This window comes from Muntiacus reevesi, chromosome 6, assembly GCF_963930625.1.
Source record: "Muntiacus reevesi chromosome 6, mMunRee1.1, whole genome shotgun sequence".
NCBI classification, from domain to species: domain Eukaryota; kingdom Metazoa; phylum Chordata; class Mammalia; order Artiodactyla; family Cervidae; genus Muntiacus; species Muntiacus reevesi.
The window spans coordinates 100,906,192-101,036,333 of NC_089254.1; the positions used below are offsets into that span (position 1 = coordinate 100,906,192).

The 130,142-nt window shown below is 49.0% G+C and overlaps 4 protein-coding genes across 8 annotated transcripts; 2 read left to right on the forward strand and 2 right to left on the reverse strand.

Annotated features, from left to right (window-relative positions):
• Positions 1 to 1,745: 1,745 nt before the first annotated feature.
• Positions 1,746 to 43,222, forward strand: CLCN1 (chloride voltage-gated channel 1). Of its 3 annotated transcripts, XM_065939479.1 has the most exons (23): positions 1,746 to 1,969; positions 5,242 to 5,362; positions 5,755 to 5,886; positions 6,466 to 6,594; positions 6,858 to 6,991; positions 8,651 to 8,728; positions 9,739 to 9,817; positions 17,775 to 17,900; positions 18,354 to 18,438; positions 18,660 to 18,761; positions 19,081 to 19,165; positions 19,431 to 19,580; positions 26,843 to 26,912; positions 27,101 to 27,211; positions 29,110 to 29,323; positions 29,573 to 29,706; positions 33,607 to 33,851; positions 34,144 to 34,255; positions 34,586 to 34,665; positions 34,884 to 34,922; positions 39,311 to 39,415; positions 39,513 to 39,599; positions 40,119 to 43,222. In XM_065939479.1, the coding sequence occupies exons 1-23, from the start codon at positions 1,790 to 1,792 to the stop codon at positions 40,491 to 40,493; spliced, it is 2,973 nt and encodes a 990-aa protein (XP_065795551.1). In that variant the 5' UTR covers positions 1,746 to 1,789; the 3' UTR covers positions 40,494 to 43,222. The 3 variants fall into 3 exon arrangements, with proteins under 3 accessions (XP_065795551.1, XP_065795552.1, XP_065795553.1); XM_065939480.1 differs by lacking the exon at positions 39,311 to 39,415; XM_065939481.1 differs by lacking the exon at positions 5,242 to 5,362 and having other exon boundaries at positions 1,848 to 1,969.
• Positions 43,223 to 44,392: 1,170 nt separating this feature from the next.
• On the reverse strand, positions 44,393 to 51,534 carry FAM131B (family with sequence similarity 131 member B). 2 transcript variants are annotated; one of them, XM_065939277.1, is made up of 7 exons: positions 51,279 to 51,531; positions 48,669 to 48,778; positions 48,318 to 48,353; positions 47,959 to 48,052; positions 47,453 to 47,650; positions 45,538 to 45,681; positions 44,393 to 45,351 (listed from the first exon to the last, which is right to left on the reverse strand). In XM_065939277.1, the coding sequence occupies exons 1-7, from the start codon at positions 51,304 to 51,306 to the stop codon at positions 44,876 to 44,878; spliced, it is 1,086 nt and encodes a 361-aa protein (XP_065795349.1). In that variant the 5' UTR covers positions 51,307 to 51,531; the 3' UTR covers positions 44,393 to 44,875. The 2 variants fall into 2 exon arrangements, with proteins under 2 accessions (XP_065795349.1, XP_065795350.1); XM_065939278.1 differs by lacking the exon at positions 47,453 to 47,650 and having other exon boundaries at positions 51,279 to 51,534.
• Positions 51,123 to 90,120, forward strand: ZYX (zyxin). 2 transcript variants are annotated; one of them, XM_065939276.1, is made up of 10 exons: positions 51,123 to 51,145; positions 81,385 to 81,598; positions 82,082 to 82,281; positions 82,438 to 82,530; positions 82,642 to 83,124; positions 87,317 to 87,437; positions 87,599 to 87,768; positions 87,881 to 88,059; positions 88,876 to 88,996; positions 89,528 to 90,120. In XM_065939276.1, exons 2-10 carry the CDS (start codon positions 81,397 to 81,399, stop codon positions 89,624 to 89,626), a joined length of 1,668 nt encoding a protein of 555 aa, XP_065795348.1. In that variant the 5' UTR covers positions 51,123 to 51,145; positions 81,385 to 81,396; the 3' UTR covers positions 89,627 to 90,120. The 2 variants fall into 2 exon arrangements, with proteins under 2 accessions (XP_065795348.1, XP_065795347.1); XM_065939275.1 differs by lacking the exon at positions 51,123 to 51,145 and adding an exon at positions 81,084 to 81,234.
• Positions 90,121 to 90,605: 485 nt separating this feature from the next.
• On the reverse strand, positions 90,606 to 106,102 carry EPHA1 (EPH receptor A1). Its single transcript, XM_065938720.1, has 18 exons — positions 105,977 to 106,102; positions 104,908 to 104,975; positions 100,248 to 100,529; positions 98,879 to 99,284; positions 98,486 to 98,641; positions 97,817 to 98,161; positions 97,557 to 97,684; positions 97,160 to 97,310; positions 96,640 to 96,736; positions 96,354 to 96,421; positions 95,444 to 95,569; positions 94,356 to 94,541; positions 94,123 to 94,184; positions 93,792 to 93,998; positions 93,477 to 93,626; positions 93,027 to 93,220; positions 91,018 to 91,173; positions 90,606 to 90,934 (listed from the first exon to the last, which is right to left on the reverse strand). The coding sequence occupies exons 1-18, from the start codon at positions 106,062 to 106,064 to the stop codon at positions 90,856 to 90,858; spliced, it is 2,949 nt and encodes a 982-aa protein (XP_065794792.1). The 5' UTR covers positions 106,065 to 106,102; the 3' UTR covers positions 90,606 to 90,855.
• Positions 106,103 to 130,142: the final 24,040 nt, after the last annotated feature.

Below are 130,142 nucleotides of genomic sequence, written 5' to 3' on the forward strand. Positions count from 1 at the left end.
GGGTGGAAATCTTTTCTGTTTCTGAGACCCCCCTCCTCCCCACAAGAAAGTAATTTCACTTTGGCGATCTATTTTCCTAATTAAAGTTTTTCTTTGGGGACTGTCCTAATGGTCCAGTGGTTGAGAATTGCCTTGCAATGCTGGGGACGTGGGTTCGATCCCTGGTCGGGGAACTAAGATTTCACATGCCACAGGGCCGTCGAGCCCATTCACCACAACTAGAGAAGCTGTGTGCCACAACAGAAGATCCTGCATGTTGCGATCAAGATCCCACCTGCTGCAACCAACACTCGACAATGCCAAATAAATAGACAAATATTAAAAAAAAAAAAGCTTAAAAGAAAGTGTTTCTTTTATCTCATACCAACCCATTAGATCTCTTATTTTCTGCCTGGGGAGAAGGGAGATGTTACAGAACGTCCAGGGCCTCAAATCACACATTTGTCATCTTTGTGGGTAGATTACAGGTCTTCAGATTTATGTTCGAAAAGGTGCTCTTAATGGTATTCATTTTCCCACCTGCTTTGGACAGTCCCATTTAGCCTGGAACAAATTTCAGTTGTAGACCAGATGTTTGGTGTCCCTACCCTGCAGTCCCTGGGACAGAACTTGCTTGGTGATGGATCCCAAACCACACACTAGCTCGTGTTTATAGCTTTCCTTCATTAGTGACTAGTTCACAAGGGAAGGACTGTACTAGGAGAATTGGTCTTAAAAAAAAAAAAAAGCATAATGCCAGATAGAGTAGTTCGGCCTTGGCCAAAAATTATTTATTGACCCGAAAAGGGAAGAATAGCAGGGTACTTCCCTGTCATCTCTTATGTCTGTCGGGCTCATCATGAGAAACGCCCACTCCCGTCTCTCCTCGGGCTCCCCGTTCCCTTGCCCCACTTCCCCTTCACCCCGTTATCTCACCTGCCCTGACAGCCCTCCCAGGGATGCTCCGAGCTCTAAATGGAAGCTCAGTCCCTCCCTGAACACCCAGGCCGCTGGTGTGGCTGTCATGGATCAACCCGGGAAGTAGGAGAAATGCCAGAACCCAAGGCTATTACCCCTGTGCCCCACGCCCAGTGGTGATAAAGGTGGGGTCAAGGGTATGACCTCAAAGCATCACTAGCAGCCTCCTTCAGACAAGAAAAAGCAGAGCTGGAGGAGAAAGCTGAACATCGGTTGGGTTTGGAGAGCTGGTCCGACAGATGAGGACTAAACCTGGGGGGGACCCAGAGCTGGGGACAAGCCCGCAGGGGAGGACGGCAGAGAGGCGCCACTTACTCGCCCAGGTGAGCCGCTCCCCAGTGTTTCCAGACCCTAGAATCACTCCACCCAGCTCCCAACCGCTGCCTCCCCAGGGGAGGATGGACTGATGGAAGAAAAGTGGTGGGCTGCTTAGAGGGTGCAGACTCGGGGAGCAGACAGGTCCGAGAGTGCCCAGAGCAGTCTTCCACCCTGATCTGGACGGTATTTATAGCCAGACCAGTGGCCTAGGACTGGAATCCTCTTCGTGACTCAGAAGGGGGATGGTGCCTGTCCTGCTGGGGGAGTTCCCTGCGGGGCTGCCCCCCAGGTTCTTGTCCCCACTCCTCCCCCGCATGGCTCTCACACCTGCTTCGACCCCAAGCATATCAGATGTGGCAGTGGGGGGGGTCATGTGACGGAGAGATGGTTATAAATAGCTGGGGGTGGGCACGCTGCCCCAGACGCCTTGGGGACAGGCAGGAGGACAGGCTTAAGGAGCTGTTCTGGGGGAGGGTGGGGGCCGGCAGGCCGAGACCCGGCCGGGGGCGGGAGCATGGAGCCATCGGGGTCCCAGCGGCGTGGGGCTGAGCCCAGCTGGTGGGGCAGCGCCCCCCAATACCAGTACATGCCCTTTGAGCACTTCACCAGCTACGGACTGCCCTCCGAGAACGGGGGTCTGCAGCACAGGCTCCGGAGGGACGCGGGCCCCCGTGCCAACGCCCACCCCACACAGGTAAACTTGTCAGAGGAGGGGGCGGTGGCTTCCAAGAGCCAGAGGAGCCACGGATGGGGGGAAATGAAGAGGCAGGTGGCAAGAGAGGGCAGTGTGATCTTTCTAAGTTAAGAAAGTACATGGTCATGTGTTCCAAATATGAACATTCTTTAAAGGTCCGGGTTCAGCCCAGTGGGCACCTTCTATAGAGATACACGTGTACCTGAACACAAGCTTTACTAACAGAACCCACCGAATCTGGGGGGAGAAGGCAGAGCCACACATGGGTGCTGAGCCCATGCTTACATAACCTACACGAGGGGACCGGCAGAGAAGCCCACACCTCTGTATGCCTGAGCCGTCCTCACACCCTCACCCTGCACACAGACACCACCAGATTCTCCCTTCCCACCCTCGGCAGAACACACACACACCCTCACTTCTGCAGAAGGCAGAAAGGTGGGGAGAAGGGGATAAAATGGACTGAAGAGCATGGTCAGTGATCCAAGACAGACCAGTGTCAAATGAGCAGGAGAAATGCAATCAGACTTGCAGGTGGGAGGATTCATCAAGTGAGGTCCCATGAGGTGGTGGCACCTGGAGAGACATAGAGCTCTGATCTCGGTGAGGGGGCGCCTGGTGAACTGACTCAGGGTTTGTTGTTGCTCAGTCACTCAGTTGTGTCCGACTCTGGGCGACCCCATGGATGGCAGCACGCCAGGCTTCACGGTCCTTCGCTGCCTCCTGGAGTTTGCTCAGACTCATGTTCATTGAGTCGATGATGCCCTCCAACCATCTCATCCTCTGTTGCCCTCTTCTCCCGCTGCCTTCAGTCTTTCCCAGCATCAGGGTCTTTTCCATTGAGTCCAGGGTAAATATCCTCCAGGTGTTCCAGACATCAAGGGAAGGGCAGTGATGGTGGAGGCATCCCTGAAGGACAGATTGGGAGCTTATTGCAGATAAATACCTGGGTTATGATCAGCAAGTGAACGTGCCTGTGGAGAGACAGAATGGAACCTGTCAGTGGGGGACCAGGAAATCAGGATTTAAAAATGTTTTGGCCGATGAAGGGTTGACTGTGTTTTCTTTAGCATGGGGGTCTAGGCAGGGCAGGGAAGCTGAGGGCTGGGCTGGGGATCTCCCTGCTGGGAGTCCAGAGAATCCAGGTCTCAATCCTGGCCTGTTCGAGGATGGTGAGTGTTGGCAGTTCCTGGAGAATCAGTTGGAGGGGCGAGGGCACGAAAGCCAGGGGAGGCTCCAGTGGTGAGTCAGAGCAGGCTTCCTGGAGAAGGTAGCCTGGAACACTGCGGGGTTGGACAGGGAGACCCCTCCTCGTGGCCCGGGGCTCTCTGTCGCGGGGTACGTGGTCTGAGTGGGATGTCAACTTAGTAAAAGGTGCAGTGTCGGCGCCTTCTGGTGATGGACAGCAAAGCCAGCACACTCGCATGCAGCTGAAGGCACTCGGGAAGTCAGGTTGGGCAGGTGCAAAGAGGGGGAGCTTGGACTTCCGCTTATCTCTGCTTAAATCTTATTGTGGAAATTTCACGCTTATACAAAAATAGAAAGAGTGGTGTAATGAATCCCCAAGTACCCCTAGCCCAATGATTAATTATCAATTGTCAGGGTCTTTGCATCCATCCTCCCATCCCTGGCCCTACACTCACAAATCTGGACAATACGCCCCTTTCAGGCTTGACTTCTCTTTCCCCTCCCAGCCCTGCTCAGATGGTGAGCCCTAGCCCAGCCAGCACAGATTTAGCTCTTTTATTTTTATTTTATAAATTTACTTGTTTATTTGACTTCGTTGGGTCTTAGCTGTGGCACACGGGATCTTTCATTGTGGCACACAGACTCTCTAGTTGTGGCTTGGGCTCCGGAGTGCCTGCAGGCTCAGTAGTTGTGGCTTAGTGTGTGGGATCTTGGTTCCCTGACCAGGGATTGAACCCAAGTCCCCTGCATTGCACGGTGGCTTCTTCACCACTGGAACACCAGGGAAGTCCCCAGATTGGTCTCTTTTAGTGTTTCCCAGACCAGGTTTGGTACGTAGCACCCGTGTCTCCTCTCCTCTGGCCTCAGACCTAAGGTGGGTTGAGGTAGCCCATGTGCTGGCCCCCGTGGGAAGTGTCTTCTCTTGGGTCTGGGGAGGATATGGAGGAAAACACGGCTCCCTTCAGTCACTAACCTCATACCAGAACAGGGTATTAGTGCCTCCTGCTCAGGATTCAGGCATAAACTTGACTGCTCGTATTGTGAAACCAGATCTCTTCCACTCAGGCTCTCCGAGAACGAGCAATGTGCCCTGGCCTGACCCTGGCCCCAGAGGACAGAGTTAGTGTAGTGGAGGTGGGGCAGGCTAAAAGGAGTTAGTATACCTCGCACACACACAACGCCCCAAACACACATGCTCTACTTCGGGAAGGAGTGGACTGACCTGCCTTTTTGGGGCTGGGTCCAGCTTGTGCCTACAAGCACAGGGTGGGGACGTGGGTGGGCCTTCTCTAAGCCTGCAGGGCGTCCGAGGAGCCTCATTAGAGCTAGACACACCAAGGCCAAGAGCCACCAGGAGTCACCTGCTAGCCTGTCCTCACCTGTCCATGTCAGTGTGAGGGGGGTCCGGGGAGACGACAGAGGGGCCAAGAAGCAGGAAGCAGTGACTCACAAAACATGTCATTGACGCAAATGCCCAGTCTTAGCACAGTTCTCGTATCCCTGCTTCAGAGTAGAAATTGGTTCCCTTGACGAAGGCTGCTGTTGAGAGAGATGAGTACAGATGGGCAGGGGTGTGGATGGACGGACAAGAGTGAGGACTGGGAACTGTGTAGACGGACGGTGGGGAGTGGAGGGCGCTGATGACCCAAGTGACCCTGCACGAGGCCGTCAACACCCAGGATTTTAAAAATTTATTCATTTCTGATTGGAGGATCACTGTTTTACAATGTCGTGCTGGCTTCTGCCATACATCAACACGAATCAGTCGTAGGTAGACACATGTCCCCTCTGTCTTGAATCTCCTTCCACCTCCCACCCCATCCCACCCTTCTAGGTTGTCACAGAGCACCAAACACCCAGGATTTTTTGTGTGATTTATCTGTGGGTCTATATGAAGTGAAGTGAAGTCACTCAGTCATGTCCAACTCTTTGCAACCCCATGGCCTGTAGCCTACCAGGCTCTTCCATCCATGGGGTTTTCCAGGCAAGAGGACTGGAGTGGGATGCCATTGCCTTCTATATACTTCCTTCTATTTCTTTTGACTCTTCAGTGAGACAGACCTTTCCCATCTCCCTCTATCCAGATCTATGGCCATCACAAAGGGCAGTTCTCAGGCAAGGAACAGGACACCGAGATCCCCAAGACGATGGGCTCCAGTGCTTCCATGGACAGCAAGGACGAGGATCACTATTCTAAATGTCAAGGTGATGGGGACGGGGGAATGGAGGTATCTGGAGAGGAAAGAAGTATGGGGATTAGGGCAGTAACTCTGAAGACTCGTTGCGTTATTTCTGACTCAAGGTCCCCATCTGTACACCAAAGCCCTCCTCCAAGGAAAAGACACGGCTCCTATGTCCTTCTCACCCTACCTTCCCACCGTCCCTCCCACACAGCCCCAAGAAACCGGAGTTTAGAAGGGAATCAAGTAGCCAGAGGGGAATTGGACTCTGGTGCCTTCTGAAGGGCAGAGAGGTGAGGAAGAACTCAGGGAATGAGACATACAGACCAGACCGCTAGGGGCCCTTCGCTCGCAGCCCTAAGTCACACACCCAGAGCACTGACTGATTACCTTCCCCTCTGTCCGTTCCTTTCCTAGACTGTATGCACCGCCTGGGACTCGTGGTGAGAAGAAAGTTAGGGGAAGACTGGATCTTTCTGGTGCTTCTGGGGCTCCTGATGGCTCTGGTTAGCTGGTGCATGGATTATGTCAGCGCCAAAACGCTTCAGGGTAGGTGTAACATGGCCCTTTGCTCCCCCTAGCCTTCCCCATACTGTGGTTGTTCTAGAGTTTCCACCTAGGGTAAGCTGGGGGAGCTTCGGGATGGTGCTCAGAGAAGAACAGGTGTGACTCTAGTCCAGGGACACCAGACCCAGATCCATTTTCCCTGTCCCCTTCTATCAGCTGGGCTGTGGGCGCCACTCTCTTAGCGTGAGCAGCTTGTGCTAGTTTTCCGAGGGCTTTTCAGTTCGGGCAACTGGAAACATGCGGGGTCCCAGAACCCCCTCCTGCGAGGGTAACAGGTGGCTGGGTGCCCACAGCCTCTAAGGAAGCGCCCACACTGTGGTTTGCTGCACTGCCGTCCCCTCCACCTCCCACAGGTGGTGGGAACTAGAATGGGTCATGTCACCTCCCCCAGCTCAGATCCCTCCACGAGTCAAATGAGAATAGCGCCAGTTCTGAGGTCGAACCGGGGCAGTGGGCCACTCGAGTACGCCCTTAGCCCGGCTCTCCTCGCTGCCGGCGTGGGGGCAGCGCTGACACGTGGTCCATCCTTGTAAGACTGAGCCCGGACTCCTGTCTCTGCAGCCTACAAGTGGTCCTACTACCAGATGCAGCCCAGCCTGCCTCTGCAGTTCCTGGTCTGGGTCGGCTTCCCCCTAATCCTCATCCTCTTCAGCGCCCTCTTCTGCCAGCTCATCTCTCCCCAGGCTGTCGGTGAGAATTTCCCAGATCCCACCGCGGCGCGCCATCACCATAACCCACAGCATCTCAGGGGCCTGTGGACCTCGCACGCCCCTCCTCCGCTCCCTCCCAAGTCTGTTCTCGGCTTTGCCACTGTCCCCCTTTCCCGGCTCACCTCCCCCCTCCCCCCTCAGGCCTCTCGCTCCACCCCCATGTCCACTGTCTGGATGTCCATCTACCTTTAACCTCCAACTTAAAGTTGCACATAATCTCTTAAACCAACAACACGCGTTTAGGCTCTGGAATCCCTGAAATGAAGACAATCCTTCGCGGGGTGGTCCTGAAGGAGTATCTCACCCTCAAGGCCTTCGTGGCCAAGGTGGTGGCCCTGACCGCAGGACTGGGCAGTGGCATTCCTGTGGGGAAAGAGGTAAGACTCCAGTTCCTGCGGGGCGGGCGGGGCAGGCCTTCCAGCAGGGGGCGCCACAGAGTCTAGAGGGAGCTGGGGAGAATGCGGAGCTTGGGACCACGGGGATTCCTAGGCTACCAGGGAAGGTCCGCACCCTGGGGCACAATGACAAAAAGCATCAGAGCTGGGAGTAGCTTAGAGCAGAGTCTCACCTTTGGGGCACTCAGTGCTGGCATCTGGGGCTGAGTAATTCTTGGTGCTAGGGGGCCGTCATGTGCATTTGTAGGACGGCCTGTCCCTCCTACAAGCCGGCAGCAGCCCGGCGTTGTGACAAACCGCTGGAGGCAGAATCTCCCCCAGCTGAGAACCACTGCCTTAGAGACAATCCAGACAAACCCTGTGAAAACTGAGACTTAAAGGAGGCTGTGCTTTTTTTCAAGGTTACTAGTAACCTTGTAAGAAGTTACATGTAACTTCTTGCCCTGCTGCAACAAGAGTTATCTTTCCAAATGGTATCAGGAATAACTGCCCTTTGGTTAGGAACTTCAAATGACTTTTCATTCCTTTTTTTTTTTTTTCCTTTTGGCCATTTGACATATGGGATCTTAGTTCCCCGACCAGGGATCGATCCTACACCCCCTGTGGTGGAAGGGCAGGGTCTTAACCACTGGACCCCCACCCCTACCCCCCACCACCCCAAGAAGTCCCTCCATTCCTTTCAAAATGAAGTCCAAACTTCTTTCCTGGAGCCTGTGGTGATTAGGCTTCTCTCTGTCCTGGCTTCTGTCCTCCCAGGCTACTCCTCCTTCCTGTTGCTGAGTGACAAGGCACTTTCTGCCGCTCAGCCACCAAGTCTGCCCCCCTCTCCAGGTTCCTGCACTTGCTGTGCCCTCAGCCTGGAACTTTCTTCTACCGAGACCCCCATGGCTCCTGTTTTCATGTCCATCAAGGCCCTACTCAGTTGTGACCTTCCCCACCCCACCGTGTCTTTCCTCTCTCTCTTCTGTTGTTCAGTTGCCCAGTCGTGTCTGACTCTTTGCAACCCCATGGGCTGCGGCACACCGCGCTTCCCTGTCCTTCACTATCTCCCAGAGTTTGCTACAACTCATGTCCATTGAGTTGGTGATGCCATCCAACCATCTCACCCTCTGTCGTCCCCGTCTCCTTCTGCCTTCAATCTTTCCCAGCTTCAGGGTCTTTTCCAATGAGTCAGCTCTTCTCATCAGGTGGTCAACAACGTACTGGAGCTTCAGCTTCAGCCTCAGTCCTTCCAGTGAATATTCAGGACTGATTTCCTTCATGATCGACTGGTTGGATCTCCTTGCAGTCCAAGGGACTCTCAAGAGTCTTCTCCAACACCACAGTTCGAAAGCATCAGTTCTTCAGGCGCTCAGCCTTCTTTATGTCCAACTCTCACATTCCTACATGACTACTAGAAAAACCATAGTTTTGACTAGTCAGTTTCTTCACAGCCCCTAGAATTTTCTCAAATGACAATGTGCTGGGCATCACCTCCCTTCCTCCCTGGGATGAACCTCTGCGAAGGCACAACCTCTATCTTAGCTGTATTTCTAGCCCCTGATACAGTGTCCGGAGCAACCGATGTCTGTCCAAGAATGCCATCAAGCGCCCCCCACCCGACACCTACCCCTGACCCCTCGACCACCTCCTCTCTTCCAGGGCCCTTTTGTTCACATTGCCAGCATCTGCGCGGCCATCCTCAGCAAGTTCATGTCGGTGTTCTGTGGGGTGTATGAGGTAAGGCTGAGAAGGGCGAAGGAGGCAGGGCTGGGCGCGCTGGCGGCACGATGGGCTGCCTTGGCCGTGATGCTGAGCCGGGCACTGCGCTAACCCCGCCTCCTGCAGCCTGCATCCACGTGCCCCCGGCCCGCCTCCTCCAGCCACACGATGCCGCTGTTTAAGCTCTTGCTGGTCCCTTGACGCCCTCCCTCTGGGGGGAGGGGGGTGCCGCACGTGGCCCGCGCCTCCGCCGCCCTCCGTGTCAGTTCCCCTCCGCGTTTCCCTCGGGGGCCAGCCCCGTCCCTTTGTCGTTCCTGGTCCTCCACCCCGCGTGTCGTGCGCTCCGGCCGCGCCGCAGCCCCCCACCGCCTGGTCCGCGCGCTCCTCTGTTGCAGACCGTGCCTGGGCAGCTTGACCTCCTGGTGTCGGCCTGCGCTGTGGGCGTGGGCTGCTGCTTCGCAGCCCCTGTCGGAGGCAAGTTTCACTTCCTCCCTATCCCAGTTGGCCTGAGGGGTTGTGTGTGTGTGGGGGGGGGGGGGGGGGGGCGGGGGGGGGTGCTCTCCTAAGTTTTGGGATGGGGTGGGGGTGAGGGCTGCTCCCGGAAGGGGGATGGGGGTGGGCCTTTCAGGGAGTGACCCCGAATCACATCCCGAATCACTCACTTTCTTAAACCAGAGAGTTGTGTGTTCTTTTAGCAGCTGCTGGCTCTTCCATGCCATTTGTCCAAAGCCCTTTCCTGTTAACACTTCTGGGCCCGATTGTCCCCAGCCCCGCTCTTTAGTGACCCTTTAGGCTTACCTGCCTTCCGTAAATTTGCCTAACCGGTTCATTTTCTATGTCTGGCTTTGCGCTATGAGATCACTTCCTGTTTGCCAAACTAACTGAGTTTCTCCTGGCGTGGGATAGCCCTGGGGAGATGGCCCCTGTGATGAATTCCCTGTGACTCAAGTCTCTCCTCTGTCCTCCCTCCTTGCCTGTTCTCCTTCCCCTCCCTGCCTCTCGCCCTCTGTCTGTCTGTCCCCTAGTAGCAGCCATACTATTACACTGACATGCTGACGGTGGGCTGTGCCGTGGGAGTCGGCTGCTGTTTTGGGACACCTCTTGGAGGCAAGTGACGTACCCGAACCTGCATCAGTGCACTTGCCTGTTCTTGCTCCCAAGATGGTTACTGCCAGCGTCCCCAAGTTTAAGTATTACCAGTTTAAACAAGGGTAAAGCAAGATAGCTTTTATTGAGCATTTACTATGTGCAGGCAGTGTTCTAAAGACTTTACATCCCTTCCTGCCCAGAGCTGTATGAGGTTGATACTAAAGAAGAGAGAGAGTAAGTGACTTGCTCTGAGTAAGTGGGAGAACCAGGAAGGAAAACCGAGGTGGCCTCTGTGGGACCCCTACTTATATTGTGTTTGTGAGTGCTCAGTTGTGTCTGACTGTTTGCGACCCCATGGACTGTAGCCCTCCAGGCTCCTCTATCCATGGGATTTCCCAGGCAGGAAAACTGGCATGGGTTGCCATTGCCATTTCCTCCTCCAGGGGCTCTTCTGGACCCAGGGACTGAATCCATGTCTCTTGCGTCTCCAATATGGGCAGACGGATTCTTTACCACTGTGCCACCCAGGAAGCTAGACAGCCCTTTATACTGTTGGATATTTTTGCCCTTCACTTATTACATCTTCTAACAGGGGGCTTCTGTATGTATATATATTGCTCTTTAATCATTCACTTTTTGTTGTTGTTTTAATTGAAGTATAATTGACATCTCTATATATTTGACATCTGTATGTATTTTCTTCTCCAAAGGAACACTGACCTTTGCTTGTATGTTGTTAAGGACATGGGAGTTTCAGTTCAGTTAAGCTGCTCAGTCGTGTCTGACTCTGCGACCCCATGGACTACAGCACTCCAGGCCTCCCTGTCCATCACCACTTACTCAAACTCATGTCCGTCAAGTTGGTGATGTCATCCAGCCATCTCATCCTCTGTCATCCACTTCTCCTCCCACCTTCAATCTTTCCCAGCATCAGGGTCTTTTCCAATGAGTTAACTCTTCACATCAGGTGGCCAAAGTACTGGAGTTTCAGCTTCAACATCAATCCTTCCAATGAACATTCAGGACTGATTTCCTTTAGGATGGACTGGTTGGATCTCCTTGCTGTCCACAGGACTCTCAAGAGTCTTCTCCAACACCACGGGTCAAAAGCATCAATTTTTTGGCACTCAGCTTTCTTTATAGTCCAACTCTCACATTCATACATGACTACTGGAAAAACCATAGCTTTGAGTAGATGGACCTTTGTTGGCAAAGTAATGTCGCTGTTTTTAAATATGCTGTCTAGGTTGGTCATAGCTCTTCTTCCAGGAGTAAGTGTCTTTTCATTTCATGGCTGCAATCACCATCTGCAGTGATTTTGGAGCCCCCCAAAATAAAGTCAGCCACTGTTTTCACTGTTTCCCCATCTATTTGCCATGAAGTAATGGGACCAGATACCATGATCTTAGTTTTCTGAATGTTGAGTTTTAAACCAACTTTTTCACTCTCCTCTTTCACTTTCATCAAGAGGCTCTTTACTTCTTCACTTTCTGCCATAAGGGTGGTGTCATTAACATATCTGAGGTTATTGATATTTCTCCCGGCAATCTTGGTTCCAGCTTGTGCTTCCTCCAGTCCAGCGTTTCTCTTGATGTACTCTGCATATAAGTTAAATAAGCAAGGTGACAATATACCGCCTGACTTGACATACTCCTTTCCTGGTTTGGAGCCAGTCTGTTGTTCCATGTCCAGTTCTAACTGTTGTGTTTTGACCTGCATACAGTTTTCTCAGGAGGCAGGTCAGGTGGTCTGGTATTCCCATCTCTTGAAGAATTTTCCACAGTTTGTTGTGATCCACACAGTTAAACGCTTTGGCATAGTCAATAAAACAGAAGTAAATGTTTTTCTGGAACTCTACTGATTTTTCTATGATCTAACGGATGTTGGCAATTTGATCTCTGGTTCTTCTGCCTTTCCTGAATCCAGCTTGAACATCTGGAAGTTCAAGTACTGTTGAAACCTGGCTCGGAGAATTTTGAGCATCACTTTGCTAGCGTGTGAGATGAGTGCAATTGTGTGGTAGTTTGAGCATTCTTTGGCATTGCCTTTCTTTGGAGTTTGAGCATTCTTTGACATTGCCTTTCTTGGGAGTTTAAGTCGACCTTATTTAGATTAGTGTGTGTGTGTGCTCAGTTCAGTTCAGTCACTCAGTCGTGTCCAACTCTTTGCGTCCCCATGAATCGCAGCACGCCAGGCCTCCCTGTCCATCAGCAACTCACGGAGTGTACTCAAACTCATGTCCATCGAGTCGGTGATGCCATCCAGCCATCTCATCTGTCATCCCCTTCTCCTCCTGCCCCCAATCCCTCCCAGCATCAGGGTCTTTTCCAATGAGTCAACTCTTTGCATGAGGTGTCCAAAGTATGGGAGTTTCAGCTTCAGTGTCAGTCCTTCCAATGAACACCCAGGACTGATCTCCTTTAGGATGGACAGGTTGGATCTCCTTGCAGTCCAAGGGACTCTCAAGAGTCTTCTCCAACACCACAGTTCAAAAGCATCAATTTTTCGGCGCTCAGCTTTCTTCACAGTCCAACTCTCACATCCATGCATGACCACTGGAAAAACCGTAGCCTTGACTAGACAGACCTTTGTTGGCAAAGTAATGTCTCTGCTTTTCAATATGCTATCTAGGTTGGTAATAATTTTCCTTCCAAGGAGTGTCTTTTAATTTCATGGCTGCAATCACCATCTGCAGCGTGCTCAGTTGTGTCCAACTCTTTGCAACCCCATGGACTGTGGCCTGCCAGGCTCCTTTGTCCATAGGATTTTCCAGCAAGAATACTGAAATGGGTTGCCATTTCCTCCTCCAGAGGATCTTCCTGACCCAGGGATGGAAGCTATATCTCCTGCATTTCTTGCATTGGCAGGCAGTTTCTTTACCACTAGCATCACCTGGAAAGACATTTAGATGAATAGTCAGCTTTATTTTTATTTTGGCCACATTGCACAGCATGCGGGATCTTAGTTCTCAGACCAGGGATTGAACCTGGCCCCCTGCATTGGGAACTCAGAGTCTTAACCACTGAACCACCAAGGAAGTGCCAATGGTCAGCTTTAGATGAGGACTACAGATGAGAATTAAAGGCTTATTTTTTCTTGATCGCAATGTAAAGTTGAGTTTAGCTCTCTCTACTAATGTGAGACAAAGGGCAACTTTTCAGACTTTTTCCTTGTCCTGGATGACTAACAAGTGTGCATGGTCAGAGACAGCTGCTGTATCTGTTTATTTACTCACTGATAACAGTTGTAACCAGATTAACAGAGCAAGGATTATATAGGTCACTGGTTGGATTCATTGGTGATAAAAAAAAGGTACCATGTTAACCATCGGAGAAGCAGAATTGCAGGAAAGGCATCTGCTTCATAAATGCACCAGCTGTTAGAGGTATCTTTCAATTATGAAAATGTAATCAGTCCTTTCATTGAAGAGTTTTCAGGAAACCAAGATGACTTGGCTCAGGAATGATACATGGACAAACATTAACAGTTAATGAAAATGTACCAAGGTCACTTGAACCGATGCTAAAGCAATGCACACAGCATAAGGGAGATAGGTTGGCAAATGAGTTAGCTGGCATCCTGCTTGTACTACTGTTGTCAGCTCTTGTCATTAAAGTCAATGTCCCCAGCAGTGAAGGCTAGCCTGTTGGAATTTCTGCACAAGTTTAAATGTTCACACTTGCATTTATACCCACTCTCACCTTTATTGAGTCTTTTGCCTTACAAATCCAGAAGGTCTGAAGAACACTTTTAGAAGGGTAGCATTTTTTTGTTGTTTTGTTTTTAATCCAGATTCTTTTAAAGTGAAGAGAATATTATGTATGTATGTATGTATATATATATATTTTGCATAAAACTAGAACTTCTGAGATGAATGAGGAAGGTTCATGATCTTGTCTAGAGACTGGGAGAGGCAAACAGTTAAGTTACAGATAAAACATGGCTCTTGACATAAGTTGACATAAGAAAATGTTAAGCATTGAAAAGTTAAAATGTTTATTTTTAGGATGTTTGTAGTAAGTGGCAAATATCAAATGAACTTGCAGATAACCTTATTTGATAGCTTTATTTTACAAATATGGATTAATTCTAGAAGAAAAAAATTAATATTAGAGTAATTTATTCACTCAGTAGCCAACTCTTAATGCCTTACAGTGATGATATCTACTTCAACCTTTGGCTAAAACGACAAGCATGTTTTTGTTTCCATATATGCCCTCTGCGGTGAGCAGAGGCAGCCCCTCTCTCACTGTGCTAGTTACTATGCTCGCAGGTACCCACAGCAGAAAGGGTAGACAGGAAGGCCAGCAGACTGTCACAGCCCATTCAGAGAAGCATCCCTGTGACAGCCTGGGCAAAGTGCAAAGAATATTCTGGAGAGAAGAGACAGCATTGCAAAGTCGAGACACACAGGAATAGAATGTCAATACACGAGTATTACTAGAGGACACAGGGGAAGAAATGACAGGAAATGAGTCTGGACAGGTACCTGGGGGGTGATTCATGAAGGTCATCATAGGAAATGCACAAGAATGTCAGTTTCATTCTCTAGGCTAGAGTTTGCCTGAATGTGTTGTACAGAACACAGTTCATGGTGTTAACAAACATAACATGTAAACAGTGTTCCAAGATCAGATATGTTGGAAAATACAGTGTTGAATAGATAGTTTTTTAAATGGGAAGAGGTCTCAGAACGTTCAATATGCTGACATGCCCTATGAATATCCCATGTGTGGCTCAAAGACAGTATTTCTCACAGAATCCTTTTTGCAAGGACCCTCTTTATGGAACTCGTAGTATCTCATGGACCCAACTTTGGGAAATGCTGTCGTGGGTGAAGGGGAGTCGGGGAAGAGTTTCAAACAAGACCAGCTTTGGCCGGATAGAACTGGCCTGTGGATTAACAGGATTTATCCAGGATTAACAAGAAGACTATTGTCAAAGTCCTGATGATGCTAGATGGTGAGAGACTGAACTGGATGGAGGCGGAGGTGACAGAGAACAGGATGATATAAGGGTGATAGAAAAGAAAATGAGTGGGACCTGGTGGCTGATTTATGCGAGGTTATGAAAGATAAGAAAGGAGGAGGAATCTAGGCTTTCAGTTTTACAAGGAGGAACATGCGGTGGATAGTGGTGTTGCAAGCAAGATAGGAAATATAGGAAATGAAACAGGTCTAAGAGAGTTGACAAATTTCGCTTTGAATACATTGAATTTGAACTTCCTGCGACATCTCCAAGTGACATCAAATAGGCAGCTGGCTTGCTGAGTCTGGAGTCCAGGAACTGAGCTGAAAGCATGGCTTTGTCAACCCGTCGGTTAGCATGGGGGTGTTAGTTAAAGCCATCGGCATAAATGAAGTTGAAAAAGTGGATCTACGAGTCACAAGAGTCAGAGATCAAGGCCCGTGGCGCCAGAGGAGGAGACAGAGAGGAGCCTCCAGGGTGGGAAAGAGAGCGATGTTATGGAACCTAGGAGACCAGAGAGTTTCCAAATGCTGTTTGTGTTTGTTAATGCTTTGTTTCCTTTTAGCGGCACATTTTCTGTTTGGCTCAGGCAAATATGAAAATTCACTCTCGTTCCGAAGTACACAGTGACAGACTGTTAGAGAACGTGTCCCAGAACTCGAGATGGGAAATCTAGCCTAGGATTTCAAAAGCTGGTCGTCAAATATTCGTAAGTTGGATAGTTTACATTTCGACAGATCAGAGCCAACTTTGGTTTTGTTCAGTTCAGTCACTCAGTCGTGTCTGACTCTGTTACTGCTGAAGAAAAGGAGCAGTTTGTTCTGCCTGACACCCCCCACCCCTGACCCCCAAATCCTCCTTCTAGGCCAAGGGAGCAGCTGCCGAATCTGATGAGATTTGGGGAGCAGGGGCCGGTGGGGGGTGGTTGGCAAAGTGCTGAGATTCCCCGTTTTCTGAAATTCCACTCGGCTATGATCCCTTGCTCTTTTTCTTCCTTCCCCTGTCCCCCATTTCCCCTCCTTTACCCTCCCCTCCCCCCCCCTCCCCTCCCTTCTCATCCCAAGGACAAGGCTTTGAGCCTGAGGATGTACCAGGCATCACTGTGTTAGGAATCCAAAGAACCTTCAGTCCCAGGGGGACCTTAGAGATATAAATAGAGAACTACCTCTGAAAGTGCTAACAGGTACTCTGATGCCCCAAATTCCCAGAAAACAAGATAAGGGAGGGACTGTTTTTACCTGCAGAGGGGGATTGGGGATCCCAGAGAAGGGGGACTGGTTCCCAGAGAAGGGGAACCACAATATATCCTCTGCCCAAATGCAGCAGCTGTTCCACATGGGAGCAACCGTTAGGCCACTCTCGTTGTGGCATAAATGACTTCCTATCACCATTGACTGTTGCCTGCAGCAGAAAGGGCTGGAATCCTGAGAAATCAAGAGATGTGACTTTTGGAATCTAGAACCAGGGGAAGAAAATGGCCTGGATGTGAGAGGCCACTGGAAATGGGAAGCAGGTGGTGGGGTTGTGGGGTGGGGGGGTCTCAGCCAGCCAGTAGCCACAGAGAAGCAAGGGACAGTAACCCGACCTAGTTCACAGGCTTTCCTGGGGCTCTTTCCACTCATGGTCACACAAGGTCACCCATCAATGAGTGGCAGACCCAGGGTTCAAACCCAAGGCTCATTCTGAAGCTAGGCTCTTCCCACAGCAACTGAGGACTGTGGATCAGAAGAGGCCCACGGGCAATCAGGAGCATCAAGCTGGGGGCAACATAAAATGGCGTCTCAAGACCACCTCTGGGAACCCGCGCCCGCCTGACCTTAACTTCACCTCAAACGGAAGTGCCTTCGGCCCTTTCGGAAGTCACTTTCCCCTCCCCTTAAGGACTACAAAGTCACCGGACGTGACGTATAGGTCACATGGTGGCACGGGGGCGGGGCTAGGGAAGAAACATCCCCAGCGGGCATGTGGCCGCGGGTTTTGCATGGTCCAATGAGGGTGGGCGGCGTGGCCAGGCCTGGTGGCGACGATGATGCGCATTTCTTGTTTTCCTTCTTTAGCTCTGATAAAGATGAGGCTTAGCCAGGTGTTAGGTAATTCTGGTGTCAGTTTCCACTTTGCATCTAATCATAGTCTTCTCTCCGATTCGTGGTATGTGTAAAGATTATTTTCTTTGTATCTCTTGAGTCTTTTATGCCCTTGTTAGCTTCCTTCCTTTGTTTCCACCAGCTCTTGCTACTTTTCTGTTTATTTACCTTCTCATTTCTGCTCCAGCATCTACTCAGAAACAGGACAACTTAGGACTCTCAATTAGCTTGCCTTCTACCTCACCCTCCTTTCTTGAGCATAATGGTTTGTAACTTCTTTGAGCTTCTTAGCTTCCCCTGCTGGATCTGGTCCTTTTAAGTCAGGTTTTTACATTTTAATTTCAAAAAATATTAATGAATCCTCTCTTGGAATACTGAGTACTGTCAGCTCTTACAAAGTCCCTTCCTTTTTGTTTTTCTTATTTCTTCCCTAAACGTTGCCATGGTACATAGCACGTGGGAGAAGGGAGGAGAGATTGTGGGGGTGGGGGGGGCGTTATGGGTAGTCCCCATAAATCTTGAGCTCTGCTTAGTACTCTGGTGAGCACTCACTGTGGAAGTTTTCCCTCTTGTAACTTTTCTGCAGAAAATTTTCAGATCCCTGTGGATATCAGACAACTGTGAATTCCACCCATCCCTGATTTCAAAGGGGTGGAACAGGCACGACCGTCATGTGTTGTGGGTTAAACCCCCTTCATTTTCCATCCTCTCTGTATCTTGTTGGACCATCTCTCTGGTCTGCAAAAACTGCTAGCATGGGCAGGTATATGGTTTAGAGCATGGTATACTCCAAGAGACCATCCGTTCCCACTACTGCTCCCCCTTGTGGCTCAAGGAGCCAAAGCTCCTGGGGTGCCTAGGGTGGGGGTGTGGCAGAGGGCCTTACCCTGGCCTGCACCTGACCCGATTTCCTTGCCCCGTAGGAGTGCTGTTTAGCATCGAGGTCACCTCTACCTACTTCGCTGTGAGGAACTACTGGCGAGGATTCTTTGCAGCCACGTTCAGCGCATTTGTTTTCCGAGTGCTGGCCGTGTGGAACAAGGATGCTGGTAACATGGGAAGAATCATCTGGGAAGTGGGACTAAGGCCCAAGGGTATATAGAGGGCAAGAGTACAGGTCGTGGAGTAGGGGAGTGTCTCTGCCAGTTGTTTAGTCGTTAAGTCGTGTCTGACTCTTCTGCAACCCCATGGGCTGTAGCTCACCAGGCTCCTCTGTGCATGGAATTTTCCAGGCAAGAATACTGGAGTGGGTTGCCATTTCCTTCTCCAGGGGATCTTCCTGACCTAGGCATCGAATCTGCATCTCCTGCCTTGGCAGGCAGATTCTTAACCGCTGAACCACCAGGGAAGCCTGTCTCTGCCAGTAGTGTTAGGAAAAAGAATTTAAACAGAGGGGATGGTGGGTTTGGAGGAAGCTTTAATCCTGAAGGCTGATGACCTTGGGTCCTTCTCAATGGCTTCTGTGACACTCCCACCATGACCTTGGTCTTTCCATCCTGTAGTCACCATCACAGCCCTCTTCAGAACCAATTTCCGAATGGACTTCCCCTTTGACCTGCAGGAACTCCCAGCCTTTGCGATTATCGGGTCAGTGGGCTTGGCTGCTCTGGGAGTGGGGGGACCAGGGCTGGGGCAGAACTTTGGATTGGAAAGGACCCACGCTGGGAAGTTGGCATGGGCAGGGGTAAGGTGGAAATTGCTGGGGGAGAGGTGGGTAGAAAGGGCAGGTGGACGCCTGATATTTGCTTCCCTGCAGTGGCCAGGGCCGAGGGATGAGGGTTTCATTTCTGTATGGCTTCCACCCTCAGGATTTGCTGTGGCTTCCTGGGAGCTGTGTTTGTGTATCTGCATCGCCAAGTCATGCTCGGAGTCCGAAAGCACAAAGCCCTCAGCCAGTTTCTGGCTAAGCAGTGAGTCACTGCCCTACCCGTTTACTCTCTGGTTTCTCCAAGAGTTCCTCCCTTTTAATCTTGGCGGAAGGTGTTAAATGCCTTTCGGTAGCTTGTGATAAAATACAGAAGCCCGTATACCCTACTAGGGACGAGCGGTGTGGTTTCCCGTTTAAAGATTGCTTATTGGTGGAGAGAGTGCTCCCTCCGTTTAATGGCCTGAGACCACAGGGGATGCCAGGAAACTTCGGATTCCCAGGGTCCAGTGTGGCATCCACTGTGGGTTGGCCAAATCAGGATGAGGATTAGTTCTAAGTAATTAATCCTGTTTCTTTTCCAGCCGCCTGCTCTATCCTGCAATCGTCACCTTTGTCATCGCCTCCTTCACCTTTCCACCAGGAATAGGGCAGTTCATGGCCGGAGAGGTCAGCTCCAAGGTTGACCTTTGAGGGTGGGGGTCAGGTCACTGAGGCTAAACCAGGATGGGGCCACGTGGAAAAGAGGAAGTGGCGCAGGTGACCCTCGGGCTTCTGCGCACACGTGCTTTTTCCCACGGATGGCATCGCTCCCTGAGAAAAAAGCGGAAAGGGACCCATCAAAAATGAGACCGGGGAATCGGTTCTCTTTAAAAAAAATGGAAGTACCGAACATCTCTGGAGAACCGCTCCCTTTTGCTTCCTCCTTTCACAGCTGATGCCTCGGGAAGCCATCAGTACCCTGTTTGACAACAATACGTGGGTAAAACATACCGGGGACCCCCAGAGCCTGGGCCGGTCAGCTGTGTGGATCCACCCCAAAGCCAGTGTTGTTATCGTCCTCCTCCTTTTCTTCGTCATGAAGGTACCTCCCCCTACACCCCTGACTCCCTGAGCTTCTGTTTTCAACCTAGGAACCAGGGTTTGCATAAGGGGTGTGTGTGTGTGTGTGTGTGTGTGTGTGTGTGTGTGTGTGTGTGTGTGTGTGTGTGCGCGCGCGCCCCGCGTATCCGACTCTTTGCGACCCCATGGACTGTAGCCCACCAGGCTTCTCTGTCCATGGGATTTTCCAGGCAAGAGTACTGGAGCGGGTTGCCATTTCCTCGTACAGCTCATGCATTGGTAGGCAGATTCTTTACCACTAGCGCCACCTGTGGAGAAGGAAATAGCACCCCTCTCCAGTACTCTTGCCCGGAAAACCCCATGGACTGAGGAGCCTGGTAGGCTGTGGTCCATGGGGTCGCTAAGAGTCAGACACAACTGAGCGACTTCACTTTCACTTTTCACTTTCATGCATTGGAGAAGGAAATGGCAACCCACTCCAGTGTTCTTGCCTGGAGAATCCTAGGGACGGGGGAGCCTGGTAGGCTACAGTCCATGGGGTCGCTAAGAGTCAGACACAACTGAGCGACTTCACTTTCACTTTCCACTTTCATGCATTGGAGAAGGAAATGGCAACCCACTCCAGTGTTCTTGCCTGGAGAATCCCAGGGACGGGGGATCCTGGTGGTCTGCTGTCTATGGGATCGCACAGAGTCGGACACGACTGAACCAACTTAGCAGCAGCGCCACCTGTGAAATCCTGAAATCTGTCTGAGCCACTAGGGAAGCTCCTTTGCATAAGGTGAAAGTGAAAGTGAAGTTGCTCAGTCGTGTCCAACTCTTTGCAACCCCGTGGACTGTAGACTACCAGGCTCCTCCATCCATGGGATTTTCCAGGCAAGAGTACTGGAGTGGGGTGCCATTTCCTTCTCCATAAGGTAGGGAAGGGTAAAACTTGGCCTGGTCTTTGTCTAACCTAAAAAGAAACAACTTGGAAATCAGAGCCTAAGTATTAATAAGTTGCTCATCTAGAAAACTGAACCAATATCTGGGTTAATGTTCCATTCATGTCAACTTCATGATGTCATTAATTATTATAACCTTTCTAAAGGCTCCACTTGCTAAATTATTGAGACACCACAGCCGCTGAGTAAATAGGGACAAGACAGAGCTTAAGCAATACAATAACTGTGTGAAGACCTCAGATAAATTAACCAAATCTCTCCACATATTAGATAATTAGGTACTTCATCTCCAGCATCTGATTACCCATTTTCAGATGATTTGCATATCCATTTTTCTCCCAGTCTGGTGGATAATCTCTTCTCTAGAATTGCAAAAGAGATAAAATATTTAAATCCATTTTATTAGTGACTATAAATAATTTTTACAATATTATTATTCTCTATTGAGGGAGTGAGGCTGTGAGGATTTTGCCATTCTTAAACCATTTTCTTCTAACTTAAGTTAGGAAACAAAAGCTGATCTCTTTTACTTATATTGGTTCTTTCTCATATCTTCCCATCAAGGATCACATGGATATAGACTTTTCAGTTACTGCCTTGTACAAGGTTATTTTTATTTCCACCCCTGGTTGTGACATCTGTTATAATTGCTGTTTGTCTTTTTCTCTCTTTTTGATGATTGCCTCATTATTAATAGTATGTCTTGTCTGAATAGCCCATGATTTTCCTGTATATATTTGGAGCAGAAAATGGCAACCCACTCCAATTTTCTCACCTGGAGAGTCCCATGGACAGAGGAGCCGAGTGGGCTCCAGCTCATGGGATCGCAAGAGTCAGACATGACTTAGTGACTAAACCTTGTCTGAATAGCCCATGATTTTTCTCTATATATTAGGGTTTTCATTTGATTTTCTTTTCAACAAATCCAAGTAACGATTCTATTTTAGTCTATAGTACAATTTTTTACATACATTTTAGTGGATTTAACAGTACTTTTGGGCAGACTTTAGATGAATCCACAAAACTTGATATGTTTAAAATAAAATATAGACAGTAAAGCAGGAGGCATCTAGATGTTCAGAATCATGCATAAGGAGTGTTCTGGTTGGTGTTATCACTGGATATCTTGCCTTTTAAGAATTCACCAGCAAAAGGCAGTTCTTCTGTTCTTCATTCCCATATAATTTACCAAAGTCAGAGAGTTCTGTCCACATTGAACTTTCATGTTTATTAAGTTATTCTTTTTTAAAGAGAATCTTTTTTAAAAAATTAATTATTTTTGGCTGCGCTAGGTCTTTGTTGCTCCACGTGGGGTTTCTCTAGTTGCAGCGAGTGGGAGCTTCTGTCTAATTGCGGTATGCAACTTATTCTTGATACTTACTGTGAAACTATTTCCATAGGATATGAGTCACTAAGTTATATTGTAATAGCTGTAGTGGGTTCATTCATCCATTTATTCAATAAGTGTTCTAATGCACCTACTGTGTGCCAAATATGAGATACTTGATTATTGATCTTTGGCATATCTAATGCTTGTGGTTGGAAAAAATTATTTAAAAATTTCTAATTGATTTTTTGCTGCTCATTTAATGTGATTGTCAATGGTCTTACAATTAGAGATACCAAGTGCTTGATATACCAGGTTCCAGCTCTGTCACTTATGTTTTCAGGATTTGCTTTGGGGTTCTGGGAGCTGTATTTATGCATTCTGTTTCTTTTTCCATTCTACATGGGTTAATTGGGTCTATGGCTTCCATATTTTGCACACCCACTTTATTAATTAGATCATTTTCATTTCTTCCTTCAAAAGATTTGATATTTTTTAGTCATAAACTTCTCCATGTCTTGCTAGGGATCTGATTTTTCATTATAGAGTTTATCTTCTCTAATGTATAAACCCCAGCTCTTTGTAATTAGCTATTGAGCATACAAACCCATCTGCAGCAACCAAGTCCAAGTTTTGATGGCATCTCAGGATTTATTGTTCAATGATAATAATTCTGTGTTTGTGATACTCCTCTAGATTGAACTGTTTCTTTGGGGTCATATATATTTTTGAAACATTAAGCATTTGAAAATTTTTGGAGAAACAAAATTGTGTATATATTTTCAACATCTCCTTCATGCCTCCCCTCATTTCCCCAGATATTTCCCAAGCATATCTCTGGATCCCACTTTACAGAATGAGGTTTATTCTGACAAACGTACTTGGATTATATAGAAGGACTAAGCTGTATGTCACTCACTAATTTCTTACTTAATTACATCCTCATTAATGTCTACATATAAGAGAATCCAGAAAAGAAACTCGGGGCTTTCCTGGCAGCTCAGTGATAAAGAATCCACTTGCCAGTGCTGGAGACACGAGTTTGATCCCTGCTCTGGGAAGATCCCACATGCCACAGAGCAAATAGGCCCAAAAATGCACCACGACTACTGAAACTGTGCTCTGGAGCCCGGGCGCTACAACTACTGAAGTCCGGGTGCCCTGGAACCTGTGATCCACAGTGAGAGACGAGAAGTGCTGTCACAGCTAGAGAGTAGCCCTCGCTTGCCACAACTAGAGAAAAGCCCGGGCAGCGACAAAGACCCAGCACAGCCGATAAATAAATAATTTTTTTTTAAAGAAAAGCAGCTCACATTTCTTGGGCTATATTTCAAGCCCAACAGTTTGCAGCCAGCCTGTACTATTCTATAATATTCTAAATGTAAAACCATCCACTGCTATTAACCTACATTACCTAGTTATCACTGCTTCCATCATCTTCACTCTCCTATCACTGAACATATAACCATACCCTTATTTCCAAAATGGGGACAGTAAAGATGCCTAACCACATTAAAACATAGAACTGACTAGAACTATTTTTCCACAGTCTGATTTGAAATTTAGCCCATGTGGTCTTCTGGCAGTATCCGTGTTCACAGATTGGATTCTCAGTTCAGCTCTTTTATAAAACACTGATGAAGGGAACTTCCATCGTCTCCATTTTAAGACATGGAAAGTTATCATCTTGTTGTGAGTCTGGTGTGTCTCTAATGAGTATGAATATGATTACAACATCTCCATTTCCTTTTTAATGAGTCTAACGTTATTAGCTAGTATCATTGAGTTCTCAATACAGCCCGAGGCTCTGGAGAATTCTTGCCTAATCTTCCCTTGGTTCCTCCTTGTGAAGCATCTAAATAAAACACAATCTGTGAGAAGGGGTCTCTAGTTTTCCATTTCTCTAGAACTGGGGGCTTAAAATCTTGGGAGTAAATTGTGTTCCAGATCACTTGCCCTGCTTCTGGATTTTCCCTTTTGTGTGCTAACAACTCAAAAAGTTTGCTCGTGTCAAGCATCCACCTCTGTGCTGCAGGAGTTGATAACTTTCAGCTTCCTGTGATGCTGATCCTGTTCTTAGGCATATCTTGGAAGATAATCTAAAGTTCATCCTCTGAAGTCAGACGCATCGGCCACCTATTATCTGTATTACTGGAGCTTTCAGATTAACCTGAGCCTACAAAATCCCTTATGGCTTTCATGTACTTATTCCAAAGAGATAGTAGGGAATAGTTCAAGAGGTTTCCAAATGTTATGAGTCAGGATCCCTTAAGAAGCTTAAACTATCAGCATCTAGAACTCCGTCTCCAGACAGTCCAGTGGGGTAGCCTTCCGTGATGTCTGCTCATCACAGTTCAAACAAGTTCCCCTGGCAAGCATCTCTGGTGGGTGTTTTAAGCAAATATTAGCTCCGAGAATCATTTCTGCTTTGTATGAATACTGTTTGACGAAACTTCTTTCTTTCCTTCCTTCCTGCCTACTTAACTTACCTTCCTACCTCCTACCTACCTACCTCCTACCTACCTACATCCTACCTGCAATTACTGAGCACTGTGCTGGTACTGAGAGAAGGCAGAGACAAGGCAAACGCTTGTTACACACACAAGGAATTTGCAATCTGCAACCCTCTTCATTTATACATTTAACTCTGCTGTTCTCAACTTTGCTGTTTTAAATAGTTCTATTCTGACAATTGTAGAAGGAAATGACAACTCACTGAGGTATTCCTGCCTGGAGACTCCCATGGGCAGAGGAGCCTGGTGGGCAAAGGTCTATAGTGTTGCAAAGAGTTGGACACGACTGAAGCGACTTAGCATGCACACGTGCATTCTGACAAATATGTATTTAGCTTGATCTCAGAGCTTCTGGGACAAAGGCTTCTCAGAGCCTTTATCATTGTCTTTTTTCTAAATTTATTTTTAATTGCGGGCAAATTGCTTTACGATGTTGTGTTGGTTTCTGCCGTATGTTTATCACTGTCTTTTGAGGTCAGCCCTGGCTCAAGGGAATCTCTCTAAGGTTCAGAAAGTGAGAAACTTTATTTTCATTAGTTTACAATAAAGTTGGTACAGTTTTTCATCTTTGTGATCCCATGGGCTATACAGTTCATGAAATTCTCTAGGCCAGAATACTGGAGTGGGTAGCTTTTCGCTTCTTCAGGGGATCTTCCCAACCCAGGGATCAAACCCAGGTCAGATTGCAGGCAGATTCTTTACCAGCCGAGCCACAAGGAGAGCCCATATTCCCAGCAGAGTAGGCAAAAGAACTGAGAAATAGAATGGGAAAAAGACTAGTAATTGAACTTTTGAAATATCTGTAAAAGAAACAAAAATATGCGACATAATATATAAATTAAGCAACCGGTTTACATATGACTTCCAAAATAAGTAAACCAATCTTAGAAAAAGGTCTCAAACTAATTTGGTGAAGGATGATAGCAGCTAAGGGTCAAAACAAATTCAGTTCAGTTTAGCCACTCAGTCGTGTCCGAGTCTTTGCGATTCCATGAATCGCAGCATGCCAGGCCTCCCTGTCCATCACCAACTCCCGGAGCCTACCCAAACTCATGTCCATCGAGTCGGTGATGCCATTCAGCCATCTCATCCTCTGTCGGCCCCTTCTCCTCCTGCCCTCAGTCCCTCCCAGCATCCGGGTCTTTTCCAGTGAGTCAACTCTTCACATGAGGTGGCCAAAGTATTGAAGTTTCAGCTTCAGCATCAGCCCCTCCAATGAACACCCAGGATTGATCTTCTTTAGGATGGACTAGTTGGATCTCCTTGCAGTCCAAGGGACTCTCAATAATCTTCTCCAACACCACAATTCAAAAGCATCAATTTTTCGGCACTCAGCTTTCTTCACAGTCCAACTCTCACATCCGCACATGACCACTGGAAAAACCATAACCTTGACTAGATGGACCTTTGTTGGGAAAGTAATGTCTCTGCTTTTTAATAAGCTATCTAGGTTGGTCATAACTTTCCTTCCAAGGAGTAAGCATCTTTTAATTTCATGGCTGCAGTCACCATCTGCAAAACAAATTACCAGGATAAAAATATTTACAACTGAAAAACTGCACCATCTTTATTGTAAACTAATGAGAAATAAAGTTTCTCATTTTCTGAACCTTAGAGAGATTCCCTTGAGCCAGGGCTGACCTCAAAAGACAATGATAAATGTATGGCAGAAACCAACACAACATCGTAAAGCAATTATACATATTACTTTTGCTAAAATCATCCCAATTTCTTTTGGAATTCTACCTTGGCCTTGGAGTTCTTTTCTATGACACTGGCTGGCTTAGCTGGCTCTTGCAATGTGCTCTTGCAAGTTGGTCAGGACAGATCTGATTTTCTGATCTTTGTTGAAGGTGATTTGATGTTAAAGGAAAATGTTAAAGCAAATGGCTCGGCCAGGGCCGTCTTCACTCCAGGTTCCTTTGTGAGGTTTGCCATGTAGACGGCTTTGTAAATAACCTTACTGAAGCTAAATCAGTCACACAGTAAGTCACTATGACTTGAAGGTGTCTGCCACTTGGAAATGAGGCTCTTTTTCAGAAACATAGTCTGGCCAGGAAAAGATATCCTCCAGGTTCAAGAGCTTCAGGCTGCTCTGCTGAGGTGACCTTTTGGGGTTAAGAGGATACAGTGGGCTAGGGCCCTTTGGGGACAGTGACAGAGGAGTCCCCTGCAGCCCCAATCCTGTTTTGATCACCTAAAGGCAAATATTGTCACTCCAAGTAGGAGCGATTTGGGTTAACTGCCTGGAAGAACCTTCTTATAATGTTGTCTTTGGTGATATCTTAGCCTGAGTGCTCCATGCTTTTTTTGGTTCTGGGGGAAGGTGACAGACAAGATGACTTCCAGAAGGATTAGCTCTCCCAGGATTTCTATAACTCTTGGAACAAGAAGCAGGAAAGTAGTGGGAAGGGGGTTGTGAGAGTGTGTGTGTGTGTGTGTGTGTGTGTGTGTGTTGGACACAGTCTAGAGGGTGCGCTGATGCCTCTTTTTACCCCAGTTCTGGATGTCCATCGTGGCCACCACCATGCCCATACCCTGTGGAGGTTTCATGCCTGTGTTCGTGCTTGGTAAGTTCTGATGGGAAGCCTGGGATCTAACTGGTGGTTCAGGCTAGGGTACTGTGAAAATAAGGAAAGGCCTGGAATACTGGGGGCTTGTGTTCAGTCTTAGCACCCAAGGAGGCATTGGCTCTTAAAAAATGGAGGATAAAGACCTTGACTCTCTCAACACCGTCCTTCTTTTGTTCTCTCCCTAGGAGCTGCATTCGGAAGGCTAGTAGGAGAGATCATGGCCATGCTTTTCCCAGATGGTATCTTATTTGATGACATCATCTACAAGATCCTACCTGGGGGCTATGCAGTTATTGGTAAGACACATTCCACCCTTCTGTAACCCCAGGTACCCACACTCAGACTCTCCCATGACATCTGCATTCCAGGCTATACAATAATGGTCTTAATTTAATGCTATTTAATTCAACTTTTATTTAAATAATCAGCCCTTGGCTCTGACTCTAATTAGCTCTCATTAAACATCTTTGAGCCTCCCTATTTCTTCACACAGAATAGGGATTATAGGGATTAAATGAGATAATAAGGATGAGAACATCTAGGATTGCCTCTGAGTATTTGGTAAGGGCTTTTTCTTTTTCTCCAAAGAATCGTGGAAACAACAGTGCTTGTGACTGGCTTGAATACTTCTATCTGCAGGTGTGCTCATGTTGATGAGACTTAGGAGCACATGACTAAGAACTCAGAAATGTGGGCTCTGGTCTCATCCCTACCTTTTGTCACTGGATGACCATGGGGCAGATTACCTGCCTTTCTGCACCTTAGTTTCTTTATTCTAAAATGACTTTGAGATGTCTTACACTCCTAACATTTTGAGAGTCTGAGATTATCTTTTCACATTACATGTATAGTCCCTTCCACCCAAAAACCATGTCTAACAAAATGACCAGGATATTCCCTAGAATTATTATGCTTCCTCCCTCCCTCTCCTCTTTACCAAAATCCCATGACATCTAAGGCCATGCTTCCTTTGATATAGAAGAACTAATCAGCTTTATAGAACACAAGGTGACCTTAGTCCCCCATCACAGTTCTATACAGAAACTTCTTGCATCTGCTATTATTCCCTATTTTCACGCCTCTCAGATATCCCTTCAACCTCCCTGGTAGACATTTCCCTTAGCATGCATGTGTGCTAAGTCACTTAAGCCATGTCCGACTCTGTGATCCTATGAACTGTAGCCCACCAGGCTCCTCTGTCCATAGGATTCACCAGGCAAGAATACTGGAGTGGATTGCATGCCCTCCTCTAGGGGGTCTTTCTGACCCAGGGATCAAACCCATGTATTCTGTGCTTCCTGCATTGGCAGGCGAATTCTTTACCACTGAGCTACCCGGGAAGCCTATGTGTATATATATATATACACACACATGCATATATTGGCTTATATATGGGATATATATATCTCTCTCCTGTGTTAATGTTCTGTAGTATATTGCATGCACTATCCAGTAAAACCATTCCTCCCAATCTTTATCTTTTGTGACTTTTTCTTATTCTGTTTTCATGTGTGGCTTCCCCAGTGTCTTTTCTCATAGCATATCTTCCCATGTTTAAATAAGAAATAAAGTTAATGCACTAGGGACTCTTTGGCTGATGGGAAATCATAATGAAAAACAAGTAAGACAGATTCTGTCTTCAAAGAGCTTATGGAATCATAATGTTTTAGACCTGCAAGGGCCTTAGAACTTATCTAATGACCCATTTCACCTTAGAGATGAGAGCATGGGGTTCCAGAAGGATTAAGTTCTTCTCATACAGTTGAGAAATAGAATCAGGATCTTATTGCTCCAAGCCCACAGCAGAATTCTTGGGTTTTGAGTCCACTCATGAATTGTTGGCATCAGAACCTGAGGCCCCAAATAAAATGCTGTAAATGGGTTTTTAAAATGCTCAGTTAAGAGTGACCCAATTGTTTAAAAGCAAGGAACAGATAGCACATCACCATATTTTATAAATGAAAATTTGGACACACAAATTTTTTTAAGTTGCCAAAGGTCGTAGAATGAGATCAAAATGATTTTCTAACAGCTCAGCATTCTAGCCCCTACCTGACACATGGTCATCTCAGGAGTGCTGGCACTGCCCAGGGTCACCTCTCCCCTCCGTGTCACTCCCGTCACACCCCCCACATAGCCGCCATGCCAAGAAAGGCAGCCCTAACCCAGGGTACACGTCTGTGTCTGATTCCAGGAGCAGCAGCGCTGACTGGTGCAGTGTCCCACACAGTCTCCACGGCCGTGATTTGCTTCGAACTAACGGGTCAGATTGCTCACATCCTACCCATGATGGTGGCTGTTATCTTGGCCAACATGGTGGCTCAGAGCCTGCAGCCCTCCCTTTATGACAGCATCATCCAGGTCAAGAAGCTACCCTACTTGCCTGACCTTGCTTGGAACCAGCTCAGGTCAGGGGCACCAGCTGGAATTAGCTCAGATCTGATAGGGTGGGGGTAGGAGGGTCTGAGATTGAGAATGAGGTTAGGGTCGATGTCTGGATGCACTGCTTTTTTAAATTTATTTTTATATTCCCATGTACTTAATAATTTTATGAGTGATCAAATGCATGGTAAAAATTTCATGGGAGGAGTGGAAGGGACCGCCAAGGGACAGGCACATATGGTGGGGCTAACCTCCCCGGCTTTCTCCCTCCATAGCAAATTTACAATCTTTGTGGAGGACATCATGGTGCGGGATGTGAAGTTTGTGTCAGCTTCCTGCACATACGGGGAGTTGCGAAACCTGCTCCAGACCACCACAGTCAAGACTTTACCACTGGTTGAATCAAAAGGTCAGTGGGAGGGAAGAAAGCAGATTCCTGGGCTAGTGACCTGAACAAAGGCGCCACAGAAGTGCAGGCAGTACTGGGGTGAGCGCTTGTGTGTAGGGGCCACCCAGCCTCTGCTCTTTAGGGAACATAATCGATCATCTTCAAGGAAGGAAAAGCATAGCCATAACACAAGCGCAGGAAGACAGTTAAAAATCCAGTGAAAGAAATACAGTTGATTCTCATTATTCCTTGTAGTTATGTTCTAAAAACTTGCCATGAACACTGAGTTAAGGATACTGTACTGAACCTTGTGGCTCAGCTGGTAAAGAATCTGCCTGCAATGTGGGAGATCTGGGTTTGATCCCTGGGTTGGGAAGATCCCCTGGAGAAGGGAAAGGCTACCCACTCCAGTATTCTGGCCTGGAGAATTCCATGGACTGTATAGTCCATGGGGTCGCAAACAGTCGGACACAACTGAGTGACTTTCACTTCACTGAACCATTGCTCCCAAGGGAAATTCAAGGTGAAGTTCCTGCAAGCCTCTGGTCACATTTTCTTCAAGTAGTCAAAACAGCATACACTTGTCTTAAGTGTGTTTCTCCTTGTGTGTGTGCTTAATTGCTTCAGTCATGTCTGACTCTGTGACCTTGTGGACTGTAGCCCGCCAGGCTCCTCTGTCCATGGGATTCTCTAGGCAGAATACTGGAGTGGGTTGCCATGCCCTCCTCCAGGGGATCTTCCCAACCCAGGGATCGAACCCATGTCTCTGAAGTGTCCTGCATTGGCAGGCGAGTTCTTTACCACCAGTGCCACCTGGGAAGCCCTGTATTTCTCCTTAAAGACAACTTATTTAATATCTGTTGTTAATCCATTAACTTGGAACTCACCACGACCAACAGCATGATAGCTCATGGCTAAATAAAGCTTATCTAACACATGTATTTTCTACATAAGGCACATCACAGCCTTCTTGCTTGGGGGCAATTGTAAACAACAAAATCACCATCATGAAACACAAAAATACAAAAATCATGACATTCCATGAATCACAAAAGGAACACTTGTTTATAATATGAAGCTAGAAAAAAAAAAAAAAAGGCAGCATATCACTCTGTTCAGACTCAACCGGGAACATGTGCATGGGGCACCTCAGATCTTTTGCTGCTTTACATGTGCCTGTAAATGATGGGGAAAGCACAGCACGTATTGATTTTGGGTTACAAATACACTTGAGCCAGTGGGTGAATTCACAAATAGGTAATGGAAGTGGTTTAGTCGATAAATTGTGTCTGGCTCTTGCAACCTCATGGGCTGTAGCTCACCAGACTTCTCTGTCCCTGGGATTCTCCAGGCAAGAATACTGGAGTGGGTTGCCATTTCCTTCTCCAGGGGATCTTCCTGACCCAGGGATTGAACCTGGGTCTCCTACATTGTAGGTGGATTCTTTACTGACTGAGCCATCAGGGAAGCCTTCACAAATAGGGAATCTGTGAATAATGAGGCTCATCTGTAAATCTTACACCCCCTGAGGTGGCTCTCTTTGCCCCATAGCTAAATGACAGTTGTTCTTTAATACCCAATTTAAAGAGCAGATGAGACTGTTCCATGTGAAGGAGTAAACATGTTTGATAAGTAGTGATTTCACTTCCTTCACCATCCTTTCTGCCCACCTCTGACACTTAATCTTGCTTTGTATTACTTCTTATTGTGGTTTCTATATCCATGTCTTATCTTCCTCACTAGATTCGGTATCCTTTGAGGGCTGAGACTATAACATCTGTCTCCCTCAGACTTCTTCCTTATAGGTATTTACCAGATATTAAATAAATATTTGTCGGACTTCCCTGGTGGCCCAGTGGTTAAGAATCTGCCTTGCAATGCAGAGGATGGGTTCAATCCCTGGTTGGGGAAGTAAGATCCTACATGCCCCAGGGCAAGGAAGTCCATGTACTATGAGGAGCAACAAAAGAGCCCATGTGCTGCAAGTAAGACCCTACACAGCCAAATAAATAAATTTAAAATAAATAAATAAATATTTGTCTAATGTTTAAATTAGTGTGATGGAATCATAGGGCTGTTTGAAGCCATTTAAATTATTAGCTCTAATTTCAGATGATTAGAATATCCAAATTACCTTAGTTTTAATATTTTCCCAAATACCTTTCAGTGGCCTCTAAAGCAGAGGAACACGGGATGGGTTGCAGGGTTTTAATAGTAATGACTAAGACTTAACAGGTAAAGAATCTGCCTGCCAATGCAGGAGACATAAGAGATGCAGGTTCGATCCCTGGAGGAGGACATGGCAACCCACTATCCTTGTCTGGAGAATTCCATGGACAGAAGAGCCTGGCGGGCTACAGTCCTTAGGATCGAGCAGTCAGACAGGATTGAAGCGACTTAGCACAGCACACAGCACAAGACCGAACAATAAGATTTATCTCAATTACACTGCCTTAATCTTGGACTTCTTTCTACTTTTTTTTTAATCTTGGACTTCTAAGGTGATGCTAGTGGTAAAGAACCTGCCTGCCAATGCAGGAGATGTAAGAGACATGGGGGTCAATCCGAGAGATGTGGGTTTGATCCCTGGGTCAGGAAGATGCCCTAGAGGAGAACGTGGCAACCCACTCCAGTATTCTTGCCTCGGAAATCCCATGGACAGAGGATCTTGGCAGGCTACAGTCCATAGAGTTGCAAAGAGTCTGAAGTTACTTAGCACGCATGCAATCTTATGACCTTAGAATGCAATGAAAATGCTAATGATAGTAACAGAATGCTAATAAATATAAAGGGCTTCCCTGGTGGCTCAAAGGTTAAAGTGTCTGCCTGCAATGCAGGAGATCCGAGTTCAATCTCTGAGCCGGGAAGATCCCCTGGAGAAGGAAATGGCAACCCTCTTCAGTATTCTTGCCTGGAGAATCCCATGGAGGGAGGACCCTGGTAGGCTACAGTCCATGGGGCCGCAAAGAGTCGGACACGACTGAGTGATTTCACTCACTCACTCACTCAATAAATATAAAAGAACTTTTCCTGAAAAGGGAGGCATTATGTCTATGCCTAGAAGGACCCAGAGTATTTTAGTGATTAAACATCAGATATCCTTGTAGCCTTTTTTCGAAGTATTGGGTTGGCCAAAAAGTTCATTTGGGTTTTTCCATAAGATGATACGGGCTTCCCTAGTGGCTCAGATGGTAAAGAATCCACCTGCAATGCGGGAGGCCTGGGTTCAATCCCTAGATTGGGAAGATCTCCTGGAGGGGGGCCTGGCATCCCACTCCAATATTCTTGCCTGGAGACTCCCATGGACAGAGGAGCCTGGCAGGCTACAGTCCCTGAGGTCATAAAGAGTCGGACACGACTTAGTGACTAAGCATAGCACACAGCACATAAGATGACCCAGAAAACCCAAACAAACCTTTTGCCCAGCTCAATATAGTCCCATATCAGTGTGAATGGTTTTTAATGTGTCTTCTTTTGGAGGCAGAGTTGATGAGCCTATTTTAATGCCTAGTTCACCTGTTTGCAAACTGTCTATGTACTTATCAAAATAAGTACAAATTAGCACCAGTTAATATACTCTCATGGAGAAGGAAATGGCAAACCACTCCATATTGCTTGCCTGGGAAATCCCACGGACAGAGGAGCCTGGTGGGCTATAGTCCATAGGGTTCCAAAGAGTCGGACACGACTAAGCAACTGAATAACAACAATGTACTCTCAATTGGGTCCCTAAGTGCTAAATGGGTGAAATAAAAGGAACTGAGCGAGGTTCAATCCTGAAAGACTTTGGAAATGAGTTTTTAGGAAGAGAGGGTAAGAGCTGAAAGAGTCGGGCGCTGGGCTGAGTCCATCTCCATCCTGTGGAGAGAGGGGTGAGGGGGTGATCGAGTTGTCCTCAGGCTGAGCCTGGGTCTCCCCCAGAGTCAATGATCCTGCTGGGCTCTGTGGAGCGGTCAGAACTTCAGTCCCTGCTGCAGCGTCACCTGTGTCCTGAGCGGAGGCTGCGGATGGCCCAGGACATGGCGAGGAAGCTGTCCGAGCTGCCCTTCGACGGGAAGGTGCGGCCGGCTGGGGTGGGGCGCTCTGGTGTCTGGCCCCAGGGTCGACCCGAGTCCTTTGCCTTTGTGGATGAAGATGAAGATGAGGATCTCTCCGGGAAGCCCGAGGTAAGCGGGCTGGGAAGGGTCAGGGGAGCAGGACAGGTGGGACAAAGGGAAAACAGGAAGAGAGAGGACTGATGCTGATCATTGACAAAGTCTAAGAGATCAGTGCCCCTGCATCCAGGGACTGAAGGAGATGAGGTTGCAAATTTTGGAGCCACGAGAATTCAGAGAGCTCTGAGGACTTCTGAACTGGACAGAACAATAGCATTAGATAGGTTTCCCAGGACACCAGCTGGTACAGGCAGGACAAGGTAGCCTCTTCTCTAGGACTGAGAATTTTTACTGTTCTCTATAGATGCCTTCTCTTCCTCCTCGCCACCCCCTTCCTACTGATCCACTGCCCCCCGAAGAGCCCAATGGGCCCCTGCCCAGCCACAAACAGCAGCTAGAAGCACTGGAGTCTACAGGTAAAGATTCTCCCATCATGCATCTCACCCTTGCCTCACACCTTGTGGGTTGTCTCTGTGTGCTGCTATTATGAGGAGGGATGAGGCCAAGGGATGGTGGGAGGGGATTTCTATTCTTTGAGTTCAATGTTACTGTCCCAAAGTGGGGGGGAGGGGGGCGGCAAGGACTGGATTAGGAGGGTGGGAGAGGGGAGGTCCTATACAGGTGAAGCACCTAGAAATGCGAACCTGTTGTGACAAAGTATCAGGACAGCTTGGGGTCCCTAACCGTTTCCTCCCAGGATGGATAGTGCTTTGTCTCCATTTCCATCCATTCACCACTCCTCTCAGGTCCAAGACCCTCCATCTTTCGGTCCCTGCTTCACTGCTTGCTAGGCAGAGCTCGCCCCAAAAAGAAGAAAGTGACCCAGGTGAGAAAAGATGTGTTGGGAAAGGGAACTTGTCTTTGAGGAGTGAGAATCCCATGATCCTTAAGGAGGGAAGAGGTCCCACCAGGGAAGAGAAACTTCATCATATGGAAGGGATGATGGGATGGAAAGAGGCATCTGTGGCCTGGCCAGGGAGAGGCGGTTATGGTTCTACAAGGAAGAAAAGGGAAGGAACTTGGACCTATGTCTTTCTTCTCTAGGATTCAACGGATTTGGTGGATAACATGTCTCCTGAAGAGGTAAGTAAAGGAAACAGGAAGCTGGGGTGAATCATTTTTCTGTTTGGTTATGTTTTGTTGGTCTCACTGTGTGACATGCAAAAATCTCAGTTCCTTGACCAGGGATAGAACTCATGCCACCTGCATTGGAAGCATTGAGTCTTAACCACTGAACCACCAGGGAATTCCCTGTCTTGTTAAGTGAGGACATTGCTCTTTTTTTTCCCAATCTTCTTCATTGTGTTGTTGTAAGAATAAGATGTGAAGTTAGGCAGAAGGGCACTCTGAGAGGTTGTTAGTGGGGTTTGACTACGGAGTGGTGCTGGGCACATTGCTTGGAGGTGGGGAAACATGGCGGTGTCCTCATGGAGACCAGTGTCATTTCAGGAGAAGGAAGTTCTGAGCTGCTGTCTGTAGATGGGCCAGTGGTGCTAGGATGAGCCTTAGAACTTTGGAATGTTAGAGGCATTCTGGACCATGCAGATGCTATGTGGGAAGGATGACATTTACCTGCAGGAAAATGTCACTGGGCAGCCAGCTGATACAAACGGAGGTGGAAGAACGGCATCAAAACTAAAATGGGGAAATCAGTGCCTGGTGAGGTTACTATGCTAGGTTGATCCGGCCCTGAGACAGGGGACAATGGGAAGATTCCAGGAAGTGAGACTGGGAAGAACCACAGACTGAGGCCAAATACCGACCGTGGTGCCTCCTTGGGACAAATGCCTGTTTCTGCAGAGAGGGGGCTGTTGAGTCCACGAGAGAGAAAATCAAGCACTGGGTGGAGCAGGTTGTGCTGAGTGACCAGAACATGGCACAGAGAACAGATTGGGAACACGTGGCTGAGCTGTGCAGATCAGAACTACCCTGGGGTGTGGAGAGATACCAATAAAATCCATTAGCAACCATTCCATTTAGTCAAGAGAAGGCAAGCTTGCTGCAAAGGCTGAACGGTAGAGCTTTAAAAGTACGTGGCTGAAATATCAGACTTTTTAGCCTTCACAACTATGTAAGCTGATTCCCTGATCCCTACTCACCCATCCACCCCCCCCCCGAAAGTTGACGTTGCCAATGGTTGAACATTTTGAATGTACTAAAAGCCACTTAATTGTACACTTAAAATGGTTCAAATGGTAATTTTCATGGGAAATTTATCTTGATATTAAAATATAAAATTAGATATGCAAAATGAGCAAACAACAAAAAGTATGTAGCTGATAAAATACCATAATGTATATTATCTTCAAAGAAACATCTACTGGATATCCAGAATATATGCATCCATGAGTGCTTATTTCCTCACTTGTGTCTGACTCTGGAACTCTATGGACTGTAGCCCACCAGGCTCCTCTCTCCATTGGATTTCCAAGGCAAGAATAATGGAGTGGGTTGTCATTTCTTCCTCCAGGGGATCTTCCCGACCCAGGGATCAACCTGAGTCTCCTGAATCTCCTGCGTTCTTTACCACTGTACCACCTGGAATATCCCATCCAGAATATATATGTGCTAAAAATTAAAAGTACTCAAGATTGGAGGAGAGGGTGGTTAGTGACAGGAGAGAAAGGCAGGTCTTCCCCTTCTCCGCTTGACACCCCTCAAGACACACAACATTTCTGGATAAATGACCTGAAAAATCAAATGGATAATCACAGATGAAAAAAATTGAACTATTCCTCTACCCACAAGCAGGAATCAGATGGGTCATACCTACAATGAAGGAGTGCTTTACTAGGCTGCTGAAACCAATAATACTTTTTTTTTTAATGCACCAAAGAAAGCCAACTAGTTGATCAGTGAGATTATTTAATAACCACAGGAAATAAAGTGCAACTAGCGATAAAAAGAAGATAGATGATACATTTTTAGCTGATATCTGTCTCAGGGAAGACTTTAAGCAGCTCTCAACTCCCATGGGACCCACCATGACTCTTTCGAAGGATAAGATACAATAGGAGTCAAACGTCAGGATATTTTGAACAGCGTTTTCAGGCTGGATACAGATGACACCCTTGACAATATCAAGATGAGACCTTTGGGAATAGTCAAAGAATTCAATTCTAGGTCACCTGAAGTCTTTGCTATGACTTGTCTAATTCCGCCGCTCTGTTAGGAAGACACACCCGTTAAGAGTCCCGGTTTGTAACTGATGCTGAGCTTTTTAAAGTCGTGGATCACATCAAAACTAAAGCAGATGAAAACTGGGGTTCCTGGGACATGATGGGCAGTCAAGGTCGGAAGCCCACCCCTGTGTAATCTTAAGCATTTAAGGACAAACACTTAAGCACTCTGTTCCTCTGTTTTTCCTCATCTATAAAATAGAGATAACCATAGGGCAGAGGATTCGAGGAGTGAAGCAATTGGCATAATGCTTGGCACAGAGAAGTGCTTGGTGCGCGTGCACAGGAAGTGGTTCTGCTACTGTTGTTCCCCGAGGACAGGGAAAATGGAACCAGGGAGGCCAGAAATGATCAGAGCACAGTGCAGGAGGGCAGCAGCAACCAAACCAGCATCGGCAAGGGTCTCGCTCCCTGTCATTTAAGTAAACCTTGTCTGCAACATACCTGCTAAGTGGTCATCCATCCTGGGCTGAGTGCTGCCCAACTTCGGGTGGACCTTTAGTCAGGGAAGGTGAAAGTTTGGAAGAGGTGTGATTGTAGTCAGGAAAAAGCACGATGGGACAGATGGGGAGAGCGCAGCCCTGTAGACCAAACACTGGACGTGAGATGACCTTCAGTGGGGGATGACCTTCAGTGGGGATGACCCACTGGGCGATGACCTTCAGTGACATCCTCTGAAGCTTGAGACGTGTAGATCTGAGCAAGTTGAAAAACAAAGACAGTAGAACCTCATTCAGAGGTTGTTGTTCAGTCGCTCAGTTGTGTCCAGCTCTTTGCAATCTCGTGGACTGAAGCACACCAGGCTTCCCTGTCCTTCATCTCCCGGAGCTTACTCAAATTCATGTCCATTGAGTCAGTGATGCCATCCAACCATCTCATTCTGTCATCCCCTTCTCCTCCTGGCTTCAATCTTTCCCAGCATCAAGGTCTTTTCCAATGAGACAGCTCTTGACATCAGGTGGTCAATGTACTGGAGCTTCAGCTTCAGCATTAGTCCTTCCAGAGAATATTCAGGGTTGGTTTCTTTTAGGATTGACTGGTTTGATCTCTTTTCTGTCCAAGGGACTCCTGAACATTTTCTCTAGCACTTTCAGAGGGGACTGAGAAGAGGTTACAGAAAATTTAAAATTCATTTATGAGAGCCTCAGTGATACTGGACTATTTAGAACCTTGGGGATTTGGGCATGCAAATCTAAAATCCAAAGCACAGTTGAACTTTTGCCTTATTGCTTTAGTCACAGACAAAGCAATACAATGTAGAACAAAACAACCAAACACACACACAAAAGTGGCTGGTTTGAGTCAACAAAGTGCCATGTGACCCAGAACAGCTCTTTAAATCCAATAAAGTTTCACCAAGATCTGCTTTGTAAAAGGTCAGCCTGCAGGTTTCTTCATGACGCACAATGATGGATGCCTCACAGCGCTCTGGAGGAGTTCAGTCCAGAGCTAAGGCAAGTCTAAGATGGAGCAGCAAGACCCACTCTGGTTTTCCCAGAGTTTGCTCAGGCTCATGTCCATTGAGTCAGTGATGCCATCCAACGATCTCATCCTGTGTTGCCCCCTTCTCCTTCTGCCTGCTATCTTTCGCGGCATCAGAATCTTTTCCAATGAGTTGGCTCTTTGCTTCAGGTAGCCAAAACATTGGAGCTTCAGCATCAGTCCTTTCAGTGAATATTCAGGGTTGATTTCCTTTAAGACTGACTGGTTTGATCTCCTTGTAGTACAACAGACTCTAAAGAGTCGTCTCCAGCACCACAGTTCAAAAGCACCAGTTCTTCGGTGCTCAGCCTTCTCCATGGTCCAGCTCTCACAGCCCTAGGTGACTACTGGAAAAACCATAGCTTTGACTAGATGGATATTGTTGACAAGGGGATGTCTCTGATTTTTGATACGTTGTTTAGGTTTGTCATACCTTTTCTTGCAAGGAGTTAAGTGTCTTTTACTTTCATGGCTGCAGTCACCGTCCTCAGTGATTTTGGAGCCCAAGAAAATCACATGAGTAGTAGAAAACAAGACCGGAAAGATGGGTGGGGAATAGCAAGTGTTTGGGGCACCATGAAGAAGGGGGTGTGTTTTGAGCACCTGAAGCTGAAGGTTGATTTGGGGCTGGAGGAGGGAGGAGAATTTATTGGGGCAAAGGGAGGCAGGCCAGCGACCTGGAGGAGCTGTGATTGATAGTTTCACAGCCTATTTCAGGTTTCCGGGCCAGGAATTGGAGGGCAGTTTGGGATCAAGGATCTGGGGTTTAAGGGGGCCCCGATATAGGGTGACGGCCCTCCTCTCTGGCAGATTGAGGCCTGGGAGCAGGAGCAGCTGGGCCTGCCTGTCTGTTTTGACTCTTGCTGTATCGACCAGTCCCCCTTCCAGCTGGTGGAGCAGACGACTCTGCACAAGGCAAGTCCTTGCCCACCGCCCACCCAGCAGGGCTTCCGGGAGGACCAGAAGGGGCGGGGCCGCCATGTTGACCTTACCCACTGCTCTGTACTCGCAGACCCACACCCTCTTCTCCCTCCTGGGCCTCCATCTTGCTTATGTGACCAGCATGGGGAAGCTGAGGGGCGTGCTGGCCCTGGAGGAGGTAAGAGCAACGTGTTCCCCCTTTGGAGCGGCAATGGGAGGAAGGGGTGAGGTGGGGAGGGGGTGGTTCTAACATCCAGGAGGTGCTCCGGGTTTCCCACCTGTTTCTCACGCAGAGACTGGAGGGGGTCGGGGGTGGCCGCCCCCTGATCTTATCAGGATGGCATGGGCTTGGAATGGGGGCACGGGGCCTGAGTCACGGTCTCATGGGGTTGCTGCGGTGGAGGGGCGTGGAAAGAGCGGGCAAATGGGACGTGGCTGAAGGGGGCCTGAGAGTTGGGGACCGGGCAAAAGAGATTCTGGGTCAGGGCTCTTGAGATTTCACCGCTCTGCAGGTGAGGCTCTTAGTCCATCATGCCTCCTTTTTCCTTTTTCTGTCTTCTCCCTTCGATTCATCCCTGCCACGCCATATCTTTCCCATTCCTTTGCCTTTGATTGTCCATTTCTCCGCTACTCCTGCCTTCTCGTCTTCTTTCCTTCCCCGTGTCCTACCCTCTCTCCTCTTCCCTGTGCTCCCCAGCTGCAGAAGGCCATTGAGGGACACACGAAGTCTGGGGTGCAGCTCCGCCCCCCTCTTGCCAGCTTCCGGAGTACAACTTCCACTCGGAAGAACACCGGGATCCCGCTTCCTCCAGCAGAGGCCTGGAATCTGCCTGACGACGGAGCTGGGGCCACTGGGGCAGGGGACGTGACCCCTGCTTCCCCAGAGACCCCCGTGCCACCCCCCTTCCCGGAGCACCCCCTCTCCCAGACTCCGGCCAAGGCAGAGAGCGAGCTGGAAGAGCTGGAGCTGGTGGAGGGGCCAGGGCCCGAGGAGGAGGAGCTGGCCGACATCCTGCAGGGCCCCAGTCTGCGCTCCACCGACGAAGAGGATGGGGATGAACTGATCCTTTGACTCCCTCCTGCACCTCCTCTAACGGAGGCTGTCCAGGGACCCAGGAGAGAGGGTGTACCGTGTGGGAATGGGTGCTTCACGAAGCTGGTGGGGATCACATCAATATACAGCCTCTCCTGGGAGTTTTAAAAAATGTGATCCTTGGAGGAGGAGCTGGAATTTGGGCAGGGGGTAGCCTTGGTCAGTCATTTGGGCCATGCCCTCCCATCCCCAGATAGGTGGTGGATCTATGTGAAGGGCCCCTGATATTCCATGGGCTTCCTTGTTTGCCCGTTGTGGATGGGGAATACCTGCCTCTCCCATGCATCCCCCACAACCCGCCCTCCCCCTGCCCCCAGGGTTCTTGTCCCAGTGCCTTCCCGGCTTTGCCCATCCTCCCATCAGTTCCCCTGGGGGTGGATTAACGGACTCCCAGGATGACTGTGGTCCTGCCAGTACCATGTTGGAGGAGGAGACGGGACCGCCTCATGGCCTCATGGACTGATGGCCCTTGAATGTACTGGCAAACTATCCACAGCACCTTCTCTCAGAGCCCTCCACTTGCCCACAGCCACTCCCTGAAATTTGCCTCCAGACTCCATTCTGGCTCTTACTAGAAAGTGAAGTCGCTCAGTTGTGTCCAACTCTTTGCGACCCCGTGGACTGTAGCCAACCAGGGTCCTCCGTCCATGAATTTTCCAGGCAAGAGTACTGGAGTGGGTTGCCATTTCCTTCTCCATGGCATCTTCCCAACCTGGGGATTGAACCTGGGTCTCCCACATTGCAGGCAGACGCTTTACCATCTGAGCTCCCAGGGTCTGGCCTCAATTTCTCGGGCGCGAAAAGGCCATTCCTACTTCCCCCTCCATCCTCCATTTAGGCAGTGAGACAGGGATACAAAGCCTATTCAGGGGAAGAGCCTAGAAGACTGACGGTCACGGGAAGGCTCTGTGTGGAAGGGGTGGTACCTTGTGGCTCAACAGTCACGCGGCCCTAATGGATTTATTTTACTCCCTCTGGCATCTCGCATTACAGCTTCCTCACCCTCCGGTTTCCAGGTCACTCCCTTTCCCACTGTCGTCTTTGATCTGTCCTGCCCAAGGATCAGCTCTGTCCTTGAGCTGATCTAGCTGGGGCTTCTCCTGCCCAGAACCGAGGCTCAGGGCAGCTGGGCCACTGGTTTACCCCGACGCTTCTTCGGGGCTGGTCCTTTGTGTTCCTCTTCTAGAGATTCAGTGTTGAAATGGCCCAGCTCTCCCACCCTTGGGAAGTCAGAGACCCTTATCCGCCCCAAGCCAGCAGCAGGGAGCCTGCCATTACTCTGCCTCCTCTGCAAGTGGTCCCAGGTGCTCTTGATCCCACCCCCAAGGCTTTCGTCCCTCCCTTCTTTTCAGTTCAGTTCAGCCGCTCAGTCGTGTCCGACTCTTTGCGACCCCGTGGATTGCAGCATGCCAGGCTTCCCTGTCCATCACCAACTCCCGGAGCCTACTTTGATGCCCCCTTTAAATCTTTGTGCCCATCCCAGGCATCCTCCTCCTTCCCACCTCATGCCCAGCCTCCACCGCCCCCCAAATAAGACACTCACAGCCGAAGGTGCCACCACAGTGTTTAGTGCCATTGAACACAGCCCGGAACCATCTCCCAACAGTACACCCCTTCTGCCTCCCCAGGGCCAAGAGAGAGAGGCTGCAGCCTGGGGAGGGGGCCTAGCAGTGGGCCCTGGAGCCCCTGCTCCTGTGTATATAATCTATAATATTTATATATATATTTATATATAATTCTCTCTGTAATATATGTCATAGAATCTCTCTTGGGCCTGGGGTGGACATGTCACATTAAGAAAACATGCGAAGACTGGCTGTAAAAATGGGTATTTCCCAAACCTGGAAGAGGGTGTATGGGATGTACAGGTGGGGGGCGAGGAGAGGTAATAACTCATTCACCGAGATTCCCTCCTTGAGAGGAAGGTGTGGGGGTGGGGGGAGGTTGGGTGGGGGACGATGGGGGGAGGGGAGGAATGGAAGATTGCTATTTTCCTTTAATAAAGTGAATTGAAAATGAAAGTGCACCCCCCACCAGAAGAAAATAATTTAGCAAGAGCAGTTTCATTCACAATGATATAAAAACAGCCCCGTTCTGGGGGCTGTCCTAAAACGTGCTGCACAGCCTTTAACCCCAAAGAAAAAGCAACCCTCCCCCACCCCCAGCAGCCTCTTCCGGCACATGCCCCTCCCCTCCCCCTAAAATAGGCTACAAGCAAACCCCATGCACCCCGGCCCCCAGCACCAGAGAGGCAGTCCCTCCCTTGGAAGAGTCCTAGGAGGGTCCCAGGCCAGCTCCTCGAGTCTTCTCCCTCTTCAGAGCGGAGGGGGAACTGCTTGCAAAGTGCAGACCCCGCCCCACCCGACCTCTGGTCTGCAGCGATGCCAGCGCCCAGGAGAGGCTGAACCCCACCCTCATGCTCACATCTGAACTCTGCTGAGTTCTTTAGAGTTTTAGCCATCTTTTGGCAGGACTGGCAGGGACGCTGGGCTTCCTCGGGCAAGGAGGAAGGAGAGAACTATGCTTTAGATTACCTTTCCTGACTCCACAGGACCCTGAGCGGAAAAGGAACTGTTGATGAATGAACCCGCTCCCTGGACTGGATGTCCCCTGCGGTCTGGGGGTGGAAGATGGGGCACGAAGCGGGTGAGAGTAAAGAGAAAAGGATGATGCCTTAGAGAGAGCAGGGTGCACAAGGTCAGGAAACAGGGACCCCTCGAGAGGAGGAAACCGTGACCAGCAAACCCCAAAGGCCTGCAGCAAGGGGTGCAGGGCGGGGCCAGCAGTGTCCGGTCACGCTTTGGATGAGGCGACTTCACCTACCTGGGCTCACCCTGCCCACCCGTTTCCTCTGCAAGAACCGACCTCGGAGGGTGGCCATCCTCCCCTCCCCCGGAAGACGTGGGACGTGGCCTCGGTTGCATTTCAGGGGCACGTGTGTATGACAGTGGGGGCTTGATGGGGGGGCAGGGTCGTACACGGACGGAGCCACCCCAGTGCTCAGCCTCCTCATTCTGCAGCGGAGGCGGGGGGACTGGCTCTCCACTCTACCCTTCAACCCAGCCACCTACGATCAGGCTCTGTGACAGAAGTCCTGGGGCTTCACGGGCTGCCGAGAGGTCCCCCCAAACCCCCTTCCAAGAATGGAGAGTGGGTGTGGGAGGGCAAGCAGTTTCAGGGGCTTATCCTGGAAGTAAGAATACCGCGTCCTCCTCAGGCCTGGGAGGGAGGGGGGACACCTGTGAGGTCCTCCCAGGAGTCCTGGGAGGAGGCGAGGAGGGGCAAAGGGGGTCAAGCACCCTCGCTGCTCCTCAGCCAACACCAAACCCCCTCCCCCGCCCCAATCCAGGGGGTGCCTGACAGCACCAGACCCCTCCCTCCACCCCCACTCAACCCTGAGTCCCCAAGAAGTTATAAAAATGTAGAAAAGGCAAAGAGAAAAGTGTAAACAGCTCCAGAGAATTAGGGCTGGATGGAGGGAGGCAGCTTCATGCTTCCTGTCTGGCCAGGACACCAGCATTCCAAGTCTCCCCTTGGCGGGGCGGGGCCGGGGCTCCCAGAGCAGGGGATGGAAGAAGGCAGAAAAAGGGAAGAAGAGCTGGAGCAGCCAGCCCTGGTGGGGGTCCTTTCCCAGGTCCGTGGGGTCCTCCATTCATCCACTGGATATACTCAAGATCTCAAAGCACGTGGCCCGTGTTTGTCCTGGGTCTCACCAGTGACCACCTGGCCCCTGTGCATCCCAGCTACCACGTCCATCTCCTCCGAGATCCCTCATCTCAGAAGCCAAGTTACCTCTGAGGGCAGACTCTCCACCCTCCAAGAACACGTGGTCTGTACGTTGCTCCCCCTCCCCCCGCCCCCGCCCCCACCCCGGGTCCATCGAATCCCATCCAACAGCTCCCCAGGTCTGCTCCTCATAGGGGGGCTGAGCCTGGGTCACAGCCAGAGAAAAAAGTCGGGAAGAGCAGGAGTGACTTGGAGAAAGGAGGCCTTCAGACAGCCACAGTGGAGACTTCTGGAAGACGAGATCAGGGAGCAAAGAAGGCGATCCAGGGGACGGTGCTCCTGCGCTCGGGATGCACACTCGAGCTCCGCTGCCGGAGACCCAGAAGCCCGCAGGCAAGCGAAGTTCCGGGCCATCTCGGTTGCCCGGGCCTCAATTTCTGGACCTGTGGTCTCTATAGCATAAGCCCGGATAAAATTCCACCCTGGCCCTCCGTTTTGCTGGCGAGGACGCCTCCTGGGCTCATCAGGGTCTTCTTGCCCAGGTTTCAGGCGTGCTGCTGGGGGAAGGAGGAAGGTGTGGTTGCAGCCAGGCTCCTCAAGCAGGAGTGGACGGCTGGGCGAGGAGTGGGAGGAACCTAGTTGTTGTTGGCCTCGCCTTCCTCCTCATCAAAGGACTGCACGCCTGAGGATGTGACGTCAGACACCTTCCGGCTGAGAGCGGTGGACATCTCGGGATCCTCGCGTGGGGACAGGGACTCCAGGTCCCGGCATCCGGCATCCTCTTCCTCCTCGGGGGCCAGCGGCCTCTTCTCCTCCTCCACGGGGCCTCTTGCCAGGTCCACCCCGCCCATCCCTGGAGCCCAGTCAGTGTCTGCCCCCAGCAAAGAAGACGGCTCCTGAGCAGAGTATCCTGAAGCAGCTTGGGAAGGTCCCATGTCATGCAGGCTAGGCTGTGAGTCATCAAATGCAGGCCCGAGATAGGATCCCGTGGCCGGAGAGGCAATGAGGGACTGGTCGCTCGCTTCCCAGGCATCCGATGACCCCAGACAGTACATGCCCTGGGACACATAGGAATGAGGCCAGCCATCCATCGGGGCTTGAGCGAGGGCATCTGGAAAGAGAATCACGAAGGTTGGTGGGGTCCCAGAACATGATCAGAGGCAGTGACAGCAGCACAGAGAATTGAGGGTGAGAAGGGGGTGGGCTGTGGGAGGCAATAGGAAAGCTGATGTGAACACAGAGTCTTAGAGATGAATGGAGGGAGCCTCTGGGGTCAGATTCTGGAACCGTTCCTCACCCTGACTCTCCATCAGCTCCTGGTAGTTGTCACTGTAGTTGCAGCCCAGTGTTTCCTGGGTGGAGTTGACACTCATGTCCTCACCGTCCATGGAAGACCAGGCCATGAGAGTAGCCTCGGAGATAGCAAACTGTTCCATGACACCTGGGAGAAGAAGGTAGTTAGCACAAGACACCTCCAGGAAGCCTTAGACCCATGCCTGGGGCAGGGGGGCATCAGTGCGGTGCTGTTCCATAGGAATATAACAAGAGTCATTTGTGCAATTTAAAATTGTCTAGTAGCCATATTAAAATGAAAAAGAAACAGGTAAAATGAATTTTAATAATACATCTTTAACCTAATCTATGTAAAACTGTCATTTCAATGTATAATCCATATACAAATTATTGAGATACTTTATGTTCTTTTATTCACACAAAGTCTTTGAAATCCAGTCGATATTTTGCACTTATAGCACGTCTCCGTTTGGATTAGCCACATGTTCAAATTCTCAGCCACATATGGCCAGTGGCTACTGTAATAGACAGCACAGTTTTTGTATATGCCCTAAAACAAGGCAAAATCATGGGTGACTTCCCAGGTCTGGCTTAGAATGCCTAGGGGAAAGAATTGGGGGTCTTCTGGTGAGATATCATAAGGGATTAAAATTGAGGATTTCCAGAAGTTTATCTTCAGAATTTTTTAGGAATGGTAGCTAGTGCTAGGTAGTCAAGGCCAGAGGAATCTAAATGGGAGGGATTGTAGGTCCACAATGGTATCAGGCTGAAAGTTTAAGGTCTGGGACGGCAAGGGAGTGGGGATAGAGTAATGACGGTGCAGAGACTTGGGGTTCCCATCTAGTCAAAGCCATGTTACAGTAAGTTGAAGCTTACTTTGCTAGCTGCCCTGCACTACCCCCACCTGTTCATCTCCCCTCCCCACTGGTATTTCTGCCACGCACACCACCAGAGCCCAGATCTATCTTTTTTTCTGAAGTATCTTATTGAGATCTGCCACCAAGGCTTGGCCAATGTTGATGTTATTTAGTTGCCAAGTCGTGTCCAACTCTTTTGCAATCCCATGGACTATAGCCCACCAGGCTCTTCTGTCCATGGGATTTCCCAGATAAAAACACTGGAGTGGATTGCCATTTCCTCCTCTAGGGGGATCTTCCCCATCTAGTGATCGAACCATGCCTGCATTGGTTCTTGGTAAAGAATTGGCAGATTCTTTACCCTGAGCCACCAGGGATGCCCCTGGTTAGTGTTGTAAGTACATCATATGCCTGCCTCCTACCTCTACTGAATAAAAGCTCTTCTGTACACACCCTCTCCTCACTCAGGTCCCTTGATCTTCTGGTGGTTGTACAAATAAGTTGTCTGTAAGTGAATCCATGACAGCAGAGTGCTGATGGGCAAAGGCTAGAAGAGAACCCCAAGGCTTTTCTTTTACATCATAAAACATAAATAGAGGCAGAGACTATTGATTCTAAGGCCCCTGCTTTTTTTCCCCCTGTACTGAGGGAATCCAGAGGTTGGACAGTCCTACCATGTGGGAAAGAAGGCATCAGGTAGACCCACAATCCCACGTTAATTTCCCTCAACTGAGATGATAATAATAAGTTTGAGGGACTTCCCTGGTAGTCCAGTGGCTAAGATTCCACATTCCCACTGCAGGGGCCCTGGGTTCTAAAATCCCACATGCCACAACCTAAGACCCAGTGCAGCCAAATAAACAAATAAACAAACACAAACAAAAAGTCTGAGAGCACTTATCAGAATGAACAAGTCAGAGTCCTTGAAATTCGAGTTAGTTGGGAAATGAAGTCTGATGGTCATCATATGGACAGAGCCAGTCCTACCACAGGGGACCAGGTTGAAAAGTAGGTCTTGGCCATCCTGAAAATGTGTCTCTCGAGGGGCTGGGCAATAAGTACCTGCAAGGAAACGGGCCTCCTTCTCGCCGTCGCTGAGGTCGGAGTAGGCATCTGTGTCCCTGCGGACGGCCTCGTGGCTGTGCTGCGGCTGAATGGCTGGTGTCTTCCCCCAGCCCTGCCACTCGATCATGTGGGCCACCCGGCCCTGCCCCATGGCTGTGGGCTTTGTCACGTGATCCTTCATGCTTCTCGAAATCCCTGAGGGGCCAGACATTCCCCGTGTCCTCCAGAACATCACACAATACCCGTACCAGATTCCCTCCGAACCTCGTTATCCCCACCCTAGCCCCATGGGATGCTGACTCATGAAAAGGGCAGGTTATGCCCTAAGACACTGTATATGAGGGGGCGGCCTGGAGGGTTGGAGGGGCTTAACAGAAAAGGCAAACAGGTCCAGAGTACGGGGATGATGGTGTGTTTTCCAGGCCTGAAGTGGCAGGGAGACTGAGACCAGGAGCCCACAGGCTGTGTCCTGTCAGAAAGCATCCCCAGGTGGGGAATCTCACCTGAGAACGATGACTTGGCCAGGGCCCCAATGCCATAGGCGTTCGAGTTTCGCTTAAGCTTCGGAAGGATGGAAGTGGTGTCCTCCATGGAGAGCTGGGAAAGGGGCGTGGGAGATGGGGCAGAGGGATAAGAGTATGGGATGCTTGTATGTTCAGGAGGAAGGGTCTGAGCTAGGGCCGGTGATAGGAAACCCTGATACCCAGGAGGCCCATCTCCCAAAGACTCTTGGAAGTTTGGGGTAGGTAAGGAACGTGAGAGCTTCTGGGCCCATTGGAACCAGGGAGCGCTGTGTTCTATGGCAGGCCTACGGGGGAGGACAAAGGAGAGGAGTTAGGGGGGAGGGGGGAGCTGCACTCACGTTGATGCCATCCCAGGAGAAGTCTGTCCGGGTTTGCTGTGAGGAGAAGAGGAGAGGGAGTGGGTACCCGGGGCACTTCCTCAGAGGGCTTTCCAGAAGTGTGTGAAGTAGGGAGGGCTTTTCTGAGAGTCACACCGGGAACTTGGGGTCTTGGTGTGGAGCACTGGGCTTGTATTTGAGGAACGGAGGAGGAACATTCTGTGAAAGTGTCAGTCTGAGAGCGGGTCTGGGATGTTATCCTGGAATTCAGGAAGATGGCTGAAGGACTGGGTTTCTGCATGGTGGTTCGGGGGTCTTTTTGAGGTCTTTCGGGAGGGCAGCTGAGCATGGGGGTTGGGGGGGGGTGCTCACCTCCGTGGATGGCCGGTGAAGGCTGCTCCCGTGCAGCGAGCTGGTGCTGTCCATGTTGATTTGGTCCACATCCTTCAGGCCCTTCCAGTCCACGGCGATCACCTCATTTCCTGCGGTGGCCAGATGGTGAGGTGGGTCCCTTTAATCCTGTCTGTGCCCACACTGATGGCACCTCCTTATTCTCTTCCTCCAGAATTCTGATGCCACAAGTGGGGGGCCAGCCCCCCTCCCCTCCCACAACCACTCTCTCTTTCGATTGCCTATTCCCCTCTACATCTCCCCTCACCCCCAGGTTTTGGCACGAGAGATAACAACGCTGAGCTCAGTCAAGAACAGCACACTTAGGAAAGGGGTCCCATGAGCTTATTTGTTGCTCCTGTTTAAATGGAAGGGCCAGCGGCTGGGTTTTAGCAGGAAAACAGTTCTCCATTCTGTCCCAAGGGATCTCTGAGGGTTTCTTTATGGGAGTGCCTGGGTTCTGTACTTTTCCTCTATTAGGTCTCTACAAACAAGGGCAGAACTTTTCCGGGGCCAAGCTTCCCTCCGTGTTAGCTTTATTACACGTGAGGTGGAAGGATTGCATCTTCCCTGGTGGACCCTCCATGGGAGCGGGTGGATTTGTATGAGAGGAAGGAGATTTGCTGGGGATAGAGGTGAGAGCTGGGTGTGTTCACCTAGAAGCAATAAGAGCAGAGAACCAAAGAGATGGGGTCATTCCAACTGTGGGAGACACGTGCCAAATGAAAGAGGAGAGAAGGGGCCAGAGGGAGAAGAGCAGGGGACTTTGAAAAACAGAAACTAAGAGAACAGGAACTCAAGTCAGAGAGAAGGCAACAGACAATGGGAGGGAGTGGACGGGTCTGAGGGCTGACGGGGAAGCTGGAGGGCCGAGGAGGCCGGGCATCGTTCAGCTCAGGCCAGAGCTCCTCGCACACGGAGGCTGCTGGTGTCAGAGCAGGGGTGCCTCCTGGAAGGCTTGGGGAAGAATCACTTGGGTGGTAGATGCTTGGCATTCAAGCATATAAAGTTTTCTGATTCGGAGTTGAGGATTAGGGGTCCACTCTTGAGAAGGGGTGAATTGAATGTGTTCTTGGGCAGCAGTAGAGGTACTGGGCGTGTAAGGATGACAGAGATGCTGCAAGCAGAAGGACTGTGGTTGACAGGTCTGAGAAAGGAAGGATCCCTACAAAGCGGGTGCTTTCTCCCTGGGGCTACGGGCGAATGGTGCCATGGGTCAGAGCAGAGGAGGCGGCTGGGAGGGAACGGGAAAGACGGGAAAGACGGACGTCTGGGGAAACGAGCGGGAACGGGGCAGGCAGGGAACCACCTCTGAGGGGAAGGGAGGTGGGGAGGGCAGAGTGGGAGAGAGGGGCGGGGGGAGGTGGCCTTTGCAAGAGAGGGAGAGCTGAGTCAGAGCCGCGGGGGGCAGGGAGGGGGAGGGAAAGAACCCCGAGCAGAGGTGAAAGCGGGGGGGCGGGGGGGGGCGGGGGGAATCCATGGGAATAAATCGGGTCTCAGAGAAATCAGGCTTTTGGAGAGTGAGTTCGTTTGCAATAATAATACGAATTATTCTCTCGGCCTGAGGTCACTAGGGCATGCAGGCGGGAGAAATTGGGAGTTGGAAAAATTGGGGGGTTGGGGAGAGGGTTGTTGGATCAATCTGTTGAGCTGTGAGAGCGGAGTGGGTGCACGGGGCGGGGGAGAAGGGGTGGTAGCAAGGCAGAGGGGAGAAGACTTAGGAGGCGCCTCGCTTCCTTCCTCCAGCCAAAGGTAAATAAAGAGCCGGCCCCGCCCCGCCAGCCCCGCCGACAGGTGCAGTCGGGTCCCGGGTTCTCTTCGCCGCCGGCCCCACCCTCCGGGGAGCCGGCTGCCGACCCCTCTCCAACCCCTCTAACCGCCCCCCGCCTCCTCCGATGTCCCCGGCTCGTCCCCTCCACCCCAGCCCGGCCCGGCCCCATGCCCTCCGGGCGTGGAACCCGTAGCCCTCCCGGAGGCACCAGGCTCATCCCGCCCCCGCCCCGGAGGGAAAATGCACGTGAACAAAGCAAATCGGGGGAGGCAGGGACGACAGAAAAAGGCAACGGAGAAGGAAAGAGATGCGGGCAAAACATCCAAGCCGGATGGAAGCGGGGTGCGGTGGGTGCGTGGGTGGGGGGGCGCGTGCGAAGGAGTCTCGGGCTGAGACTGAGGTTGGGGGGGTCCTTCGAAGGGGGGGCTGCTCCGGACACGGAGTAGGGCGAGGAGGCTGGGGAAGGCAGGGCCTGGAGGTGGAGGGTGCGGGGACGGGAGAGTAGGGGAGAGCCACGGAGAGGATGCCGGTGGGGGTATGATGGAGAGGGACCGCGCCTGGGGGAGGGCGACGGAAGGAAGCTAGAGGGAGAAGGATGCAAAGAGCCCGGAGGGATGCAAGCCCAGGAGGCGCGCGCGAGGACAGCGGGGAGAGGTGAAGGCAGGGACCGCGAGGTCTCGGAAGCAAAGTGAGGAAGCGAGGCCGGACCGGGCGGGTGCGGAGAGAGGGATCCCGGGGAGGGGCGCGGGGCGCGGTGGGGGAGGGGGCCGGAGGACCGGACCCGGCCGAGCCCTGCCTCCGCGCGCCGCCGCGGTACCCACCCACGGTCCGGGAGCCGATGCAGCCCATGGCTCCGGGCCTCCAGGCCGGGCCCTCACCGACGCGGGGCGGGCGCCGGGGGGAGCACCGGGAGCCGCGCCGCCGCCCCAGCCGCTCTGCAGCGCCGCGGCCGTCTCCGCTCGGCTCCGCTCCCCCCTCCCCTCTCCATCCCTCCCCGCGGCAGCCTCCGTCGCCGCCGCCGCCGCCGCCTGGCTCCCCCGCCCCGGCTCGGCTAGCGGCGGCGGGGAGGGGGCGGCCCGGGGATTGGCTGCGCCGGCGCCTCCCGGCCCTTCCCCCGACCCCGCCGCTGCGCTCCCTGGGGGAGCCTCGCCGCCGCTTCCCTCCCTCGCCCTTCTCCAGCCCCGCGCGGGGGGCTGCTCGCCCGGTCCCCGCTGGACTGGGGGCGGGGTTGGGGGGGGAGGCTGATGCAAACCCGGAGGACGCCCTCCTGGGGTCTCACGAGCCGGGCGGAGAGCGCCGGGCCCACCCTTCGGATCTGGGGGATTGATTTTGAGGGTCGAGCTTGGGGATGTCTAGAGAGAAAGTAGAATGAGAATAAAGCCTGGATTTATTGGGCCTTGGCCGCCAAATTCCGCAAACACTTGTTTTCTTCCCGGGGTGGCCTCGGGGACGAACGGGAGCGTGGTTGGACGCTGTTGGAGCTTCCTGTTCGCTGTTTTATGCGCCCGAACAGATCGCGAAGTCTTTGCAAGCGGATCGTGTGTTAGACTTCCCAGGGCTCGGCGCTCGCGGGAAAGTCGGGCATGCGGGGACGGTGCAGATGACCTAACTCCAGGTCTGATTGGGAAATAGAAGATCCTTCAGTCCCATCTCCAGGGAAATAAAAATGTCAGGACCCGAGGCTAGCTAGAAGACAGTTTTATATCCAATGTAACTTTTCTGAGCCATGGTCTTCTCTGACAAATGAGCACAACCGTGTCAGAGGCGGTCAAGAGCCCGGAGGATTGAGATCTGGCTGGTGGGGTCGGGTGAAGTTGGCACTAAGGTCAATGGGCAGTATAGTTACAGCAGGGAAGAGGTGGAGTCCAGATAAGTCACATGAGAAAGGAAGGAGAGACCCTTTTATGTAAGCGCGACTCGGTGAGCACAAATACCAGAAGCAAATGCTAATCCAGGGTCTGCTTTCACGTGCTTCTGGAGCTTCAACAGGGAGCAGGGCAGTGGACCAGGGGACTCTGGTGTGGGCCTGGGACAGGGAGGGAGACCAAGTCTCACGGGTACAATCTTTTAAGCTTTAAAACATGAATTGGAAACTAAACTTTAGTGTGATAACCACTACATTCTGTGGAATCCCAGAAGAGAGATACGGGGAAAGATACTAATAATTTAACTGCAGATCTGGGAGATAGGATGATGGAGACGGAACTGATCTTTGGTCTCTGTGCATGAAGAAATAAACCACATCTGTAGAACCACAAAAGAGAAGACAGAACAGTCAGTGGTCAGTAGGCTTAGATTTTAATCGCCTTGTGTATTTTGTGGCAGGATTTGCTATCTTAGTTTGGCAGTGGAGGGAATTAGAAAGTGTTTCTCCCCCTGGTCAGTTTTTGTTGGTTATACGCAAGAAGGACAAAGTGGATTTTGCCCTCCTGAAGTGTAGTGTCTAGCTGCAAAGGAAAGAAAATAGAAAGATGGTTTAAAAAAAAAAAAAAGATGAAGAAACAGCCTCCATTACTATAGTAATGCTCACAAACCCCTGTTGTTTGAGCAGAGAAAGCACTGACTCTCCAGGTCAGAGGTCATGACCCAGCTCTGCTTATGCCTTCTCTCCTGAAAGTGTTCTTTCCTTGGAGTGCTTTCTGGTTCCGCTAGTCTCATGAGTAGTATGGTCCAAACATGGATAGAAACCCCTCCCTGGGTGCCCTTAGCACAACTGCATAAGATTGCTGCTGTTGTTCAGTCCCTAAGTCATGTCTGACTCTTCTCAACCCCATGAACTGCAGCACGCCAGGTTTCCCTGTCCTTCACTATCTCCCAGGGTTTGCTCAAACTCATGTGCATTGAGTTGGTGATGCTATCTAACCATCTTGTCCTCTGCCACTCCCTTCTCTTTTTGCCTTCAGTCTTTCCCAGCATCAAGGTCTTTTCCAATGAGTTGGCTCTTTGCATCAGGTGGCCAAAGTATTGGAGCTTCAGCTTGAGCATCAGTCCTTCCAATGAATATTCAGGGTTGATGATTTAAATCAAGTCGACACAAGGGATCCCAAGTCTTGAAGATTCAGTCCCATCCCATAGTCTGTCTTAAAGGTGTTTCCAGCATCAGAGAAAAGGAATCTATCAGAGGCATAACACTAATACGCTTCCTTCCTTTTTCTTGTATTGAATCATCTTACTTCTCACCATTTAGAGACATTCTCCCAGTCTCTTTGCCATCTTCTGAGCCAAGGTCAAAGACTCTAGTTCTGTTATGAACAGGAACAACCTTTCTGGAGGACAATTTGACAGTGCAGATCAAAAAAATCTTTAAAATATGCATTACTATTCTTACTAAATTGTGACACAGCAATTCCATTTATAGAAATAGTCTAAGAAAATAAAAATAGCATGTGGACAAAGATTTACAGCACCCATCAGAGCACAATTTCATAATAATTATAAAGACTGTACACAGTCCACATGTTCAAATGTAGGGATGAATTAAATCATGCTAAATGCCTATAATAGAATATTATGCAGCCATTAATACTATCCTATAACTTTATTTGTTGAAAATTACTCATGATTGATTGTGATATTATAAAAAAGCAAGCTATAATAATGACAGTATATCCATTTTTGTTTGAAAATCACACACACACACACACACTCACACACAGATTTTTTCTCCTGCCTTTTGTCAGGATTTCCATCCCAAATAATTTATGGGATTCCTTGAAGAAAGCCTATGTTTTACAAATGTCCAATTCCACTCATCAGTTACAGTTTGACTCTCAATGAAATTACAATATTAATCAGTCCATTTCCAAAGTCTAAAAATATAGGACTTTAGCAGAATGCTCCAGTAAGGCACTGGCACGTCCTTATTGGTTCCCTTTGGGGCACAACCCCAAGGTGAAGTTATGTTTCTGTCTTCACTGTGGTTGCTGCTTTGTGCTCCTAATCTCTTGTGGGTAGAACTTGGGCGGAAGGAACAAACCAAGTTTAGAGATAGTACTGCTGAAAATGGGGGCTCTCGTCCCAGGATCCATGGACAGAATCCACAGTCTATAACCCTAGATGGGAAAAAAAGGTGTTATGTTCACTAACTTGTCATAGAAATTCTCTGTGCACTTGTTAGGATTGTAGGCAGCAAATCGTGGTAGTATTAGAAGTGCTGTACTGTGTCTTTGTCAGCCATGAAAAGTGCAGATGCTTCTATGTTGTTGAAGAGTCGCTAAGTCCTGTCTGACTCTTTGTGACCCCATGGACTGCAGCACACCAGCCTTCCCCATCCTTCACTGTCTCCTGGAGTTTGCTCAAACTCATGTCCATTGGATGGCATCGGTAGTGCCATCCAACCATCTCATCCTGTCTTCCCCTTCTCCTCCTGCCTTCAATCTTTCCCAGCATCAGAGTCTATTCCAATGAGTTAGCTCATGCATCAGGTGGCCAAAATATTGAAACTTCAGCTTCAGCATCAGTCCTTCCAATGAACATTCAGGGTTGATTTCCTTTAGGATTGACTGCTTTGATCTCCTTGCTGTCCAAGGGACTCTTAAGTGTCTTCTCTACCACCATAATTTAAAAGCATCGGTTCTTCAGTGTTCAACCCTCTTTATGGTCTAACTCTCACATCCATATATGACTACTGGAAAAATCATAGCTTTGACTATAGAGACCTTTGACTAAATGTTGGCGAAGTGATACCTCTGCTTTTTAATACAGTATCTAGGTTTGTCATAGCTTTTCTTTCAAGAAGCAAACATCTTTTAATTTTGTGGCTGCAGTCACCTTCTGTGATGATTTTGGTGTTCAAGAAAATAAAATCTGTCACTGCTTCTACTTTTCCCCTATCTATTTTCCTTGAAGTGATGGGACCAGATGTCATGATCTTAGTTATTTTGAATGTTGAGTTTTAAGTCAGCTTTTTCACTCTCTTCTTTCACCTTTATTAAGAGACTCTTTAGTTTCTCTTCACTTTCTGCCACTAGAGTGGTATCATCTGCATAATTGAGGTTGTTGATATTTTTCCTGGTGATCTTGATTCCAGCTTGTGATTCATCCAGCCCAGGATTTTGCATGATGTACTCTGCATATAAGTTAAATAAGCAGGGTGACAGTATACAGCCTTGACTCACTCCTTTCCTAATTTTGAACCAGTTTGTTATTCCATGTCCGGTTCTAACTGTTGCTTCTTAACCCACATACAGGTTTCTCAGGAGACAGGCAAGGTGGTCTAGTATTCCCATCTCTTTAAGAATTTTCCATAGTTTGTTGTGATCCACACAGTCAAAGGCTTTAGCTTAGTTGATGAAGCAGAAATAGATGTTTTTCTAGAATTTCCTTGATTTTTTTCTGTGATGCAATGAATGTTGTTAATTTGATCTCTGGATCCTCTACCTTTTCTAAATCCAGCTTGTACATATGGAAGTTCTTGGTTCACATACTGTTGAAGCCTAGCTTGAAGGATTTTGAGGATTACTTTGCTAGCATGTGAAATGAACACAGTTGTACCATAATTTGAACATTCTTTGGCACTGCCTTTCTTTGAGATGGAATGAAAACTGATTTTTTTCCAGTCCTGTGGCCATGGCTGAGTTTTCCAAATTTGCTGACATATTGAGTGCAGCACTTTCACAGCATCATTTTTTAGGGTTTTAAATAACTCAGCTGGAATTCCAATACCTCCACTAGCTCTGTTTGTAGTAATGCTTCCTAAAGCCCACCTGACATCACACTCTAGGATGTCTGGCTCTAGTTGAGCGACCACACATCACAGTTATCCAGGTCATTAAGATCTTCTTTGTATTGTTCTTCTGGGTATTCTTCCTACCTCTTCTTAATCTCTTCTACTTCTGTTACGTCCTTGCTATTTCTGCTCTTTATTGTGCCCACTTTTGCATGAAATGTTCCCTTGGTGTCTCCAGTTTTCTTGAAGAGGTTGTCAACTACAAATTGGTGCTTGCCAAGGATATTTGCTGTCTGCCTCTGTGGAGACTGAGTCCCGTGCTCTGCAGCCCTGAGGGAGAAAGAAGCCCTCTGTGCTCTAGGGAAACTGGTGAAACAGGTCTTTAGATAGTTAGATATTTTAGGAACTGATTTCATAATCCCAATCTTCACATCTCCTCATATCTAGAAATACACTAAATCATTTCATGGTGACATCAGCTTCTTGTGACTAATAGAAAACCTTTTGTAAGATATGTGCTTGACTGGGTGAACTGACCCTTCCCCAAAATCACATATATTGACCTTCCCCTAGTACCTCTTTGAAACAGTTTCTTAGAACTGTCAGAGGTGCTATCTCCCAAACTGCAGTCCTCATTTTGCCCCAAATAAAACTTAACTCATAACTCTCACATTGCACATCATTTTTTGGTCAAGCGTTGTGGTGACTGATGAAGTGACCCAGAGTGGACTTTCCTCTTTCACCTGAACGCTATGAGAAAACAAAGCTTTGGTACCAGTAGTAGCCTTTGCATCCATCTGCCTCCTCGGGGAGACCAGGTGAATTTGGGTAAGTGTCTCCTGGTTTTCAGATCTCCTGTTTTAGTTGATGATCCTGAGTTTTACTTGGCAGTGAAGCAGGTTACGTGCCACCTTCCAGTTGAAAGATACTGGGGCATACCTACTCATGATCTAGATACTGAGTGGGGCTTGACTGAAAGATATCAAAGTTGCTCAATTGCAGGAGACTGAGTGGTCTGTGCTGAGTAGTTAGGTAAGAGGCTGATTGGATGCTTTTCCTCAGTGCGGCTGGCAAACAAGAAGCAAGAGGCATTAGCAAGCAGCCCCTAACACTCCAGCCAGGGCTATGTATGTACAAAATTACTACTTGCAAGTTCCTATTTCACTGAGGAAATTATACTAAAGGAGATCTCAACCTAAAGCATCCAAATTTGGGGTCCTTTTGATATTCCAAAATTGATGTTTTTGCATGCACAGTTAGAAAAAGCCGGCCTTAAGATCAGACTGAACGGAATGCTTGCTTTGATATCTAGAAGATCCTGAAGGAGGAAATGATAGAGTAACTTCTTTGCAGGCAACCAACAAGAAGTCGCTTGAAAATATATCAGAGCTAAAAACGGCCACAACCCTGCCTCTGCCAGGTCACGGGTCTAGGAGGACTGCCTGGGAAGTCATGTTTGGGGGATTTTTGCCATTTGGCTTTTGATTTCTGGGCATCTCTTTGCCATTTGTTTTATTTGGAGTGTGACTTCCAGCTGGTGAGGATCAGGCTTGGTTGGTTTGGTTTGGTTACTTTGATTTGGGCACACAGATTGGTTTGTGCACACAGACATCTGGTCCAAACTGCATGAGTTAAAAATGGGAAGCGCTTCCTCTAAGGTTCTATTCCCCACCAGGGAGTCTCTTGGGAAAATTTTTAAATGACTGATCAACCTATAGCTATGATCCAATGACCAAGAAAAATGGCTTGAAAATATTAGATCTTTATTGCCACAGGATGGGAAAATGGATTAAAGTTCCCTTATGTCCAGGACTCTTCTCCCGTGATCAAAAGTCTGGGGCTGATCAAACTAACACTCCCACCTCCCCAGAGGGACAGTCCCTGCTAGAACAAGTCTGCCTTTGTTATCAGGGCCTATTGAGCACTATCTGGTCTAAAATTTTGGCTATGAAACTATGACTACAGAAAAATAAAGATGATTTTTGACAGTGTGGTCACAATATTCTTTAGGCTCCAGAGAAAATTGGTTAAAACTTTTTTGAAGCTGTCCCCCAGGAGAAGATGCTTTTTTCCCCCTGTGCTTTGAGACCATGACTTTCAGGGACACTTATCCAGACCATCTCTAATTCTTGACATCTGAGGGGGGAAAAAGAAGGAAAAGAAGCCTTTAAAAATTTGTCTTATTCCAACTATTATAAACTGGTGAGCTTTGTATTATCATATCTAATTCATGGCTAAGTTTAGAAAACAAAGCTATGAAATCTCTTGTTTCTATTTGGATATGTGTATGGTGGGAGAAATAGCAACAACCTCAGATATGCTGATGAGACCACTCTAATGGCAGAAAGTGCAGAGGAACTAAAGAACCTCTTGATGAGGGTGAAGGTGAGGGTGATGAAGGTGAAGAAAAAGCTGGCTTAAAACTCAATATTAAAAAAACTAAGATCATGGCATCTGGTCCCATCACTTCATGGCAAATAGGAGGGGTTATGATGGAAACAGTGACAGAGTTCCTCTTCTTGGGCTCTAAAATCACTGTGGTTGGTGACTGCAGCCGTGAAATTAGAAGACAATTGTTTCTTGGCAGGAAAGATATGATGAACCTAGACAGTGTATTAAAAAGCAAAAACATCACTTTGCTGACAAACGTCCATATAGTTGAGGCTATGGTCTTTCCAGTAGTCATGTACGGATGTGAGAGCTGGACAGTAAAGAAGGCAGAGTGCCAAAGAATTGATGCTTTTGAACTAAGGTGCTGGAGAAGTCTCTTGAGAGTCCCTTGGAAAGCAAGGAGATCAAACCAATCTTAAAGGAAAACAACTCTGAATATTCACTGGAAGAACTGATATTGAAGCTGAAGATTCAATAATTTGGCCACCTGATATGAATAGCTGACTTGTTGGAAAAGATCCTGATGCTGGGAAAATTTGAAGGCAGAAGGAGAAGAGGGCGACAGAGGATGAGATAATTGGATGGCATCACCAATTTGCTGAACATGAACTTGGGCAAACTCTGGGAGATGGTGAGGGTCAGAGAAGTCTGGTGTGCTACAGTCCATGGGGTCTTGAAGAGTCGGATGTGACTTGGTGACTGAACAACATGTCTCAGTATGTGTCTTTATTTTGGATACTGTTACTGAGGTTAATTCGTAAATGAGTTCTATTTAACTGGCTTAGAGAAAAGTCAGCGCTTAAAAGCAAATAATTCTAAGTGCAAGAGAAATTACGCTAAATTTGGATTTCAGGTTCATGTGAACTGGGAAATATTCAGTATCAAATTGACACTTGGTATTAATGTTTGCTTGTTGATATATATGTGTTGGTACTCACACTGACAGTTGAGATGTCTTTGGTAACTAACAGGACATCTCAAATGTGACACCAGAGAATGCTTCCTTATTGCCTCAGGCTCTGCCTGTGGTGGCAAATTGGTAGAGATTTAATGGACTTGAAAGTACGTGATTACAAATTAAATCTAAATGTATAGAAAATTGGCCAAGATAAATTTTAGGACCCATCATATGGGAAATATTCAGTACTGAATTGGTATCTGCTATTGAAGGTGGCTTAAGCATGTGGGTTTGATAATATAGACATGTCTAGAGTTATCTGTATTAAGTATAATATTTCTGTTGTACGTAAGTTTCCTAGAGGCCAAATAAGACCTCATTCTATCTGTTATGAATTTGTCAACAAGAAAAGTAATTAAATGTGGAAAAAACTTTAAGGAACCTAAGATATGTGTTTTCAGTAAAAGAAGATATGAAGAATATATATATATATATATATATATATATATATATATATATATATATATATATATATACTGAAAAAAGTTATGTATATCAGGATTTCCTGAGACTGAATTGAATTTAGTTGGATAAATGAACTCTTTTTCCCCGATATGATTTTTTTCTTTTTTCTTAAACCTTAAACTTGATTTTATATTGGGGTATAACTGATTGACAATGTTGTGGTACTTTCAGATGAACAGCAAGTAGACTCAACCGTATATATACATATATGCATTCTCCCTCAACCCCCCGTCCCATCCAGGTTGCCACGTAACATTCAGCAGAGTTCCATGTGCTATACAATATGGCCTGTTGGCTATCCATTTTACCTATAGCAGTGTGTCCATGACCTTCCCAAAGTCACTAACTATCCCTTCTCCCTGGCAATGTAAGTTTGTGGTTCTCACTAAGATTATGAGTCTCTATCCTTTTATAAGTAATTTGTTTTCATTCATATCATTTCTTTTAGATTCCACGTATAAAGGGTGTCATGTGATATTTCTTTTTCTCTGTCTAACTTACTTCACTCGGTAAGACACTTTCTAGGTCTATCCATGTTGCTGCAAATGGCATTATTTCATCCTTTCTCATGGCTGAGCAATATTCCATTCTATGTATGTTCCACAGGACTTCCCAGTGGCTCAGTGGTGAAGAATCTGCCTGCAATGCAGGAGCCACAGCAGGTGCAGGTTCAATCCCTGGGTCTGGAAGATCCCCTGGAGGAGGGCATGGCAACCTTGCTCTGCCCTGGCAAGGGCAGTATTCTTGCCTGGAGAATCCCAGGGACAGAGGAACCTGGTGGGCTACAGTCCACAGGGGTGCAAAGAGTTGGACATAACTGAAGCGACTGAGCACACACATGCATATATGTACCACATCTTTATCCACTCCTCTGTCGATAGACATTTAGATTGCTGCCATGTCTTGGCTATTGGAAACTGCTGCAATGAACATTGGGGTGCACATATGCTTTCGGATCATGTTGTTCTCCAGATATATGCCCAGGAGTGGGATTGCAGAGTCATATAGTAGCTGTATTTTTAGTTTTTTAAGGAACCTCCATTCTGTTCTCCATAAGGGTAAATGAATCTTATTGAGAGTAAGCTGAGACTTAGATTTGGTTTCTTCTTTCTGTTCAGAGAAAAGTTTTCTTGGAATGCCATTTTTGATAACAGATTATATGAGTTTCTTTGCCTTTAAGGAGGGAACGGGGCAAGCTACAACCTTTGTAAGAATGACATAACCCAAGGACATTACATAGGCTGATTAGAAGCAAATGGGTGGACTAGTCGACTTCCACTAGACCTTGAGCCTTAGTATACGCTCTTTGTAATACATCACCAGACAAGTAGGTGGTGGCACAATTCAATGTAAAGAAACTTTTAGATAAAGAAATGTAAATGAAATTTAAAAAAATTTTTTAAGATAAGGAAGCTTTAAGGGAAGAAAATACAAATAGGAGCTTTAGATGAACTTTTAGAAATAATTACATTGTAGGATCTCACCAGATATCCAACAAATTAAAAGTTAAAATTGTGCTAACGTAAGCTAAGTGATAAGTTTAAAATAAGTTTAATTGAGTAAATGAACTTTAAAAGTAAGCTCGTACAAAACTTCAATTTGGCTTTTCTCTCTGTTAAAAAAGAGACAAGATTTTAAGTTGCCTCTGATAACAGATTTTTAAGTTTCTTTACCTCTTAAACAATCTGCTATGTATTTGCCTTTGAAATCATTGCTTCCCTCATAGCTCAGTTGGTAAAGAATCTGCCTGCAATGAAGGAGACCTGGGTTCAATTCCTGGGTTGGGAAGATCCCCTGGAGAAGGAAATGGCAACCCATTCCAGTATTCTTGCCTGGAGAATCCCATGGACAGAGGAGCCTGGTGGGCTACATGGAGTCACAAGAGTTGAACTAAACCACCACCATTGTTACTTTGGTTAAATGAATAACTATTGTTTCACAGTGACCCATGCTCTTATCTGAGTGTCCTAAACCCTTATGATAGTTATTGACAAAACTTCCGTAATCAAATTCTAACGAAGTACTTTTGACCTCTAGCTAAGATTGGTATGCTTCAAAGGACCTCTGAAACTTCCCAAAGAGAGATATTAAACTAGTTAGGTTCATTTGGTATGTTGAATTGCATGGGAAGTATTGTGAAATGAGTAATTAATCTCCTCAGGTTATATAGTATGATAAATATTACTAATATAGATATCCTAGAAAGCATATGAAATTCCTAAAATTCTAATATATCCTGGTAAAATGTTGTCAGTCATAATTCTAGTTACTATCTTAAAGTGTTGTCACAGCCATAATCAAGTTTATTTGTCAATTTCATTGTAATCAGATTTTTAAAACATGCCTTAAGTCTTTTGTCATTATTGACAGTTATGGTTTTATTCTGATGTTTTTGCAAAAACGCTTCCTCTTCAAGAAGATTTATAGAAAGGACCTTTAGATAAATACAAGTTTCTGACTTTCAGACCATAATGCTGAACTGGGTAAGAAATAAAAAAGTAATGGAAAACTTGATAGCTTCACAAAGATTAACAAAAGGACTAAATGAACTGGTGAATATGCTTATAACTTTCACAGTCTCTATATGAAAAATTACTAGTTTGAATCTGTGTTTTTCAAGTGTAATAAAAAATCTTTTCAATTTAATTATGGCTTACAGAAATTTGTTAGCTTATACTTTTGTAAGCAAAATGGAAACATTTATCTTTTTTCTCTATCTTATCTGTCCAGAGATTGGAAACTGTTAGGTTTCCAGTAGCTTTAAGTTAGGATATCTATAAATTAGGAAGGCCATCTCACTAACAGGTACAGCAATCTCAAGGAATTTTGGAGAACTTGAGAAGGGAGGAGTTCACCTAGATCTGTTAGACAAAAGCCCTTGGCATTACTTTCCTAGCTCTGAGAGTTTTATTTTAAAGTTTAGTCTGACATTCTTTATAAAAGTTTCAGCAAAGCAAAAAAAAAAAAAAAAAAAAAAGTCTATGATCAATTATGGTTATGTAAATCATCAGGTTGAGTTTATTGAAACCAGACATTTAGCAAGCAAACTAGTCTTAATTTGGTTATATTTGGTAAAAACAAGGATAATTTTAGGGAGAAAAGATGTTTCAAAGAACGTTGAATCCCAGTTTGTTAATGGAGGTGTGTATCTACTAAGACTCATTTCCTGGATAGTTCTTTGCTCTTATGGTATGTGTGTGCTCAGTCACATTAGTCATATCCGACTCTGTGACCCGAGGAACTGTAGACAGCCAGACTCCTCTGTCCATGGGATTCTCCAGACAAGAATACTGAAGTGGGTTGCCATGCCCTACTCCAAAGGATCTTCCCGACCCAGGGATCAACCTGGGTCTCCTCCATTGTAGGCAGATTTTTAAACTGCTGAGTCACTGTGGAAACCCTGTTATTGTATATTAATGTAAGTTTTTGATTGAATTATTAAAGGACACTCCAAGTTTGTTTCTGAAGCTTATCTCAGTAATCTTTGGATGAAGATCAGATGCCTCACAACCTGCAACCAAGACTCCAACCAGGATGGAAAGGCCTTTTTATCAGATACTCTTAACTAGCTCATGAGCAGTGAAATTGAAGGGAATTTGACAGCTGGATTAATTCTCACTTCTAAAGGCCCCTGCACTGGACTGGTCTATAAGAGTGGACTGCTGACCTCAAACTCACCTTAAAATGACACTCAAACAGAAGAAACTGCACTATACTTGGAAGAGAAGAAGATGACATCAGAAGTAGGACAGTTTAGCCAAGATGCTAGACTTGATTTTTATGATCATTTATAATGCTTTCTTGACTTTTTTGACCTTTGCGTATAAATAAAATGTTTTCTATCATGGACAAGATCCTATGTTAGTTTTAAAAATCAACGCAATTGTTGGATTTGTGGCCAATTACCCATGTCTAGTACTTCTGGGTTGCCTTGATGGCTTGCTTTCCTCTCAGCCTCTTATTGGATAGCCCTTAGGAAATTTATTTTAGAAGAAAGACTGTTTGGTCCTGTTTTGTCTATTCATGATATTATTACATGGGATCCTCCCACCTGGCCAATTAATAATACCTGCTCTGACCCAGGCCATAGATTTATATTTTATTTTAGGGTCACTCAAACTCAATCAGAACAATGACCTAAGTCTCAATCAAAGGCTGTAACCTTTCATCTATTTAAAGGAAAACTCTCATAATAATGGGATGGATTTATATGGTTTACACCAGGCTGTGGTCATTTAAATTTTAAGACCCTTCCTTTATCTTGGGAACAGTTAAATTATACTAAGGATAATCAGCCTAATAACACTAGGAATTTAAACTGAGTGTCTTATGAACAGTGCCAATATATAATTTTCCTAAAAACAATAAAGATTGGTACAGAATACACTAAGTAAAATGGGTATACTGGGTATACCTGGGTATACTTGAAGTAAGCAACCCTGAAGTAAAATGGTATATTGGGCTACACCTAATTGAAGTTCTTGGCTAAATTCTCACTTATGACTTTAATAATACTGTCAGTTATGTTACTTTTTTTTTTTGCCAGTTTTACAAGATTGTTGTTTATTTCAGTTACCAAATATGTAATGGAGACTCCAGTGAAAATAATGATGACTAGGTGACTTGCAGCAGTTGATGAAATATATCGTTCTGTATACAATCAATGGCTGTAATAGTGTAACTCTAGATATGGGAAGATGCAATAATAGAGAATGTTTTCCTGACCCATAACTAGAAGATAGATGCCCAGAGATCTTTGGTTATTAAAACATAGTCCAGTAATAGCACATTGAATGACCTATCAGCAAAATCTTCTCCAGAACTAGGAAGGAGACTTCCTAGCAGTGTGGGACAAAATGGTCGTGAAATGCCTTCCAGCGTATGGTCAAATTTATAACCCTGAGGGGGACCTGTCCACTACAAATTGGCACTTGCCAATGGCATTTGGGGCTTCCCTGGTGGCTCAGTGGTAAAGAATCCACCTGCAGTGCAGGAGATGCAGGTTCAGTTCTGGGTGGGGAAGATCCCACCCGATCCACTATTCTTGCCAGAAATATCCCATGGACTGTGGAGCCTGGCGGGTTGCAGTCCATGGGGTCACACAGAGTCAGACAATGACTGAAGCCACTGAGTAGGCAAGCCTGCAAGAGCATTTGAGTCTGCCTCTACAGAGATGGAACCCTGTGCTGCTGCAGCTGTTGACCTTCGACCCGCCCTGAAGGGAGTTCAGGGTGGAGAATGAGGCACTGTGCTCCAGGGAAACTGGTGGAACAGGTTCTTAGTTCAGTCAGTCAGTTCAGCCGCTCAGTCGTGTCAGACTCTTTGCGACCCCATGAATCGCAGCACACCAGGCTTCCTGTCCATCACCAACTCCCGGAGTTTACTCAAACTCATGTCCGTCGAGTCAGTGATACCACCCAGCCATCTCATCCTCTGTCGTCTCCTTCTCCTCCTGCCCCCAGTCCCTCCCAGCATCAGGGTCTTTTCCAATGAGTTAACTCTTCACATGAGGTGGCCAAAGTATTGGAGTTTCAGCTTCAGCATCAGTCCTTCCAATGCACACCCAGGACTTATCTCCTTCAGGATGGACTGGTTGGATCTCCTTGCAGTCCAAGGGACTCTCAAGAGTCTTCTCCAACACCACAGTTCAAAAGCATCAACTTTTCGACGCTCAACTTTCTTCACAGTCCAACTCTCACATCCATACATGACCACTGGAAAAACCATAGCCTTGACCAGACAGACCTTTGTTGGCAAAGTAATGTCTCTGCTTTTTAATATGCTATCTAGGTTGGTCATAACTTTCCTTCCAAGGAGTAAGCGTCTTTTAATTTCATGGCTGCAGTCACCACCTGCAGTGATTTTGGAGCCCCAAAAAATAACGTCTGACACTGTTTCCATTGTCTCCCCATCTGTTTCCCATGAGGTGATGGGACTAGATGCCATGGTCTTAGTTTTCTGAATGTTGAGCTTTAAGTCAACTTTTTCACTCTCCTCTTTCACTTTCATCAAGAGGCTTTTTAGTTCCTCTTCACTTTCTGCCATAAGGGTGGTGTCATCTGCATATCTGAGGTTATTGATATTTCTCCCGGCAATCTTGATTCCAGCTTGTGCTTCTTCCAGCCCAGCATTTCTCATGATGTACTCTGCATATAAGTTAAATAAGCAGGGTGACAATATACAGCCTTGGCGTACTCCATTTCCTATTGGGAACCAGTCTGTTGTTCCATGCCCAGTTCTGTTGCTTCCTGACCTGCATACAGGTTTCTCAAGAGGCAGGTCAGGTGGTCTGGTATTCCCATCTCCTTCAGAATTTCCCACAGTTTATTGTGATCCACACAGTCGAAGGCTTTGGCGTCGTCAATAAAGCAGAAATAGATGTTTTTCTGGAACTCTCTTGCTTTTTCTATGATCCAGTGGATATTGGCAATTTGATCTCTGGTTCCTCTGCCTTTTCTAAAACCAGCTTGAACATCTGGAAGTTCTCGGTTCACGTATTGCTGAAGCCTGGCTTGGAGAATTTTGAGCATTACTTTACTACCGTGTGAGATGAGTGCTATTGTGTGGTAGTTTGAGCATTCTTTGGGATTGCCTTTCTTTGGGATTGGAATGAAAACAGACCTTTTCCAGTCCTGTGGCCACTGCTGAGTTTTCCACATTTGCTGGCATATTGAGTGCAGCACTTTCACAGCATCACCTTTCAGGATTTGAAATAGCTCAACTGGAATTCCATCACCTCCACTAGCTTTGTTCGTAGTGATGCTTTCTAAGGCCCACTTGACTTCACATTCCAGGATGTCTGGCTCTACGTGAGTGATCACACCATTGTGATTATCTGGGTCATGAAGATCTTTTTTCTATAGTTCTTCTGTGTATTCTTGCCACCTCTTCTTAATATCTTCTGCTTCTGTTAGGTCCATACCATTTCTGTCCTTTATTGAGCTCATTTTTGCATGAAATGTTACCTTGGTATCTCTAATTTTCTTGAAGAGATCTCTAGTTAGATATTTTAAGAACTGATTTCATGATCCCAATCCTTGCCTTATATCTAGAAAAGTACTAAATCCCTTCATGGTGACATCAGCTCCTCATGATTAGCAGAAACCTTCTGTAAGATATATACTTGATTATGTGAACTCCCCCTTCCCCAAAATCAAATACATTGATTTTGAAATATATTTTGAAACCATTATACCCACTGGGTATAACTACCTTTTGAAACAGTTTCTCAGAGCAATCTGAGGTGGTCTCCTGGGCTGCAGTCCTCATTTTGCCCCAAATAAACTTAACTTGAAACTCTCACATTGTGCATCTTTTTTAGTTGAAACTATAATACAATGGTTGTTGCAGATTTTTTTTTTTTTTTACAATATCCTTTACATTCATCACTACTTTGAAATTATGGTAGTATTGAACCTGCCTCTATGTTTATTTATTTAATACTTTTATAAATAAGAATATATACTATATCAATTTTATCATAACTATGTTTTATATAACTGGTTCCCTTAGTAATCTATATCTTGTTTTATGTGTTTAATATTATTCTGAGACTGAAACCATGTCTTTTCCAGATTTCCAAGGGATCCAGGGCACAAAAATGTTTAAGAACTCCTGGCCTCTAAATACATGTTTGGTGGTGATGAAAGTGAAAGTCACTTAGTTATGTCCAGCTCTTTGCAACCCTATGGGCTGTAGCCTACCAGGCTCCTCTGTCCATGGAATTCTCCAGGCAAGAATACTGGAGTGGTTGGCCATTCCCTTTTCCAGGAGATCTTCCCAACCCAGGGATCTAGCTCAGGTCTCCTGCACTGCAAGAAGATTCTTTTATAATTTTATTTATTTATTTAGTTTTGGCTGTGCTGAGTCTTTGTTGCTGTGCGGGCTCTTCTCTAGTTTTGGCGAGCCGAGGCTGCTCTCTAGTTGTGGAATGTGGGCTTCTCATTGTGGCAGCTACTCTTGTTGCAGAGCACAGGCTCTAGGGCACTCGGGCTTCAGTAGTTGTGGCAGGTGGATTCAGTGGTTGTGGTTCCCGAGCTCTAGAGGACAGACTCAGTAGTTGTTGCACAAAGGTTTAGTTGCTCCAAGGCATGTGGGATCTTCTCGGACCAGGAATCTAACCAGAGTCTCCTGCACTGGCAGGTGGATTCTTTACCACTGAGCCTCCAGGGAAGTCCACAAGCAGATTCTTTAGAGACTGAACCTCAGACAAGTGGTGGTGATAGTGGTGGTGAAAGTAAAAGTGAAAGTGTTAGTCACTCAGTTGTGTCCTGCTCTGTGTGACCTCATGGGCTGTATATAGCCCACCAGGCTCCTCTTTCCATGGAATTCTCCAGGCAAGAATACTGGAGTGGGTAGCCATCCTCTTCTCCGGGATCTTCCCAAGTTGGGGATCAAACCTGGGTCTCCTGCATTGCAGGCGGACTCTTTACCATCTGAGCCACCAGGGAAGCCCAATAGTAGTGGTGGGGGTCTCTAATTCTACAGAGCTAAACAGTCCTGTTAATAGTAAAAAACTAAAACTTAAAGGACCAAGCAAGACACTTAAAGATCCCATTTTGAAGACCATGTCCTCAAGACAAAGATATGTCCCTTTTATCTGCAGGACTGAGACACATCAAAGACATGCTTGCCCCCAACAAATGCAGAGAAAGGCAGCTCTAAAACTCCACAGCTTAATAAAGTGCTGCTTTTGTTTTAATGGGAGACATTAGATCGTAATTAAGGGTCTGAAGAGGTCTGAGCAAGAGGAAGAGGGTCAACGTATCAGAGAGGAAGGTTAATTGATACTGAGCACAAATTCCTAAGGCAGCCACAAAGATAAGAGCAAAGTTCAGGGAGAAAGATTAGGCTTAGATGGAGGTGTCCTGCTCTTCTTTTCTGGAAAGAAGGTTGGAGCAGATGCTGGTAGGTTGTGTATTTGATGTTGGGAAATGAGGGATCTCTGTCTGATGGCATCTGTTTACTCTGAGAAGTAGAGAGTAGGACCTAGGGATGGAGGAGACACAGAATAAAATAATAATCAATAATACACCAATATCACTTTACAGTTGACAAGGAGTTTTCAGCTTCTTATGACAACAGTCCAACAAGGAAGCCACTATCTTTGCCTTGCAGTTCAGAAAACTGGGGTTAGAGGCCAATTCACTTTCTTTCCCCCGGGATTACCCAGCTGGAAAGAGAAGGATCTAGAACTTAAACTCAGCCCCTTGGATGGAAAATTCATCTTGGAGGCCATAGGAAAAAGGTTTGTTTATGTGTTTACTCATTTTTTAAAAAATAGGTAGTGTGACTTGATTCTGGAAATTTTATTTGATATACATTTTTTTCACTCATCTTTCTTTTTTAAGGTGGGGCCATTAGCTAAAGAGAGGGATATATTTATCTACATTCCTAAGGTGCAAAATGCAGTGAGTGTTCCTCAGGGTGACTTGCAGCCTTTGTTACAGGTCTTGGTACTGTCACAAAGAAGTGGTGACAGGAGCAACTTGATTCCTATTACCACTGTGTATCACATCTGAGTCTGTATCTGGAGGCAACAAGGAGGTGATTCAAACTGCCATTGAATTTACTCAACTTGAGGGCAGCCCTTCGTGTCTCACAGGAGGCCCTATTTGCTTAAGGGACTAGATGTAGTCATGCTGGTACTGGGAAAGCTCTGTCATAGGGCTGGGGTGGATTGTTTGGCAGAGCTCACCTGTAATAGCAAGGGGTATGGGTGGAAATCTAAAGACTCTGAAGCAGGTGATGGAAGTCTCCATCAGTTCAGTTGCTCAGTTGTATCCGACTCTTTGCCACCCCATGGACTGCAGCACGCCAGGCCTCCCTGTCCATCACTAGCTCCTGGAGCTTGCTCAAACTCATGTCTGTTGAGTTGGTGATGCCATCCAACCATCACATCCTCTGTCATCCTCTTCTCCTCCTGCCTTCAATCTTTCCCAGCATCAGGGTCTTTTACAATGAGTCAGTTCTTCGCATCAGATGGCCAAAGTATTGGAGTTTCAGCTTCAGCATCAGTCCTTCCAATGAACACTCAGAACTGATCTCGTTTAGGATGGACTGGTTGGATCTCCTTGCAGTCCAAGGGACTCTCAAGAGTCTTCTCCAACATTGCAGTTCAAAAGTATCAATTCTTCAGTGCTCAGCTTTCTTTATAGTCCAACTCTCACATCCATGGAAGTCTGGATTCATTTAAAAGGGATTAATTTCCTCAAGACCCAGTGAACAGGAAGACACAGAATGGGACTTGGAGGTTGGGTTGCTGACACATGGAGGCAGACTCAGAGCTCAGTCTTGGATGTGTCTGTGGTGGGAGTGTTGGTAGGGTGTCAGTTGTGTTTCCACGCAGTAGGAAGTGGCCACAGAATCTGTGCTGGTGGTCAGTGGCATTCTCTTTCCCATGCCCCCATCCCTGGATCACCGGTATCATCAGTAGATGAGGTTCCTGGCTGTTGTGCTGGGGCAGGGTTTTCCTGGACAGAGTAAGTTTGCTGAGGAAGGAAGGACTTCTCAGGGCAGCTAGTTATATATAATGACATAGTCCATAGCAGAAATGCTGTACTTTCAAATGAGCCCAAAGACCTCATTTGACCAAACTCCGCTTTGTTGGACACAGAGGAAGATAAAACCTTTAACACCAGCACAGGTCATTGTGAGTTTGACTTCTAGGTGAGGTTTGAAACCTTTGCAAAGTATTAGGGATTTAAGGTGAGCTCATTCCGGCATGGAGGATGGTAAAGAAGTTTAGTAGCATGGGCGATGATGGCAAGCTCCCCACTCACTCCTGCCCACCTTGGTGCTGTCCCCATACACATACCTCCGTGCATGAGCCAAAGTTTCCACGGGCAGGTCAGCATGACTGCATCCACGTTACACAGGAAGGATCCTGTGGTTCCCATTCAGCGGAAAAGAATGCTTGAACAAATGTTTCCCTGGTGACTCTCATAGTCTACTCTTTAGATTATCAAGGGAATGCGTTTGCCTTGTCTTTCCTTGGAGAAACAGGACTGTGAGAAAGTCTCTGAAATGAACAGAATCACTTCAAATTTGAGGTACTATCCAAACATCTTGATGAGAAAAGCCAGACCAGAGTTCTGTACTGATGGGCCCAAGGGCATCAGGCTGAGCAGATAAGCTGGAGTCGAGCCAAGAGACCGAGATATACGGACCAAGGAGATTGAGGAAAAAGTATATGACATGCAGAAAGTCAGGCAGCAAATGTTTCACAAAGGAGAGAGCAAATCAAATATAGCTGATATGTCAAGAAAAGTGAGAACTGAGAGTTTTCCACTGAGTTTAGCAATATAGAGGTCATTGCTGACCTTGAGAAGAGTAATTCTGGTAGAGTAGTAGGGGTAAAAGATGACCACAGCGAGTTAAGAGAAAATAGAAGATAAATTAGAGATAGCAAGTATAGAACACTCAAGGAGTTTTGCTGCAAAAATGACCAGAGAAATGGAGTGGTAGCTGGAGAGGAAGATTTTTTTTATGGTGGGGCAAACAATAGTATTAAAAGACACTTTTAAAATAAAAGAATATTAAAAGACAAAATTAAAAGATGCTTGCTCCTTGGAAGGAAAGCTATGACAAACCTAGACAGTGTATTAAAAAGCAGAGACATCATTTTGCCAACAACAGTCTGTACAGTCAAAACTGTGGTTTTTCTACTAGTCATGTGCAGATGTGAGAGCTGGACCATAAAGAAGGCTGAGTGCTGGAGAATTGATGTTTTCAAAGTGTGGTGCTGGAGAAGACTCTTGAGAGTCCCACGGACTGCAAGGAGATCCAACCAGTCCATCCTAAAGGAAATCAAGTCCTGAATATTCATTGGAAAGACTGATGCTGAAGCTGAACCTGCAATACTTTGGCCACCTGATATGAAGAGCTGACTCTTTGGAAAAGACCCTGATGCTGGGAAAGATTGAAGGCAGGAGAAGGGGACGACAGAAGATGAGATGGTTGGATGGTATCACTGACTCAGTGGACACGAGTTTGAGACAATTTCGGGAGATAGTGAAGGACAGGGAGGCCTGGTGTGCTTCAGTTCCTTGGGTTGCAAAGAGTTGGACACAACTTAGCGACTGAACAACAACAAAATGATAGCTCATCAATATACTGATGAGAAGGATCCAGTAAAGAGGGAAGACTGAAATTCAAAGCAGTGCATTAATTGCTGGAGCAACCTTCTAAAATAGATGAGAAGGAACAGCATCTAATACACGGGTGGCAGGGAAGGCTTTAAATAGGAATATAGGTAGTTCCTTATACTGCAATAAGAGGAAGAAAGACAAAGGGCAGGTGGGAGGGGGGATGTTAGGGGAGCTCAGGCCGTCTTTTCAATTCCTTCAGTTTTTCCAGTGTGACAGGAGGCAAGATCAGTGGCTGTGTGTGAGGATGAGGAAGGAGAAGTTGAAAAGAGAGAAGTCTTTCGAAAGAGTGGGAAATGAGTGGACAGGAGAAATTGGTATGTTTACCGGAAGTAGATTTTCTGGGTGGCACCTGAAACTCATCATGAATTTCAAATGAGACTGGTTGGGAGGTCTGTGTGTTTTCCTTCAGCTCCACTGAGCTGCCTGGGTGCAGGTGTGGGGCTGGTAGACTGGAGTTGAACCCAGGTTTGGCTTTGGTCCAGTAAGTACCAAAGAGTGAGAGAGAGGCACCAAGGAGCTTAGAAGAGATGCAAGGGAGGCGGGGGTAGGGGGGTGAGTCTCCTGACTGCCGAAGGAATTTCAGCTGGGGAAGGAGGACATGATGGGGAAGGGAGAGAGAGAGAAGGTCATGTGAAGTGTCGGTCTCACTGGATCCAAAGGATATTAGGGTTAAGGTAAAGGAAGGGAGTGAACTGGAAAGAGAAGGAGTTGGTTGGGGACAAGGTTACTTAAAGTTTAGATTGTGAAGGAGTGGTGCAAGATCTGTCTAGAATTGGGACCAGTGCGGTAGCCACTAGCAATATGTGACTTATCCAAACTGAGATGCACTTACGGTAAAGTTCATACCGAATTCCCAAGACTTAGTGCCAAAGACCGTGACGTATTTTATAATTTAAAGATACTGATTATATATTAAAATGATAATATTTTGGATATATTGAGTTCAGTTCAGTTCAGTCACTCAGTTGTGTCCGACTCTTTGCGATCCCATGGGCTGCAGCATGCCAGGCTTCCCTGTCCATCACCAACTCCCCAAGCTTGCTCAAATTCATATCCCTCAAGTTGGTGATGCCATCCAACCATCTCATCCTCTGTCATCCCCTTCTCCTCCCGCCTTCAATCTTTCCCAGCATCAGGGTCTTTTCCAAAGAGTCTGCTCTTTGCATCAGGTGGTCAAAGTATTGGAGTTTCAGCTTCAGCATCAGTCCTTCCAGTGAATATTCTGTGTTGATTTCCTTTAGAATTGACTGGTTTGATCTCCTTGCAGTCCAAGGGACTCTCAAGAGTCTTCTCCAACACCACAGTTCAAAAGCATCAATTCTTTGCGCTCAGCTTTTTTATAGTCCAACTCTCACATCCATACATGACTTATTCTACTAAAATTCATAGTTTCTTTTTCAGTTTCTTTTAAAATTACATATGGAGCTTCCTCGTAAAGAATCTGCCTACAATGCAGGAGACTCAGGTTCAATCCCTGGGTCAGGAAGATCCCCTGGAAGAGGGCATGGCAACCCACTCCAGTATTCTGGCCTGGAGAATTCCACGGATAGAGGAGCCTGACAGGCTACAGTCCATGGGGTGGCAAAGAGTCGGACACGACTGAGTACCTTTCATTTCACTTCACATGGTGCTCACACCATATTTCTACTGGTCATCGTTGGTTGAGGCAATGATTTCATGTCCTAAATAGCCCTCTCATCTATCCACCTTGTCCATCTCCACAAACCTTCCCACTGCACCTGGAGCTCTACTGTAGCTGCCGAACTGGCCTGTCCACATCTGCACTGGACCTTCCTGTTATTTTCCACACTGTCCCAAGATATCCAGCCTTGGGAGGTTTTCAAAGCTCTCAAACCTTTTCATGCCGTTCTTTTTAACCTGAAGCTCTGCAGCAGTGCCTCACTCATCTCAGAACAAAGACAAAATCCTTCAGCATGACCTGTTTCTCTGCAGAGCCAGCCACCCTTCTGGCTCTGTGGCAGCCCGTGCTTGTACATCCTTCTCAGACACCCAGGTCACACTTGCCTCCCTCGGTGTAAGCACGGGGCAGGCTGTGCTCACAGCCATCACAGGGCTCTCAAATGCTGCCCCTCCCCCTCTGTCAGGCCAGCTCCTCCTTATCTTTCAGATCTCAGCTTGGACATCCCTTCCTTGAGCTCCCCAACCATGACACATCTCCCAGTTATGTGCTCTATCACTTGCATCATCTTTCTTTCCCCTGAGGGCCTTGGCAGGTTTACATTTTGCTTGTGATTATTTGGTTCATATCTCCCCTGGTCAGCTCCCCAAGGGCATGGACCCTTCATGAGAGCTTGCGATCGTATTCTGGTTTTGCTCAGTATTCTATCTCCAGCACCTAACAAAGTGTCCCGCACATAGTAAATCCTCAATAAATACTTTTGAGTAAACAAGTGAATGATCCAAGATGTTCTAAAAAGCCTTTAAAGAAAGTGAAGTCGCTCAGTCGTGTCTGACTTTTTGCGACACCATGGACTGTAGCCTACGAGGCTCCTCTGTCCATGGGATTTTCCAGGCAAGGGTACTGGAGTGGGTTGCCATTTCCTTCTCCAAAAAAGCCTTTAAACTTTACCAAATGCAGGGTTTCCATTGATCTAATATGAGATTTCAATGGTTCTGGAACTCTGCTTCAGTCAGAAAATGTATATGAGGTTCTGGCTTGGTGGTAGGCACTCTGCCAGACCTCCTAAGCTGCTGGGACTAAATAGGCTGCTTCGTGTCATGAATGTCTTCTGGAAGCATCTCACACTTGGGTGACAAAGGCCTGTCTCCAGCTTTCTCAAGCATGTTGGGGAGCTTTGGTAGGAAGCCATCTCCTGCTCTAGGTGGATCCCCCCCCCCCTTTTTTTTTTCCTGAAACTGAGGGTTCATTTGGCACACTCACCACATGCCTGGATGACAAGGGCAGTAACAGCTAAATGGGTGGCAAGAAGGTGCCCGAGGAAGCTTTTGCAAGCTCTGAGGGTTGGCTCAAGGGCACTCACTTCCTGTGTCAGGCCAGCCTGGTGGGTTTCTTTACATTAGGACCACCGCGTTAAAGGGAGTGTGGCCAGGTGGCGGAGCCACTGGAGAAAGCTAAGGACTTCTCATCTCAAGCCGCTAGGTTGTCTGTCTATATTTAACCTTCCCACTCGCTGACATGTTTACTTCCTGTCGTGGCTTTGTTGGCTATTTTCAGTGATAAACAATCGAGCTTCTCGCCCTGGCTCTCTCTCTGAATGTTGGCTCTCCCTGGGTTCTCGGTGCCAGCAACCTACCTGTGCTGCTGTGGGTGCCCTGGGTCTCTTTTCCTGTCTGCCCTTCCCAGCTCCCTCAGCTGCTGACTCTTCGCCATCTGACCATCTGCTTTGCTCTGCCCCCCACAACCACCACATATTTCTGGCTGGCTGATGCTTGCAGAGTCTCTGGGTGCCCATCTGGCTCAGACCTGGGGATGTATGGAGACTTCCGTGCCTCCTCTGACCTCTGTTCCCTCAATACCCTATGCAGGCTTGGCTCCCCTGGTCCTAGAATCCTCCCTGCTGCTCAGACCTGGTGGGATAATAGTAACAGTGAGGTTTAAACAGTGAGGAGAAACAGATCACCAGCCCAGGTGGGAGGCATGAGTCAAGTGCTCGGGCCTGGTGGGCTGGGAAGACCCAGAGGAATCGGGTGGAGAGGGAGGTGGAATGGGGGACCCGGATGGGGAATACGTGTAACTCTATGGCTGATTCATATCAATGTATGACAAAACCCACTGAAAAATAAAAAAATTAAAAAAAAAAAAAACAGTGAGGAGGCCATGCAGCTATTGCAATTGGTTTAGCCACGTGAAGCCAGCGTGAATGGGTGGGTGAAAACTTTGTAATCTAATCTTAACACTTTATTATGCTAAAATATCTACTTAAGTGTTTCTACTCTAAATGAAGAATGCCTTAAAGGAAGGGACTGGGCTTATTTATCTTTATATCCTGTGTCCTAGAAAGTGAAGTCGCTCAGTCGTGTCCAACTCTTTGTGACCCCATGGCCTGGGCCTACCAGGTTCCTCCATCCATGGGATTTTCCAGGCAAGAATACTGGAGTGGGTTGCCATTTCCTTCTCCAGTAATAAAGATGTTATTGGTAAATGTTGGTTGAACTGAGGTTGGGGAATGGAAGAGAAAAGTGCACAGAGGCTGATGTTCTGATGTCCGGAAGAAAGGAGGAAAAGTGGGATATTTGTGGTTTTAAGTTCATCCCCTCCATGGCGGAGGTGGGGGTAGGGTAGGGGATATGGGGTGTGGGTGCCCCTGGGCTCAGCAGGAAGCTGCTCTTCCTTGACTTTGCCTCAAAGATCCTGGGGTGTTTCTGGGGGCTTCACCCTCCCCCATCCTCACTCCCACCCTACCCTCCAACATGCCTGAAGCCCCACTGATGATGGATTCTTTTGTCCTGACAAGCAAATGCAAGTGGGACCAAGAGAGGAGTAAGTTTGGGAGGAAGTGGGAAAGCTGCTGACCACAGTACCCAGTATTCAGTGGGAGGAAACGCTATGACATAAGCAAAAAGAGACGATGACTGTCATTTCTCTTCTTTCTTTTCCTTTTTTAAAATGATGAAAGTAATACTTGTTCATGGAGAAAAGGACAGTTATAAAAGCCTTCGTTGTTGTTGTTTAGTCACTCAGTTGTGTCCAACTCTTTTATGACCCCATGGACTGTAGCCCACCAACTCCTCTGTCCATGGGATTCTCCAGGCAAGAGCGCTGGAGTGGGTTGCCATTTCCTTCTCCAGGGGATCTTCCCGACCCAGGGATTGAACCCTAGTCTCCTGCTTGGCAGGGGCTTCCCTGGTGGCTCAGGTGGTAAAGAATCTGCCTGCAATGCAGGAGACCTGGGTTTGATCCCTGTGTCGGGAAGATCCCCTGGAAAAGGAATGGCAAACCACTCCAATATCTTGCCTGGAGAATCCCATGGACAGAGGGGCCTTGCAGGCTACAGTCTGTGGGGTTGCCAAGAGTTGGACAGGGCTGAGTAACTTAACACTTTCACTTTCACCTGGGAAGCCCAAAACCTTCTGCCTTCCTCCACTTCTATATCCTAACACCAACTACTGTTAACAACTCTTTGAGAAGGAGCTGGAAATGTTCTATTATACAAATATATATTTGTATTATATATAATTATATATAATTATATATCATACAAATATATATGTATATATATCATACAAATATATACATATCTTACATATACATAACATGTGTGTATAAACACATGCAGATTGACAGACAGATACAATTTCATGGAAGAAGAAAATGGTGGCTCAGGGAACTGAAATGGAGGATGGAGTTGGAGGTTTACCTGAGGAGGTTGTCCACGTACCAGGCTGGGGCTCCCCAGGGAGCGAGTGATGCACCGCAAGGGTGTAAGTAGGGTGCAGGGGTGTATTCAAATAATTATATACTTGCATTGCAAAAAAAATGTTTGCAGTTTAGGAGGTGGGAAATCTAACATCCAGCTGGCCTCAGTTTCCTTAACTAAAAAATGGGATAATAAAGTACATTCCTCACAGGTTTATTGTGAAGATTAGGTGGGGTAACAGGTATTGCGCCCAACACCCCTCCTAAACTTAATCTCAGAGTGTGCTATTGTTACTGTTGTTACGATGGTTGCTGTACTTGCAGGCCTAGCACAATGCTCAGCACACGCTTGATCGTCTGTCCATCTGTGGTCCATATACAGTAAGAACCTTGTGATTGCATTCCTCTTTTTTTTTTTTTTTTTGCGTTCCTCTTTTCATTTAGGAATTTCTTTCGTTTTTTTCCCCATTGTCTTTATTCCTTTTTTTTTTTTTTCTCTTTACTGCTTATAACTTCTTACTTTATGTTGTGAGACCTTGAAGAAAACTTTCTGGCACCTGATGGATATAAATCCTTGGAGGTATGTGGAGATATTTTAGATAGCAAAAGTTCCTGCCCATTTTCTTACTTCCTCTCTCTTGTCTGGCTCTAAGCTGTTAGAAATGATTAGGTGGGAACATCTACTTACTTGCCAAAGGAAGGACTGTTGTTGAAGCTGAAGCTCCAATACTTTGGCCATTTGATTCGAAGACCCAACTCTGGAAAAGACTCTGATGCTGGGAAAGATTGAGGGCAGGAGGAGGAGGGGATGGCAGAGGATGAGATGGTTGGATAGCATCACCGACTCAATGGACATGAATTTGAGCAAACTCCAGGAGACAGTGAAGGACAGAAGAGCCTGGCGTCTTGCAGCCCATGGGGTTGCAAAGAGTTGACACAACTTATGACTGGATAACAACAACATCTACTCACTACACTTTTACACATGCTACCGGAGATCAATTAGAATTGCTTAAGAAAAATACCTAAAACACATTAGTGCTGCTCCTACTCATTGTGTACATTTTAATTTAGGTTGCATACATTTTAAAAGCATTGACCTTGCAGCTCCATTTGAGACATCCTGACCTAGTGAGTCTGTCCTTCTGAGATACTCTGTGTACTCCTGGTATTTAGAATGCCTGGCTTAAAACTCTTAGCTTTAATATTCTGCATCCCGAATGCTCTTAGTTGTCAGTAAAACTGAGCCTGCCTACGCACTCTTCTATTCTTGATTTATAAATAGGTTCAGCTGCCTAACAATTAAATAGACTATATTTTGCAACATGCACATTCCTTAAGGAGATAGAGGGCAGATGGCTTTTACTCTTATGATGCTATCTGGAAACCATCCTCCTAACTTTCCTAAGTGCATATGTTTTGAAGGATTGGCAAGGAGACTTTTGTCTCACAGGAAGTCTAGTATCAAATTTCTAGCAAATCTTCACAGGGACAGGCCAGGACCAACTTATGCTGGTCAGAGAAGGTCTGCGCTGCATGCTTATATTATACATGGCTACGCATGCCTGTGGCTGTGAGGAATACCAGTGACAAAGGCTATAAGACCCCAGAGAAAAGAACGATCGGTGGGATCCGAGGAGACACAGATGTAGTCCTTAGGTAGAATCAAATATTTGATAAGACTGAAGGAAGGTGAAGGCATGCACATACCAAGGCCTGTGAGAGACGTACCTGGCAACCTGGAAGGGGACCTATGCGGGAGATGGCGTTAAGGTAACCTGTCAGAACTGGGACTTGCATAAAAATACTGGGTATTATACAGCACTTTCAGATATTTATTTTCCCATACAACGGGCTCCCCAGGTGGCTCAAACCTGCCTGCAATGCAGGAGACCCCGGGTTGATCCCTGGGTCAGGTAGATCCCCTGGAGAAGGGAAGGGCTACCCACTCCAGTATTCTTGCCTGGAGAATTCCATGGACAGAGGAGACTGGCGGGCCACACTACATAGGGTCTCAGTTGGACATGACAGACCAAACAACACCTTCACTTTCACTTCCATGTAATACAATGCATGCTGTGCAGTGCTAAATTGCTTCAGTGGTGTAATGCAATGAGTGCTGGGATTAAGTATCATCACTATTTTTTTTGTGTGTGTGTGTGTGGAGAAAATTATGTGAAGAGAAGGAAAAGACTTGTCCCTTAGTTGGGGCCCTCCAGCTGGGTCTCAGCCCCATGGCCTCATTCTGCTCTCCTGTATCCAGGGTTACCCCACCTGGATATAGTGGGTGAGGAATAAGATCAGACATCAGAGCCCTCAAAGTGACCCAGTTCTAGTCTAGCTCCTGCAGCCTACTGGATATGACCCTGGGCCGAAGTCTTAAGTTCCCAAGCCTGTTTTCTCACAGTAAATGTAAGGGGTGAGTCTGGACAATCTCTAGAGTGTAGCCCAGAGGCTGGCTGACAGTAGGGAGGGCCAGGGACTGTCCATACTGAGCGGCGTGTGCAGACGGGGACTGCCTTAGATGGCAGTAAAGGCTGGGAACACAGCGTCCAGGGTGAGCCACTGGACCCGCAAGCCAAAGCGCCTCCCGAATCCCGTTTGCAGGTAGTGAGGGTGGTAGAATTCAGTTGGCGATTTGGTTAAGTTTCCACGTTCAGTTGGAAAGAAAAAAAGAATGACCCCAGGTCTGTTCCTTTCCCAGGATTTGGGGCACAAGAAGGCTGAGAAATCCCGTCGGACCAATGGGGGGCTCCACCGAGCGCAGTCTGTGAATCCCCCGGGGGCCGCCCCACCAAGCAGAGCTTCCTAGAGGGTCAGTCCTGGTGGGCGCTGAAGAACCGGCGAAGAGGAGTCGCCCGCATCCACGCCGGTCCTCCCAGCCCCAAGTGTGCGGGGGCGGCCCGCCCCTCCGACCCGCTCCCCCCACCTCCACGGCCAGGCCTCGCCCGCCTCGACTCCGATCCGCTGGCGGGGGCGCGGGTGATGCGAATTCCTCGAAGCTTTAAGTAGCTGCCCGGGCTCTGAAGTTAGGATCCCCCAAAGGGTCGCTGAGGTGCGCACTCACCTCCCCCCCCACCCCAAGTCACAGAGGGCCTGGGGTGGGGGGGTGGACGAAGGCAGGGAGAACGCCTCTCCCGGTCCACCTAGAAGGCCAGTCCCATCCCAGTCCTGCCAGTCTGGGCTGTGCCGGAGGGGATTTGGGGCGCGGGGCTGACGGCTGGGTGGGAAGGCGGAGGAACAGCTGGAGGTGGCAGGTAACGGCAGGCCGGGCGAGGAGGGGGCCGGGCCAGGGCGGAGGCGCCCCCGGGCCGCTTGAGCACCTCTGGGGCACCCGCCCGACCTCCGCCGGCTTAGCCCGGAGTAGGGACGGTGAGTCAGATCTCGGGCACCCGCGGGTCGGGCGGGGAAGGAGGGCAAGTCAGGAAATGACATCAGAGGCCTGTGTTTGGGGAGGGGGTGGCCTGCGCCCGGCCGGGGCGGCGGGGCCGGAGGGGCCCGCCTGGAGGGGAGGGGGCCGGGTTGGGGGCTGGGAGCGGGGGCGGGAGGACCTCGGCGAAGCCCGCGGCCCCGGGGCCGGAGCTGGGCCTCTTCCTGGGGGAGTTTCCCGCCGCGGCCGCCTCCCCGCCCCTCCCCGCCCCCTCTCCGGGCCGCTCCTTGTATGGTCTGCGCGCCGCGCTCTCCCCGCCCTCTCCCTCCCTCCGTCTTCCCTGCGTCCCTCCCCGCCCGGCTGGACCGGGACGCAGAGTCCGCGGACTCGGCTGCGAGGCGGCCCCCGGCAGACGCGGCGCGCACGCTCCGGCCCGCGGTGAGGCGCGGGGAGCCGCCCGGCGGCCGCCCACGGGGTCGGGGAGCGGGGGCGCCGAGGGGAGCCGGGCCGCGGCGCCGGGGGTGGGGGTCGGTCCTCAGCCCGGCTCGGCGCGGCGTAACCCCTGCTCCCCGCCTCCACCCCCCGCAGCCCGGCCTGGCCATGGCGGCCCCCCGCCCGCCTCGCGCGATCTCCGTCTCGGCTCCGGTGTTTTACGCCCCGCAGAAGAAGTTCGCCCCGGTGGTGGCCCCGAAGCCCAAAGTGAACCCTTTCCGGCCCGGCGACAGCGAGCCGCCTCCGGCCGCTGGGGCCCAGCGCGCACAGATGGGCCGGGTGGGCGAGATACCCCCGCCGCCCCCAGAAGGTAGGTGGCCGGGCTTGGGGGCTGGACCTCGGCGGGCGCCGGCCTAAGCGGGGAGTGGTTTCGGGAATTCGGGGGATGTCTGGAAAGGTTGCGGCGGAGGGGGCTGGGCTCCGACACCCAGTCCCGAGCAGATGTTCTTAGCTCATCGCGGAGCTCGTGGCTGGGAGCCAGGGCTCCTGGGACAGTTCCAAGTCCCCCCGCCTGGGGGTGGGAGGCGGGAATGTGGGGCGCGAATGTTCCCCTCTGGGTCCGTTTTCCGAAGTGAAATGGGAGATGCACCCCTTCTTTCCTGATCGGAGGCTCTCAGGGCCCCCTGCGAGCACTCCCTCCCCCCGCCTTTACTTTCTTTCTTGTGTGCTCCGGGACCCTCGAGAGACTTCTTGGGTTAGAGGTTAGGGGTTAGAACAGCTTCTTCAAGGAGGGGAACTTGACGAAGGGTCGGCGGGCCCCTGCTGACCGCCCTCCGTCTCCTTCCAACCCCAGACTTTCCCTTACCGCCTCCTCCGGTGGTCGGGGAGGCAGATGACGCCGAGGGCGCCCTGGGAGGTGCCTTCCCACCTCCGCCGCCCCCGATCGACGAACCGTTTCCCCCCGCGCCTTTGGAGGAGGAGATCTTCCCTTCCCCACCGCCCCCGCTAGTGGAGGAGGGAGGTCCTGAGGCCCCCACCCAGCTCCCATCGCAGGTACGGAGGACCTGGAGGGGCAGCTACAGCGGTCACATCCCCAGGGAAGGAGAAGGAGGGTCCTTTTCCGCCGACCTTGGAGGCATCTCAGCCCTCAGGGAGGACGGGGTGGAGGTGGGGAACTGGGATGGGGCGCTCTGACCCCTGCCCCTTTAGCCCAGGGAGAAGGTGAGCAGTATTGATCTGGAGATTGACTCCCTGTCTTCGCTGCTGGATGACATGACCAAGAACGATCCCTTCAAAGCCCGGGTAAGGAGCAGGAGAGCAGGGAAGGCAGGGCAGTGACAGCCGGGCTGGAACTCACGCCGAGGGCCACAGCCTCCTCTAAGGCACTTCTCTCTCCTCTGCCTTCCCTCACAGGTGTCATCTGGATATGTACCCCCACCGGTCACCACTCCATTCATTTCCAAGTCCAGTACTAAGCCTGCAACTGGGGGCACAGCACCCCTGCCTCCCTGGAAGTCCCCTTCTAGCTCCCAGCCTGTGTCCCAGGCTCAGCCTCAGAGCCCGACACAATTCCATGTCCAGTCCCAGCCCCAGGCACCCCCCCAGCCTGTGCCTTTGGCTACCACCCAGGCTCGGGGGCCCCCAGCCCCATCTCCAGCCCCTAAGTTTTCTCCGGTGACTCCCAAGTTTACCCCTGTGGCTTCCAAGTTCAGCCCTGGAGCACCAGGTGGACTCGGGTCCCAGCCCCATCAGAAGTTGGGGCCCCCTGAAGCTCCCTCTTCCACTGGCACAGGCTCCCCTCAGCCCCCCAGCTTTACCTATGCTCAGCAGAAGGAGAAGCCCCAAGTGCAGGAGAAGCAGCATCCAGTGCCGCCACCGACTCAAAACCAAAACCAGGTGAGGGTTACAGGGAGACTGGGCTGATTCCCTGGGGGCTGGAGGCCAGGGAGGCAGGAAGACCGGGCTGAGCCCTGGGGGCTGGAGGCAGGGCTAAGTCCAGGATCCTGAGCCTGAGTGGGGTGTGGGGTGGTGGGATCGTTTTCAGCCTCTAGGATTGGATGGTGGAGAAAGCGCTTCTGGGGGAGAGCCTGGCAGGGTCTGAGGCTGGGTGGGGCCTGACTGGGAGTAAGGTGACTGAGTTAGGGGGCGGATTTGGTGTACCTTCCCCTTTGCCCTGCCCCAGAAAATTAAAGAGAAGGATGAGATCATCAGCAGTCTAACTTCAGATCTTCCCTTTTCTTGGATTCTTGAGTTAATCTCTGCTCTTCTACGTGCTTTCCCTGCCCGAGGGCCCATCTGGTGATAAGAGCCACTGGCAATAAACACTGGTAAACACTGGCTGAGGCAGTCAGCTACTGCTTTGTGCCAGGCACTGTGCTCTGTACTCAGGAGGGAAGAGACCTCAAAGAGCTTGAGCCTAAGGAAGTCAGTGGACCTGTTATAGAATTCCTCGCTCACAAGACCCCAGGAAAGTTAGGTGAACTTTGAGCCTCGGTTCATCATCTACCTTCACAGTGGTTGTGAGGATTACATGAGCCAGAGCTGATCCTGGGGGTCTGTATTGAGCGCATGAATACTCAAGGTAGAAAAGTTATCACTCCTGTCTGAGCATTCCCGCCTTCCAGTTCAGGAGACTAATCGTCTGGGTTGAAGGGATCTTTCCAGATATTTGGTCCAAACAACCATGGAGTTGACTGACAGCATGGATTTCTGTGTGTGTGTGTGTGTGTGTGTGTGCGTGTGCGTGCGTGCGTAAGACACTGTAGGAAGAGATGCCAAGTGCCAATGCGTTTTGCAGAATTCCGTTGTTACAGGAACTTCAAACAGGGAGCCAGTGTGGAGGCTGGCACATTAGGAAAAGGCATCAGGGTGCTGATGTGCCTTTAATGATGGCGGGATTTAAGAATCCAGAGAGGAGAGGGAAGGGCATTCCAGTGGGAACAGCATGAGCAAAACTCAAGGGGCACAGATACATCAGGGGTGTCTGGAGGACAGAAAGTAGAAGGCCCCTGGGGGGAAATTGTAGAGCTACACTTAGAGAGGTGGGTGGGGGCTTGGGGAGGCAGCGGGGATGAAATAGTGCACCTAGGGAGCCTGTGGGTCCTGGAGAGACAAGAATGTTGTCTGAGTAGAGGTGTGGCTGCGTCAGGAGGTTTTGGGGAAAGTTTTTCCAGCAGAGGTGTGGACTAGACGTGGGAGGTCAGTGACGCGTGGGGGTGCACTCCTGGGTGACAGTAACATTGGCAGAAATGAAAAATAAGGCCCAGATCAGAGAGCTCTTACAAAGGAAGTGCCTCCAGCCTCATTAGCTGATAAGCAGTTGGAAGAGGATGGGAGAGGAATTAAAAAAAAAAAAAAAAATGCCCGGATGTGTTGGGGAATGACAGAGTTGCTGACAAAATAGAGAAGTCCAGAAGGGGAAATGGTGTAGACGGGAAGGGGAGGGTCCAGCTGTCAGCATGTTGAGCAACAGGTTCCAGGAGGATCTCTTTTCAGCTGGAACTGTCATTCAGTCAGAAAGAGGGGGGTGGGTGGCAGGAGGGGGCCAGGCCAGAGGCGTGTGCACGCATGGAGGTCGTGTGCGGTGAGAACCGCCGCCCAGGGGCTGCTCACACCGGGGGGCTGGGAAGAAGCCTGGGGGATGCTCCTGTGCCCCCGGGAGGAGCGGGAAGGATGGCAGGAGGAGGAGGAGAGTCATGGGTCAGGGTGGCATCTCCAAAAAAGAGTGATGGCCGAGGGGCCCCTTCAGCACGGCTCCGTGGGGGATGAGGGCTAACGTAAGGCCAAGGATTGGGCAATTCAGGATTCAGAAGCTGTGTCCTTTTGAGGGGCAGTGAAGGAGTGAGAGGCTGGTGAGAAACTTGGGAGTTGCCCAAATAGCCTGTTCTCAGAGGTTGGCAGGGGAACACAGAGGGAAGATGTGCGTGCGTGCGTGCGTGTGTGTGTGTGGGTGTATGTGTGGTCTGTGTGTATAGGGTTGACGTTAGGGGAGGAAGGCTCAGGTGTGTGTGTGAACCAGGAGGAAGAAGCCCGTGGAAGAGAGGGCTTGGGGTCCCTGAGAGCTGGGCGCACTGTTGGTGCCAGCTCCACCCTCGGGACATTTCCAGCCCAGAGACCTTGGACAGGGTGGCTGCAAGCAGGCTTTTGTGATGAGGGAGCTTGGGATGGCGGGCTTCCAGCTCCTGGGTCACGTAGGAGGTGAGGTCATCTGAGAGCGAGGGGGCAAAGCCGCGGGGGGCTGGAGGCGATGGAAAGGTTTGGAACAGCTGCTCTGGGGCAGGCGAGACTGGGAACCCGCAGCAGCCAAATGCCAGCCAGCTGCGCCTGGATGGAGGGTGCGGAGGGCCCCCGCAGTGTTTGGTGACCTCCCTCTGCAGTCGTCTCCCCACCTACTTTCTGCAGCTGGGAGGCAGAAACAGGAAGCGGGCGGTGGCGTTGAGCCCAGGGTTGATTGAGATCGGACTAGATAAGGGACGGTAGCCGACTGGTGGCCAGGGTGCCTGTGAGAGCGTTGTGGAAATCAATGGTCGAGGGAACCGGGCCTGTGGGGAGGCCAGACGGAAGGGAGCGGGTGCAGAAGGCATGTGGGAGAGGGTTGGGAGTCAGAAGTGCCAAGGCTTTTCTGAGCAGGTTCCTTCAGGGGGTGAGAATGGGAAACGGGGAGGAGGTGATGGTCAGGAGGTTGAGCCCAGGATCTTGGAGGTGGCAACTGGTAAATCTCAGGTCCAAGGGGTCCCACCGTGGAAGGTGACTGAGCCGGAGGGACATTTGGAGCTGTTGGGAGTTGAAGAGGCGTGAGTGCCACGCATGTTGAACCTGGAATGTTGGTGCTGGCAGGCAGAGAGAGGTGGGAAACAGCAGCTGGATTGTGTCGTGGAGTGTGGATACCCAAGGGGAGCCGATATCAGAATAGTTCATACTTCCAAAGAACGGAAGAGGCATTTGAGTGGCACCAGAGAGCGAGGGCTGGCTGTGTCCTCTTCCTCTGTCCCCGAGATGCCAGAGGGAAAGACTGGGAGCGGAAAAGGTGAAGCTTACGTAGAAGGGGCTCGCAGGAGACTCTCACGGTCAGTTAAAGACAGGAGGAGGCCGGGGAAAACGGCTGAGAGCTGGAACGTCTGTAGTGGATGCAGCTCTTGATGCAGACAGGTATGAGGGTGGTGGAGCCAGGGCTGGAGGCAAGGTGACTGCGGGAAGAGGGTGGCTTTGAGATTCCCCATGTCAGGGACTGAAGGCGTTGGCAGGTAGAGCGTTCAGTGGTGGGGCCACAGTCCTGGGTGGACTAGGAATGGAGACCAACTCAGCCTTCCTGGGGACCATGTCATGGAGATGGTCCTACAGGTCAAACAGCCCCCATGGGGCCTCCTCCCGGGATGTCTCAGGGTTACTGCCACTGCCGACCCCCCAACTTCACCCCCACCCCCAATCTGCAGCTGTCCCAGGACCCCCCTGAACAGGAGGGGCGGGCTGGCTGGAGAGGGGCCACTGGAGAGTGGCCCTTCTCTGAAGCCTCCTGGGGAGGGCCTGGGGTCAGCCAGGTGGTCCAGGACCCCCCGCTATGAAGGGACCCTGGGACCTCTGCGTGGGAGCTGGGCGCTGGGGTTTAACCTGACTCCCGCTGTGTTGTACCCTCACGCTGACAGGGGCTGCCGGGCAGCCGGCGGGACGGGTAGGTGTGTGTGTGCGGGGCTGCCCCCGCCACCGCGCGCCGGGCTCTCCGTGGGGGCCGTGGCCCAGCATGCTCTGTGGGGTTGACGCGTGGCCTGGGTGCTTGGCGCTTCCGTGACCTGAGTTGCTGTGTGCGTGGCCTCCGTCCGCTCAGTCGTTCCGGCCTGTCTGTGTGTGCGGGCAAAGCGGGTGGCAGGGTCATCCTCGTCCCCTGATTTGTGTGGTGCTGGGGGGTCGGGGAGGGAGGTTGAGGAGCTTTTGGGGGTCCCACCAACCTGAGTATCTGGAAAACAAGAGACGGGGTTGGGGGCAGGATTCGTCCTTTTCGGGGAGAAAGCAGAGAAGCCAGCTGGGGTGGGTTCTTGGAGGGCGGTGACCCTTGAGAGAGAGAGAGGGCATGAAGAAAGTGTTGGGATTTCAGGTGCGCCCCGCTGGGGCCCCAGGGCCTCTGACACTGAAAGAGGTGGAGGAGCTGGAGCAGCTGACGCAGAAGCTGATGCAGGACATGGAGCATCCTCAGAAGCAGAGCGTGCCCATCAACGGTGAGAGCCCACCGCCCCGCCTGGAGGGACGGCCCCTCCATTTCCGGGCCGTTACCAGGCCTGCGGCTCCCGGCCTCGTCTGTCTGATGCCAGCCGACCCCTCGCGAGCTCTTTTTTTGTCCTTTCTCCTGTGTGATCTCCATCGTCTCCGGCCTCTCCAGAGTCCTGTGGCCGGTGTCACCAGCCCCTGGCCCGTTCGCAGCCCGCGGTTCGCGCTCTGGGGCAGCTCTTCCACATCACCTGCTTCACCTGCCGCCAGTGTGAGCAGCAGCTCCAAGGCCAGCAGTTCTACAGCCTGGAGGGGGCTCCGTACTGCGAGGGCTGCTACACCGTGAGTCCCGGGGTTGGAGGGTCGGGGCGGGCACGGGGCGGACAGCTGGCCCTCGGGTGCCGGTTCCCTGCCAACCTCCAGCTGCTACCACCCTCCCACCCCGCCTCCACAGGACACCCTGGAGAAGTGCAACACCTGTGGGCAGCCGATCACTGACCGCATGCTGAGGGCCACGGGCAAGGCTTACCACCCGCAGTGCTTCACCTGTGTGGTCTGCGCCTGCCCCCTGGAGGGCACCTCCTTCATCGTGGACCAGGCCAACCGGCCCCACTGCGTCCCCGACTACCACAAGTGAGGACCCCCTGCCCACCTCCAGGCCCTTCTCCGGGTGCCAGCGATGCTTCGTTTGTCTGGGAGCCAGGCTGCCCCCAGCCCCAAGACCGCTCTTCAGTCCCTGGGGCTTGCTTGCCACCCCCAGCTCCTGTCTGTGGATAGCAGGGACCGGTTCATCGGGACTTGGCTGTCCAGTGGCCTTTGGCCTGCCGGCTCGTCCCCTTCCCCAGCCTGGGTCTCGCTCTCTGAGGTTTCTTTCCGGTGTGGTCTTGTGTTCAGCACTGGACCTTAGTGACTTTATTTCACAGGTAGGCTCCTTTCTCAGAGTGCCTTTGGAGATCAGCTGTTTGGAGGTCAGGGTTTCCCCTTAGAAACAGTGTTTACAAGGTAGCTACTTTCTGAGGCCAGTGGCAAGGTTCTGATGATGGAGCCAAAGGACCGGAAAGCTGCAAGCTCAGACCCCCACCTCTGAGTGTGAGTGGGGTGTAGGTTTCCAGGGCTCCGTATCCCTCTGTGTCCAACCCCCCCAGCCCCAGGGACCGGGCCGAGGCGCCCGCATGACGGGGGGTTAGCAGGGGCTGGGGGTCCGGGTTGGGGTCCTCTGGGAGTGCTTTGGGCAGGGGCTGCAGTGCGCGTGGTGGGGGTCAGGAGAGGTGGGACGTTCCTGATGAGGACCAGGTACGGCAGCCAGCCTTCAGCCTTTCTTTCGAGCCTCCTCCACTGAGGCTTGTGGGGCAAGATGTACAAAGCAGTCTGCCTTCTCATTTCCTTGCGCTTGGGGTAGGTCAGCGCCCGGCGCCCCGTCCTGACACTCACCGGCATTGCGCCCCGCAGGCAATACGCCCCCAGGTGCTCTGTCTGTGCAGAGCCCATCATGCCGGAGCCTGGGCGCGAGGAGACCGTGCGCGTGGTCGCTCTGGACAAGAACTTCCACATGAAGTGCTACAAGTGCGAGGTCGGCTGCACCCCCCGCCCTGAGCCCCTCGGGGATGGGAGGTTGGTGGGACCCTGCTCACGGGTTAGGCGGTGGGCGGTGCTAGCTTGCAGGACCCGGGTGCTGCAATTTGAGGGTGGGTAGTGGCGGCGCCCACACCCGCCCCGCGAAAATGCATCCTTGGCTTCAGGATGGCCGCATGGGGTTCTCTGAGGTCACTGAGTGATACAGAAAGGAAAGGGGACCGACCCCCAGGAGGGAACGGTGTGGCTTTGTCGTGGGAGGTTGGGGGTCTCCGCGAGGTTAAAGAAGTCAGAAGAGAGGTGAGGAGATGCCCCACTGGAAGCAACCGCTGCCCATCCTGGGGGAGAGTCCTCGGGGACAAAAGTGGGGGTGAGAGGGGTGAGGATGGGAGTTGGGGCAGCTGTGGCTGGGCCAATGTAGAGAGAACAGGGCTGAGCCCTGAAGCATCTGGCCTCCGGATGTAAAGATGGAGGTGGGGCGCGTGGGTGGTGGCCCTCCCGGCCAACGCGCTCTCTCTGCTCCTCTCAGGACTGTGGGAAGCCCCTCTCCATTGAGGCGGATGACAACGGCTGCTTCCCCTTGGATGGCCACGTGCTCTGCCGGAAATGCCACACCGCCAGAGCCTAGACTGAGTGAGGACTGGCCCCTTTCTCAGACTGCAAGTCCATTCCCCCATCAGCGGACCGCCCACGATGAGACCACCTCCCCTTCACCCTCCCCACAGTTATTTTTTGACGTCCAGCCCCTCCCTCCATAGCAAACCCCACCCCAGTCTCCCTCCTGCCCTGATCCAGGGCCCCCACGTGGCCTCAGGGCTGCAGAGTCCCATCCCTGGGGTCCAGTCCCCCCGAATCCTGCAGGGACCACCCACCATCGTCCAGGTAACCCCGCCTGAGGGTGCACTGGGCCGAGCTCTGCTGCTTGCACTGCTGCACCGACGCCCTTGGCCTGCCCTTGAGCAGCCCTGTCCTCTGCTTGCTAAGGGCCAGGAGATGCCCGCACCCAGCCTTCTGGGAGGCTGGGCTGGGCTCAGCAGCCTGGACATTCCCCCACCCCCAGCCCCAGCCCCAGCCGCCAGGTTGTGGCCACAGCTACAAATAAAAGACAGTGTTTTCCAGAAAGCTTAGTAGTTGACTTTTTTGTACCTACAGCCCTAGAGGATGAGATGGAGATGTTTAACCGCTCAGTCGTGTCGACTGACTCTTTGTGACCCCATGGACTGTAACCGCCAGGCTCCTCTGTCCATGGAATTTCCCAGGCAAGAAGACTAGAGTGGGTAGCCATTTCCTTGTCCAAGGGATCTCCCTGATCCAGGGATCGAACCCAGGTCTCCCTCATTGCAGGCAGACTCTTTACCATCTGGGTCGCTAAGGTGTATCTGACTCTTTGTGAGCCCATGGACTGCAGCCCGCCAGGCCCCTCTGTCCATGGGATTCTCCAGGCAAGAATACTGGAGTGGGTTGCCATGTCCTCCTCCAGGGGTATCTCCCAGATCCAGGGGTTGAACCCACGTTTCCTGCATTGGCAGGTGAATTCTTTACCACTGAGCCACCTGGGAAGCCCGAGATGGAGAAGAGGATTAAAAAAAACCAAAAACTTGGGGAGAAGTTTCTGTTTATTTACAAAAATATATATGTATATGTATATAATATATATTAAGCCCTCCCCCAACTCCCACAATTCACTTTTTAACTTCTACCCCACCTCCCTTTTTAAAACAAAGAGACTTCAGAGAACTTGAGAGGCAGTTCCTCGGGAAGGGCAAGCAGGAGCAGCACCGCAGTCCTGTGTCTGGCAGGTCAAGGGACCCGGGTCCCATCCTTGTTCCCTGAAGACAGGGTCGGGGAGGGGAAGGCTCAGTCCTTGAAGCCCTGAATACTGTAAAGAATGCGCTTCTGGTGTCCCGGGAGCGTGATCCCCATCTGCGCCAGGTCCCTGTGGGCAAGGAGAGGGGCTCGGTGAGTCCCGGGGCTCGATCCCCAGCGGCCCTGCCCTGCCCAGGCCCCCAGGGTCCTCACTCGGCCGTCAGGTCCAGCACGCACTCCATGGTGTCCAGCCCAGCGGAGCGGAAGTGCAGGATGTAGCGCTTCATTCGGATGGACTCCAGCCACTCAGCCACGCTTCGGTAGGGGATCCCGTCGGAGCCACTCAAGCTGGGCAGGCGAAGGGTTACCCTGTGGGGCGTGGGGGGGACCCCTCAGTCGCACGCGATGGGAGATGCAGGGCTTTCCTGAAACTGGGGCTCAGCCTCCGTGCCTGTGCGGCTGGCCTGCGAGCCAGGCGTCTGACACAGAGATTATCTGGACTTTGCGGGTTAGCCTGGCCATTGTCTCTGAACCCATTTCCTGGCCTGTTGCCTGGCAACAGCCACGGGGCAGGCGGACAGTCCTGCAGCACTGACAGACCTGGGGACAAGAGGCAGCCTTGGAGGTCTAGACAAGGGACCACCGGCCCGCCTGCACTGCAGTGGCCACCTCTGGGCAACTGATGGGGGCCGGCTAAGACACGAGGATTAAGCATCCCAGCTGAGAGGAAGCAGGAGGAGGAGGAGAACAGAGGCCCCGGAAGGTGGATGTGGCTTCGCCTTTTCTCAGGGTGGCCCCGGGAGTTCTAGGAGCAGCCCCCTGCTTGCCACCTCCAACCTCAGCTGTTATTCTTGCACTCTGACCCCCGCCCCCCCCCCCCCCCCCCCCCACAATACACTGAGTGTTCCTGTCCTGAAGCCAGCTGGGGCCAAAAACCATTAGCAAAGTAAATCTGCTGGGGGAAAAATATCCAACATTCCAGAAAGATTAGCACATGCGGTCTCCAGTGCACGAGGGAGTTGTGCTCCAAAAAGATAGTTTCAAAAGTTGGAACTGGGAGCATGTTTTCTCCCAGAAACAAGGTTATATATGGCGGTCTGATACAGAGGCCAGCACACCAGAGTTGCTTTACCCGATAAAGTATTTGAAGCCGTGCCCGTCTCTCCCATTTCACCCCCACAACCAGTTGATTCTCTGTAATCTGGCACTGTTTTCAGTAAAAGGCAATTCTGACCATGTCCCTCCCATGGACAGTTTGAAAGAAAAAAAAAAAATTGGGTCAGAATCAAGTTCAAACTTCTCTGCACCCTGCATTATTTGCATCTGGCACACCCTCAGCTCCCCAAGCCTTGCTGGCTACGTGAGCTGGGAGCCTTCCCAGACCCCACAAGGTTGCCCCTCTCAGTCAGGACACACATCCCCTGGCTGGCTCTTGTCAGTTTCTCTGTCTTCCCTTCCCCATTCTCAGGGACCAAGCGCCCTGGAGCAGGTAGCAGGTTGGCAGCCACTTGCATATACTTTCTATCTCCACGTGCTTGCTTTCTGGGCTGGGCTGAGTCGCTCAGTCGTGTCCGACTCTTTGCAACCCTGTGGACTGCAGCCCACCAGGGTCCTCTGCCCATGGGGATTCTCCAGGCAAGAATACTGGAGTGGGTTGCCATGCCCTCCTCCACTGGATACCCCCAACCCAGGGATCAAACCCAGGTCTCCTGCACTGGCAGGCAGATTCTTTGCCACCTGAGCCACCAGGGAAGCCTCCATCAAACTAGAGCTATCAAGGCTGAGACATTGTACCTCCTCCATCAGAGCAGACTCTTCTCAAAGTGCAGACTGGAATCCTGTATCTATGCCTGACTCTTGGGAGCTCCACGGGCCCAGCGCTTGGTGCATGTGGCGGCTGCCCGTTTCCATTCTCCCAGACCTGCCCAGCCCACCCAGGGTGGTTGCTGCTGCTGCTGCTGCTAAGTTGCTTCAGTCATGTCTGACTCTTGTGTGACCCCATAGATGGCAGTCCACCAGGCTCCCTTGCCCCTGGGATTCTCCAGGCAAGAACACTGGAGTGGGTTGCCATTTCCTTCTCCAATGCATGAAAGTGAAAAGGGAAAGTGAAGTCACTCAGTCGTGTCTGACTCTTAGTGACCCCATGGACTGCAGCCTACCAGGCTCTTCCGTCCATGGGATTTTCCAGGCAAGAATACTGGAGTGGGGTGCCATGTGGTTACCTGGGATCAAAGTTGGCAATGGTTCGCAGGGAGTGGGGGTTGGCGTGCAGATGCTCCAGCTGTGCCTTCAGGCGGTGGAAGGGGGGCCGGCGGGCTCGGTCGTAGGCCCAGCAGTTCTTCATGAGTTCATAGAGGGGGGCGGGGCAGTCCACGGGAGGGGGCAGCCGGTACCCGTCCTCAATGCTCTTCATTACCTGCAGCGAGGAGCAGGGCAGGAAGCTAGCCCGGCAGCCCAGCAGGAATATCTCTGTGCACACAGATCATTGCCACGGAGCCTCTGAACCCCTGACCAGGGTGGGCATGGTCAAGACAACAGGGCATGAGGTGAAGGGGACCAGAGAGGTTAGGAATGCAGATAAAGGAGCAGAAAGAAGAAATCGGGGTATTTGCAAGAAAGGGCCGTGGAGGATTTGGGGAGGGGCCAGGAGGTGTGAGAAACACCAGGCTCACCTCCTGATTGCTCATCTCCCCGTAGGGCTTGTCCCCGAAGCTGAGCACTTCCCACATCACGATCCCAAAGCTCCACACGTCGCTGGCCGTGGTGAAGATCCGGTGGGCGATGGCTTCGGGGGCTGTCCAACGGATGGGGATCTTCCCTCCCTAACGGGGCACGTGGGGCAGAAAGCTGAGGGGTCTCAGCACTGAAGGGCATGGGAAGCTACCGTGTCCCCATGAGCTTGCCTGCTCTGTACGTGCTGACGGCTGTGTGTACAGCGTGTAGTTGTGGGTGTGGATGTGGATGTGATAGGCGTATAGGGCTCTCACCTGGGTTTCATAGGTGCCATCAAAGTTGTCCAGGAGGCGGGTCAGGCCAAAGTCAGACACTTTGCAGCAGAGGTTCTGACTCACCAAGATGTTCCTGGCGGCCAGGTCCCGGTGGACGTAATTGTGGTCACTGAGGTAGTTCATGCCGGACGCTATGCCCTGCAGCATGGTCACCAGCTGCCCAGGCACTAGCTGGTCCTCCTGCTCCTGCAGCAGGGAGTGGGCCAAGTCAGGGGCCAGGCTGGGTCTCCTCTTCCCAGAGCCGGGGTCCATGCCCGGGCGGGGCTCTGTGGCCAGTCCCCCTTCCCAGCTGGTCCTGTACCCTCCTCACCCTTAGGAAGGCATCCAAGGCTCCATTCTCCATAAACTCCGTGATGATCATGATGGGTTTTCCTGAGACATAAAGCACACATCACCCCAGCAGCCTCCACCCCGTCTCCACCCAGAACCACACTTCCTGCCTCTGACGGTGCAGCCTCCCTCCACTTCCGGTGGTCTCAGCCCTCCTCTCCCACCCCCTCCCCCGGCCCCTGCACGCTCTCTCTTGGGTCCCACCCCTCATACTCTTTGTGACCACGCCTTCCAGGTGCAGAATGTGCGGGTGGTTGAACTGGCCCATGATAGTCGCCTCTCGAAGGAAGTTCCACCACTGGCCATCGGGAGATGTGTCTTTCAAGGTCTTAATAGCCACAATCTTGCAATCCTGGCTGGGGAGTCTCAGGGACCCCCGATACACTTCCCCGAACTCTCCTGGGTGGAAAGAAAAATCAGGGTCACGGCCGGATACACTGTCAGGCTCCCGAGAGGGACAGGCAGCGACCTCCCTAGTCCTCCAGTTCCCTTTTTTTCTCCGGCCCAGAGGAGCAGAAACATGGTGTACCCTCCTCCCTGAGACAGGGCTTGGCTGTACTTCCCAGGGCCGGGGGGCTGGGAGCCGGGAACAGGAGTACAGCTCTGCAAGCTGCTTAGCACTGTCTGCCCACCTAGCACAGTTTCGGGGCTCAGGAGACAGTGGGCAAGGGGGTGCTGTGCAGTGGGGCTGGACTGTGCTCACGGAGGGCAGGCTGGTCAGGGTCAGTACACAAGTGACCGGGGAAGCTGACCACTGCCACCTCTCTTCCGCAGGCTGCTCTGGTCACGACTCGGCCAGCTTGGCCACACAATCGGCCAAGACACTGCCGAGCTTTGTTCGCTGTTCAGATCCATTTCCCCTGGTGACCCAAGGGATCAGGGCAGCCCAAGGACACCGGGCCCCTGGTAGGGTGGAATGCGGGACGCCCTGAATCCCTTCCACGTTTGGGAACCCTCTGAGAAGAGCCTGAGCCCGGGCACAGTGACCCCGTCTCAAGAGCCTGAGCCCGGGCACAGTGACCCCGTCTCTTGATAAAGATGATGTGTCCAATGCTCTTTATCAGAAATTCCATCATCACAGAGACAGATGGTGCAGGAGGTGGGGGCTGCTCCAGGACACCCGATAAGGGGGTTACAACGTGAACACGGTAGTTTCAGGACACAGGGTACAACGGGGAGGAGACTCATCTGGGAGCTCCTGGGCCAGAGGAGAGGCCAGCTGGGCTCTGCACGGAAGGGCCGGAAGGAAGGGGCCTGCTGGCAGCTCTGCGTGGCCACACAGAGGGGCCCACGGGGCTCACCTTCGCCTATGACGGTGTCCACGACCAGCCAGGCCGGGTCGAGCTCCTGGGTGAAGTCCAGGGCTCCCTGGGCAGGGTCTTCATATGCCTGGAGGTCGACGTAAGGCTTCAGCCACAGCTTGTCCTCTGTGGGAAGAACAGGGTGGACTTGGCCCAACTCTGGGGGCTCAGGGGTACCAGGAGGAGGGGCCAGCAGACCCCAGAGTCCTGGCTCTTCTGACCCCTGAGAAGCCCTGTCCTGGATGAAGTGAAAGACAGTCTCCTCCCTCAGCAATGAAGCCTCCAGAACCCAGTCACTCCTCCTGTGTCTGCATGCAAAGCTCGTGTGTCCTCGCCTCCCGGGGCCCAGAGCAGGAGGCAGGAAGCCAGACCCGAACCGTGTTCATGGCCTCAAGTGACCCAATCTTCCGAAGGCTCCTCGACCCTGCATCCTCGCCTCCCTCCTCCCTGCTGCTCACCACCCTGGCCCGGTCACTCACAGCTCATTCACATTCCCAGACAAGCCTGCCTCCCGCCCCGTGACTTGGATGGACCCCAGACTCCCCCTTTTGTGGGGCACCTAATGTGACCAGCGGGCAGCCCACATGTCTGGAAGGAGCCTTTTCCTCCCATCCAGCCTCAGCCCACAGACCCCGCCAGGCAGGGCAAGGAAGGTGGCGCAGAGCCCGGGCATATCCGTACAGTGGCTCCGACAGCTCACAGGTAATTGCACAGAGCCTCTGGGGGACTATTAGTACGGAGTTAATTAACCAAAGTTAATTAAGGAGTGAAACACCACAGCCCTGGAGACAGGAGAGCCCACTCGTGCCCCCAGAGCTGCGCTAGCAAACCTGGGTCCCTGGGTCCCGTCCTAGGGGCACCTCCCAACACGCATGTGCACCACGTGTGCACACAGGCACTCCCGGCTCACCTCGGTCCCCATCGGCGACGCGATCTCGCTGCCTCTGCTGCCTCTGGTGCCGTCGCCGCTGAGCTCTCCTATCAGGGTGGGGACCAGGGTCTTCAGGGGCCCAGGACCATCTCAGGGGCCCAAATGCTCTTCAGCTGAGCTCTCCCCAGAAACAGGGACTGGGGGGGGGGACACAGGAGCTTTGGGACTAGGGCGTGAGAGGGCTGTTGGGACTGCATTCAGGAGCTTCTGCCTGGGCACGGGGGACCCAGGGTGGGGAGGGGGGTTGGGGGCACAGGAGAAACACCTGGAACGGAAGACCAGCATCCCGAGCAGCAGAGCTACGCCCAGAAGCAGTCCGAAGATGATGGCCACGATCTCGCCTCCACTCAGGACCCTGGAAACTGCAGGCACACAGGGTGAAGAAGTCTGGGGGTGCTCAGGGCCTCCAGGGATGATGGAGGCTAAAAGGGCACACGCAGGGGGTATGTGTCCCCCAACCAGGGAGATGGGTATGGGTGTGGGTGAGAAAGCCCTTGGGAAGGGCCCATGCAGAGACCATCAGCTTGGGCTGCCAGCCAGTGGACGCTGACCTGAGAGGTTAGGAGACTGGACAGAATGCTGGCTGTCAGTATACGGCATCAGGATGAGTGTCTAAGGAGGTGCAGTGTGAGCTGCATGGAGCTGTCCACCCAGGAAGCCTGTGTGTGTGCGTGTGTGCATGTGTGTCTACAGGAAGGAGCTCACTAACTGGAACACGGTCTGAGAAACCTCAGGGGGACGACAGGTGCGTGTGTGTTTGGGACAGAACAGAGTAACCCACTGACCGGGTGGGCTGGTCCGAAACTCATGGTCGGCAGAGAAGGGGCCGGGGCCCAGAGGGGTCACCATGCGGACTCTGACGATGTATGTGGTGTCGGGCTGCAGTTCCGTCAGCAGGACCCTGGGCTCTAGAACCATCTGGTACCGCTCTTCGTCCTGCGGATGGGGGGGCTCATGTTATCTGGGCCATGCCGTACCAGACCTGGTGGAGGAGATGGGCAGTCCTGGGAACATGCGGGAGGGGAGGCTGGGGAATGGTCAGGACAGGGCTCCTGACGGGGTTCTGCCCTGAGACAGCCACACAGGTCACTGCGGGCAGTCTTCTCCCATCCTGCACCCCAGGCGAGGAAATGTCGGGTGCATCCAGGCACAGACACCAGAGACATTCAGTCGCATTCTTACCTGGTTCAGCACGTGCAGCTCGTAGCTGAGGTTCCCCCCAGGGCTGCGGGGCCGGAACCCCGCCCAGGTCAGCTCCAGCTGCCGTGGTGCCTTCTTCACCAGTCTCAGGGACAAGCCTGACAGGGACTCTGCGAGTTCAGAGGGAGGAAATCACTTAAGTAGCTTCTGCTGGCTTTCCACCCATTGACTTGTCCCCGTGGTCCTATGCTCCCCCCCACCCCCCATCTTCTCCAGGCCCTGCTGGCCCCCAGGCCCCTCACCTGCAAACCCCATGTTGATGCTGAGTGAGGCACTGGCAGGCTTGGAGGCACCCAACCCCGACACTCCATTCTGGGCTTCCACGTTGAAGGTGTAGTTGGCGTGGGGTTCGAGGCCGTCCACACGCACTGAGGGTGCAGTGAGCCCGCTAGGGCCTGCAGAGAAGCGCACACCTGCCCCGCAGGGCTGGCAGGGCCCCCCATCCAGCCCTGCTCCCTGACACTGAGAACACTCCACGTTGTATCTGACATCTTCACGTTCCCCCAGGTCTGCTGGGGGTTCCCAGCGCAGGGAGAGCTGAGTCCCTGAAACGGAGAAGCTCAGATTTCGGGGGATTGAGGGGGGACCTGTGGGAAAACAGAGGCCATCAGTGGGGGCCAGCGTTGCTCTCTCCCCAAGCTGCTGGCTTCCAGCCTCCTCCCAACACCCTGATTCTCGAAGTCCTCTGAAGGTCCTGCCAGGAGATTTGATTCCTAGTGAGGGAAAGGTGGCTTAACCGCATCTCTGTGCTCTTCTAGGAGAGCAGGGGTGCAGGCTGAGGGCATCACGTGGCTGGCATCACGTGGCTGGTCCCCAGTATCTTAGAGGCTCTGGAAAGTTCTGACTCCAACACAGGCTTAGCCACAGTCCTGCACCCCCTCACAGATGGCCAGGCCCTGGCCCCGACTCACGTGTGCACGCAGCATGGGGGCCCTCCCCAGGAGCGCGGTAGTGCCCACTCTCGCAGGCACACTCCGTGGCCCCTTCAGCCTCGGCTGTGCTATGTTGGGGGCACTTGAGACACTGGGGCGCGTCCATGTCACTCCGGTAGGAGCCGCTCGGGCAGGCTGGAGAGAGAATGCCACAGAGCCAAGGTCATCCAGCGTTTTAGAGGCAGAATTGTATCCCTTCTCCCAATCCTTTGTGCTAGAAACACCCCGGTATGTGTCTCCCTAGGGCCTTTGGACACTCAGTGTAAAAGTCAACTGAGATGGAGTGTGGGCTTCCTTCCAGCCCTTGGCACCTGGGAGTCCCTCCCACAAGGGGCCCCTGCAGATTCTCCCCATCTCCTCAAGTCTTCTTACCGAGGCATTCCTCAGCATCGCTGCCGCCCTCCTCATACCCAGGCTCACAGTAGCACCGCCCCACCGGTACCAACCACTCGCCGTCGGGGCTGCAGTGCATGCGGGGTGCACCCGAGGGGCCAGGGCTGACATGCGCATTGGGCACACAGGTCCCTGCCACTTCGGCCAACCCCCCAGGTCCGGGCAGAGTGTCGGGGAATTGGGCCAAGCCGTGCACAGTTTCAGGGCAGCGCTGGTAGAAGACCCGGACGGACACCAAGGCCACACAGGCACCCGGGTTGTGGAACGCGAGGTAGAGGCCTCGGCGGGTCAGGCGGCCCAAGGAGCAGCGCTCCACGTTCAGCTTCACGGCTCTGGATGCAAGGTCTCGGACGGTGAAGCTCTGGTCGGCGGCCACTGTGGTTACCTGGGAAGGAGGTAGGGGAAGAGGGAACAAGGCAAAGTCGTGCTTTATTCCCACACCACAGAAGTGACTGCTTGCTTGACACTTCACAATTTATACAGCCATCAACAAAGGACCGATTACGTGGGAGCTACTGAACCAAGCATTTTTATGTGCATTAATCCTGCAAGGTAGAATGGATCACCTTCCCCATGTGACAGATGAAGAAATTAAGGCCAAGAGAAGTAGAATAAACTTGGATGAAATCACACAGCCACCACCTGGTGGGGCTGGGATGGGAACCCAGGCTTTAGGACGCTACAGCTCTGATACTTCCCACCATTCACAGGTGTTCCCAACCTCGGTGGCAATGAGGTGATCAGTTATAAAGGGTGTCATCGTTCACTTATTACTAGTAACCAACTTTACAGCAGCTGCTCTTTGGAAAAAAATGAGATTACATCCTCTAATAATATGCTCCCTTTTCTTTCGCATTCCAGTATATTTTTTTGGGTAGGAAAGAAAAAGATTAGAAAGTAGCCTGCAGAGAACTGTCTTCTTACACAACTCTAGGTATACTCATGGGCGTGTGTCACACACAGTTGTGGTGAGCATTGATGTAAAAAGTCCAAATACCTCTCCCTTGCCCCCACTATGCCATGTTCTTATCTAAATAGATGCTCATAAAGGCCTCTAAAATAGATGAGGCTGGCACTCATTAATAATAAAAAAATATTTTTATCACCATTTCAAGACAAGGAAGAGCTCAGAGAGGTTAAGCGACACTCCCTGTGTTGGGACACAGCTGAAGAGGTACTTGAATCCAGCCCTTCTGATTTCTAGTCCCATATTCTTTTTGTTATTCCACACCCACACCCTCTTCCTGTTTCTGCCACCTTCTCTTTTCTCTGAGCAGAGCAGGGTCATGGAAGGGAGTGGGGCAGGGATGAGTATCAGGGCTGAAATGGCCACGAGGGGCAGAAGCACCTTCTGGAACATGGCCCGCCGGAGCTGAATGCCCACGTCCTGGTCACTCTCCATGTACAGGAGGTTGAAGGTCTCCTTGCAGCCCAGAGGCCCTGCTTCCCCGGGGAAGCTCTTGCAGTCCCGCACGGTAAACTGCAACTCCACGTGGACGCGTGAGGCCTCCTCTCCCCGGTAGATCCAATTGGTGCGAAGCCAGTGCTCAGTGTCTCTGCCTTCTTGCACGGGGCAGTCCTGGTACATGTACAGCGGTGTCCCGTTCAGTATCTGCTGCACCTCACTCCACTGTGAGAGGAAAGTCAGAGTCAGCCTCCAAGTCATCATCACCGACTCCCCAGATACTCACTTTCTAGAGTGGAGGTGAGGAAGCTGGTGTCAGAGCTCCACAGGCTCACACTTCTTGTCCTGCTTTCTCTCAACACCCCATGCAACAGCATAGTAGGTTAACTGTTCAGGGTTGGGGATTTACTTGGATATAGCATAAGCAAGACAATGGGCTTCCCAGGTGGCGCCAGTGGTAAAGAACTCGCCTGCCAATATATTCCTGGGTCAGGAAGAGCCCCTGGAGGAGGGCATGACAACCACTCCAGTATTCTTGCTTGGAAAATCCCATGGACAGAAGAGCCTGGCGGACTATGGTCCAAAGGGCTGAGAAGAGTCGGACATGACTGAAGCAGCTTAGTACATGTACAAGACAACACCTCCTTAACAATCCTGGCCAGCCAGCCCTGGGCCCTTCAGTGAGCCCACTCTAAGCGTGTGAGCACCATTTTCACCTATCTTATCAGCAAAGCTGTCAGATACCCCAAAGGCAGATTTTGAGTAGCTCATTCACAGAATCTTTCTGCCTATTTGTTCAGAGGAGGGGAGACTATGTATGATGTGAAGGCTCCTGACTTTTGGATGGCAAGAGCAAATATAGAACTCTTCTAAATGAGGGAATCTCATCCTCTCCAATGCTCCCTCCAGTTATGGCCACTATCAAAATCAACAATGGAAAGAGCTGGTTGGACTCCCAGACATCATCCAGTTCACCTTCCTTAACTCTTTTTTAACATTAAAAAAAATGTTTAATCTTAGCAATAATAATGACCAGCACTAATATAGAGCTTATCATGGGCCAGTCACTATTCTAAGCATTTTGGATGAAGAAGCTGAGTAACAGTTAGGTTAAAGGACTTACTTGCTCAAGGCATCAGCTATTAAGAGGAGGAGCTGGGAGGTGCACCCAGGGATTCTAGGCTCCAAAGTTTATGCTCTTAATCATCATGTATCTATGTGCTTATTACAAAAAGCCAAGGATAAAAGCCTACATAAAATAAAAAGTGAAATTCTTCTCATCTATCCATCCATTCCTAACGACCTGGAATAAAACCTCCTAGATCATTTTCAGGGTTTCCGGAGAAATACTTGAATGTTTTCTCGTGTGCCTGTTTTTAATGTAAGTTTTTTTAAACATATACATTTCATTTTGTAACCTACTTTCTGTTTTTAACAAATAGTCTTTGAAAGATGTCCACAACAGTGCATAGATCTACCTAATTCTTTTCAGCAATTCACAAAATAGTATCTCATTGAATGGATGCACCATAATTTATATAATTATTTACCTATTGTTGGATATTTAGGTAACTTCTAGCTTTTTTAAAAAAAATTTTTAAGTATTTTAGATTTTTATGATTTCTGTAGAACTACTGTACCAAAGGGCAAGGACATTATAAATTTTATAAGAAGATATTGCCAAATTGTCCTTCACAGAGGCTTTATCAACTTACACGTCCACAGTGCAGGAGGTACATTTTCTCAAAACTTCATTAACACTGGACACTAATGAGCTTTTTATTTTTGGTCTATCTTATGGACAAAACAGCTTCTGGCCATTTTAATTTACCTTTCTTTGGGGAGGAGGTTGTGGCATTTTTCTTTTGTTCACTGTCTATGTGTATTTTTAAGCAGTTATGTTTTATAACTTTGCCCAATATTCTACTGTCATCTTTTGAATCTTTTGAGTATCCATTTGGATAAGCTTTTTTTCTTTAACATTACAGATATTAATCATTTGTTTGAAATGTATATTTCATATATTTCCTCCATCATACCATGTAATTTTGCTAATGATGTCTTTTAAAATTTTTACATAATAACATTTTTTCTTCTTTCCTTTTTCTGTGTTATATAAATATTTTGCTTGAGAAGCTCTCCCATCCAAGATTATAAAGATATTCTATATTTCTCCTAACATTCTTATAGGTTTGGTTTTCAGGTTTAGATTTAAGCTTCCTAGAGTTAATTTTTTGTGTGTATAGTGAACTTCCCAGGCAATGCTTAGTGGTAAAGAACCTGCCTGCCGATGCAGGAGACCGGGGTTCGATCCCTGGGTTGGGAAGATCCCCTGGAGAAGGGAATGGCAACCCACTCCAGTATTCTTGCCTGGAAAATGCTATGGACAGAGGAGCCTGGCAGGCTACAGTCTATGAGGCAGCAAAGAGTTGGACCCAACTGATTGAGCACATAGTATGAAGATGTAACTTTACTTTCTTCCTTTAAAAAAAACTTATGGACACTGAATTGTCAATTTATCAACTAGGCTCTACCTTACACATTGATTTGCCATTCCAATGTTATCACAGACTAAAATCTCAAGTATGCAGGTTTGTTTGGGGACTTTCTATTCTGTTGCGTTGACCTGAATATTCTTGTGCAATACCAAGTGTTTTAATTATAACTGGTGTATAGTATGTTCTGATATCTGGTAGGACAAGTTTCCTATTTCATTATTCTTCTTTTTCAAAAGAATTCTCAGCCGTTCTTAAGTATACTCTCTGCTAGATGAATTTTTAAGAAGCGCTCAAATTCTATAAAATATTCCAGCAATATTTTGGCTGCAACCCCCTTATTGTATAAAGAAGAGACTCAGGCCCATAGCAAGTTCACTTCCCCAGGGGTTTTTATAACTACATGCAGTGTTGGAAAAGGCGAGGAAAAGTGCCATGAACTTAAAGTTTGGGGTGGTGTGGGGCAGGCGCAGAAGTATATGTTGCTGTGAGGCATGTATTTTTGTATTAGGGTAGGGGGTTCAAAGATGGAACAAGGGGTGTCCTGGCTACAGCGACAGAAGGCAGCGAGGGTCTGTACTTAGGGAGCTGTGATGGGGAAGCTGGAGTGGAAGGCTTGGGGTGGAGGTCAGGTGGAAAGGTGGTGGGTGGTTAACGCGCAGCCCATTAGCTAGACTGCCAGGGCTGCAGCTGGAGCCAGGAGAAGCAGATGTTCCCAGCTGTAACACGCTTCCCCTGGTTCCAGCAGTGACAGATGTGGGAGAAGCAGCTGCCCGGGATCCACAGCAAGGATCCTTTCACTTATCACTCTGGTTGCTGGCTGTTACATAGGTCTGTTCTGGGGAGGATGAATCTGGATGTGTGTGTGTGTGTGTTTTGAAAAGATGGAGAGGGGTGGAAGGGACTCAGCAGTCAGTGGAAATGTGCCTGCTGCTGTCTTCTTGCCTTCCTAGTACAAAGCTGTTTAGCCTGAGCTGCAAAAGGGGCCTTGTTTCCACTCCAGCCCAGTTAAGGGAGACTTATTTGAGTGGGGGGTGGCAGGGGTAGCCTGTGGGAGCCTGCAGACGGACCTACAGCCCTCACTGTGGAGTGATGAGCTGGTTTATGAGATGCGGCACCTATTAGAGCAGGCCTACTCCAGGATTTTCCGAGCAGCCTCTCCTGTAGGATACATTATGATTTTGTCTATTAATTCTAATTACAGGCCACTCCACCGGAGAGCCCAGAGTGGAGCCAGGACCCTGCGACCCAGAGGGAAAGAAACCAAGTAACCCCAGAAATGCAGGGTGGATTCCTACTGCTGTAGGAAAGAAAAGAGGACGCCCAGAGAACAGTCCAGGACCAGAGGGAAGAGGCCTGAGGCCAGAGTCCTGGAGGCTATGGTGCTTGTGGAAGTTCCTGTGGTCCCAGGCCCAGCTCCGCTGCGCTGAGTGGCAGCCCCGCTCTGGGACTCACAGGATCCTCCCCCTGCTCACTGGGACTTCGGAATATCCAATAGGGAAGGGGCTTAGAATGCATGGTGTGCCTGGGCTGGGGAGAACGGAAGGGCCAAGGGCTCTCTGATGGGGCAGCTTTTAACTTGGGGAGAGTCAAAGATGCTTTGAAGAAGGTGATGAAAACTCTGTCTCTCCTCTCCAGAAAAAAAAAAAAATAAAGTCCACATACAGCTACCTAACTCTAAATACTTTTTGATAAGGGCCCCTGACCCCTTGAAACCTATCTGCACAACTCCACTGGGATGGATGGACCCCAGACTGAAGACACTCTTCTGTGTTCGGGTCTCAGCCCTCAACCATCTCAGGGATGGTCCATTCTCTTCCCAGGGGCTGTCACTCTCATCTTCCTCCAAGTCCTTGCAAGTACTGAGCCCTTCCTCGCTGGGGCAGGGAGAGGAGGAGCCGGGCATTGAAGCTTTCCCCATGGGGTGAAGCTTGACCCCCCCCCAAGTCCCATTCAGGAGGCTCTGACTCACCTCCCCTCCCCTCCCCCTCCCGGAGGAGACACTTCCAGTTTTTCCAGCTCTTTTCTTCGCTCCTCCACCCACCTCACCATCCCATTTCCCAGTGGCCTTCAGCCTTGAGCCACCCCAGATGCCCCCTGACACTCACCCCATCCTCTGGGGGATCCAGGAGCCAGCCCAGCTCTTCCTGTGCCTTGCTAGTATCCATCAGAGTGACTGAAGGTGGAGAGAAAGGGGGCTGTCATCTCTGGGGGAGGCCCCACACGTGCAACTCACATTCCTCCTTCTGGGCCCCCAGCCCCAAGGCTTCAGCATCCAGTACCCTCACAGCTGTGAGTTTCTGAGGTTTTGGGGAGGAAAACCTCCCCGGAAGGAGGATTGAAGAAGAGCTCCAGGGCTTAGTTTGTCTTTCTCCCGAGTGTGAAGGGAGAAAGGGAGAGTGGGGCAAGGGTTGGAGGGCTGAACCTTTGGCCAAAGTCAATGGCAGGAAGAGCAGTCCCAGAGAGGCTGGGTGGCCTCACACTCGGCAGGGACCGTCAGGTGTAGAAATGGAGGGGCAGATGGACAAGAGATGAGCTTGGCTGCTGGGGGCCGCTGAGTGGGTAGGATGTGGACAGGGGACTCTGGAGGGGCATCCTGGGTGGGGAGGCTGCCTCCCCCTGGCAAAGGGCCTGGCCTGCACGAGGTGGTGGAGTGGGGATACAGGCACAGCCAAGAGTCCGGGAAGCAGGGATAGTAGGATCACAGAGCATGCAAGTGTCCACAGGAAAGGCTTGACCTCTGCAGCCAGGAGCACCTGCACCTAACCCACCCCCAGCGGCAGGTCCCTCTGTCCCCGGGCTTAAGATGGCATAAGGGGACTTCCACCTCCGACTTCCGAAGGGTCAGATCCCTGAGTTGGGAGCTTAAGGTTGGGACTGCCTGGGAATGGAGGGTCCCCAAGATCGCTGGGGTGGGAGGCTGCTTCCAGCAGAAACTCACTCTCCACCCCCACCCCACCCGGGAGCAAACTGCTGGCCAGCAGGGAAAGGGGTGAGTGACCCGGGAAAGCAGCTGTTTGGGGTTAAAGGCCAAAGACTGGCCTGGCCAGTCGACTGCCTGGTAGCCGGGCAAAACAGGAGCGCTGGAGAGGGGCGCCGAGGAGAGGGCCTCTCTGGAATGCCGGCTCCCGGAGGAGGAGGGGGTGGGGCGGGGCGGGGCGGGGCGGGGGTCGGTACCTTCCACGGCGCGCGCCCCCGGGGGCAGAGGGGCGCAGAGCAGCAGCAGCAGCAGCAGCCCGAGCCCCAGGGGCCAGCGCCGCTCCATGGCGCTGGGCCGGGACCTGGGACCGCGGCCCGGACGGCGGGGCCAGGTCGCGAGAACTGGGCTAGCCGGGCCGGCCGGGCGGGGGCGGGGAGGGGGCGGGGCCAGCGCCCGGGGCGGAGTCCCGGCCTCACCTGGATCACCTTCTTAAAGGGACAGGAGGGCAGGAAGGAAACTTGTAAAACAGGCCATAAACTTCAAAGAAACTGGAGGCGCCTTGACCGGAACGAGCCTGCGGGCGCCGCCTAGTGGGTGGGATTGGGAATCGACTTGGCTCCGTGCTCCTTTGGACCCTAAACCCATCCCTGTCTCCAACCGGTCTTTGGCCTAACTACACCCAGGTGTCCCTCCCTTCTCCCTTTCTTCAGGGCCCAGCGCTGTAACAGACACCGGGAGGGGGAAAGCAGGGTAAAGAGACACGTCTTGATGTTTCCGTCGGGGAGGCTTAGGTGACCATCATGCAAGGCGAGGTTGGTTGGAAGCAAGTCCAGGCGGGGGCTCGGTAGGTTGAGTCTTGAGGGAGGAGACTTGGGTGAGCTGGGTTTTCTGGGTGGCAGAGATTGGGCAAGGCGTGAGCGAGGGCCCGAGGGCAGGGAGCCTCAAGGTGCCTCTGGGAGTGGTGAAGGGACCAGTCTGACAGCTGGGCTCAGGATTGTCGTCCTGGGAACCAGGCAGGAAAGGCAGGTGTGGGGCCGGGCAGGGAAGGTCTTGGTACACGCGTGAAGGAGTTTGCACATTACCGTGCACTTTATAGAGCAATGGGAGAAACTGGTGAGGGCTTCTGAATGCAAGTGCTAAGAGGAGCTACTGGTGTAGACCTACCCTGTTGGAAAATTTGTTATGTTAGTTGCTCAGTCGTGTCCGACTCTTTGCGACCCCATGGACTGTGTTCTCCAGGCTCCTCTGTCCATGGGATTTCCCAGGCAAGAATACTGGAGCGGGTTATCATTGCCTTCTCCAGGGGATCTTCCCGGCCCAGGGATTGAGCCCTCATCTCCTGCATTGGCAGGTGAATTCTTTACCCCTGAGCCACCTGGGAAGCCCCTGTTGGAGAGTGCCTTACAGTATATTCAATACATGTTTGTTCAGTTTCTACTCTGCTTGCAGCAAGCTCTGAAAGTGTCAAAGAAGAATCCTTGCTCTAAACAAACTATTGGCTGAGAACTGTTTGCAGGGGCTGGAGCATAAAGCAAGAGCAGAGATGGCTAAAGCGACAGGCAGGAGGCACACATTAGGGGTGACAGTGGCTCCAAAGGGAGTGATCGCCCACTGAGGGCCGGTGGTCAGTCCCGTGCCTTGGGGCCACTCCTTCCTGCAGCCAGAGACTGGCTCCATCTCCCCTGGCTGACTCATCCATAGTTTTTCTATCATTTGAATTGTTGCATGTTTTGGTCACCGTGGGGGAAGGGAGGTGGTGCATTTTAGGTGCTTATTTTGTTTCAAAAAACTAATCCTTCTCATGTTTCTTTTTTTTAACATACAGATAAGGACAAGAGGAAAATGGCTCATAATTTCCTGGCCCAGACTAGCCTCATTGGCATAAATAAATAAATGGAATCCAAGTACGTTGGTTGGAAAATTCACATGGAACAGAAAAGAAACAAAACGGAAAGTAGAATCCTCTCTCCTCCCACCCTCCAGTTCCTGACCCCAGAGTTACCCACCATCAATTGTTTTTTTGGTCACCCAAGGTGTTTTCTCTACGGTTTTGTTGTCGTTCAGTCACTAAGTTGTAGCCCTATCTGACTCTTTGTGACTGCAGCACGTCAGGCTCCTCTGTCCTCCACTGTCTCCCAGAGTTTGCTCAAATTCATGTCTTTCCCCTGTGGACACACCATCATATACCTCTTTCTAGTCTCCGTCTGCCCCCACGGCCACCCTATCCCTCACCCAGCACATATACACGCTTTTAGAATGTATATACAGAGGGGGCCATAGGATACATAGGCTCTGCACCAGGGGCCTCTTTCTAAAGTAAAGGACTGTGGGAAGGAGGGGGAGGCTCCTGCAGGCTCCAAAGGCTCAGAGCTTTGTGATTTCAGCAGGGAGGAATGGGCGAAGGGTGCACAGCCAACAGAGGGGGGAAATGGAGCAAACTTTGGACAATCGTGCTAGGAAATAAGCCAGACTGCGGTGAGGTCATGCATGTGCTCCGTGGTGTGGTTCATTAAAGTTACAAGACCCTTGGGACTCAAGGGGTGTGGGGGTGGGGCTGCCCATGCAGAGAGAGGTGGAGTCCAGAGGAACCTGGCTTTTGTGGTCAGACTGTTTCTCTGTCCTGAGTCTGGAAGTGTTGAAGAGGGGGAAGGAAAGCCCACGTCCAGCTGCATTCAGGATGAACCCCAACTTGACAGTCCCTCATTCCCTTTGTTGTGGGAGGAGGCACGCCTTCAGTTTTGGCCTCTGTCCTTAACTAACAGTGCAGCTTTTTGGAGCTATTTCCACTCTCTGAACCTTAGTTTTCTTAGACCCAGATGATCTCTGAGACCATTTCCAGGAAAGATGATGGGATATAGGGTCAGAAGATGAAGGCCAGCTCAGTCAGCCTTGTGTGTCTCTGTTTCCTTAGCTACAAAATGCAATTAAGCATGCCCACCTCCTAGGGTGGGTGTGATGATCCCAAGGGGAGAAAGTACTTTGCTAACTGGAAGGTACTGAGCAAACATTACTGGGCTTGGAGAATGATAGAGGCCAGGACTTTCCTGACCTTCTCTTACTGGCCTCCCAGGTTACTCCCAGAGTGGAACAACCACAATGACTAAGACATCAATTTTTCTTTTCTTTTAAAAGCAAATTTATTGCAGGATGCTTTGCATAAATCACACCCAACCCGAGAGTACAGGTCAATGGGTTCTGACACATGCATACACCCTGGTAAGCACTGGCTCAGCCAAGTTACAGAACACTTTCTTCACCTGAAAACACCCATGCCCTTTGCAGTCAGTCCCACCTCTGGCTCCAGGCTTTCTCTTTTGCCTGATTCAAAATTTCACTTAGTCTCCGGAGTCTGGTTTTCTCCCTTCAATGTGACACGTATGTTATGTGCATCAGCGGTATGCTTGTCCTGTATGGGTACCCTATGACGTCAGCTAACAATACAGTATGCAGACCAAATGGTCTTCCCCTGCTCTGTTCTCCCGGGAGCTGTAGGCCTTCTATTCAGGCCTTCCCAGAGGGATTCCTGTCCCTTCTCTCAGGCGAAGGGAGCCCTGATCACTCTGCAATCAGGAAGGGAAGTCTGCATGTCCCTACAGCCTTGGACTTGTGTGCCCTAGCTCTGTCTTAGGTCCAACCTTAACACCATCCTGTTGAAGTTGTTCCCTGCATACCAGCCCATCTGGCTCCTTGGGAACATTGGCATAAGGTGAGATCCGCCCAGCCTGGGTCAAGGCCTTGGACGTCCATAATGCTCTGGATAACATGCAGCTTAACCACGAGGGGAACCCAGTAAGCTGCCCCCGACCACTGTGCGAGCATCAGTACAAATTGGTTTATCAGATTAGGATCAGGTCCCTAGCAAGGGCCAGCGTGGAAGGGACCAAAGCAGCTTTTGTTTTGGCTACATGGGGCTGGCCTGTGCTTGTCAGCAGCCGGATCCGCAGACTGTGTGGGCAGTAGGAAAGGGAACAAACAGTCCTCTCTGTGTGGCATTCGGGCAGATTCTGCGCATCTTTGATCACCAGGCTAGTTCGGCCCTTCCCTTTGCGTGTGTCTGGGCTCTTCCCCATCTGTTCTCTGATCCTGCTTTACCATCAGGCAACAGGGGCAGGATAATCATCATTACCATTTATTACAGCACCTACGCATGCCGCCAGGGCATTTCACATACATTATTTCATTTACTTCTCACACCAACCCTTTGAGGAAGGTATTATTAGTCCCATTTTATAGATGCAAAAACCCGAGGCACTGAGATTTAAGTTACTTGTTTGAAATCACTCAGTTGCAGAGCTAGGATTTGAACCTAGGTCTGCCTGACTCTGGGGCCCGTGGCTTCTACTCAGGGTTTCCAGAAGCAAAGAAAGTAGGGGACCCTTAAATTGTTTTACTTTCCTCCATCACCCACTCCACCCCTGAGAACACCATGGATTAGGGCTGCCTGTTGCCAACTTCATAGAGTAGAACCATCTGATATGTATTCTTTGGTGTCTGGGTTCTTTCATTTCCTCTGCTGTTTGTGAGATTTCTTCATGTGGTTGTGTGCTGGTTGATTCCTCTTGTTGTGTGGTATTGCATGTATCAAGAACATCTTATTTTTGAAGATCTCTTGACTTGTGGTTAAAGTACTACACTTGAACTGCTATACTGGGCAACTCCCACTGTTTATCCGGCTTGTCTGGGTGTCTCCGAGAGAGGCTTAATCTGCCTAGAAAGTACTTCCGCTTATGAAGGAGAAGTTTTGCTAGCCTCATGGTTCCTTAAGTTATTAAATACGTGCAGAGGTGGTCTGTGAGCAATACCACTGACCCGTCACCCGCTCTGCCTCCCACCCACGCCCCACCCCTCCCTTCTTCCTTGTCACGTTGCCAGGAGGAAAAGACCTGATGTTGTTTAAGTAGCTGCAGCTCTTTGTACCAGAGTAGGCCTGTTGTGAGATAAAGGCAGTTTGAAGTTTTCTCTGAGGCGTCAGGAGCACAGCTGTCTACTAGAAAGTTCTAACATTGTCACTTCGGTCATGTGCTGTGCTGCCCCGTCACTGCAGTCGTGTCCAACTCTTTTTGACCTTATGGACTGTAGCCCGCCAGCTCCTCTGTCCATGGGATTCTCCAGGCAAAAATACTGGAGTGGGTTGCCATGCCCTCCTCCAGGCGGTCTTCCTGACCCAGGGGTCGAACCCCAATCTTTCGTGTCTCCTGCATTGGCTGAGAAGCCCTCATAATCCTGTGATCTTGGGCAAATCATCTAGCTTTCCTGAGCCTCAACTTCCTCATCCACAAAATGGACGAGATGGTGATCATGATGTTGGTTCTAAACAGCTACCTCATGGTAAATGAGAGTATAAATAAGATATAGCATGCAGAAGGTTATTCCTGGCACCATGTAACTTAAGGACACTTCCTTTCCATTTTCGTGTCCTCCTATACAGGGTTCTTGGTGGCTCAGTGGTAAAGAATCCACCTGCCAGCGCAGGAGATACAGGTTCTATCCCTGGGTTGGGAAGGTCCCCTGGTTCAGAAATGGCAACCTACTCCAGTATTCTTGCCTTGGAAACCCCATGGGTAGAGAAGCCTGGTGGGCTCCAGTCCATGGGGTCCCAAAAGAGTCAGACATGGCTTAGTGACCAAAACAACAACAAAAGTACAGGGTTATTTGCAAGACAGACTGGGGAGAATCAAAGGATAAGTCTGCTGGAGGATGGAAGAGTCTGAGTAGTGTCAGTCCCTGAATGAATAAGGATGGTTGGTTGAAGTTCAGATCTCAAGAAAAGGCAAGAGAAGAATACAGAAAGACCTGGGAGAAATTGCTCTTGAGCCATTTAGACTGTGAGGTGCTATGGGAATAAATACCACTCTGACACTTTCAGGCTATGTCGCAATTCTCCCTGCACTTAGAAAAAAAAAGAAATCCCATCTCTGTTTGCAATGTTAACATCCTCCAAAGCATTCTGTTTGTTTTGGAGGAAAGAAGGTGGTGGAGAAGCTGTGAGCCTTCTATTGCATTGCAGCATGGGCCACAGTGAAGAGCAAACTTGAAGAATGGATAGTAGCAGCCACCAAGAAGGAAGTCAGATTGTTTCTGGTGCTGATAGGAGAGACAAAGTGGGTGAAATGGGAATTCTCATAGGGTTATACATTCCATCAAACTGCATACTTAGGTACAAGCTTGACCACACCTTCCTCTTTCCCATTCTTAGTTGATCTCACTCCAAAGTAAAAAGCAATTCACAATCATTCTATTATTTCCTTTGGCTTCTGGAGCAATGACAGGAAATCGTGGAAGGGTCAGTCATATGAAGGGGCCCTGACTCAGAATTCCTTGTATACTCATATGTTCGTGTGTCTCATGAGAAACGGTGGTGCTTCTACCTTACCTTGTTGGCTGGACTGCCTGAGAAACTGGTGTTGCTGACCTCAGAAGTTAATACTCTGCGTGAATGCTTGGGCAGGTAGGAGGGAGGGAGCTAAGGAAGAGAACAAATGAGTCTCAGTGAACTGGGGCATGTCAGAAATTTAATAAGAACAAGTCTAGACAAGTGTTAAACCAGAATCCCCTGAGAGAAAAGAGATAGGTTGGTCCTTGTAAAAAAATGTCTGCAGGTTAGACCGCAGGAAGGGAAGAGAAAGAGGTAAACTGCGTAGCTAGTAGGAGGGAGAAGGTTGAAAGAAATTGTCAGATTTGGTTAACAGAGTTGATTTGCAAAGCTTCCAATTTTACTTTTAGTCTAGGCTGGGAGTTCTGGGGAACTAACCTCCAGAGAGGGCTGTAGATAGTCAAAACCCACACTTTCGTGTTTCATTTACTGATCCTGTGGCCTGGAGGCAATACTTACTGTTGTCTTATAAAAGAAGTATTTGATAAGTATGGGCCCTGTTAATTGAATGCAAATTTGATTCTTTTTTTAAATTTTGCTTTGATGAAGTTCTTAATAGAAGGATTCTAATAGGACAACCTATAACATCTTCTAACAAGTTCTAGTTATGAAGTTACTGTTAGAAATGTATGCACACAGAAACATACATGTTTGAATGGTACAGTTACCAATCTCTGTTATAAAAAGTTAATGCACACTTCTCCAAATACATCGCGGTTTGGACGGTACCCAGACCCCAGGCCATAAAATATGAGCGCCACCTGGTGAGGGAAATGGGTAACTGCCTCTGTATCTTCAAGTATGCGATGAACAGATAATTACTGTTTATAAAATCTTAGAACGTTCTGGGACTATTCATCAACATGACATGAAAGTGACAGTGATGTTTTTAAAAGTTCTAATTATTATCATAATGATAATGGGTAGGCTTTAGGCTAGAAAGTAGCTTTCTTAGCTTGTCCGAATCATCCCAGTAATGATGCCCTCTGAGAGGAGGGAAGGTAAGACCCAGCCCGGAAAGAAAGAGAGGGAGGGGCTCGCAGTGGTGTGATGAGGGGCTTGTCTTACTTTCAGGCTTCGGTTCAAGACAGGCACAAAAGAGCAGAAACCAAATTGTCTAGGAAGTGCTGGCTGGAAAGAAGAAAGACCATTATTTGCAAGTGTCTGTTGATAAAAGCTGGGGAGAGAGGCTTCACCCCGCTTTCACCTTCTTACTGTGAAGCTGCTGTCTCTGGATCGAGCCTCAAGCAAGACTGAGGACCTACTAAGCAAAAGTGGCAGCATGGTTTCTTTTCCTTTTCTTCTTTCTGCCCCTCCTCCCTCCTTCCCTTCTTTCTTTCTTTTTAAATAATTCTTGGAAAGTGCTATTTGTGAGACCAAAGTTAAGAGCTGTGTTCATTATCCTGGGTGTTTAAATTAAAAAATTAAAAATTCCCGTATGTTTTTGGCAGGCACTGAGGGTTACTGGAAGGGATGTTTAGATCCAGACTGACCTAGTTAGTAGACTTTAGGTCCAGAAATTAGACTCTTGCTCCTTGGAAGAAAAGTTATGACCAAACTAGACAGCATATTAAAAAGCAGAGACATTACTTTGCCAACAAAGGTCTGTCCAGTCAAAGTTAGGGTTTTTCCAGTGGACATGTATGGATGTGAGAGTTGGACTATAAGGAAAGCTGAGTGCTGAAGAATTGATGCTTTTGAACTGTGGTGTTGGAGGAGACTCTTGAGAGTTCTGTGGACAGCAAGGAGATCCAACCACTCAATTCTAAGTCCTGAGTGTTCATTGGAAGGACTAATGTTGAAGCTGAAACTCCAATACTTGGGCCACCTGATGCAAAGAACTGACTCATTGAAAAAGACCCTGATGCTTGAAAGATTGAAGGCAGGAGGAGAAGGGGATGACGGAGGATGAGATGGTTGGATGGCATCACTGACTCAGTGGACATGAATTTGAACAAGTTCTGGGAGATGGTGAAGGACAGGGAAGCCTGGCGTGCTGCAGTCCATGGGGTCACAAAGAGCTGGACACAGCTGAGTGACGGAACAACAAGCGCAACCTGGGAAGACTGAATACGTGATGAAGCCTCCATAAAAACCCAGAAGGATGGAGTCTGGAGAGCTTCTGAGCTTGTGAACCCTCGGAGGTTCTGGGAGAGTGGTGCCTGGAGAGGTAATGGAAATGCTGATTTCTGTCCTTAAATTGTATCCCTTTATGATAAACCAGGAATCTAATTAATCAATTCTTTCCCTGAGTCTCTGAGTCATTCTAGCAAATTAATTCAACCTGAGGAGGGGGTTGTGGAAGCCTCTGAGCTATAGACTTGCTACAGGTGTTTGAACGGTGGGGTGGGGTGGAGTCTGGAGGGAATGAGCCCTTACGCCGTGGAATCTGATGCTGGGCCCGGCTAGAGTGTCAGCATTCAGATGAATTGTAGGAGAGGAGTCGCTGGGTGGTGTGGGAAAAAACACATAGGAATTGGGAGCAGAACCATAGCTGGACCCAGAGTCATTAACTGGGATTTTTGTTTGGCTGAGTGGGGGATGCTAGCGGGAGAAACCAAAAAACGGGACTGGCGGTGGCAAGAGGAACCAGGGAAGCCTTGGGAAAAGGTGGCTTGAGAGAGAACGAGAGAGCGGGCAGAGATGCGGCAGGCGCCTTCTGGTACCCTTCTGAGTCAGTCCCACCAAGGTTTCTCTTCTCTGTTGTCTCTTGAGCTGATAAAATGAGGCCAAATTTGGTTCCGAAGAAAAGGAAAGTTTCGTTTCTGATCAAAAACGGAAAGATGTGAGTTCTGCTTTAGAGTACACATGCTCCCCTTACAGGCTGGTGGGTGGGGCTGCTTTATAGGGGTCTCCTCAGTGGGGAAGGGAAGGGAGGGAAGTGGGCAGAGTTCTCCTCCTTCCACACGTAGTGGTGCTGCTCAGGGCTCCAGATGTCAGTGCTCTGAGCAACCTCTCTGCACACGGCCCCCAGCCCCCATCTTGGACTGCAGTGCCGTGAGCATACTCTGTACACGACCCCCGGCCGCCATCTTGGATTGCAGTGTTGTGACTTGCCTCTCTGGACACGGCCCCCAGCCGCCATCTTGGATTGGAGTTCAGTGAGCAGACTCTGCGCACGGCCCCCAGCCGCCATCTTGGATTGCAGTGCCGTGACTTGCTTCTCTGCACACGGCCCCCAGCCGCCATCTTGGATTGGAGTTCCATTAGCAGACTCTGTACACGGCCCCCAGCCGCCATCTTGGAGTTTGAAACCACCTAGCTGAAGTGTTGGGAAAGCCATTCTACAGGAGGAACTCTGGTCTGAAGAGCTGGGTGCGAGGCCTCTGCACTTGGCCCCCTGTGAGCACGTGAAACCAGACTAAGCACAAAGGGGGAAAAAAAGGTTAGGTTTTATCTTGTTACCCAGATTCTATTTTTTTCCCCTGGGGAATTATTAATAGGCTGCACCAGTGACCCTTCTGGGGCAGAACGCTGGTTTAAAATGGCCCAGATACTTAAAGGGGGCATTTGTGAGGCTGTGCAGTGAGCTGTGGTGGGGATTGCAGCTGCCGCCTCTGTCTCCCCAGAGACGCTCTGTGGAAGTAAAGTTGTCTTCTGGGGCTTTGGATTCAGACCTCAGTTTTCTTAGAGGAGAGGGTGCCAAGGGCAAGTGCCCAGGAGCAGACCTGCCTTTTTGCTCTGCTGTTAGGATCCTGGTAGGAGAATGAAGTGAGTGGATATTGCAGCCTCATGCTGGTATTTTGTCTAATGTATCCTGTTCCTGCTTCTGCTGTGCTTTGAGGCCTTGGCTCTATGTCCCCCAGCCATCCAGCTGGGCCGAAAACAAAAGTTAGCCTTCCTGCTCCTTTGTCCTCCAGCCTGCTCCCTCAGGTGGGTTCTCCGCAGTCTCCCTGTAGGTCTAGCCTTCTACCTAAGGCAGGGATTTGTCCTGAGAGGCACCAGTTTAGTCAGTCCTTTACTTGTCTTTTGCTTCCTGGTGAGGATGTGTTTTTGCTCCCTCTTCCTTCGTCACCTTTCCAGATTGAAATACATGCCTTACTGTCATTTTGCGATTCTCAGAATTAGAAAGAAAGTCAACAGGAAAATGGCATTAACCTGTTATTATTGTAATTATCCTTCCCTTGAGGAAGCATCTAATTGTATTAACTGGCCTGTGGTGACAACAGTGAACAGGCATAGTTTTCGTACAGAAATGCCCTTGGTTCTTGGGCTTGGCCGGTGGCTCAGATGGTAGAGAATCTGCCAGCAATGAGGGAGATCCAGATTCGATCCCTGGCTTGGGAGGATCCCGTGGAGAAGGGAATGGCTACCCAATCCAGGATTCTTGCCATGAGAATTCCATGGACAGAGGAGACTGGTGGGCTGTAGTCCATGGGGTTGCAAGCAGTCGGACATTACTGACTTCACTTTTTTCTTAGAGCATTAAGGGTTTGATACCAAGAACCATGGACACTCATATACAATGAAAGTAACCAAATGTCCTAATTTTGGGGGGGGTTGATCCTGACTTCTTTCTGTCTTTGATCCCACATCTTTGAGACTCTAGGCCTGTCTCTTGAGCTCTCTTGGCTTCAATAAGGATAATGACATCTTATCTGAAGTCAGAGGCTTCCCATTTGGCGCTAGTGGTAAAGAACCCACCTGCCAATGCAGGAGACAGACTGATATTTGATCTCCGGGCTAGGAAGCTCCCTTGGAGGAGGGCATGGCAACCTACTCCAGTACTCTTTGCCTGGAGAATCCCATGGACAGAGGAGACTGGCAGGCTGTAGTCCTTGGGGTCATAAAAAGTCAGACACAACTGAAGTGACTTAGCGTGCATGCACCTGATGTCAGTAGCAGGACCACATGATCTCTGAAGGCCCCTCAGTACTAAAATCCACAATTCTATGAATACTCTTTATACAAAGGTCGCCAAAACAAAGTCCAGCAGAATTTCATAATTCCCACTCTCCAAGGAAGCCTTATGAGGTAAGAAAACAGTGTTAAAGAAATGAGATAATGTATCCAAATGTTATTGTTGTGTAGTCGCTCAGTTGTGTCTGACTCTTTGCAACCCCACGAACTGTAGCCCACCATGCATCTCTGTCCATGGGATTTCCCAGGCAAGAATACTGGAGACGGTTGTCAATTCCTCTTCCAGGATCTTTCCAACCCAGGGATTCAACTTTTATCTCCTGTATTGCCAGGTGGGTTCTTTACCACTTAGCCACCAGAGAAGCCCATACAACAGAATACAGGTCTCTAAAATGTGCATCACTGCATTGGACAGTTGCGGTGGGGGCTTCATAACTCTTTTCCAGGTGACCCTGGGACAGAAGTCTTATATGAACCAGGACTGTGCTAAGCACTTCATATATGTTGCCATTTAATGTTTAGATGAAACTTGGCGTAGTGTGCACATTTAGAAATGAGGAAGCTGAAATCCAGGAAGTTAACTAACTCAAGCTAATGGTAAAGATGACCTTCAAACTCAGTTGATCTGACAGCAGCGCTCACACTCTAAATCACATTTAATGCTTGTCTCTCTGTGTAGACACCAGGAATCTTATTTATGGGAAGAGTCTGTTAGTGATGGCTAGGTTCTGGGAATGCGGGCGTAAAAAATTAAGAATCTGTAAAGAATGTCACCTAACTGGATGCCTGGAAGGCAGAGGGGTTTGGAGAGAGTGGAGGTGTGTGAGCTCTCGTAGCACTCTGGTCTTGCGATCAGGAAAGCTTTTTCAGGTGTTCTGGTCCTGAGCAATCTGTTTAGAGCTTGTCTAAGGTTGAAGGTTGAAGTTAAAAGCGTGCTCATTGGAGGCAGGACCGTTCCTCTGGGAACCGCAGGTGTGGTGATGAGGTGAGGACACGGGCAGGCAGAGCAGCGGCTGGATGGACGGCAGCAGTGGGAAGCCTGACAGCTGTGGGGGCAGAGCCCTGCACAGCTGTCTGGGGGCGTGGAGGCCCACGGGGCTGGGCAAGGAGAGCCACAGAGCAGGCTGGCCGGGCACGCAGAGCCTAGTGCCATTGCGATGTGTCATCTGTGCTCCAGGCTGCTAGGACTCAGGGAAATGACTGTTACCCTGCGTGTAGATGGATCTGCTCTGTTTAGAACATCTTCCTCCCAACGGGCTGTCTAAATGTACCCTTCTACTGCTGTCACGCCTTTCCACAAGGTGAGTTCCGAGTTTTCAGTTGTGTTTAGGATGGACAGTGAGCCCAGTGAGCTTTAGAGAGGGGGCCCTTTGTGCTGACCATAACCATCGAGCATTATGACTTAGTCACGTGGCACTGGAGGGACTGATATTGAGGCTGAAACTCTAATACTTTGGCCACTTGATGTGAAGAACTGACTCATCTGAAAAGACCCTGATGTTGGGAAAGATTGAAGGCAGAAGAAGAAGGGGATGACAGAGGATGAGGTGGGTGGACGGCATCACTGACTCAGTGGACATGAGTTTGAGTAGACTCCAGGAGATGGTGATGGACAGGGAGGCCTGGTGTGCTGCAGTCCATGGGGTTGCAGAGTCAGACATGACTGAGTGACAGAACTGTGGGATCAGGTAGGCACTTTCTTTCTTAGAGGACACTGAGTCCTCGACCCCATGGTGATGGCAGAAGGCCCATGGCCCCGTCTCTGATGCTCTTGTCCCCTTCCTGTTGTGTGACTGGTCTCCTGATGCTACACTGAGTCTTGGTCTGCAACAGAGGGAGGGAACCCAGATTGGCTCAGTTCTGTCTTGATGACGGAACTGCATGAAGTTGGCCTTACTCTCTGGTATGGAGAGCCATGAAGCCAGGGGGCCTATGTCAGGGCCTCCTTTGTGGCTGATGTGATCATGCAGTGATGCTCCCTGGAGGGGGGGAGCCTTTCGATTGGAATACGTTTCCCACTGGTGCTGGGCTCAGTGGAGGGCTTCTTCTGGGCTATGGGTGGGACCCAGGACAAATGCCTTCTCTTCCAGTCTTCCGTGCAAGATGCAGGTATCTAGATGTGGCCAACTGTTGCCGAGGGACCCACAGAGCCTTCAGATTTCCTGGCACAGGTGAAGTTCCTCCACATGAGAGGCTGGCTCCTAGAGTGATGGCTCAGCTGTGCTGAGGCTCCTCCTGCCATTGGCCTCCCTGAGGCTCAGGTCAAGCACATGGGGCTGACAACACTGGGCGTTCAAGCATGGCTTTTTTCCCAGCAATTCCTTACAAAATTTTAATTTTAGCAGTTTTAAATTATGTAATGGACTCTGCATACACTCTCTGTACACTTTTAAGCTTTACAAAGTGGAAATCCACCTTGACTGCCATTCCTGATTCCATCTTCTCATTATCAGTTGATTTCATAGACTGTCAGATGTTTCCTCCATGCATTTTTTCTCTATATATACATATATCATCCCACACAGTGTGGTTGTGTAATTGGTATCAGCTGTACATGCTGTATAAACTTCTTTGAAACACTTTCTTCACTCAACTATCTTAGCTGTTTTTCCAGTCAGTGTATGTGTGTTTAGTTGCTGAGTCGTGTCCAACTCTTTGCAACCCCATGGACTGCAGCATACCAGCCTTCCCTGTCCTTCACTATCTCTTAGAGTTTGCTCCAGTTCACGTCCACTGAGTCAGTGTTGCTAACCATCTCATCCTCTGCCACTGTCTTCTTTTGCCTTGAATCTTTCCCAACATCAGAGTCTTTTCGATTGAGTTGGCTCTTTGCATCAAGTAACCAAAGTACTGGAGCTTCAACTTCAGCATCAGTTGTTTCAATGAATATTCAGGGTTGATTTCCTTTAAGATTGACTGGTTTGATCTCCTTGCTGTCCAAGGGACTCTCAAGAGTCTTCTCCAGCGCCACAGTTTGATAGCATCAGTTATTTGGTGCTCAGCCTTCTTTATTGTCTAGGAGGAGATGGTGAAGGACAGGGAAGCCTGGCATGCAGCAGTCCATGGGGTTGCAAAGAATCAGACACAACTGAGCAACTGAACAATAACAACAACACATGCATACATGACAACTGGAAAAACCATAGCTTCAACTATACAGACCTTTGTCGACAAAGTGATGTCTCTTCTTTTTAATACACTAATTTTGTCATAGCTAATTTTGTCATAGCTTTCCTTCCAAGGAGCAGTCGTCTTTTGATTTCATGGCTGCAATCACTGTCTGCAGTGACTTTGGAACCCAAGAAAAGAAAATCTGTCCTTGCTTCCACTTTTTCCCCTTCTATTTACCATGAAGTGATGAGACTAGATGCCTTGATCTTAGTTTTTTGCATGTTGAATTTCAAACCAGCCTTTTCACTCTCTTTTACCGTCATCAAGAGACTCTTTAGTTCCTCTTCACTTTCTGCCATGAGAGTGATAATTCTCTTAACTATTGCAGAGTATTCCATAATATATCATATTAAGGATACTCTGGACCAGTGCTCCCTTTTTATGAAATTATTGGAGAATACTCCCATACTGTCCTGAAATGAAATTCATAAATAATATGTTATATAATATATGATTAAAAATCAATATAATGTTCTAACTGTAATAAAAGGATAAAAAACCAATGTATAATAAATTAACATATACTTTGATATACAAATGACTTGGGCACACTGAAGCAGATGACTTCATCAAGTAGACAGATGCTGTACCTCTTTATAGACTCAAGTGAGTGCTACAGTCCTCAGTGCAGACAGATTTGGGTGTGATTTGATGCTAAATTAAATACCCTGGATGACATTGCCAATGACTTCATGGTTTTTCTGAGATGATGAACAACTCATGGTAAAGATTCAAACTAAACAAAGTTCCAATGTGTCTCAGTTTATTTGATGGTTCCATTCTTAGAAATCATCATATATTAAAATTGTGCAAAAATTGATTTGTGTTTATATGTAGTGGAGTTAAGTTTTTGGCTCAGATGTTTTTCAGCAACAAGACTGTGGCAGGACACCCAGAATCCTTGATGGGTGGGGAAAATTCTTCATTGCATGAGATATGTTGTGGCCCCCAACCAATCCGTGCCAGTACTAACCCCAAAGATTGTGACAGTCAACACCTGCATAAATTCCCTAAACATCTCCCGGGGGGCTGGCACTGAGAACCAGTGACTTAATGGAGACATTTATGCTTTTATTATTTCCTCTAGGTTTTTGCTATTATAAGCAAAGTAGTAAAGAGCATCCTTATATCTTCAGTCTTGTGCACATGTCAGAACAGGTTTTCTCAGAAAGATACATCCCCAAGTCACTTCAATTGAGGTGTCCTCACAGGTTGTCTGGGGTGGGAAGTGTGACTTCTCTGCAGGACGGCTCTTTGTGTTCCACTTTTTCTCCTCAGGGAACTCCCAGTCCTGGGTCAGAGCTGATTGTCATTCACTGGGAAAATGCAGAACCATGGCCTCCCCTCCATCTCCGGAAAGACAGCCCTCTACTGGATCAGCTGCTCCTACCTGTCCTTCTTTTTTAAAAAAATAATTTAGCTTGTTTATTTTTGGCTGTGCTGGGTCCTTGCTGCTGCGTGCAGATTTTCTCTAGTTACGGCAAGAGGGGGTGCTCTGGGGTGCAGCGTGCAGCCTTCTCGTTGCGGTGGCTTCTCTCGTTGCAGAGCACAGGTTCTTGGATGCGTGGCTTCAGTAGTTGCAGCACGCAGGCTCAGTAACTGCGGCTCTCAGGCTTAGTTGCTCCTGGGCATGTGGGATCTTCCCAGACCAGGGTTCAAACCCGTGTACTCTGCATTGGCAGGTGGATTCCCACCTACTGTAGCACCAGGGAAGTTCTCTTTCCTGTCCTTCTAACAAAGGCGGCACCTTCATGATTTCCAAAAGTTCGCCCCACTCTCCCCACATATCAGATGCAGAATATGAACAGAATTTGTTATTATCAGATTGATTTTTGGATTAATGAGGCATCTTCATTGTGCATATTGGTGCTGATGAGTCGCTGTAAGGCGTTTCTTGGAGAGAGGGCAAAGTCGAACATTTCCCCAGAGAGACCGATGGAAAAGAAAGAGGTAAAAAGTGACGGGAAAGAGAGAGAAGAGTCAGGAACAGGGACTCTCAGGCTGGCAGAGAACTTTGAAGACGGTTTGTCTGAGTCTTTGATGCCCATTCCACGAGAGAGACCCCTTAGGAAGCCTCGGGTGAAGCAGGTGCCGCCGAGTGTTCTGAGGGAAAGCAGCAGTTTCAGAACCTTACAAAGAAGATTGTGCAAGATTTGAGATTTCTTCTCTAGTAAGAAGCATAAAAGGCTTTTTATTTATTTATTTATTTATTTTTTAATGAAGAAAGGCATTGGAACTGGAAAGTTGTGAAAATAAGTTTCCCTTCAGAAAAGGACAACAGTAGAAAACTTGAATTTGCATTTTGTTTTTGTTGTTTTGTCTGTTTCCTCATTTGGGGTTTGCGCTTGTTTTCCTACATAACTAATATGCAGGCCTCATCAATGGACAAAATATTTTTCTTTACATTGTCTGGTCAAACTAACATTCTCAAACTTGCTGAGTATTTATTGTTAAAATGCACACACTGAGGTTGAAAGCGAGGAGGAGATTTAATCCAATATTATATGTTGAGAAAATGACAGAAGTAAATCAAGCCCAGGTCTTCTGAAACCTAATTATGTGCCCTTTACAAGAAACTGGCTCTATGTTAATTTAACTTGTAGAATGTTAAGATGAGCATTTATTTTCATAACTTTCTTTGGAATGTCATGATATTTTCTTAGATTCTCTCTAATGTTTGCCTGCTTGGGCATATTTATTCAGTGCCACCTGTTGGTAAATAAGAAATATAATGGGGAAGAGGAGAAACAGGGAGATGACAAAGCACTTGTTAGCCACTCCAAACAGCAATCTTGGTTCAGAAATTTGAGATTCAGTCACTGAAAAATGGCAAGGAGATAGAGCTGGTTTCTTCTGGCCCTACTGGGCAATGGAAAACACTGTCAAGCAACGTGGCTTTCTGATTTTCCATCCAGGGTAAAGGCAGAGTTATAGGAGTGTCATAATATTTTCCTGAGGCAGGGGAAAAAAAACAACAAAGGCATAGACAGTGTATCTAATAATAAAGAGCAAAATCTGGAGCACATATGGCATCCTTAAATAATATTAAATGAGAAAACGCTGTATGCAAACGTGCTTAGCTTAATGCCACCACAAATTAGGTTTTCAATGAATGTTGGTTCAATCTGAGGTTATATTGCTTTCCTAGAACTCCCTACTTAATAATCTGTGATTTGGAAAAATATTTCTCTCCTTTTTTTTTTTTTTTTTTTTTTGGCCTCACAACTTGCAGGATCTTAGTTCTGAAACCTCGCCCTTGGCAGTGCAAGCAGAGTCTAACTACTGGACCACTAAGGAATTCCCTCTCCTCTTACTTGTATTACTGGTCTGATGGGGAAAAACTATCTAATCCGGTAGCCTACCTGCCTGGGAGGCCAGTGCCCATTCCCTACTGGTTCTGCACTCACCCAGTCTTCCTGCCGCCATTCTGCAATCCTTCCCCATGTTTATCCAGTTGGAAGCTATCATGGCTGCCAGCTGAAATCCCTTGTTTTCCTTCATTTCTGCAGATGCAGACAAAGTGATGGGAATTTTCTGTGGGGACTGTCAGGAGGAGCTGGAAAATTGGGAATGCCTTTTATCTTCCAGTTTTATTGAGATATAATTTGTGCACAGCACTGTATTAATATTTGTTTAAGGAATACAGCATAATTTTTTGACATACAAACATCATGAAGTCATTATCACGTTAAGTTTGGTGACCATCCATCATCTCATATAGGTACAAAATTAAAGAAATAGAGAAACTTTTTTCCTTGTGGTGAGAACTCTTAGGATTTACTCTAATTTTCATATATAACATACTACAGTGTTAATTGTATTTATTATGTTGTACTTTATATCCCTAGCATTTATTTAGCTTATCACTGGAAGTCTGTACCTTTTAACCACTTCTGGTAACTACTTCTGATCTCTTCTTCTATGAGTTTGTTTTTGAAGTATAATTGACTTACGATACTAGGTTAGTTCCTTGAACTGATACACAGCATAGTGATTCAATATTTCTGTACATTTCAAAATGATCACCATGATAAGTCCAGTTACCATGTGTCGCTACACAGATATTATATAATTATTGACTATATTCCCCACACTGTACTTTTCATAGCTGTGATTCATTTATTTTGTAATTGAAGTTTGTACCTATTAACCTCCCTCACCTATTTCCCTATCTCTACCAACAATCACATGTTTGTTCTCTGTACTTATGACTTTTGTTTCCATTTTGCTATGTTTTTTTGTTTCGGTTTTTTAGATTCTATACACAAGTGAAATAATACAATATTTGTCTTTTTCTGAGTTAGTTCACTTAGCATATTACTGTCTGGGCCCATCCATGTTGTTGCAAATGGCGGCATTCTTTTTTATTTTTGGCTGAACTGGATCTTTGTTGTTGTGCTTGAGCTTTCTCTAGTTGTGGCAAGGTGGGGCTAGTCTTCATTGTGGTATTTGGGCTTCTCACTGTGGTGGCTTCTCTCGTAGACCATGGGCTCTAGAGCTCACAGGCTTAGCTGCCCCATGGCATGTGGAATCTTCCCCGACCAGGGATTGAACCCGTGTCCCCTGCATTGGCAGATGGATTCTTAACCACTGAACTACCAGGGAAGTTTGCAACATTATTTTTAATGACTAAATAATATTCCACTAGATATATCACATTTTCTTTATCTATTCATCCTTTGATGGGCACTTTGATTGCTTCCATATCTTGGCTGTGTTTTTAAAAAAAACTCTTTCTCTTCTCCATTGAATTTAAGAGGAAATATGTGAGCTTCCATATCAGGTAGGAACACATTGGAAAAACACAGTGTGTTCTTGCCTCTTTATTTTATCCCCAAATTCCTACTAATGGTGGTATATAGGTCAGCACATTTTGGCCTCATCCCAGGAAGTGTTTCACAGTCTCTTGTCACCAACACTGCCTTCACCCTACACCTCCAGGAATTTGAATGATGCTGAATGGTGGAGGTGGGGGTGTTCAAGGATATGAGGAGGCACAAGATGGAAGGGGGTTGGAAAGAAAAAATCAGGAGAAAAATCACCATTTGAAAAATGGAAATCTTAGATTATTATTTTTTTTGAAGCAAAACGATTAAGCCATTTTAGAAACATGACTCATATTGACTTCTACCCTTTCTGCCTCCAAAAGATTATGAAAAACACATACTTGGAAGATTTTAATAAAATTATGAGTAATATTAGATCATTTTAATTCCTGTTTATGGAGGACAGCAGTCCAATACTTAATTGCAAAAGGAAAATGAATCTGTGCTTCTAAGAGGCACTGCCATTTACAAAAACCAAGGAAGAATCACTGGCTGTTTTAGATTATAGCCTTATACTTATTGCCTTTCTCACTTTTCCTTAAAATTTCATAAAAATAGTGTGTCTCATTTAAAGAGCCAGATTTCTACCTATTTGTTTTGAAAAATAGTGGTTATTGCTCCCATCTTCTTCCCTTCCCCCTTTCCCAAGGCAACTATTTTCACTTCCTTTCACATGTGTGCGTATATGTGTTTATGTGTGTGTTTCTGTCCTTGTCTCTAAACTAAATGTTTGCATTGCCACTTTTGATTTTTCAGTCTCAGGCATTCATGCCACTATGGAATGCCTTCTTTTCTTCATTTCCTTGGTAGACCCTTTCATCCCACTTTTCAATATAAATTGTGATGTTGCCTAGATCAGTTTTCAGTGTTTGAAATACTATGACTGTGACATGATAAGAAATACATATTTGGTTCCTGCCTGCAGTTCCTGACATAGGATTCCTAAACCCTGTACAAGGTTTAAGAACCTTGTAATATCCTGAGTGTTAGGGGTGCTAGGAGCATCTTTTGTTCTTATATATGCTCTTTGATCCCAATTCCTGACAAAGGAGATCCTTGGCATCTCTGGCATGATAAGAGTGACTCTGTATGCCTATGAGAATGACCAGGTGCACCAGCTTCAGGATGGGAGTGGTCACCAGAAAGACCCAGGCTTGATTAGGAGACTGGAATTTTCAGCTCCATCTCCAACCTCGGGGAGGGGAGAGGGGCTGAAGATTGAGTTAAACACCAGTGGTCAAGGATTTAATCCATCATACCCACATGAAGAGACTCTCGGGTGACACAAGGAAGGGTAAAGAATCCATCTGCCAATGCAGGAGATGCAAGAGACGAGGGTTTGATACCTGAGTCGGGAAGATCCTCTGGAGAAGGAAATGGCAACCCATTCCAGTGTTCTTGCCTGGAAAATTCCATGGACAGAGGAGCCTGGTGGGCTACAGTCCATGAGGTTGCAGAGAGTCGGACATGACTGAGCACGCACAAACCCACATAACAGTACCTCCATAAAAACCCTAAATGGGGATTCGGTGGTTACCTGGTTGGTGAACACATCCATGTGCTGGAACAGTGGGGAACTACACTCAGAAGCTGTCTGCATCTCGCCTTGTTAAGAAGAAACAGGTCTCGAATGGAGTCATTGTGTTAAGGCCCTATATCAGCAAACCAAGATTTAAATACCTAACCTAACCACAGTTACAACCTCTCCCAGAAATGTAACCTCTAACCAGTCAACCTGAAATCACCTGGTCAACAATAATGACATATTCCACTGGATGGGACCCTTGTGTTTCCTTTAGGAGGGCACCTTTGCCTGAAACAATGCATTCTTTTTGTTAATAATTTTTCTTTTTTTCCTCCTCCTCTCCTCTTTTAGAAACCTTTACTTTTTTATAGCTGGGTGGAACTTTTTTCTACTGCTGGAATAGTTGGCATGCTGTCTGATTCATTGTTCATTAAAAAATTTGATTTTTTGAGTTTTTTCAAAGAACTTTAAAATTATTCAATTAGATCTTAAGTTTTACTCTGATTAATTTTTAACAGTCCTGTGTAGCTTTTCACCTAGCTGTTCATCTAAATCCTTTATAATGAACCCATAAGTGTAAGTTAACTGTTCCCTTAAGTTCTGTGAGCTGTTAAAGCAACTTTCTTGGTGGCTCAACTGTATAGAATACACCTGCAGTGCAGGAGTCGTGGGTTCGATCCCTCGGTTGGAAAGATGCCCTGGAGGATGAAATGGCAACCTACTCCAGTATTCTTGCTGGGAAAATTCCATGAACAGAGGAATCTAGTGGGCTGCAGTCCATGGTGTTACAAAGAGCTGGACACGATTGAGTGACTGAGCATACATTAAACCTAAAGTGGTGGTGTGGGAGCCCCTAATTTATAGCTGGTTGGTCAGAAGTACAGACGACAAGTGAGGAGGAGCAGTCTTGTGGGACTAAACTCTTAACCTGTGGATCTGCACTATCTTCAAGTAGTCCCTGTCAGAATTCAACTGTAAAATCTCCAGATGATGACTGGAGACTGGAAAACTGGTTGGTATGAGACCCTCTCTCACCACCCCACTGCCTCAGTTTGACGTCAGAAGTGTGGTAAGTGGAGAAACATGTTTTCTTTTAATGTTTATGTAAATGTTATTCATGATGGAACCATGTATTAAACAATATTTTTTCCTCTGACTTTCTGTTCAGCTAGTAATTGCCTTGCTTTGCTTGCTTTTGCTCTCAAACTCTTTATCAGTGGTTTAAATCTTTCTCAACAATTTTGGACTCATCAGATATTCCAAGATTTTTTTTTTGTCTGAAAAAGTCTCTCCTGGAGCCTCATGTCCTGCTTCTAAATGGATGTGTCCCCGTGCCTGGTGCACCTCCATTCATTTTGAGATCTGTCTTCATTCATCCTAGTGACTCCCTTATGTCTCTCTTATTTCAGGTTTTGTATTGTCAGTATCCCATGTCATCTTTTACCATAGTGTGCTCTCTCGCTCTGGAAGAGGAGTTCCAAGAAAAAGTAAATTTTTATTGAGACTTGGCTTGTCAGAAAAGTCTTTATTTTGCTCTTTGCACTTGAATATCTAGATAGAGAACCTAGATTAGAAACAATTCTTACATTGCTTTCTATCTGAAAAAATTCCTTTCAAGAAGGCTAAAATCACTCAATTTCTAATATTCTGGATTTGGTGTTCTCCTCCCTCTCTAAAGCGTGTAGGATCATCTCAGTGTTCTGAAATTTTATCATGATGTGCTAGGTACTTGGTGGATCCTTTAATATGAAGATCCATATTCTTTAGTTCTAGGAATTTCTCTTCACTTATTTTGTTGATGGTTTTCTGCCCTCCATTTATTATTTCTCTCTCTCTCTCTCTTTTGTTTTTTTAGAATTCCTATTACTTGGGCATTGGATATTGTGGACTGGTGTTCTCTTGTTTTTCAGCTACATATTTTTTTGGCTGTTCTTTCTGAGATATTTCATAGGTTTTATTTTCCAACTCTTCTACTCAGTTTTAAATTTCAGATGTGCTTTTAATTAAAAAGAGCTCTATTTCTGAAAATTTTGAGTGTTTCTTTTAAACAACATTGCATTATTTTATATGGTTTTGTCATTGTCTTTTAATTCTCTGGGAATATTGATATTGGGGAGTGGAGGGAGGGTTATCTTACTTTGTCTTTTTCCTCCAAGTAGCTGTTTTATTTCTTTGTTTTGGTTTTATCTTGTATCTTTTCCCAGATGTCCCAAACTCCTCATTGTGTGCTCTGTTGAGTAAGGGATGGAGAGGTTGGTTGGGAACCAAACTCATGAATGGGACTTGCTGATTTTCACTGTAAAGTGAGTAGTATTTGTCTACCAAACTTTCCAGCTTTTGATATACATTTGCCTTGTATGTATTTGGTATACACCCAGCTCAGAGCTCCTGTTTCACTCTCCCCAGGGAGTATGCCTCCAGTGTTTTCCTGGGATAGGCAGGAGCGGTTGTTCAATTACACCAAAGGGGAGAAGTGGTCTTAGAATCTGAATCTTAAATTGATTTTTTTTGCTAATTTTTGCCACTTGTCTTTGATCGTTCCTGGTACTAAACATCCTGAGTGAAAGATTATTTCTGAACTTCTCCCTCTGCCTGCACAGAGCGCAGTCTCCTCAGCTCTGCCCTGTGTCACCGCTCTCCCATCTACACTCTTTCCAGCCTCTCGAATGTCTGTGCTGTCATTATGCATTGGTACCTTGAACATAATTGTTTTAACAATTCTCTTACAGTCAATTTAGAAGAGTTTTGGAAGGGAGTGAATGATGATGTGTTGACTCCATCTGCCTTTTTCCTTTCAGTAACTTCTGATCTAGAACTGTAGTTTCCAGTTTGTTTTTTCCAGTGGAGTTCTGTCTCCAAAATGAGAAACTGTGCCTCTACTTTCTCACTTCTCCTTTCCCCTTTCACTGCTATCTGGAGCCCATGGGAGGCATGACTTGTAAACCACAGATTAGAAGCTGTTGAACATGATTTCTGTCTCCAGTAGACATTTGAGTGAAGTCTATGGCAGTATGGAAGGAGCATTGATTTATTCCTTAAGAGATTAGTTGTATTGATTCCAGTTTGTTCAAATGGCGGAAGACAGAAAGAAATATTCAAAAATTTTTGACTTGGAATAAAATTGGACTCTGCATCTCCTTGTGAGCTAAATTCATCATCATAAAAACAACTTTAAAATGTTATTTTTATTTTAAAGGAAACTGTGTAAATTTATCTAAATATTAAGCAATGTTTAATTTGCTTATGAATGTGAAAGTGAAAGTCGCTCAGTTCATGTCCAACTCTTTGTGACCCCATGGACTATACAGTCCATGGAATTCTCCAGGCCATAATACTGGAGTAGGTAGCCTTTCCCTTTTCCAGGGAATCTTTCCAATCTAGGAATTGAACCCAGGTCTCCCGCATTGCAGGCAGATTCTTTACCAGCTGAGCCACCAGGGAAGGCCAAGAGTACTGGAGTGAGTAGCCTATCCCTTCTCCAGTGGATCTTCCTGACCCAGGAATCAAACCGGGGTCTTCTGCATTGCAGGTGAATTCTTTACCAACTGAGCTATCAGGAAAGCCCAATTTGTTTATACCTTTTGTTAACTGAGGATGTTGGAAATCCCCAAATTACATTCAGAGAGCTAAAGTGCTGTTTCATACTGGATTGCTATCAGATCCAATGT

Excerpts from the sequence above, each read along its gene's own strand:
- CLCN1 (XM_065939479.1), top strand. The coding sequence starts at position 1,790 with ATGGAGCCATCGGGGTCCCAGCGGCGTGGGGCTGAGCCCAGCTGGTGG. Across the intron at positions 17,901-18,353 it reads CGTGTGGAACAAGGATGCTG|TCACCATCACAGCCCTCTTC; the intron begins GTAACATGGGAA and ends TCCATCCTGTAG. Across the intron at positions 19,581-26,842 it reads TCCTTTTCTTCGTCATGAAG|TTCTGGATGTCCATCGTGGC; the intron begins GTACCTCCCCCT and ends TTTTTACCCCAG.
- FAM131B (XM_065939277.1), bottom strand. The coding sequence starts at position 51,306 with ATGGGCTGCATCGGCTCCCGGACCGTGG. Across the intron at positions 48,779-51,278 it reads CATCGGCTCCCGGACCGTGG|GAAATGAGGTGATCGCCGTG; the intron begins GTGGGTACCGCG and ends TGGCCACCGCAG. Across the intron at positions 48,354-48,668 it reads TTCACCGGCCATCCACGGAG|CAAACCCGGACAGACTTCTC; the intron begins GTGAGCACCCCC and ends TTCTCCTCACAG.
- ZYX (XM_065939275.1), top strand. The coding sequence starts at position 81,088 with ATGGTCTGCGCGCCGCGCTCTCCCCGCCCTCTCCCTCCCTCCGTCTTC. Across the intron at positions 82,531-82,641 it reads ACGATCCCTTCAAAGCCCGG|GTGTCATCTGGATATGTACC; the intron begins GTAAGGAGCAGG and ends CTTCCCTCACAG. Across the intron at positions 88,060-88,875 it reads TGCGTCCCCGACTACCACAA|GCAATACGCCCCCAGGTGCT; the intron begins GTGAGGACCCCC and ends TGCGCCCCGCAG.
- EPHA1 (XM_065938720.1), bottom strand. The coding sequence starts at position 106,064 with ATGGAGCGGCGCTGGCCCCTGGGGCTCGGGCTGCTGCTGCTGCTGCTG. Across the intron at positions 104,976-105,976 it reads GGGGGCGCGCGCCGTGGAAG|TCACTCTGATGGATACTAGC; the intron begins GTACCGACCCCC and ends CTCCACCTTCAG. Across the intron at positions 97,685-97,816 it reads CATCAACATGGGGTTTGCAG|AGTCCCTGTCAGGCTTGTCC; the intron begins GTGAGGGGCCTG and ends CTGAACTCGCAG.